This window comes from Dendropsophus ebraccatus, chromosome 2, assembly GCF_027789765.1.
Source record: "Dendropsophus ebraccatus isolate aDenEbr1 chromosome 2, aDenEbr1.pat, whole genome shotgun sequence".
NCBI classification, from domain to species: Eukaryota; Metazoa; Chordata; class Amphibia; order Anura; family Hylidae; genus Dendropsophus; species Dendropsophus ebraccatus.
Window position 1 is genome coordinate 16,305,394 of NC_091455.1, and position 144,179 is coordinate 16,449,572.

The window sequence follows — 144,179 nt, forward strand, 5'->3', positions numbered from 1 at the left end:
TTTTCTTCCCTGAACCGCATAACTACTATAATACTGCTCCGATATACAGGAATATAACTACTATAATACTGCTCCTATATACAGGAATATAACTACTATAATACTGCTCCTATATACAGGAATATAACTACTATAATACTGCTCCTATATACAAGAATATAACTACTATAATACTGCTCCTATATACAAGAATATAACTACTATAATACTGCTCCTATATACAGGAATATAACTACTATAATACTGCTCCTATATACAGGAATATAACTACTATAATACTGCTCCTATATACAAGAATATAACTACTATAATACTGCCCCCTATATACAAGAATATACTACTATAATACTGCCCCTATATACAGGAATATAACTACTATAATACTGCTCCTATATACAGGGATATAACTACTATAATACTGCTCCTATATACAAGAATATAACTACTATAATACTGCTCCTATATACAAGAATATAACTACTATAATACTGCTCCTATATACAAGAATATAACTACTATAATACTGCTCCTATATACAGGAATATAACTACTATAATACTGCCCCCTATATACAAGAATATACTACTATAATACTGCCCCTATATACAGGAATATAACTACTATAATACTGCTCCTATATACAGGGATATAACTACTATAATACTGCTCCTATATACAAGAATATAACTACTATAATACTGCTCCCAATATACAAGAATATAACTACTATAATACTGCTCCCTATATAGAAGAACATACATCTTAAGCAGCCGTGATAAGTCCATATTTTGTCTAATTTTAGTGCATTATTTTTTCCCTTCAAGTCTGTGATCGATTTCACTTTCAACGTGTAAAAGAAGATGGAAGTGTGAAGAGCGACTTACCTCTGCTGGGGGAGATGCTGTACTGCCTGACAGGCCGCTGCCCAGAGGAGTTTGAGGCCTATGGCTGCTACTGTGGACAAGAGGGGACTGGGAACCCCAAAGATGTACTGGACAGGTATGACACGTCGGCAGACATTGATACTGTAGTTATTACAGCAGTGTTCTCCAGTCTCCAGTTTGGGGTTTCATTAAAGTGAATGGAGCTTAACTGCAAACCGCACCTGAGCTGGAGACAAGAGCGGTGCTGTCTCTGGAAGAAAGTGGCCATGTTTTTCTAACACTGAATAACTCCTTTAAGTGATCAGTCCATGGGAGGAAACCCCCAGAAAATGCTCTGTACTATGTACTTGGATTCCCTCCAAGCTGATGTGAAGGACCAATCAACAATTACAGAAATCTTTAGATGCCGTTATTGCTGGACAAGGGGGTCATATCGGATACAGAAAGCAGGGGTTCACATACTTTTGACACTCACATTAAGAATATGATACTGGATTATTTTCATCAATGAGTAAATAACCAAGTCTTATATTTTTGACTTGTGTTGGATTTGATTCTTGGCAGTCGGCTGACTTTGAACTCTGTTCCATTCCGTGCCGCTTTGGGTGTCTGGAAAAGCTGGATCCAGTTCTGGTAAACTGGGAGAAGTTTCCCAGGATTGGATCCAGCTTTTGCAGGTGCCTAGAGCGGCACAGAGTTCAAAGGCAACCAGCTGACAAGCCGACCGCCGAGCCTAGCAAAGTGTTTCAGTAAATGTTCTTATCCCCACACATAATGTAGATTGTGCCACCTAACACCAGTCCTGCTCTGTCTCTGCCATCAGCTGCTGTTTCTCCCACCACTGCTGTATAGAGCACCTGAAGAAAGTAGGCTGCGCACCGGACAGAAACGTCAGGTCAGAGGTCGTGTGCATTGACCGCAAACCCACATGTAAGAAAGCCAATCTCTCTAAATATTCACCATTTACACTTTGGTCCATGAAAACCAATTTCAGGCTATACATTTCTGCATGTGTTCTCCAGACTGGACTTATGAGTGTCTGACTTTTAGACTCTCTTTACAATATTAGTTCCTTTCATTGAGGGGGTTGGCCAATTTAAAGGTGCACTCCATCTCCAGTCTTCCAGTACTTAGCAGCTGCTGTATGTCCTGCAGGAAGTGGTGTGTTCTCTCCAGTCTGACACAGTGCTCTCAGCTGCCACCTCTGTCCATGTCAGGAACTGTCCAGAGCAGGAGAGGATTTCTATGGGGATTTGCTGCTGCTCTGGACAGTTTCTGACATGGTGGCAGCAGAGAGAACTGTGTCAGACTGGAGAAAATACACCACTTCCTGCAGGACATACAGCAGCTGATACATACTGGAAGACTGGAGATTTTTAAAGGTAATCTGTAAGCACTTGCACCCGACAAGAGTTGCTGACAGTGTTATATAGGTAACAGGTTCTATGATAGATGTAATGTCATGTAAAAACTACCCTTTATTGATGAACTATGTTTATGGAATAATTTGGGGGGCAGGGCACTTGTTCCCCAAATGGAGAGCACTGAGCAGGGAGGGAGAGGTGTGCCAGTGCTTCTAACTGCCTCCTCCCTGCTTGGTGCAGTGGGACAGAGAGACACTACTACTCCTCCCATCATCTGCTCATAGTATGAGTTCATCATTAAAGGGTAGCTTTTAGATTACATTACATCTCCCATAGACTTCAATACAGTCCATAGACTTTTACATATACTGCACCGCCTGCTGGACACTCCATAGGAATTACACCTGATTCGTGACATCACGTTTTTTGAGAGAATTTGAACACTCCATGATCTACTAAATTAAGAGAAATAGGCCTATATGTGCATTAGGAATTTGTCTAACTTTCCATAATAAATAACATATTAAAAAATACTTTGGGCCGAACTTCTCCTTTAAATAAAAAAAATTTTACAAATCTATAATTTTGTGATTTGAAGAGATCATCTGCCTATAATAACTTCTGCTCTTGTGTATCTGCTCTCTGTGACACAGGTGTGGGATGGAGCATTTGTGACAAGCTGGTGTGCGCCTGCGACAAGGCGGCTGCTGAATGCATGGCGGCAGCACCATTTAACATCACCATGAGATCACAGACCAGGAGGCAGTGCCAAGGGGCCCCAGTGCTGTGCAGGAACAGTGGCGGCATGGCCAAACCAGAAAGGGCTATGGGGGCACAGTCCGACAGCTCCAGCTCCAGCTCCGAGGAGAGCAGCGAGGAACAAAGTCCTATGAGGGATATAGTGAGAGCCGAGGACTCCGGGTCACTGGTGCCAAGAGGAGGAAGAAGGACACGCTCTGTAGTTAGGGGGAACTAGATCAGGAAATGTAACGTACACGTTCGTAGTAATAATAATATTAAAGGGGGATCCCACCATCATGTATCATCATAGAGACAAGGTAGAAGAGAACATTAGTGGGGTTCTGTAGACGGGCCAATTTTTGTAGAGCACTCAAGGCCCTTCAATGTTGATCAAAGATTTCCATTATGACATTCACCACTTGATGGCGCTCTGCTGGGCTGTGCCAAAGGTCCCAGGAGCAGAACACAGCCTCATCAATTTCACAGCCCCATAGTCATTGGTGCTTTGGTCCCAGCTGATATACTCCTAATGTTGTCATCTAACACAACGGTGCACAACCTACCGCCATCCAGCTGTTGCAGAACTATGATTCCTAACTTGCCTGGATAGACAAAAGGTGTCCAGGCAAGATGGCAATTGTAGATTTCCCACGACTGGACGATCGCAAGTTCTGCATGCTAGTTCTAATAGGTCACTCTTACGTGGAAAGTCCTGTGAAAGTGAAAAAAGGGAGTAAGGCAGGGGGTGCAGGAAAAGAATAACGTATTCTTACCCGTCCCTGTAGTGCTGCTCCCTGGTCCCTTTAACAGTCACCGACCACCTGCAGCTCTCTCAACTGCAACGTCATTACCGGGTGACCGACTACCGCCTCTGCCAATCAGTGACTAGGGCACCGTCGTAGTCACTGACTGGCTGATTGGGCAATCACTCAGCTGGGAGGTGACATGGCAGCTGGGAACGTGTCGTACCTGGATTCCAGACTAAAATGACATCTGGTGGCCATCAGCGAGACTAACGAATAGAGCTACCAATATCGGTAAAAATACTTTTTTATTTTCCTGCACCCCCTTGCCCTCCTTTTTTTCAATTTCACAGGAATTCTCCTTAAAGCGATGTACCAGTAGAAGCAATAAATATTTTCATAGGACCTGATAGGTACTACCGTGCTGATTCTGAGAGTGCCGTCCATTTTTCAATCCGTTTTCTATATATGCTAATGAAGTAGTTTGGTGCACTGGAGGCCCCTGAAATGTATTCCCACCCCAGACCAGGCCGCTGAACTGTATTCCCACCCCAGACCAGGCCCCTGAACTGTATTCCCACCCCAGACCAGGCCCCTGAACTGTATTCCCACCCCAGACCAGGCCCCTGAACTGTATTCCCACCCCAGACCAGGCCGCTGAACTGTATTCCCACCCCAGACCAGGCCCCTGAACTGTATTCCCACCCCAGACCAGGCCCCTGAACTGTATTCCCACCCCAGACCAGGCCGCTGAACTGTATTCCCACCCCAGACCAGGCCCCTGAAAATATATTCCCACCCCAGACCAGGCCCCTGAACTGTATTCCCACCCCAGACCAGGCCCCTGAAAATATATTCCCACCCCAGACCAGGCCCCTGAAAATATATTCCCACCCCAGACCAGGCCCCTAAAACACATCCACATCTCAGGCCAGGCCCCTTAAATAAATGAAGGCCCATAAAATGTATTAAAATCCTAGACTAGACCCATAAAATTAATCAATCAGTCTCCAGACCGCTCCCGTAAAAACGGTGACATTACAGATCAGGTCCTGACCAGACCCCCAGACTAGATGCCTGAACTTAAATCAGCACTCTAACCAAAACAAACTTTTTACATGCCAGAGTGTTCAGGCTGCGACGAGTTGTGAGAACGAGTCGGGAGAAGTCCATGCTCAGCTCCTTCTCCTCTGGCTATGTCACATGAGGAGATGGATGCAAGCCAATGCGGAACATCATCCCCACCATCCCCAATCACTCAGGGTCTGAACATTCAAAGGCTGACTGATAAAAACCTTTGAGATGCAGACAAAAGAAAACCAAAAAATGAGCATTACCTTTTGGGTCGCCATCACTCCCAGGTCTCGGTGCTGGCTGCTGTCAGGATCTTCTGCTCTGGGTCCAGTCAATAAATCTGCTAAATGCATCAGAAACACTGGTCTAGTCCAGTACATGTATGATGGCAGCTCTGCAGGATACAGGCAGCTGTGGATGTGACCCCCCCAGTTGACTGTCATCGATTTGAGGAATAAAGTGATCGTACTCTTATGGCTAAATCCGCAGGCGGCCTATAATCTGCCTGTACACTATACGGCAGGGGTGTGTTGCCTTATCATAGCGATTGTGCCATGTATACTGTGTACAGACCTTATGTTATATCACAGAGGATACTATGGAGGGAGCAGTAATGGGTCTTATACTGTATGGGATCAGCTCTGTAACCCACATGACTGTACTGAAACCCAACACCATAACAAGGAATAAAACTGATCACCTGGATAGAGAAAACTCAAGTCTTGTCTTCCTCTCAGATGCGAGACATGAGGGGGCGTCATACGTCACGCTCGCCCCATCTCAGAGATGACAGACACTGCAGGGTCCGGGAGGGCCTGCGGGATGTTTATATGAGGGGTGAATATTAATGCAGGTAACACAGGTGACCCCGCCAGGTGTCAGGAAGCACACTGCGGTATAATTGATACCAGTCACATCTTCTGATCACTACCAATCATGTGACGCTGGTTTTGCTATGTGAATTGCTGGTCTTGTTTCCGTCCAGACGGTCATGTGATATAAAGCGTGAGAAGCAATCCTAACGTGGGTCTCATGAATAAAGATGACAAAACACAGAACTGCTCAGATGTACTTCTTGTGTTTTATATTGAGATGTCTTATCCAGGTTCTTTGCTGCGCCTGTGAGTGACACAGATACTTTACTATGGGATTAAAGGAATTTAAAGGGAATGTGTCACCTAAATTTTCTTTTATTGATTAGTCAGATACTAAAACTTTTAAAACGTTTATTCTAATGTTTTTATTTTCTGACTAATTTTTTTATTTTACTATTTGTACATTGTTATGGGGGCGGCCATATTGCCTGGGCTGTTCTTAACAGCATTTAGTGACATGCTTTACAGCAAGACTCATGGACATAGACGACAGTGGGCAGACTCTGTCCCCTTGAGATGAATGTGAAACATTACTGAGCGCGCTCTGTGACCTGTGCAGAGGTCATTCCACAGGGAGCTGCTATTGTCCCCTCTATCTACTGGTGTCACATGACGCTGCAATGCTGTACAGATCACTTTACAGCAGCCTCCTCTTATCACCACAGACACAACAGGAAGTCTCAGCTTAGTTTTAGCCGCAGTGGTGAGAATGAGAACTGCAAGATCTCAGGATAACTGTTTAACATAAAAACCTTATCTAAACAATAAGTCATTTTCTGATGACACATTCCCTTTATCCTTGACACAGCACTGCAGTTTCTTTAGCACCCGATCTGATGTGCAGGATTTAAAAGGGAACATCAGAAGAGGTTTTGTCTTTCAAATCAACTGGTGTAAGAAAGCAGGTTTCAGAAAGTTATGCAGATTTGTAATTTATTATTATTATTTAAAAAATGTCTTCCACTACTTATGAGCTGCTGTATGTCCTGCAGGAAGTGATGTTTTCTTTCCAGTCTGACACAGTGCTCTCTGCTGCCACCTCTGTCCATGTCAGGAACTGTCCAGAGCAGTAGAGGTTTTCTATGGGGATTTGCTACTGCTCTGGACAGTTCCTGACATGGACAGCAGGGGCAGCAGAGAGCACTGTGTCAGACTGGAAAGAATACACCACTTCCTGCAGGACATACAGCAACTCATAAGTAGTGAAAGACGTTTTTTAAATAAATTACAAAATCTACATAACTGAAACCTGCTGATTTGAAGAAAAAACAAAACAAAAAACAACATTTTCTCTGGAGTACCACTTTTAATAAATGGGGTCAGCTGCTGTTCCCTGTTCAGCCACATGGCTGGAAACGCTACTGAGCCACAGTGCTGAACTAGTGTTGTGGCCCCTTCTTTCCCAACAACAGTGGGGGCCCCTGAGATCAGACTATCCCATACCACATGAGGGTACATGCATATGAGGGCAAATGGTCACTTTACCTCCGGCAGGTGAATGGAGTCCTAAAGATAAATTCCTTTTAGTCCAATATCTGATCTGACCAGTAAACCTGGTGGGAAGAAGGCTGTGCAGTAAATGAAGACACATGAAGGAGCAGACGTCTACATTGTTTCATCGCTTTAATGCAGGATACACAGTGAATTCATGTCATGACTGTCGTATTCTAGAAAACATAGAGACTCTTATAAAAGCAGCACAGCAACTCCAAGAACTCAACAACATCGTCTAACATCGATCTTACAACATTTCGTCTCGACCGAATGTTCAGCTACAAAAATAACAGCATTAAGAAATGTATTCTCAGACTTAAAGAAGAACTCAACCCAAAGCCTCAAGATCTTTAGGAGTTCCACCTTCGAGGCCTGTTCTGCAGGCAATGCAAAAACATCTTATCCGTATTGCCTGGAACAGTGGCGCTCCACCCTCCTGCCACCTGGAAGCCTAGGAAGTATGGCTGTGGGTCAAGTTAGTGGGGAGATCCCTTATTCAGGAGGAGAATCTCAAAGTTTTCCCAGCAGGACATCAAAGTCCTTCTACCCAAATGATAAAAGTTCAATCTCGGCACTCACCATAATGCGTCATAATCTTTATTGTAGACAAAAAGTACATCACAAAATACAAACGGCAACAGGACGTTTCGGTGTCAAGCCTTCCTCAATGCCGAAACATCCTGTTACTGTTGTATTTTGTGATGGACTTTTTTCTACAATAAAAATTATGACGCATTATGGTGAGTGCCGAGAATGAATTTTTATATCATCGTTGGATTTTTTTCTTACTGCGAGCACCACCCTAGACACAGAAGTGCCGTCTAAAAGACTTTTTTTCTACCCAAATGACATCAATGGTTGGATTCCATAAGGTGGCACTCCCCACCATGAAGATGGGACTATAAGGGTGGGTTCATACTGAGGAATTGTCGTTGATAAACTCTGCGGGATTCCGCAGTATGTCCGCGCGCCTTTCCGCCGGCTCCATAGACATCATTCTATGGGCCGGCGTATTCCGCTATCCGCCGAAAGAAGTGAAATGTCACTTCTTTCGGCGGATAGCGGAATACGACGGTCCATAGAATGGTGTCTATGGAGCAGACGGAAAGGCGCACGGCCGTGCACGCGGACATACTGCGGAATTCCGCAGAGTTTATCCGCGAGAATTCCTCAGTATGAACCCACCCTAAGAGTAAAAGCCAAGTTGACGTTTAATCTTAAAGGGGTACTCCGGTTTCAAATCAACTGCTACCAGAAAGTTATACAGATTTCTATCACATATTTTTAACGAGCTCAAGTCTTCCAGTACTTATCAACTGCTGTATGTCCTGCAGGAAGTAGAGTATTCTGTCAAATCTGACACAGCGCTCTCTGCTGCCACCTCTGTCTGAGCAGTAAATCTTTATAGGAAAATCTGTATCACTTTTTAACACCAATTGATCTGGGAGGAAAAAAAAAAAGTTTCTCTCTGGAGTACCCCTTTAAATTTCCACAATTCACAATGCTTAGTGTTCAGCTCTAGTGATAATGCTTAGGTAGAGATACTGTGCTAAATATTCGATTTACCCTGAAAGTACAATTCATCACCTATCATGCAGTTCCCCATAACCAGTGGCAGAACTACAACTCCCATGGTGCCCAGACAACCAAAGCCCTTTAAGGAAAAACTGTGAGGTCTTTATATTAGGGCATCTAGTCTATACCCTAAACCAGGGATGGGGAACCTTGGGCCCTCCAGCTGTTGCAAAACTACAATTCCCATCATGCCTGGACAGCCAAAGCTTCGCTTTGACTGTCCAGACATGATGAGAATTGTAGTTTTGCAACAGCGGGAGGGCCCAAGGTTCCCCATCCCTGTTCTAAACACTAACAGCGAGTGCAATAAAACCTCCTAAAGTGCCACATGGAGGGCAAATTAAAGTGCTATATGTATACCTAACCGTCCCTCTAACTCCAGAGATGACCTGAATGGCTTTTCTCCAGCTGGTCATGTGATCCCCTGTGGCCAATAAGAGCAAAACTAACACTTGCAAATACAAAGTACAAAGGTTCCCTTTAGGTTGATCTTCTTTATCTGAATTTTAACAGAAATCACAAAAAAACAAGATTGCATGGTCAAATATAGTACAAATAATACATAAAAATACATAGAGAACTTCTAGTAACCCAGCAGTCACCAACGTACGATAAGACGCACAGTCTGTCTACATGGCAGTAAGCAACAGGATGAAATATTCTGCAGAACTCGCCAACGCCTGCGCTATGCTGCACTCAGCAGTCTTAGGTGTATTAAAGGGGTATCCTTTACTTCTTTATTGACTGCCTATTCCTTAAAGGGATTATCCAGACTTAGAAAAACATGGCGGCTTTCTTCCAGAAACCGCATCACCCCTGTTCTCGGTCTGGGGGTGGGGTTTTGCAGCGGAATTCTATTAAAATAAATAAATAAATTGTAATACCACACACAACCTGAGGACAGGGATGGTGCTGTTTTTCTAAGAAAGTAGCTGTGATTTTCCTAATAATGGAAAATCCCTTTAAGGGACAGTGCTACAACCCCTTCACTTCCTATGAGACAATTCATCATACTCTGAGTAGTGATTCCCATGTGGTATTGCAGTGTCCCAAGGAAGTGAATGGGACGAGCTGCAATACCAGATATGGCCACTACTGAGTGTATGGCAGCGTGCTTGGTAGTAAATTAAGAGGCAGTCTCCAAATCAGCTGATCGTCAAGGGTGCAAGGAGATGGACTGCCAATCTGATGGCCTAGGTCAGGCATGGGGAACCTTCGGCCCTCCAGCTGTTGCAAACTACAATTCCCATCATGCCTGGGCAGCCAAAGCTTTAGCTTCAGCTGCCCAGGCATGATGGGAATTGTAGTTTGCAACAGCTGGAGGGCCGAAGGTTCCCCATCCATGGCCTAGGCGATCGATAAGTGTCATGGAATACCCCTTTAAAAAAGCCAGAACTTTCTGGGAGAGCTTGGTATTGCTATTTTAAAGTCAAGTTTCAACCACTTTCAAGAATTTAACAAAAAAAAAAAAAAAAAAAAAGTACTTACATTTTTAATAAAAATCAACCGGACAAGACCCGTCCCTGCGTCATTTATGATTGTCTATAGTCTCCTGAAGGTCTCTAGAAATTGCTAAAGAATCTGACTGTAATAATTTGTATAAACATCACAATAATGGACGGACTATTGGCAGATCCAGCCAGGGACTCCACATCTCTCTGCTACCCCCGTGTAATAGGAGTGGTGGTCCTTAACGCCCCCGACCTGGCAAACGGACAATTCCATTAGCGTTTTCTGCTCCCTTCTCCACAGTGGCCACTACAGGGCAAATGTAGTATTACATGTGGCCATGCAAACATAAGGGACAGATGCGCCAGATGGGAGGCTCTGGTTGTTATCCGCTCCTATATAGCGGGTCCTAAGGGACGTATAACATCTATATGCCCCATTGCTACATTCTTTCTTACATTCTCAACTGTGACTTTTACTTTTAATTATTCTTTCCTGAAACTTGAACGTCATAACTAAAAGAAAACCTTTCATCCGATAAGTGCTTTTCAAAGTGCAATAAGAAGTTATACTAAATAACCAACTTAGGCTAGGTTCACACTGCGTTTTCAGCATCCGTTTAACGCATCCGTTTTTTTGCAAAAAACGCATGAAAAACGGATTGCAAAAAACGGATTCATTTGTGTGCATCCGTTTTTCCATTGACTTCCATTATAAAAAAAACGGATCCATTTTTTTTGGCGGACCAAAACACGTTGCTGACTATTTTTCTGGACGTTAAAAAAAAACGGATCAATTAAACGGATGCTGAAATCGCAGTGTGAACCTAGCCTTATAAGACAAGGAATTCTCGCCCTCTGTGTATGTGACGAGGAAGCCATATTGGGTCTAAGGACGGGATTGGCCAAGTCTTGCCTCGCCGGCTGTGAAAGCCACGTAACGCTACTTTCTTGCTGAAAATACAGGGTTAATTAAGGCCCAGTTCACATTGCGTTGCTGCAATTCATTGTATGCAAAATAAAAAAAAAAGACGAAAAACATGAAAAAAAAAAAATAAAAAACGGATGAAAAACATGAAAAACCCATCCTTACTCACAATGGCTGATTATAATCATTTATAATTATTTATGGTGTATCTGTCATTTTTTTTTTTTTTTTTTTGGCAGAAATCAATAGTACAGATGATTTTAAGAAACTTTGTAATTGGGCTTATTAGGCAAATATGCCATTATCTGCATTCAAAAAGACTTTCCCCAGCCCCCCCCCCCCCCTCCTCCTACTCTCTCTCATCCACTGCTCATTATCAGGAAATCTTGACTCTTTTACATTAGTCGAGCCCTGTCTAATCTATGGAGAGGGGAGGGGGTGGAGGGAGATTAGTCGCCAGCAGAGAACATAGGATTACACAGCAGGTCCTGCGTGAAAGCCGATATTCAGAGGTCAGAGAGGTCAATGGTGACTTTAGAGGAGATAGCCAGTGATGTAGCTGTAAATTAACTCTTTGTTGTCCTTTTTCTGGTACCTCATCTCCCTCCACCCCTCCCCTCTCCATAAGAGTGTAAAAGAAGAGCCTGTGGAGCCTCATTGAAGAGTCTCAAAACACAGGACTAGCAAGATATCCCTCCGGGAAGGACCCAGCCAAGAAGCTCCTTGGAGCTGCCCCTTGGCTGGGTCCTTCCCGGAGGGATATCTGGCTAATCCTGTGTTTTGAGACTCTTCAATGAGGCTCCACGGGCTCTTCTTTTGCATATTCATGTTTCCCAGGGGGCAATGCACCTAGGACTTCACTGCATTGAGCGCTTTTACTAGCAGACGGCAGTGTTGTCGTTTGGCTGGTCTCCCTGAGTTCAGCAATCTGTTTCTCTTATGGCTCTCCATAAGAGAACCATGAAGACAGGAGGGAGAGCTTCAAACTGCTTTTTCATGATAAAAATGCATTTTTCCTCTAATAAACCCAATTACGTTTCTTAAAATCGCCTGCACTATTGATTTCTGCAAAAAAAAAATTAAACGACAGTGACACTTTAAGGGGCTGGGCCTAACATGTCTGGTCTCATATTATAGACAGATAAGTGGGGAAGAGCTCCTGCTGCAGCCAGGTGTCTTACAGACAGAGAGAGGGGAAAATGGCAGATCTCTTTGCAAACACAAAAGAATTTACTAATGATCATTGATTCAGACATAGAAAGGAGGATCATGGGACATTCATGGTATATATTGTATTAATGCATTTTGGGCCAATCTCTTTTAAAACCCAAGACACAACATGGCCTCCTCCTCCATCACAATTTCCATTGTAGACTAGACTGACGTAGTTTGGGCTAAGCCCATATTTGCCTCGGTTATGGATGAAGCAGATTCCTCTGCATACGCGGCATAAATATATGTGACTCCAATAGAGAAATATCATATACAAAATATATAGGTAACCCTTCCAGAAGAGCTAGCATCCATTTATGCTGTTTACATCGAAAATTGTACAAGTAAAAAATATTTTTTTTCTAAGACTGACGCGGCGGTGTGCATGGCGCGGGGGGAGATGGCGGCGACAAGATTTGATACAGCGCGGTTTTATATACGAAGCCCACAAGATGGCGGTCTACACGGTTTGCTTTGCACAAATATATGGACACCAGCTATATACATCTCAAAGAAACACAGTGGTACGGTTTTTATTTTTACTGCGTGGACTGCACAATCTGCTGTAATATACTATACATTACCTGTGTAAATGGGATATAAAGTAATTAAAGGGGGATTCCATCTCTATGGGGTTTCACAAAAGCAACTCTGCAATATACTTTCAATCAAAATTCTTCTTCTTTACATGCAAACTCTATTGTAATGACTGAGCTATCGGGATCTGTCATGAGTCATATGGCAGCCACCGATTCAGGATGCGTCCAGTAATTATGTCATATGGCAGCTATCGATTCAGGACGCATCCAGTGGTGATGTCATATGGCAGCCACTGATTCAGGATGCGTCCAGTGATGATGCCATATGGCAGCCACCGATTCAGGATGAGTCCAGTGGTGATGTCATATGGCAGCCACCGATTCAGGATGCGTCCAGTGATGTCATATGGCAGCCACCGATTCAGGATGTGTCAAGTGGTGATGTCATATGGCAGCCACCGATTCAGGATGCATCAAGTGGTGATGTCATATGGCAGCCACCAATTCAGGATGCGTCCAGTGGTGATGTCATATGGCAGCCACCAATTCAGGATGTGTCAAGTGGTGATGTCATATGGCAGCCACCAATTCAGGATGCGTCCAGTGGTGATGTCATATGGCAGCCACCAATTCAGGATGTGTCCAGTGGTGATGTCATATGGCAGCCACCAATTCAGGATGCGTCCAGTGGTGAGGTCATACGGCAGCCACCGATTCAGGATGCTTGCGGGAGATGTACAATAGTGATGCCACATGGCTGTAGCTATAGTTAGTGTTAAGCAGACTTGCCATATTGTTCAGGTTCGGAAGTAGGAACCCTAGGGTAGCCAGGAACACATGGATAAAGCCTATGGCTGTATCCATGTGTTTCTGGCAGCTCTAGGGTGGCATCCAAGTTCTACAGCAGCAGGGAATTTAAAGCTGAACATTAGGGTTCGGAGTGACATTGCCGTGCCTGAATGGTTTGGCTGGTCAACTCAACATTAGCTTTGGTGATGTCACATAGCGGTCAGAGTGATGTTGAGTCAATAGTGATGTCACATGGCTGTAGGCAGCATTGATGTCACACAACAGCCACTGACCTAGAATATAGTAATGTGTCAATAGTGATGTCAAATGGCTACATCATTCACTGGCTGCACATAAGGTGATGTCACATGGCAGCCATTGATCTAGGCTGTAGTGATATTAAATGACTGGGTCATCCAATGGCTAGAGCAATTAATGTAAGAGTCATGGATGTGGGCCTTGTGATGTCACACGTTACCTTTCTACATCATCAATGGCTGTAGACCAGATATGTGGAACCTGCCACCCTACAGCTGTTGCAAACTACTTTAGCCCTGGCTATCCAGGTACCATGGGAATGGTAGTTTTGCAAAAGCAGGACGGCCAAAGGCTCCCCATTCCTGCTGTAGACAATCATGATGTCACACAGCAGTCAACAGTGAGGTTACCTTTTTACATCATCTAATGGCGGCTATGTATATAGGCCGTAATGATGTCACATGGCTCCATCATCCAGTGGCTGTGTGCCATGATAACAGGATCCTAAAAAACTGTGGTGACAATTGGATGACACATTCAATGTAACTACGGATGAATATTCACAGTGGCCTACACATCTTGCTTAGATCGTAATAAAGCCAAAATAGAAGAATTTTATAGGTAAGTATACCACAAAGAAAACTTTTTTTCATATTCAATTTAAATTCTTGAAAACCCTTTAAATAGGTTCTCCAGCTAATCTTCTTTTTAAAAAATTACTATCCCACAGATATATATTGCCAAGTATTGCACTGCCCCTTGGCAGCTCTTGGTTTTGCACTGAGCTTATAGTGAATAAGTATGTTTTATACGGCCTTGACAATTCCCATTGGGCCTGAACTGGTAGTCCAGGCATGATGGGAATTGAATTTTGCAACAGCTGGAGAGATGCAGGTTGGACATCACTGCTCTAGATTAAAGGGAATCTGTCACTAGGTTTATGTGGCCTTAAATGAGGGCAGTATAAACTAGTGACAGAAATGCTGAACAGATCGGTGTATTACTTTCATCATTCTGTTCAGCCGTTCTCCTAATATGCAGGGGAATAGGATTCTTGCCACACCCCTCTCCCGCCCTCCAGCTGCTGATTGACAAGTGACTGCCTATACACAGCATAGATAGATAACTGCCAATCAGCAGCTGGTAGGCGGGGTTTTCATGCTTCTCATGAATATCCAGGATTGCTAGGCTCATGCACATAATGGAGAGCACTGCATATTGTCCATGTTATTCAGGAGGAGATGTCTGGATCAGCTGCAGAGAATAATGTAAGTGATCCATTATTCTGTTTAGCTTCTCTGTCAATAGTTTATGCTACCCTGAGATAGGACACCATAAACCTACTGACAGTCTCTTTAACCGGCACTGAATGGTTAGTGGTTAGTGTTAAGGGAACCAATCTCCTTCATTGCTGGTTAGAGAGTTCATCAGCTCTGTTGTGTTGTGCTCTGTTGGGCATTCACGGTAACATGACACCAATGGCTCTAGAAATGGGCACCCAGCTTCAAAGGGCTTTGTGTGAATAAAAGAGATGAGCGAACCGGGTTCAGGTTCGAGTCCATCCGAACCCGAACTTTCAGCATTTGATTAGCAGTGGGCGGCTGCTGACCTTGAATAAAGCCCTAAGGCTATGTGGAAAACATGGACATAGTCATTGGCTGTATCCATGTTTTCCAGACAACCTTAGAGCTTTATCCAACTTCAGCAGCCCCCGCTAATCAAATGCCGATCATTTGGGTTCGGATGGACTCGAACCAGAACCCGGTTCGCTCATCTCTAGTGAATAATATTCTGGTTCTGTGCTGAAAAGTAAAGCTTCTTAAGCCCTTCTCCTTGTCAGGATTAGAAAAACATGGCTGCTTTCTTCCAAAATAAACAGCACCATCCTTCTCCTTAGATGGTTTCTGTTATTGCACCTCAGCTCCAGTGAAGGGGGTCGATCTGCAATACCACAAATAACCAGTGGATGGGTGTGGCACTGCATATGGTAGAAAGTAACTATGTTTTAGTAGACATTCCCTTTAAGCTGACATATGCTACAACCTCCTCCTGGAGCTATACATTACAAATATTGCTTAAAAGGGGAACACTGCTGGAAGTGTGATGTTGGTCATTTAATACATGTGCCTAAGTAATACGTTTTTAGAGATAAACATTTCTGCCTGTGCTTTATTTAAAACCTACATGGAGTCACTGGTGTGCTACATCTTTCATCTCTGCTGTAAGCACACCTTCTACATGATGATTGACAGCTAACGACAGTTGGAAGGCGTGCTTGCAGCTGCTATGTAATATCCCACTGACACAGGTTCCCTTTAACCATCACCAGTTTTTAGTTTTAACTCCATTAAATGCCTTAAATTACTTAATACATGCTAAAATGGCAATAATGGGGATCTGTGATTCTTCTGCCTACCAGAGGGGAAAAAGTACAGTATATATAGTGGGAAAATAAGTATATGATACACTACCGATTTTGCAAGCTATCCCACCTACAATAAATGGAGAGATATGTAATTGTTATCACACTTACAGTTCACCTGTGAGACAGTATAAAAAATAATTAAAAAAAAAACTTTGTAGTTCACCAATAACCATCTGGATGATCTAGAGGAGGGAGAAGGTTATGTGGTCAGATGAGACCAACACAGAACTTTTTGGTATCAACATCACTCACCGTGTTTGGAGAAAGAAGAAGGATGAGTCAAACCCCAAGAACACAGTCCCAACCATGGGGGTGGGAAGCATCCTACTTTGGGGGCTTTATGGCACCTGAACCCTATAGAAAATCTTTGGAGGGAGCTGAAATTCTGTGTTACCTCCAGTGACTGCCCTGAAACATGAAATATCTGGAGATGTGTATGGAGGAGGGGGCACAATCCCTGCTGCAATGTCTGCAAACCTGGTCAGCACCTCCAGGAAACGTCCGGCCTCTGTAACTGCAAACAAAGGTTTCTGCACCAAATATTAACGTCTTATTTTTCTATTGTATCAAATCCTTATTTCATGTAATAAAATGCAGATTATTTATTTATATATCACACAATGTGATTATTGGGAATTTTATTTTATAGATTCTGTCTCTGACAGGTGAAGTTACTGACCAGAAACATTACACATCTCTCCATTCTCTGTAGGTGGGAAAACTTGCAAAATCATCAGCATATTAAATACTTATATTCCCCCCACTGTGTATAAATAAATATTAAATGCCTCCAAAGAACCTTAACCTTTGACCGTAGGTGAATAGTAGGAGTGCCGTAAACAATATAAACAATTTTATTAAAAACTTTACGCAGTTAAAGATAAATAAATTCAGCAGTAATTAGTACAATGAGCTAAAACAAAAAACTAAAAAAAAATTTACCCACTAAGGGTATGTTCATACTGAGTAAAATAGGTGAGTTCCATCACGGAATTCCGCCTGCCTCAGTGTGTCATAGCATCTCAATGGGAGAGCGCGCGCTCCTCCGCAGCCGCCGCTCTCTGCTCAAAGAAGAGACATGTTATCTGTTTGAGCAGAGAGCAGCGGCAGCAGCAGCGGAGGAGCGTGCACTCTCCCATAGACGAGCTAACGGACACTGAAACAGTCAGGATGACGTGGCAGAAAGTTCCAATGTGGAATTCCGTCTGTTTTACTCAGTGTGAACATACCCTTAAAAGTAAAAATAAGACATCGTCAGAACTCAGCTACTGAGTGATATTTGGTAAAACTGAGGTACAGTATGATGACTTATAAATTCAGGACGGGGGGGGGGAGTCACACACAACAACAACAGTCATGAAATACTTTGGTTTTGGGGGGAAGGGGGGTAAATAAAACAAAAAGAGCTGCGATCCCTTTACCTCGCTTCAAACTAAAACATTTTAACAATAACCGAGAATCCGACAGATTTTCAAACAATACAAAAACTTTAAAAAAAAAAAAAAAGCCAGTAAAATATCACTAATCAGACCGAGGAATATTCTTCCTTTACCTTGGCAAAAAAATGTTGAAATGCTAAATGTTACTAACACAAAGCCTAGAAAATGCAGAGTCCTGGAGAAAGGCTCCATACAGGAAAACAACAAAACCCCACAAAATAAAAACTCAAAAACTCAAAAAAAAGGTAAATTTCAGGTTTCAAACTCACGGACCCCTCCAGCTGTTGTAAAACTACAATCCCCATCATGCTAAAGCTTTGGCTGTCCAGGGATGTTGGCAATTGTAGTTCTGCCACAGCCGGAGGGGTTGTGAGTTGGACATACCTGCTTTAGACGGATATCGAGGCCTCCAGCAATGTGTATGGTTTGGTGGGGCCAAATGTGCACATTATGTCAATGGGGGAGAAATAAGAAAGGTGCTACCCAGCTACCTCAGGTGCCAACAAAGCGTCCAATTGGATTAAAGCCAACTTTTTAGATCCTTGTTTCCTCTACTAGACTAAAATGTGGTCACGCTCAAGTCAAGAGTATCATGGCCAGGTTTAGATCTGGATCATGATTTTCGTCATGGTACCCATTGCTTTCTTGCTGTCCCTTTAAAGCTTATAGAGGGTTCACAACTGGAGGAACCTTATACCCTATATTAAAGGGGTTATCCAGTGCTACAAAAACATGGCCCCTATCCCCCTACTGTTGTCTCCAGTTTGGGTGGGATTTAGAAACTCAGTTCCATTGAAGTAAATGGAGCTTAATTGCAAACTGCACCTGAACTGGAGACAACAGTAGGGGGAAAAGTGGCCATGTTTTTGTAGCGCTGGATAACCCCTTTAAGGAATCTAAGGCTACAACAAGATGGCATCCTGTTCTGTGCAACAAAACAACACAGCAAGTAACATAAGGATGATGTGATTCTCCAGCAGCTGCTTTTTCAATGGAAATTGTGTGCAAATTCTCTCCATTGCCTCATGTTGGGTGCTACGGCTGCTTAGCCCACAACAATGCATCAATATTAGCACGCTAAAGAATAAAGAACATGGCATCACATGTAACAGGAAGCCTCCTAAACTCTAACCTCTACATTCAGCAAAACGGCAAAGAGTGATGCCACTAAGTGTGCAGGAACCGGCATTAGAAGGGTAGGTGTGCAGCATATACTGCCCCCTGCTGCATTAGAAGGGTAGGTGAGCGGCATATACTGCCCCCTGCTGCATTAGAAGGGTAGGTGTGCGGCATATACTGCCCCCTGCTGCATTAGAAGGGTAGGTAAGCAGCATATACTGCCCCTGCTGCATTAGAAGGGTAGGTGAGCGGAATATACTGCCCCCTGCTGCATTAGAGGGATAGGTGTGCAGCATATACTGCCCCCTGCTGCTCTAGAGGGGTAGATGAGCAGTATATACTGCCCCCTGCTGCATTAGAAGAGTAGGTAAGTAGCATATACTGCCCCCTGCTGCTCTAGAGGGGTAGATGAGCAGTATATACTGCCCCCTGCTGCATTAGAAGAGTAGGTAAGTAGCATATACTGCCCTCTGCTGTAATAGAGGGGTTGGTGTGCAGCATATACTGCCCCTGCTGCATTAGAAGGGTAGATGAGCAGTATATCCTGCCCCCTGCTAAAGCTTCAACAAAGTTAACAAACAAAACAAAGTTTCTGTCAGATAACAAGTAAAATTTTGGTATTTGTAGGCAACAGTACAAATCTCCTTTCAGCATCTGCGTCCTCCGGGTAGGTACAGTATGAAGCTTCGCCCTCCTTGGTTCTTACAGCGCCGATTCTGAATACTGTGAAACAACACAAATCCTAAAATACCATACGATACAGATGTCTGGATGGATGGAGCACGATCCGCAGTTTAGTAGACGCAAAGGTCGGGAAATTTCATCTCATATACTGGGACGGACTGATACTGGGCGTGTCCGGCCGTGATGGTGATTGTCCCAGATGGGCTGGGGGGTGGCCTGAAACATAGAAATAAAGAGTTAAAAGAAGAGAAAAAGAGAAGTGATACTCCTTAGTTGAATATACCATTTAACTGCAAAGAACACACCAGGCATAACATTAGGGGGTCCCGCTGCCCTGATATACTTGGCGAGTATAATGGTTAGGTAGGTGGTCGGTGTCACAGTAACATCCACATGATGCCAGGACACAAGGTCTCCAGCAGAACATTGCCCATCACACTGCCCCGCCATCTTGTCTTCTTCCCATAATGCATCCTGGGATCATCTCCTCCCCAGGTAAGGGACGCACACACACCCAGGCATCCACCTGATGGAGAACGGGGTCTTTGTTGTTCAGATCCTTACGCTTACCTCCTTTTCCCACCTCCAACCTCAAATTTAAAATCTTACTGGTTACTTGCTACTCATTATATTCGGCCACTTTTACCATTGCTACTTACCTCACCTGCCTGGCTTTTGTTGTTTTTTACGTTGTGACTGATGGGTGTATATCTCTTCCCATTTTTTTTTATATTTTCATTCAGTGTAAAATAAACAAAAAACATACAACCATGTCTGGGTTCCCCTACTAGACACTAAATATGGCTGCCAACTCCTAACTTAGCTAAGGTCACTAAAAAAGGACCCACACACTCTGCTCATTACAGGATTAGTCTCTGGTGTATATATACATTATAAAAAGGGGGTCTCTCGCTTGATCACTCCCAGTATGGGCTTCAATGTCCGCCCTGTAATACTGCATTTGACCAGCAGGGGCTGCTGTAAGGAAAACATGTGGTGGCTTACGGCCTATGGCTGTATCCATGTTTTCCTGGACTCCCTAGGGCTGCATCTAATTTTTTCAGCCACCGGTAATCACATACAGAACGATCGGACTCGAGTATGCTCCAGTTACACTCATCTCTACTCCGTTTCTATTCGCTATACTAGAGAGCAAAAAGTGTCTCTCCCTCTTAAGGGCCCGTCATGTGGTTGCATTTCTTGGAATTTGTATAGCGCTGCAAAATATGTTGGTGATATACAAATAAATCATTCAGTATTGAATTGTGCAATGCTTCGCTTTAACCTGTGGTGGCGCTGTAGAAAAATCTGGAACTCCAGAAGGTTAACCCCTTACCTGATTGTCAGCTCCAGGATCTGCGCCAGTTTATCATGCAGCAGGTTGGCCTGGAAATGGGTAAAAGAAATATATGATGAAATACTGATTATCTAACACAACATGATCTGTAGATTTCTTAATTTCAAAACCTCCAAATTATAGGGGGACTGCACACATCACCCTACGACCTTCATATAGTGCCCACATAGGTGCAGGAAGCTGAGATATGAGGAGCTGTTTGATGGGGCCCTCATCTTACAAGCTGTCTTGGTTTTCACATCCCCTGAACTGTTTAGGTACAGGAGGGTCCTCTGTGGACCACCCAATTCCCAGACTAATAACAAGTGATCCGCTATCTCCAGGTTTCATTACATTTCATGGGACTCAAATGGCGACATGTTACAAATCCAGGATGAATCATAAAGGAGACAGACAACCAAAGATGTTAAGCCGCAGACGGATAACAAGGTGAATGGCTCTGCTCCCAGATGGCACAAAGTCTTGCTATCTGTCAGACAATAAGCAATACTTCCTGCCAAAAAAAAAATATGGCTAAAAAGTTGTGTCTTCATAAAGCGTTCTGTCCAATCATTGAGACAACTGTATAGATGATCATACTGTAGCTGCAGTTCTCTGTCCCCCTACCTGGCAGCAGTCTGTCAGATCTGCACTGGGGGAGGAGAAGCTGAACGCACTGTGCACATCACATCCAGCTTCCCATCATGCAGAGAACACTACAGAGGGAGAAGCTGAACGCACTGTGCACATCACATCCAGCTTCCCATCATGCAGAGAACACTACAGAGGGAGAAGCTGAACGCACTGTGCACATCACATCCAGCTTCCCATCATGCAGAGAACACTACAGAGGGAGAAGCTGAACACACTGTGCACATCACATCCAGCTTCCCATCATGCAGAGAACACTACAGAGGGAGAAGCTGAGAGCACTGTGCACACCACATCCAGCTTCCCATCATGCAGAAAACATTACAGCAGAAAAAGCTGAACACACTCTAAACATCACATCCAGCTTCCCATCATGCAGAGAACACTACAGAGGGAGAAGCTGAGCACACTCTACACATCACATCCAGCTTCCCATCATTGAGAGAACACTACAGCAGAAGGAGAAGCTAAACGTACTGTGCACATCACATCCAGCTTCCCATCATGGAGAGAACACTACAGCAAGAGGAGAAGCTGAACACACTGTGCACATCACATCCAGCTTCCCATCATGGAGAGAACACTACAGCAGGAGGAGAAGCTAAACGTACTGTGCACATCACATCCAGCTTCCCATCATGGAGAGAACACTACAGCAGGAGGAGAAGCTAAACGTACTGTGCACATCACATCCAGCTTCCTGTCATGGAGAGAACACTACAACAGAAAAGCTGAACACATTCTACACATCACATCTGGCTTCCAGTCATGGAGAGAACACTACATAAGGAGAAGCTGAACACACTGTACACATCACTCTCAGCTTCCAGTCATGGACAGAACACTATAGCAGGAGAAGATGAACACATTCTACACATCACATCCGGCTTCCAGTAATGGAGAGAACAATACAGCAGGAGAAGCTGAACACTGTGCACATCACATCCAGCTTCCCATCATGCAGAGAACACTACAAAGGGAGAAGCTGAACACACTGTGCACATCACATCCAGCTTCCCATCATGCAGAGAACACTACAGAGGGAGAAGCTGAACACACTGTACACATCACTTTCCGCTTCCTGTCATGGACAGAACACTACAGCAGGAGAAGCTGAACACATTCTACACATCACATCCGGCTTCCCATCATGGAGAGAACCCGCAGCGATGTCCCTTTCCTTGCCTAACAATGGTCTATGATCAGGAGAGAGAGCTGAGGAGAAAGCTGAACACCGATTTCAGCTTCTTGACAGGACATACTTTAACAATGGACATCGTAATTAGAATTGGCATTTCCAAAGTGTATTCAAACAACCCGCATTTATGGAATAGCTACAGAACATGCCATGAACATGTATTATGTCTGGGACCTCCGCCTATCAGAGAGAGGGTGTTTGTTAATCCAGTGGGGCCATTTGTTTCTATAAAAGCCAATATAGAGATGGCCACACAGCTCCGCTAAAGTTTATAAAAGTTGCAGAAGGAGCCAAGAAAGTGAAACTATGCTCTCAATGGGGGAAGCGGCGGTTTTGAATTAGTAAACAGCGGCCACGGACTACTGTTCTTCCAACAGGTCAGAGGTGGGAGCCACAAACATCAGGTATGGAAATACCCGATATGTAGTGGAAGATGGGAATACTCCTTTAATACTCTATAATGATAAAGTTTTCACCTATGTTTACTATGTTACTGCTTTGAAGAGATTAAGCTACTTAGTAAAAAACAAAAAAACAAAAAAAAAAAGACAGATACAACAATAAGTCTGGCACCTGGTAGACAATGGATGCAGAATCTTCAGGTAGTGAATTCTTACCATGACAGGACTCAAGGAGATGGAGGACGCACACTATATTGATCACGAGAAGAGGCGAGCAGTAAAGGTCAAGTGCCCGATGCGCTGTTTCACATTTGTGCTTGTATTACCCAGAGTGCTTCATTTCACATAAGCCTGTGGGATACAATGCCGGAAAACCAAAGTAAACTCTCACCTTGGATTCACATTGTGCAGCAATCTCTTCAAATGGTGCCTTCTGGAACTTCTCTATAACCTGGCGTCTCTTCTCTTTCTCCTGCTCTTCCATGCCAGTATTGTCTATTTACAAGAACAAGACAAAAAATAAAAATATAAAGTACATGTAATATATATATATATATATATATATATATATATATATACACACACACACACTCACTCAACTAGAGTCTATGGGTCTAAGAGTTCAGAGTCTCGTGTGCATGCATAAACAGCACCCCTCTTGTCCATGGTATATGTGTGATATTGCAGCTCAGTTCCACTGAGGTGAAAGGAGCAGAGTTGTAATACCACATACAACTTGAGGATGGGTATGGCCCTGTGTTTGGAAAGCAACTATGGTTTTCCAATCCACCCAGAGGGTGTTCACCGCTTGGGAAGCTTCAGGTTCAGGACTCAGAGAGGGGTCCCTGCTTGTAGAGCTGCAGGTTAGGAGCATAGTAGGTGTCCCCCCTGCTTGTGGAGCTGCAGGTTATAAGCATAGTAGGTGTTCCCCCTGCTTGTGGAGCTGCAGGTTAAGACCCAGTGGGTATTTCTTGCTTGTACAGCTTTGGGTTAGGAGCCCAGTAGGTGTTCCCTTCTTGTAGAGCAGCAGGTTAGGACCCAGTTGGTGATTGTAGAGTTAAAGGTTAGGACCCATTGGGTGTTTCCTGCTTGTAGAGCTGCAGGTTAGGAGCTCAGTAGGTGTTCCCTGCTTGTAGAGCTGCAAGTTAGGGGCCTAGTGTGTGTACCCTGCTTGCAGAAGTCAAAGTTAGGGGCCTCGTGAGTGGTGTCCGCTTGTGGAGCAGCAGGTTAACAGCACAATGGGTATTCCCTGCTTGTGGAGCTCTAGGTTCAGGACTCAGAGGGTATTCCCTGCTTGGGAAGCAGCAGGTTAAGAGCTCAGTGGTTGTTCCCTGCTGGTGGAACTGCAGGATAAGAGCCTAGTGGGTATTATCTGCTCATGGAGCTTCAAGTTCAGAGCTCAGTGGGTCATATTCATTACATAAAAATATTTACGTGCTCAAACTTGTTCATGGCTTTAATATTCTCTATTCTTTTGGCTCAACAGCCACATAACCAGAATCTTGGATAATGCACAAGATACAGTATCAGGTCCCACTGATGTTGTATTAAAGGAATTTGACGTTATGATAGACATCTAAAGACATTATTGGATTATTTTGTAACCGTGATCTGATCTGAGCTAACATCGGATCTGCTGACTTATGGTGAACTTAAAATGTGTGTTACCACCACCAAACATTTCTTACACACAGACTCCAGACATCATGGAATAATGGAAAATGAGGAAGACACAGGTATACATTACAAGAATACAGAAAATTAGTAAAGAACTTTTATAATCAATCAATGTGAGATGGAAAGACAGAAATACTTCGCCTCTCACCAATGGCCTTTTTCAGGGACTCAAATGTGATCTCTTCAGTGTTGACCTACAAAAAAAGAACGAAATCTGACGGTTAAATTGTTTTAGTCACTAATGGTATGAATGCATCCTTAAAGGGGTGATCAAACCATAAAAAGCATTTTGGGATAACATGCTAAATGCTTATTGTGAGAAAATAGAGTTGGAAAATTATCACAATGACCACCAGACTACCTACCTTGTCCTCAGTGTTGCTTCCAGTCAATATGTCTACTTGGATGGAGATGGTGTCCACAATGCTCTTCCTTCTAGAGAGTCGATCCTCATCTATTAAAACAGAACAATCTAGTAATGATATCCTGCCATGTTTATCTGACAAGTGAACCCTGCTGAGGAACCATGTGTACAATCCCAACTAAAGCCATACACCTTCATACACCTTCAATAGCTACTGAAACCATTCATCCTAATAGCCTGATACATGCATGCATGGTCTGGCCAAGTGAGAATGCTGAAGTCAAAGCCCTCTGGTGCTACATTATCTATAGGGAGAAAAAGATCAGGAATAGAAACTCAACTTGTTTAATGCTTCTCTCATCATCTGTCGGAATAGTCGGGAGGCCCCCAAAAATAATAAAAAAACAGCCACTGAAATGGGTTCAGCTGACTCCTCTCTATTACTACAGCCGATAGGAGGGTCTCATCCATCTTTAGGTTGGTGTTTACAGGCAACAGGACTAAGCAGTCTTACAGTAACAGATTTGTTGGCTGCAAACCAACACAGACATCGAGATCAGCGCTGGTTTGCAGTACAAAGCACGACAAATCAAGCAGCTGGGCTGCACCAATGATCCTTGTATCGTTCATGCAGCCATGGAAACTGACAGCACAGATATGTACTGTATATATTGGGGCCTGGGACATGTATATATCCATGCGTCAGTATTTAGATCACAAGCAGCAGTGTATACTTACCATCCCCATTGCTTTTGATCTGGCATCCGACTCCACAGTCCTCTGGCCACCGGCTGTATCACCAGGGCTAGTCTTCTCCAGCTGTCAATAGCTCTGGAGGAAGTGGCGGCCTGAAGTTACAGCAACAGCCGGAGGACTGTGAAGTTTCAAGCCCACTCAGCAATTTAGCAGCAGAGACGGGACCCCGCTACAGCCGCCAAATTGGCTTGAAACACCACATCTCAAGCTGAGTCATAAACGGCCAGGGACCCAGCGCGGCCATAGTGAAAAAAAGCCCTGCCCGAAGTACTCATTTAACTATCAAAAAATGTAGTTCACCTTTATCATGTTGTAGATCCGTCATGACATCACTGAGATAATGATCACATATCGTAGATCCATGATGATATAACTGAGAAGTGCTACTCACTATACACCGTTACCGACGTCACTATAGTAAGTATATACTAATACAGTCTACGTTTCTCTAGTTAATAACAAAGATGTCTCTAATGTTCTAGACTATAGAACTACATTAGTGGCAACCTTAGGTGGGGGTCACAGTACACAAGCGAGCATGTAACATATAGTGTATCTTATGCAGGTTCTGGGAGGGATAGCACTACGGTAGGTCAGTCTAAGGAGTTCAGCCGGCTTTACCTTTCGGACTTTTACGTATTTTTTTGACTGATGGGAACAGAGCTACATTGAGGAGAGAAAATAGTTGTTTTGCTGTCAGAGAGAAGATTAGGAAGGTTAATGGCTGCAAGGTTCACTGTGGAGGCAATGCTGCAAGGAGCCATGAACATGGAGTAGAGAAGGTAGCAGAATCCCAAGAACGGACACAGCAAAAGGAAAGGACATGCAGTGCAGATTTCTCCTGGCTCGTTCTCCTGACCACGCGCAGTCTGAACACTCAGATCCCGACTGATCAAAATGTTTGCCATGTCTCTGTGACTTGTGATAAGTTTTTTTTTTATAATGAAAGGTTCTCTTTAAACACTCATGTTCTCCAGGATATCACTGTAACATACTGACCATGCTGGTACATAGCCTCCACAGTCAACAGCAGCTCTACATTAAGATATCATATCACTGTATAAATACAAGCAACAATGCACAGTTATATGAACTATCACCAAACATTTACAGCACTCATCCATGTCCACCATTGTCTAGGACAATTTTATTCTGCTCGAAAGTCAAGGGCCTTGTAGGTGAATGTTTACCATATGTATGAATGTCACAATGCAGTTCACAATTAGAATTCAGCTACATAAAATTAAGTTACATCCTGTATCATACTCCAGAGCTGCACTCACTATTCTGCTGGTGAGGTCACTGTGTACATACATTACATTACTGATCCTGAGTTACATCATGTATTATACTCCAGAGCTGCACTCACTATTCTGCAGGTGAGGTCACTGTGTACATACATTACATTACTGATCCTGAGTTACATCCTGTATTATACTGCAGAGCTGCACTCACTATTCTGCAGGTGAGGTCACTGTGTACATACATTACATTACTGATCCTGAGTTACATCCTGTATTATACTCCAGAGCTGCACTCACTATTCTGCTGGTGAGGTAACTGTGTACATACATTACTGATCCTGAGTTACATCCTGTATTATACCCAGGAATATCTAGCAGTGGAGGAGTTCTGTACGCCACCTCTGGGATCTGCATGTGTCTACCCGTCAGCTAAATACCATGGCCCTGTGTGTATGTGTAGCCGGCGGGATGTGCAGCGGATAATCCATCAGATGCAGACATGCTGGATCCGGTACGGAGCTGACAGGGCTCAGAGCTCTGAGGGAAGGTCGCTTGTTGTCACATTGTGTATTTAGCTGGAAGGTGTCCTGTCCCCGGTGACACGGCTCTATATATAGCCCACAGAACAGATTGCCATTGTAATAAAAGAGGTAGAGAGACACCAGGGAGATGGTGAAATCACAATTTACACGGAGCTTCTCTCTGGCTGCTCTTCCTGTTACATATGACCGTATCTGTATGTTTGGGGACCTGATTCACGGCCACAAATACAATCGAGAAGCAACAAATTAAGAGGAAGAAATAATAATGACATCTCAATCACCGGTATATACCTTCTAGTGCAATGCTGCCAGGAAATAATGGGACCTTCTGGTGCAGCAAGGGGCTAATGGCCTTTTATAGCAGTCCCTATTATGCTAAGGACTGCAGGGGTTCCGGATACACAGTCATTTTGGAGGTTGGAAGATTTAAAGTGTCACAGTTGCTATAACTTTTAAAATTTAAATCAGCAGTATATGTGATATAAAGCAAGTTTGCAATTTAGATTCACTATTTATTTTTTAGTTATCATAGAAAAACACGGCACTTCCTGTTTTCTGACTTTTTTTTTCTCTCAGAAAACAGGAAGTCCTGTGTATCTCAGGCCATCACAGAGAGAAGGCAGTCATGTAACTGATGGACACAATGAGCTGTGACTCTCTGTACTGGACGGAATTCCTGTGTTTAATCTGTTTTTTCCAACCAGCACAAGTCAGAAAATCTGCCATCCGGAGACTGGATCTGGATTTCTGGTAAGTATAGCTGTTATATACAGGGCTGGCTCCAGGTTTTTGTGGGCCCTTGGGCGACAGAGCCTGGGCGGGCCCCTTTGAAAAGCAAATCATGGAGAGACAGGCGAGGAAAGATTTGCAGCAGAAGAAACATGCGGCTGCTGCATATATTTCTCCTCCTGTATCTCCTGATCTCTGCTGTAGTCAAGACGCTGGAGGAGTCAGACCCAGTCACAGGATTATACACGCATATGTATATATATTATATATACACACACACACACAGCAGGAGCTGTATACAGAACTAGCAGCCCAGCATGTTTTATATATATATATCAGGAGATGTAGCAGGTGCTGTAGCAGGTCCTACAGTGATATATATACTGTATGACATATAAACATGTTGATACCTCTAGTTCTCCTGTATCCTGTATACAGGTCCTGCAGTGACATTATCTATCTATCTATCTATCTATCTATCTATCTATCTATCTATCTATCTATCTATCTATCTCACTGCAGGACCTCTATATACAAAACAAAAAGAAGCCCCAGCACATACAGAAGACTATTAGTTACAGAGCCTACCGTTCTGCCCTCAATCAGGTCAGGTGTCTGATCACATGACCCGTGACATCATCAAAGGTCCTTCACCTTCTTACTTAAAGGTCCTTCTCCCTCCTACTCGGATGTAGGGAAGATTTGTGCAGGGAGACGTGTGTCCGGGAACCCCAGTATCTATTGGCGGGCTCCTAACTGACACATGCGGCCTTTAGGGGCCCAGTGCCCTCTGTTACTTCACTTTTTTTGCCCTAGTTAGCCGGGTGCTGACGCCGGCCCTGGTTATATAGCTGCCTTCAGGAGACTGGACCTGGATACAGTAAGTATAGCTGTTATATAGCAGCTTTCAGGAGAGTGGAACTGAATACAGTAAGTATAGCTGTTATATAGCTGCCTTCAGGAGCCTGGACCTGGATACATTAAGTATAGCTGTTATATAGCTGCCTTCAGGAGCCTGGATCTGGATTTCTGGTAAGTATAGCAGTTATATAGCTGCCTTCAGGAGACTGGACCTAGATATAGTAAGTATAGCTTTTATATAGCTGCCTTCAGGAGACTGGACCTAGATATAGTAAGTATAGCTTTTATATAGCATATCTTCAGGAGCCTGAACAGGGATGCAGTAACTATAGCTGTTATATAGCATGTCTTCAGGAGACTGGACCTGGATTTCTGGTAAGTTCAGCTTTGTTTTACAGCATGATAAAAAAAAAAATGAATGTATATTGCAAACGACAGTGACACTTTAAGAATAACAAAAATTCTTATTAAAACACTGTTTACATCTGCCTTGGAGGTTTGGACAGGTATGGGCATGTAGTATTCCGCATTATTCAGCATCAAAGGTACGGACACCATTGGTTTCTAGTGTGAAGGGGAACCATGACGCAGATGTGAATAGGGACTATGTATCTTATCTGAGCGAGGCCTTCCTGAACCACAGGAAACTTTCAACTCCACTCAGGTGCCTAGTTTCCACTACCTGTGACTACTACTCTGCTCAGATGCCTAGTCTCCACTACCTGTCACTACTACTCTGCTCAGATGCCTAGTCTCTACTCTCTGTAACTACTACTCGGATCAGATGCCTAACCTCCATTACATGTCACTACTACTCTGCTCAGTTGCCTCATTTTTCTGTGACCACTAATCTTCTTAGGTGCCTTGACTGTGTTACCTATGGCTAACACAGTACTGCTGTGTCTCTATTTCCTGTGGCTGCTAGTCTGCTCAGATGCCTAGGCTTTCAATCCTGTGACCATTGGGCTCTGATGCCTCGTCTCCATTACCTGTAACTACGACTCTGCTCAGACACACAGAATCATAAAAAGATACTGAACATTCACCTATAGCTTTTACACATCAACACTGAGCTCTATATACAAAAATTCTATAGAAGTGCCTGTAAAGATCTCTATATAACAAATCACAGAGGATTGGTTCTCACCTGTCACCTGTGGCACATAAGGGACTGACAGTCTCTCCACGCTGTACCCGCTGCCTCCGAGGGACTCCACTATTTTGTTTGTCAGGAAGAAGACGTTCTTATCATGCTTCTCCAGAGACTTTGGGAGACTGTAAAGAGGGAGAGACAAGCAGAAAATGAGAGTTACTGCCTGTTGAACTGACCACAGCTAACACTAAGCTGTATGTATGATAAACAACTAAAAAAAAAAACAATGATGTACAGTAAAATAAATAATTTTATTAAAGACTGATAAAAAACATATTTAAAAAAAAAAACACACAGTGACAACAAAAAATATATACTTAAAGGAGAAGTCCGGCGAAATTTTTATGAAATTTGAATATGAATTTTTATGAACGTATTGTATTGCCCCCCAAATCCCCAATATACACTTATTATGGGAAATACACATAAAGTGCTTTTTTTCCCCTGCACTTAATACTGCATCAAAGCTTCACTACCTGGATAACATGGTGATGTCACTTCCTGGATATAAAATGGTGATGTCACTTCCTGGATAACATGGTGATGTCACTTCCTGGATAACATGGTGATGTCACAAGCAGATTCCCAGAGCTGTGTGGCTGTGGCTGCTGGAGAGGATGATGGCAGGGGGATACTGAGGGACATAGGGCACTGGAGGGACACTGAGCATCCCTCTGCCATCATCCTCCCTATTACCCTGTTATCCAGGAAATGAAGCCTTGATGCAGTAGTAAGTGCAGGGGAAAAAACACTTTATAAGCATTTCCTGTAATAAGTGTATATTGGGGATTTGTATAACTTTTGGGGGGCAATACAATACTTTAATAAAAAAATTTCGCCGGACGTATCCTTTAAAAGATGTCACCTGATATTACTGGTCTCTATTTACACCTCATAACAGATAAAGCTGAATTAGAGAAAGTCACAACGTCACAGAGACACAACAGGTGAAGCCTGGAGAGGTAACACAGATATAACCCTGATCCCAGACTTATTTGTGACGTTATATGATGTCAGTCCATGTCTCTCTGTACCCACTACTGACTGTACTGTGCGTCTGTACGCTCACTATTGATTTCTATACCAGGAATCCTCGCAGACTCTTAGAATCGCTTCTTCTTTCAGACTCACATCCTTATAGCGGCATTTTCTTGGAAACAGCAGGTATAGGGGGAGAATTTTATTGACAAGACAAAACTGGTTGCGTGCGTCCTTGGCTTCTGAGATCCTCCAGTATTCCAGGTGTTTAAGTTCATTACGTGAAGTGCCTCTTCTCATCCGTACGATCATTTTGCACGTCTACGTCCTCATTCTTTATAGTGCAGTGTTCCCCAACCATCTCCTCTCCCGCTATTGCAAAACTATATCTCCAATCATGTGGTAGTTTTGCAGCATCTGGAGAGCCACAGTTCAAGGACAACGCTTTATGGCATTGTTTCAACATAATTTTAATAAGAGTAAATTTATACGGAATACAGAAAAGAAACCCCAGCAGAATACAGTGCTAGGGAGGTAGATGTGGGTTTATGCATTCTATTGCAGCAATCTTCTGCGGCATATCCATTTCTCTCACAATATTGTTTGCTAATCACTTGCAGCTGTTTCCCATTGAATTAAATAAGAAACTTTAAGTGTTACTGTCATTATATTTATTTATATATATATATATATATATATATATATATATATATATATATATATATATATATATATATATATATATAAAAAATTTTTTTTTTTTTTTTTGCCGAAAATCAATAGTCCAGGCGATTTTAAGAAACTTTGTAATTGGGTTTATTAGGCAAATCTGCCATTATCTGCATTCAAAAAGACTTTTCCCAGGTCCCCCCCTACCCTCCCTTTCTCTCATCCACTGCTCATTATCATGAAATCTTGACTCTTTTACATCAGTCGGGCCCTGTGTAACCTATGGAGAGGGGAGAGTGGAGGGGGGAGGAAGGAGATTAGTCGCCAGCAGAGAACAAAGGATTACACAGTGGGAGTTGTGTGAAAGCTGCTATTCAGAGGTCAGAGAGGTCAATGGTGACTTCAGAGAAGATAGCGCTGTGATGTAGCTGTAAAATAACTCTTTGTTGTCCTGTTTTGGTGCCTCCTCTCCCTCCACCCCTCCCCTCTCCATAAGAGAACCATGAAGACAGGAGGGAGAGCTTCGCATGATAAAAATGCATTTTTCGGCTAATAAAGCCAATTACAAAGTTTATTAAAATCACCTGTACTATTGATTCCTGCAAAAAAAATTTAAACGACAGTAACACTTTAACCTCTTAAGGACATATGACGTACCCGTACGTCTAGTGGGGGAGATCGCTCGAGCGATCTCAGTGTGTGGTGCCGGCCGGGGTCCTCTCCAAGATGGGGCCAACCTGATCTCGCACGGTAAATGGTGTAAGCACAAAAAAATCCCAAAGTGCAAATTTGGTCGCATCAAATCCAGAAAAAATGTAATAAAAAGCTATCAAAAAGTCGTATATGCGCAATCAAGATACCGATAGAAAGAACACATCATGGCGCAAAAAATGACACCTGACACAGCCCCATAGACCAAAGAATAAAAGCGTTATAAGCCTGGGAATGGGAACGTATATTTGTTAACAATGGTTTGAATTTTTTACAGGCCATCAGATACAAGAAAAGTTATACATGTTATATATCGTTTTAATCGTAACAACATGCACAACAAGTCAGTTTTACCCCAGGGCGAATGCCGTAAAAACAAATACCCCCCAAATAAAAGAAATGTGGTTTTTTTTTTTTCAATTTCACCACACTTTGAATTTTTTTTCTGGTTTCGCAGTGCACTTTATGCAAAAATTCAGCCTGTCATTGCAAAGTACAATTAGTGACGCAAAAAATAAGGGCTCATGTGGGTTTCTAGGTAGAAAAATGCAAGTGCTATGGCCTTTTAAACACAAGGAGGAAAAACGAAAACGCAAAAACAAAAATTGGCCCGGTCCTTAAAGGGTTAAAAATTTTACGGTGCTAGGGGTACCAATGCTTGGCAAACGTTTGTTAACACTAAAGAGGCTGCAGCACTTGCACAAACATCAAGGTTCCTTCAAACAGCTGATTAGGGGGGTGCCTCATTTACTGATAGTCTATCCTGCAGTTAGGCCAGACATTTTTAACCCCTTAAAGGCCTATGATGTACCTGATACGTTATGGTGTACTGTGCTGCTCCCATCTGCTATCAGCAGCTCTTAGCTGGCAAGGCACAATCAGCCTTGTCGGCTACTTAACCATTTAAATGTTGCCGTCAAAACTGACAGCTGCCTTTAGAAGGCTTGCAAATACCTTGCCTGGTGGTCCAGTGGGGAGACTGGTTTCCTGCAAAGCAAAAATTAGCATGGCCCTTATAGCCAGGAGAAGCCCACATCTGTGCGCTTCACTCCCCAGCTTACTTCTCGAACCAACTCATACCAGAAGGGCCCCATAGACCTATTATTGAGCAGTCTCCTGCAAGAAGTTGAAACCAGTGGTGAGCCCCTGACAGATCAATACTTTTTAAAAGGCGGGATAACACCTTTAAGATCGGTTAGATACGCGATACCGCCGTTTTACCTGCATTTATCTCTGAATATGACTTCGGGCAAGAAGTAAGGTGCATCCATGTTCCTTGTTTCTATCACCTGAAACATAAAATACATAATAATCTTTTTGGATATTCAGTAGCAAAACTCTTATAAGGAGTAAAAAAAAAAAGTTCTGGGAAGGAAACATATCAATAAAACTTGAAGGGATTTTTCCATCTATAGTCGGAGCCCCACTGATTCTGAGGATGGAAGAGCTACTCCAGAGCAGTGTCCCCTTCATAGTGCGTCCTGCATAGCGGAGCTTCAGTATAGAAACTGGAACACTGCTCCATCCACATGAATCAGCCATCATTTTAAGGGGTTGTGACATGATGACGTCTGCTTACTGTAACACTAGTCCTGCTACACCAACTCCAACTTACATGCAGCGTTACATGGTAGTCCTGCAAATATAGGGACAGTTGGACAAGTGGGAGTGGCTTTAGAGTAAGGGGTGTGGCTAATTTGAAACAAAGCTTGATAAATCTGGGATATTCACCTAACTTTTCTTTTATTTATTAGAGTCAGATAGGTTTTTTTCTACCTTTTATCCTATTCTGTTTCTATTTTCTGATTATAATGTTTTTAATTGTGTACATTGTTATGGGGGCTGCCATATTGCTTGGGGTGTCCTTAACATTGTACAGACTCTGTCCCCTTGAGATAATTGTGAAAAATTACTGTGCACGCTCTGTGGCCTTTGAGGCGGTCGCTCCACCAGGAGCTGCTGTTGTCTCCTCTATCTATTGGTGTCAAATGACGCTGCAATGCTGTACAGATCACTTTACAGCAGCCTCCTCTTATCAATACAGACACAACAGGAAGTTTCAGCTTCGTTTTAACCCCAGTGGAGAGCATAAAAAAGTCTCAGGATTATTTTATAATATAGACAGAAAAATGCAAAATTAAGGAAAAAAAATACCAAAAATTCTTTAAAAATATGTGTAATAATAAAAAAAAATGTAAACAAATTTTTTTTTCTAATGAAACATTCCATAATAAATGATCTAGTCTAAGTTTCCACTGTTTATAGGCCCTTTTACGCTGGTTAACGAATTTAGATCTAGTAGATTTGCTCAGTTACTGTCCTTAAAATTAACTTGACATGTCTTTATGTAGACTCATAGACTATCCGGTCTCACCTGCCATAATCAATACCTTTTGATATAACTAATGACATGTTAGAAGTTATTCTTAATGACTGGAATCTTTTCATGGCTGATCACACGTGGGTCGGACAACATAAACGTTGAATCCTTTGTGTGGCCCTTTAAATTAGTTACTGCACATGCTCTGCTTACACAGGGAAACGCGTGGCCAATAATGATAACTTAACCGGCCGCACAAATAATCCAATCAGTTCTTCACATTGTACTTCTACCATGCATTGGGAGAATCTAGAACATTACCTTGCTGACGTGCTGGCAAAACGCAGGGACAGCGATCATTTGGCTGAGGAAGTTGAGATACGCTGCGACCAGGGCCATGATGCTGCAGCGGCTGAACATCTGCAGGTTGTCTTCATTGGTGATTGCCATGTCCTATGGGAAGAACATTAGATGGGGGTCTGTAGATGGGCTCTGACAGTAAGCTAGATGTGCTGCATGCTGCCTATACATTATACTCCAAAATCACACCGCACGCACCAAGCTTTCCCCAGTGGTAGCTGCAGGCAACTTCTCACTTTACGTCAGATTTGGAACTTTGCATGACAAAAACACAGAACTGGCCATGAGAAAGATATATGATAAAAGGAGAAACACAAAAACAATGTGACAAATACCTGCAATGCAATCGCCACTCGTATTAAGTCTATGACTACTTCTTCATTGGCCAGCTCGATGGTCACCAGCGCCAGGGCCGTATAGAGGAGCTCGTAGTTCTTATGTACGTTGTCCTCCTCCTTGCAGCCTAGATATATGTGGCGGTAGAGCTGCTGACCGTGCTGCACACAGACATGGCGATGCGTTAAGAGATCATTCCAATAAATCTACATACAAAAACCTCATACTGTAAGATAAGAGACGTGTCTGATCTGATGGTGACTGCTGAATAACCGGGCAGAGCAGATGAAACTAGGAAATCTTGTATCAGCTGCCATAATACTCAGCTTTCCCAGGAACAGATATAGGGGCACATGTATCATTGAGTATGCACTACTATTTTGGCTAATAATGAGTTTTTAAGAAAGGAGTAAAAATTTGTGCAATATTTATAAAGTCATTTGCGTAGTTTTGAGCAGACCTGAGACATCCACACTAGCTTCTGTATAATATCTAGAGGTGTAATAGGTGGTTCCCATATGACAATGTTATCCCATATCAACAAGGAAAACCTGGAGAGTCCAAACATTGGGGCCCTCCATGATTTCTCTTGTCAGACTGGAAGTCAAGGCTCCATTCATTCTCTGTGAGAGCTTCTGGAAACACTTTACTCTCCAGTTTCTGGAACGTCCTGGTGCACTCGCGATTTTCCAGAAGACAGGGTACCCCGTTCTTAAGATGGCAAGTGGCCAATGACCAGCTAGTTATCTCTTATACTGTTGGATGGGGGATAACTTTGTCAGATGGGAAAACCCCCTTAAACGGCTAATATTTAGCTATTTTATTCAATGGTGCAGCAAATTGTGAGAAGACTTGGGGTCTGGGGTCTGCAGGAGTTTTGTATGTGGTCTCTGCATGCGCACAGCTCACCTTTTTCACAAAGTTCACATCCTGACGACTGATTTTCTCGCGTTTTATTTTAAGGTCTGCAACATCTGGAATGATTCTATAAAAAAATAAAATAAGTTATATATACATACATACATACACACACACTGTATGTATGTGCATATACTATATATATGCAATATACCGTATTTTCCAGCGTATAAGATGACCACCAACTTTTCCAGTTAAAATATAGAGTTTGGGATATACTTGCCGTATAAGACTACCTTTCTTCCAAAGCTCACCAAATCAAAGTTAATAAGAATCATCAGACAGCAGCGAGATCTGAAAGAGGTGTGTTTTTCTGGGAACAGCGCCACTCTACCGTATCTATTTTTTTCCCATACCCCGGATGCCTGTAGCTTGCTCCGCCCTTCATACGGTCGCTGGATACAGTGGAGACGCGCCCGTTTTTTTAGCTCCCCCCATCCTATGTGGTGACCGCAGATTCTCCAGTTCCGTTCCAGAGTTTTTTAGCCCCCCCCTTAAGACGACACCTGGAGTATACCACAACCTGACTTTTTAGAAGATTGCCCTGGATTAAAAAGTAGTCTTATACGCAGGAAAATACAATATATACACATCCTGATCTACAAGAAACACATTGTAATTAGAGATGAGCAAATCTACAGAGGGAACACTTCTCCCAGTTTCCCAGGACTGGATCCATCTTTCCCCAGCACCCGGGGAGGCGCACCACGGAGCGGAGCAGATTACAAAGTCCGCAGCCTGATCAGCACAATGCAGATAGGAACCTACTGTAGATTCATTCGCTCATCTCTAATTGTAATACTAGAGACTTTGTCGGTCTTCAGTCTCCAGTGATTTCAATAGAAATTAGCAGTTGGAAAACAGATTTGCAAATGTGAACAGAGCCTTAGGTTATTTTTACACGGAACCATAACCGGCCCGATTCAACCAATTATCGCTACGTGTAATAAATACAAGGATCAGCCTGATTGTTGATATAGGTTTGAACCCATAAATGACGGACGCCGACCGTGCATCGCTACGTGTAATAGCAGTGCGCGGCTGGCGACATACGTTACCTATCCATGCTGCAGGGCTCCTCTTGCGGTCTTCTTCTCCCCGAGTCCCGCTCGTTACAACTGACAGGCTGCTCAGCCAATCACTGGCCAGGACCGCTGCGGTCAGTGATTGGCTGAGCGGCCTGTCAGTTTAGACAGGCCGCTCTTAAGCTGGAGCGCGCGGGACCCGGGAAGAAGACCGCAAGAGGAGCCCTGCAGCATGGATAGGTAATGTATAAAGTTAAGCAAGGGCTGCAAGGACATCGATAACGATGTCCATGCAGCCCTTGTTAAAACGATAATCGGGCAGTGTAATAGGCCCAGTAAACGAGCGCCGATCTAGCACATCAGTGCTCGTTTACAGTTATTATCAGGCCCCCATTGGCCCATGTACTACTACCCTTAGTTTATATCACTGTTCCGCTACCTGTGACTCTCTGGCTGTTGCAATACTACAAATTTCCAGTCAGGGCATGCTAGGAATTGTAGTTTTTCAACAGCTAGAAAGCCACAGTTTGAGAAACATGATGGGAGTTGTGGTTCAGTAAGAGTTGGAGATGGTCGCATAGTATATGTGAGGTTATAGGATGTATGATGTTAGGTGTATGATGAAGGTTATTGGATGTCTAAGTAATGTATGACCTCAGGTGACAGAGACCTATGAGAGACATTGCCAAACCATGACTATATATAAGACTGTAGTACATGCAAAAGAAGAGCCTGTGGAGCCTCACTGAAGAGTCTCGAAACACAGGACTAGCCAGATATCCCTGCGGGAAGGACCCAGCAAAGGCGCAGCTCCTGTAAGGAAACCACCAAAACCACCATATTAAGTGGCCCTATAAGTCAATGTAATTACAAGGGAAAAACCAAGGCCAGGTATCCATCTACACACAGCTGTTTCGGGGTGTTGCCCCTCATCAGTGGGAAGTAGAATTCTGGCTAGGTGGCAACAATGAGAAACAGATCACTGATCTCAGGGAGACCAGCCAAATATAACACTGCCAGCTGCTAGTGAAAGAGCTCAATGCAGTGAAATCCTAGGTACATTGCCCCCTGGGAAACCCTGAGATAGCTGTATGTGGATGTTTAGCTGGCCTTGGTTTTTTCCCTTGTCATTACATTGACTTATAGGGCCACTTAATATGGTGGTTTTGGTGGTTTCCCTACAGGAGCCGCCCCTTGGCTGGGTCCTTCCCAAAGGGATATCTGGCTAGTCCAGTGTTTCGAGACTCTTCAATGAGGCTCCACGGGCTCTTTTTGCATATTCATGTTTCCCAGGGGGCAATGCACCTAGGATTTCACTGCATTGAGCGCTTTCCCTAGCAGCCGGCAGGGTTATCGTTCGGCTGGTCTCCCTGAGATCAGTGATCTGTTTCTCTTATAGAGTGTGTTATATGACACAGCACATAATACAGCAGTCTCCCATCACAGCGTATGACACCGGCTTAGAGTAAGCGATTCCACCCAGAGTACATGGTGTTCTGCATTTTGGGGAGGGAAGGGAGTAACTAGCCCGCTATAAAATATTAGCTGGTAATTATAAGCATGTTCAGCAATTACTCTGCCATTTCAATCTTCGGGGACAAAGCTGTCACAATAAATTATAAGCCGGCGTCTCCATCGCTGTGGATTTGCAGGGCAAAAGCATTTCCCATTAAGTAAAGATACAATGACGTACTTAGTGAAGCCGATAATGGAGCCGAAAAAGCTTCAGGGGCCAGAAAAAAAAAGTTTCCTGTTTTCATAAAACATTAAATTGCAATTTGTAACCATCGTTGGGAAGGGCGAAAGCTGCAAAATGTGTTTAGTGTTACAGGAAGGCTAATATAGTGCAACCTTATTAAATTGATATGTAAGGTGTAACTTAAAGGGGAACTGCAGCAAAAAAGGTTTTCTTTCAAACCCATCAGTTATAGAAACTTATACAGATGTGTAATTTACTTCTATTTAAAAATCTCCAGTCTTCCAGTACTGCTGCTGTATGTCCTGCAGGAAGTGGTGTATCCTCTCCAGTCTGACACACTGCTCTCTGCTGCCACCTCTGTCCATGTCAGGAACTGTCCAGAGCAGTATCAAATCCCCATAGAAAACCTCTCTTACTTTCCTGTAGGGCACCTTTAAAGGGAACCTGTCACCCCCGGTGCCGGGGTGACAGGCTCCCGACCCCCGCTAGAGCACCTTATACGTACCTGACCGCGCCGGGTCCCGCTTCTTGATCCAGTCGGGTGACGGAGATTTCAGTGCCCGAAGCCCGATGCGTGCGCTCCTGAGATAAGTCCAACAGTGAGTCCGACGGTCCGTCATTTTCTATGAGCGTTGGACTCATCTCAGGAGCGCGCGCGCCGGGCTTTGGGCGCTGAAATCTCAGTCACCCGACCAGATCAAGAAGCGGGACCCGGCGGGATCAGGTACGTATAAGGTGCTCTAGCGGGGGGATGGGAGGCTGTCACCCCGGAACCGGGGGTGACAGGTCCTCTTTAATAGTTGACTAATGAGATATTCAATTTTATATTGTAAACAATAAGGTAGATGATAACCTGTAACACGGTGCGAACAAGTACCTGATTCCCCGGAGTTTCGCTCTGTTGTCATGACGATCGATAAGGTTGTGCATAATTTCGAGTACTAGCTGACGCAGCTCACAGTCCTCCATGAGAGAAGGGGATAGGAGGGGGTCCAGGAACGGTGGGGGGAGCGCAGCCGCTATGGTCTTTGCCTTGTAACCTGAAGTCACCTGGAAAGAAAAGCCAAGACTGTCATCATCAATCCTGCAATACTTCCAGAAGATTATAGAGATACAAACACATTGATGAAGTAAAAGGAGCCTAAACTAAAGTGTCACTGTCACTTTAAAAAAACTTTTGATATGTCAAAATTACAGATCGACTGGAGTCAGCAATCGCTAAAACAAGGTGGGAGAAGAGCTTGGCTGAACACTTCTCTCCCCATCCAGCTCATCACTGCACAAGACAGGCTCCAAAGATTTACTAACCATTTAATGTGTATGGTCGCCTCATAGTTCTGCTCTAACAGGAGATGCAAGGACCAGGACTGACATGTCAACTGGCTGATCCTTTTGCTCTCAAGAATGATCAGCTGTTCGGACGGCAATTTTCTCTAAGTATACATGTACGCTCACCTGAATATGTATGAGGGTAACTGGGGAGGGGTATCTCCTGGTTCAATAAGTTTTTGGCCATGTATCAAACAAGCGCTGACACACTATAACAAATCCTCTAGCTACGTACCATAAGTAAGGATCGCAGCAGCATGATCTGGATTCTCTTAGTTCCCAAATCCCTAAAACAAAAACAATATAAACAAGTAAATAAAAACAAGTGGTATAACAATATAAATTACACAGAGCTAGGAATGGAGGCTTCTGGATCCTCAGACATATCCCTTAGATCAAAAAGTGCAATGTGAACAGGACACAGGACCTGACATACCAACAAATCCTCATCAGGAGGAAAACAAGGAGCGTAATCCTGCCTGACACTGTATAAGTTACAGAGTATATAGATCCTTTCTGTAATGTCATCAGTATATAGAAGAGAATGTGATGGCATAGGTGCCTAGGGTAAACGCTCACCGTCTATCCCTCTATGGGATATAACTATGCGACTGCTAACACTTGTGTAAATAATTTAATTTACCAAAAATAACTGCTGTAAAGTTCTGGCCTCTAGGGGTCTCCCTTTTATACAATCTGCTGTTAGACAGACCAGGATGGAACACAGAAAGTTGGGGCGGGGCTTAGCTACTGCTATGTGCAGGAGAGGAAAAGAGCCAGAGTTGTACACGTGATCAACGTGGTCCCTGAAAGGTAAATCAAGGCTGCCCTCTTCTTTCAAAAGCAGTTCGGTGCTTAGTGTAACCCTTTCCTTGCTATGTTACTGTCGTTTCTTTCATTTCCCATAGCACCTTGAAAACCCTGTGCATCAGTAACAGTTTCTCCAAACCATGTAGGAATGAGGAGGAGGAAACCAGTGTCCCTGAAAGGTAAAAAGCTGTGGGCGGCCATGTGCTTATACTACCATATGTATACCCCGCTGGCCCCTGAATGTAATTCCCTCTAACCCCCTCCCATAAGCAATTGCAGCATTTTAGTGCTTAGTGTAACCCCTTCCTTGCTATTGAGAGGTTTCTTTCAATTCAGTTCATATAGTTTAGTGCATCAGTAACCACTTCTCCCTCCACATACTATCAAATTGAATGTACTGTGTAAGTCATCAGCCAGGCACAGTGCAAGCCTGTCAAGTGCACCTCCATGTTATGGCTAGCAGCATAGTGCCAGCCTGTCCTGTCTAGTGCACTTCCACCAGCGCTTTGTCATGGTGTAGCAGCATAGTGCCAGCCTGTCCTGTCTAGTGCACTTCCACCAGCGCTATGTCATGGTGTAGCAGCATAGTGCCAGCCTGTCCTGTCTAGTGCACTTCCACCAGCGCTTTGTCATGGTGTAGCAGCATAGTGCCAGCCGGTCCTGTCTAGTGCACTTCCAGCTGTACTATGTCATGGCGTAGCAGCACAGTGCCAGCTTGTCCTGTCTAGTGCACTTCCACCAGCGCTATGTCATGGTGTAGCAGCATAGTGCCAGCCTGTCCTGTCTAGTGCACTTCCAGCTGTACTATGTCATGGCGTAGCAGCACAGTGCCAGCTTGTCCTGTCCAATACACTTCCAGCTGCACTATTTAATAGCGTAGCAGCATAGTGCCAGTCTGTCCAGTCTAGTCCTGCCTTATACTTAGAAGCAGCTACCAGGGCATGCTGGGAGTTGCAGTGTTGCAACAGCTGAAGAGCCACAGGTTGGGAGAATCACTGCCCTAATGTACACAAGGTCCCCGTAACTAGACTGGTCTTTTCTTGGTAATTTATATCATTGCTTGTATCCCATCTCCAGTGTATGCTTTATCCCATATATCCCGCATGTTCCTCCCAGGAATACTGTAATTTGTCCTGTACGCTGACTTTACTGAAGTGCTGCAGCAACTAAAGCTAAATTTCCCCCCGAACTAACAATGACCATTTTTGAAGCGGTGGTTAGGAGAATGCCTGTTACCGTGGAAACGTGACTGTTGTCATGGTAACAGACACCGTACAGTGTACTTATCATCTGCAGATTTCCTTTACCCTCGTAACCTCCCCATGAAGAAGAGAGTAAAACAAACAGGGTGAGAAGGAGAACGCAGCCTCTTGTGTAAAGCTGGTGCGTGGCCCTTTAAGAGCGTGCCGTGCTAGAAGAAAGATCTGTGAGTAATGCGCACACAAGGGGTTAGGTTATTTCTGCTCCGCTGTCTAATTTTATAGCCGTGTAGGTAGAATGGACAGGTGAGCTGACACGAGGAGCCGCCTGCTGGAGCTTAAAGAGGTAAAAATATCACCGCAATCTCCATGATAGGAATATAAGATGCACAGGAGGTGTCCGGGAGTATTAGCAGCACATTCTGTAAGGTGTGAGCTATGACCGCCATGGATCTATTCACTTTACTTCTCAGTGGTCTTAATGTTATGGCCAATTGGTGTATAATAGTGCGGAGTGCGTACTGCTGGGTCTTTCGCAAAGGAGATTTGTAAATAGAAGTAATTTACAAATCTGTATAGTCTTCCAGTACTAATCAGCTGCTGTGTGTCCTGCAGGAAGTGGTGTATTCTTTCCAGTCTGGCACAGTGCTCTCTGCTGCCACCTCTGTCCATGTCAGGAACTGTCCAGAGCAGGAGAAGTTTTCTATGGACAATTCCTGACATGGACAGAGGTGGCAGCAGAGAGCACTGTATCAGACTGGAAAGAATACACCACTTCCTGCAGGACATACAGCAGCTGATAGGTTCTGGACGACTCGATATTCTTAAACAGAAGTAAATTACAAATCTATAAAACTTTCTGGCACCTGTTGATTAGTTGATTTAAAAGAATGTTTCCAGTCGTCTTTTAAAATGATAGAAAAGTAGCATACAAGTGCTGGTGCTCTACTGTTTTCAGGTCTTCCACAGAGGCGATTGGAACAGTAGCGCACATACCCGGCCATTGATCCCAGCCTCACCCGGGATGTATTGGTGATCAGCAGCCATAACTGCGATCAATGTGTCCTGGCAGTATAACATTTATCACCTGTCTAGTGTATAAGTGATAGATGGTCTTAGTAAGAAAACCCCTTTAAGATAACTGCAGGTCTTCTCCAGTTCTGGGAAGGACAGAATGAGGAGCTCTGCTGGGTCGGGTGACCTCGCTACACCTCAGTCTCTTAGAGGAGACCTTTACGTCTGAGCAATGAACGCAAGGTCCTGAACATGTCAGATGGATTCAGAATTTGTAGACGACGCATAAAAAGGTTGAAACTCAAGTGGAACCGTTCACAATGGTCCGATTTTTAACGATTAACGACTAACGATAAAAGATCGCAACCGAGACTGTTTATCAATAACCTGAAATCGTTCACCATATTACACAGAACGATGGTCGTTAGTTACGATCGTTAATATGAACGTTATTGCGATCGTTACTATGATCGTTTATTCCTTCTGATCCCAGCAAAACAATGAACCATGTGCAATTACACTGAACGATTATTGAATGAATGCAGATTTACAGCGAACGATTAGCGATGGTTTTAGGTCCAGCTCTAAATCAACGACACATGAAAGATTTTTCAATCGTTGCCTGCAATTACCCAGGACGATTATCGTTTAATTCGATATAACGATTTTTCACACGATAATCGTCCTGTGTAATAGGGCCCAAAGAGATCCATCCAGATAGAAGAGGATGATTGCTGCAGGGTCTTTAGGTTGCTGCATGATGGAAGGACGGCTCCGGCCCCTCCGCGTACTGGACTCTCAGGTGATATTTTAATCTTCTAATACAGGTGTGATTTCTCCCTTATTATAAAGTGCAGACACACCACCAGTCTAAAGCTAATAAAGGGAACCAATCACCACAACTGCGGCTACTAAAGTAAAAATTACCAGATTTTTCTCTTTTTGAGACGCATCTGAGTATAAGATGCACCCCTGGTTTAAACAAATTAAAAAATAAATATTATATATATATATATATATATATATATATATATATATATATATATATATATATATATATATATATATTAATTAGATATCTATCTATCTATCCAAAATGCTAATTGAACTTCCCTGGGGGTGTAAGGCAGTGATGGGATCACAGTTTTTTGAAATGGCAGGTCTGTTACATTAGAGTACATTACTACATTATACTCCCATACACACAGCTCTGCTGCATCAATAACACACACAGCTATGTTACATCATTCACAACCAGCTCTGCTGCATCAATAACACACACACACACACAGCTTTGTTACATCATACACAACCAGCTCTGCTGCATCAATAACACACACAGCTATGTTATATCATACACAACCAGCTCTGCTGCTACAATAACACGCACAACTTTGCTACATAAACATACCCACAAGCACTCACAGTGCTGTATCAATATTCAGACACACACAGCTCTGCTACATAAAGACAGACAGAATACAGATCGAGCCTATCTACAGTGGCTGTAGTGCCCACTCCTCACAGTCAAGTGACTAATCACATGACTGTGACTGAAGGTCCTCGGGGTCTTCTAGCTCCATTCTGGGTAAGTTCCCAGGGGCTTTAGCATGCAGGAATCTGGATGTGATGCACATTATTATATTATCACATAGATTCCTCTCCTGCCCGGCTCTGATCTCACTGATCGGTGTCTGGTAGAAGAAGGGAGAGGACTGTGCAGCTATCAGCCACTGCACAGCTCACCCAGCGTCAGACACAGTGCTTAATCAGCGCTTTGCCCAACCATTAGGGAAGCAGTCAGGGTGGTCAGACAGTGTTGGGCCGCCCTGTCTCTTGAATTAAAGACACAGGCAGTTTTTAGCAGGACAATTTCTTGCTAGAAAGTGAGTCTTATAAAACGAGAAATATGGTAGGCCCAATAAAGCCTCCTGCTATGTCTCTAAACAAATACGTAATGGATTGGAAGTCAATGCACTGCGCATGTTCCGGCCCAGAAAAGATGGGAGGGTAGTAGGAGACCACTGTAAGCAAATAGGGATACGGATTGACTCACTTAGGATGATAAGATTCTCATGGTGATGTTATAATGGGGAACTATACTGTTGGGAGACTAGGAGATTTTTGCAGTTACCCTGTAGCACAACAAGGTGAAAAAGGATCATTTTCCAGGACCCCAAAACCCCTAGAATTGAAGCAGTGCTAGTTGAGTCTTCAGACTTAGGGCCCCCTGGTTGTAGGGTGGGTCAGCAAGCTGAAAGCAGCCAAGCCGATTGATCTAGTCCAGGGACGGGGAACCTTCCGCCCTCCAGCTGTTGCAAAACTACAATTCCTATCGTTGGCTGTCCAGGCACAATGGAAATTGTAGTTTTGCACTAGCTGGAGGGCCGAAGGTTCCCCATCCCTGTTTTAGACAGTTTGCACAGCTCCCATTGATGATAATAGGAGCTGCATAAACAGAGCAGCACTGAAGGCTATACAAGGTCTGCTTGATCTTGAGACGTGCTGTCGGGCATATGTGATATACCCTGTAAATATGCTATAAATGTCCTGAATAAGAACGTATAGTCAAAAATTGAACAGTGTTCACCACATATACTCACACACTTACCCCAACTGGCTGGTATCGAGTGTGTGTGAAGATCCAAAGACTGGCACTTTGCCCATGATAAACATCATGATCTCAGATCGTTGGTAATCTGGTAAATTACTTCCAAAGAAACCTGAATGCAAAAAAAAAAATAAAAATAAAAAAATTATTAAAATAATTAAATAAATATATATACGGTGTGTGTACAGTATTATATATATATATATATATATATGTTTATTAGAGAAATAAAAAAATTATTAAATACTACAGCAAAGTGTGGTACAGTGAACTGCGTCCTGCTGAAAGGAAACTCTATGGGGGAGGGCGGAGTCTGACTAGAGAGAAGCTGATTGGCTGAGAATACATAGTGCCGTATACAGCCCATAGGTTAGGTCCCATTTAGTGAAGAATGGAATAAGACCTTATAGGGTGGTTTATAATGGCCCAACAATACAAAATCTAACAGACTCAATATGAACAGCACAGCTGCTAAGGTCTGTATCCTGGACTCTTAACAGGGGACACCGATGTAACACAACAAACAGGTTTCCAACATAGACCCCATATAAATGTGTGACTGCCTGGTATAGGCCATAGGAGGCTTAGGGGTGCCATGTTATGGATCTATATCACATACATCCATAATAAGGCTATGTTCCCACAACAAATATATGAACAACAGCTGTTGCAGTGAGTGTCATACAACGGCCATTGTTGCATTGAAAATTGCATTGAAATCAATACAGACAGACGGAAATAAATCGACGTGTCAATTATTTCCACGGCTGCTGTTCAATACACAGCCGTTGTTTGCCTTCACTTCAATGCAACACATTTCCCTCGGACAAAAATGGACGTTTTTTTTTTAAATTAAGAACACCAGCCATTCTTGTCATAAAAAATATGTTGTGTAAACAGCCTAAAACCATGAGCCACAGCCCATAAATAAGTGGCGTTTACGACAATGTGCTTTTAGGAACAGGCATACAGGTAAGCTGCGTATGCACAGGTAATAGTGGGTATGAGGAGCCCTACTTTATGGCCGACACTGCACAAGCACAAGACTCCCCTGCACTTGTCTTGAGATGAAGATGAACCATTAAGTCCCAAGGTGAGACAACAATTCCTATAGGATGCAGTGCAGCGTACACACTGAGTACAACACATACCGGCCACCAGTGACTGCATGTAGGTAGCACCAGTATTGTTACTCTGCCTGGGACATTAGATGTCACTGTTGTATCTGCTTCCAGCCAGCGCAGAGCAGCTGCAGATATCTCCTATAATACCACCAGCTCACCAGCAATTTGTACAACTCAAATAGATTCTGAGACGAGTGAGAATTCACCTGCTCTATTATTACATGTTCATTTTTAGGGCTTTAATTATTTACAAGCGCTCTATTTTATATCTACTTTATATCGGCTTTAGTGGTGGATTTACTCTGTCCTCTAATGTAGAGGTTTCTCTTAGGGTGGTATTACACGGGCCGATGGGGGCCTGATAACACCTGTAAACGAGCAGCGATCTGCTAGATCGACGCTCGTTTACTGGGCCTATTACACGGCCCGATAAGCGTTAAACAAGGGCAGCCCTTGCATAACTATATACATTACCCATCCACGTTCCAGGGCTGCTGCTGCGGTCTTCTTCTCCCTGGGTCCTGTGCGCTCTTACGTCAGAGTGGCCTGTCAGCAGGTGCCAGGCCACTCAGCTAATCACAGGCCGGGACCGCTGCGGCGTGTGATTGGCCGGGCGGCCTGTCAGCTGACAGGCCACTCTGACGTTACAGCGCGCGGGACCTGGGGAGAAGAAGACCGCAGCAGCAGCCCTGGAACGTGGATGGGTAATGTAGATCGTTAGTCGCTGCTAGTGCACCGCTATTACACAGTGCCCGACAAAAATAGGTCAGAACCTATATCAACAATCAGCCGATGGTCGTTGTCATCGGCTGATCGTTGTATTTATTACATGGAACGATTATCGTTCCGTGTAATAGTACCCTAAGGGAGCGACTATAAAAACATCACACACTGTGCTGTATACAGGAAGAGTGGATGACACTGAAGTGAAGTGCAAATGAAGCAGTATTATAGTAGTTATATTCCTGTATATAGTTGCAGTAATATAGTAGTTATATTTTTGTATATAGGAGCAGTATTATAGTAGTTATATTCTTGTATATAGGAGCAGTATTATAGTAGTTAGCAGGATATGCCTGTGCTCACATGTCTGGACCTTATGTCTTCCCCATTCTGTGAGAGCAGCAATGGTAAGTGTAATACTATATCCATACTTGTGTCGTTTGGGGGCAGCCTTCCCCGCCGGTGGTGCTGGCTAGGTTTTGGTGGGGCTTTTTGGGTCTGGTCCTGTGACATTGGGGTTGCAGGGCCGTTCCATGGCCTCCCTTCCCTGCATGTGCACGCTTTGCGGGGTTGGCGGTCGCTGACCGACACGGTGTGGAGTAGGGACGTAGGGACCCGTGTGGACCAAAGGACCTGCGCGGTGGTACACGGGGCAATATGGCTTGATCAATTCATATACAGACACTCTGGTGTTGATTTTTAATATAGGCCTAGCGGCATTAGTATCAGCCATAGATGGGATGTGCAGCCGTTCCATTCTCTCCAGTTCGTATTTTATAGTAGTTATATTCTTGTATATAGGAGCAGTATTATAGTAGTTATATTCTTGTATATAGGAGCAGTATTAGGCTGGGTTCACACTATGTATATTTGAGACTGTATTTGTGAGGCTGTATAGCAACCAAAACCAGGAGTGGATTGAAAACACAGAAAGGCTATGTTCACATAATGTTGTAATTGAGTGGATGGCCGTCATTTAATGGCAAATTTTTGCTGTTATTTTAAAACAACGGCTGTTATATTGAAATAATGGCAGTTATTTACCGTTATATGACGGCCATCCACTCAATTTCAACATTATGTGAACAGATCCTTTCTGTGTTTTCAATCCACTCCTGGTTTTGGTTGCTATGAGGACCTGACTTGAGGACCAAATACTGCCTGAAATATACAATGTGTGAACCCAGCCTTATAGTAGTTATGCTGCTCAAGGAAGAAAAAGAGTGCTGCACCTCACACCTATGGCTGATACTAGTGCCCCTAGGCTAAATAAAAAACACATCAGAATTTTGTGTATGAATTGATCAAGCCATACTGCCCCATGTACCTCGTGCCGGTATCTGATACACATGGGTCCCTACACTAAATCCACACCGTGCCAGTCAGTGGCCGCCAACCCCGCAGGCGTGCACAGTCAGGGAACGGGGGCAATGGGACGGCCCTGCGACCCCCATGCCACAGGACCAGACCCAAAAACACCACACCAGAACCCGGCCAGCACCGCCGGCGGAGAAGGTCGCCCCCAAACAGCCCCCATTCTGTGAGAGCAGCAATGGTAAGTGTAATACCATATCCATACTTGTGTCGTTTGGGGGCAGCCTTCCCCGCCGGTGGTGCTGGCTGGGTTTTGGTGGGGCTTTTTGGGTCTGGTCCTGTGACATTGGGGTTGCAGGACCGTTCCATGGCCTCCCTTTCCTGCACGTGCACGCTTTGCGGGGTTGGCGGTCGCTGACCGACACGGTGTGGAGTTAGCGTAGGGACCCGTGTGGACCAGAGGACCTGCGCGGTGGTACACGGGGCAATATGGCTTGATCAATTCATATACAGACACTCTGGTGTTGATTTTTAATATAGGCCTAGCGGCATTAGTATCAGCCATAGATGGGATGTGCAGCCGTTCCATTCTCTCCAGTTCGTATATTATAGTAGTTATATTCTTGTATATAGGAGCAGTATTATAGTAATTATATTCCTGTATATAGGAGCAGTATTATAGTAGTTATATTCCTGTATATAGGAGCAGTATTATAGTAGTTATATTCTTGTATATAGGAGCAGTATTGTAGTAGTTATAGTCTTGTATATAGGAGCAGTATTATAGTAGTTATATCCTTGTATATAGGAGCAGTATTATAGTAGTTATATTCCTGTATATAGGAGCAGTATTATAGTAGTTATATTCCTGTAAATAGTGGCAGTATTATAGTAGTTATATTCTTGTATATAGGAGGCAGTATTATAGTAGTTATATTCTTGTATATAGGAGCAGTATTATAGTTGTTATATTCTTGTATATAGGAGCAGTATTATAGTAGGTATATTCCTGTATATAGGGGGCAGTATTATAGTAGTTATATTCCTGTATATAGGAGCAGTATGATAGTAGTTATATTCTTGTATATAGGAGCAGTATTATTGTAGTATATTCTTGTAAATAGGGAGCAATATTATAGTTGGTATATTCCTGTATATAGGGAGCAGTATTATAGTATTTATATTCTTGTACATGGGGGCAATGTTATAGGGCTACTAGTCTTTTAATGGTACATAGTAGTAGTGATGTAGTAGTACTCAAACATTCTTGTCTGGTTTCATGTCCATAAATTATAATAGTACACTGTAAAACTAATCTCAATCTACACTAGATAAAGGTTATTAGCAATGTTCACAATAAGTGGTTGATACAAAACAAAACTACTATTTTAACAACAATGAAAAACAAAGTATAACGTAGTGAATAAGTAGCTGGAATTGAACTTTACCGATAGTCTGAATAATCGCGTTCTGTACGATTCGCTCATCACTTTCTTTAGTGCTTGAAGATAAGACTGCGCTGCCAGCAGAACTTCGTCGATCCCCGAGCTCAAAGTCAACGCTGAGTGTCAGATGCCTCAGAAGGGTGTTGAACACCTCCAGCACTGTAGGACCTGGGAGAAAGAGCAAGAATGGTTCATGTAAGGAGATGCCATGTAACACTTCAAGTCTATATAAAAGGACAGGACACACAATACTAGAAATGCATAAACATATTAATATAAAAGAAACTGTAAAGACACCAAACAAGCAGGGAATAAGAGATTTCAGATCTGAAGCCTACAGAATTTTGAAAGCAAATCCAGATTGTATTACAGGTAATGAAATGTGTGTACACAGTGACCCCACCAGCAGAATAGTGAGTGCAGCTCTGGAGTATAATACAGGATGTAACTCAGGATCAGTAATGTAATATACACTCACCGGCCACTTTATTAGGTACACCTGTCCAACTGCACGTTACCACTTAATTTCTAATCAGCCAATCACATGGCGGCAACTCAGTGCATTTAGGCATGTAGACATGGTCAAGACAATCTCCAGCAGTTCAAACCGAGCATCAGTATGGGGAAGAATGGTGATTTGAGGGCCTTTGAACGTGGCATGGTTGTTGGTGCCAGAAGGGCTGGTCTGAGTATTTCAGAAACTGCTGATCTACTGGGATTTTCACGCACAACCATCTCTAGGGTTTACAGAGAATGGTCCGAAAAAGAAAAAACATCCAGTGAGCGGCAGTTCTGTGGGCGGAAATGCCTTGTTGATGCCGGAGGTCAGAGGAGAATGGGCAGACTGGTTCGAGCTGATAGAAAGGCAACAGTGACTCAAATAGCCAACCGTTACAACCAAGGTAGGCAGAAGAGCATCTCTGAACGCACAGTACCTCCAACTTTGAGGCAGATGGGCTACAGCAGCAGAAGACCACACCGGGGGCCACTCCGCTCAGCTAAGAACAGGAAACTGAGGCTACAATTTGCACAAGCTCATCGAAATTGGACAGTAGAAGATTGGAAAAACGTTGCCTGGTCTGCTGAGTCTCGATTTCTGCTGCGACATTCGGATGGTAGGGTCAGAATTTGGCGTCAACAACATGAAAGCATGGATCCATCCTGCCTTGTATCAACGGTTCAGGCTGGTGGTGGTGGTGTCATGGTGTGGGGAATATTTTCTTGGCACTCTTTGGGCCCCTTGGTACCAATTGAGCATCGTTGCAACGCCACAGCCTACCTGAGTATTGTTGCTGACCATGTCCATCCCTTTATGACCACAATGTACCCAACATCTGATGGCTACTTTCAGCAGGATAATGCGCCATGTCATAAAGCTAGAATCATCTCAGACTGGTTTCTTGAACATGACAATGAGTTCACTGTACTCCAATGGCCTCCACAGTCACCAGATCTCAATCCAATAGAGCATCTTTGGGATGTGGTGGAACGGGAGATTGGCATCATGGATGTGCAGCCGACAAATCTGCGGCAACTGTGTGATGCCATCATGTCAACATGGACCAAAATCTCTGAGGAAGCTTCCAGCACCTTGTTGTATCTATGCCACGAAGAATTGAGGCAGTTCTGAAGGCAAAAGGGGGTCCAACCCGTTAATATCATGGTGTACCTAATAAAGTGGCCGGTGAGTGTATATACACAGTGACCCCACTAGCAGAATAGTGAATGCAGCTCTGGAGTATAATACAGGATGTAACTCAGGATAAGTACAGGATAAGTAATGTAATGTACGTAAACAGTGAACCCACCAGCAGAATAGTGAGTGCAGCTCTGGAGTATAATACAGGATGTAACTCTGGATCAGTACAGGATAAGTAATGCAGTTTACGCCTCAATTTTTATACAGCTTTTATGTTTGAGCAAAAATTTCTGGTGGAAAAAAAAACTGCTTAATAAGGGAAAAACACAATGTACCAGATGCACCCTAGGGCGTCATTTGCGTAATATTGACATTCTCAGTGGTAATATTTGATATAAAAACTAGCAGGTTGTATTTTAGGTGTCCTTTTGTAGGCAAAAAAGTGCTAAGAGCCTTCTATAGAAATACATGAATGACAGGCCGAACAAGCTAATTCAATACAATGTTCCCGTCTTCTGAACATGACACCTTAAAAGACTGGAAGCAGCTGCTATTTTTATCTAACTATTCAGCAGCTTGTTAACTTCAAGGGGAAATAAGGAGAGAGGATAGGATATAACAAGACCGAATAGAAGATCATTGCACACAGAGAATATGACGAAAGGAGAGGGGGGAGAAACATTTTCTTTTTTCTTCTTCAGCATTCAAAAAAAAAAAAAAAAAAGTATAATAAACATCAGTGCTTGAGTCATCCTCATCCTTTTGTGTCGTTCAGCTTTGTTATAGCCCTCAATGGTAAAATCAGCCTGAAAAGGATGCAATACCGCATAACCACATTGCCTGGTATTGTGGTGTTACAGCTCAGTTCCATCAAATTGAATGGAGGCGAGTTGTAATACCGCACAAGACCTGAGGACAGGGGTGGTGCTATTTTTGGCAAGAAAATAGCTGTGCTTTTTCAAACCCTGGATCACCCCTTTTCAAAAGTGATTAAGAAAAAACAAAAACATTGCTGGAGAGCCTGATGAATCTGTACATCACGCCTACATGAATTGCAAGTGTGTAATACCTCACTTCACCTGCGGGAGTGCTGCAGGGAGAGTGAGCACTTGCAGTCTAGTTTCCTGACAGATTACAGATGATCTGTGGAGGTGCCAGCAGCAGGATGCACTGTGATCCGTTCATTGTCAAAGGTGGAAAAAAAACTTTTGAAGGTCTTCTATTTACGGATGCTTTTTCTTTTGTTTGAGGGAAAGTGTCTGTTAACAGTTAAACCCTAAATGATATTCCTCTCATCCATTTTGTGCAGTTTTCGCCTCCGGTGTATTCTATAAGAATAATTCAGTGGAGTGGAGCAGATCCCGTTCTGGCCTTTATGTGCCGGGTCACACGCTGTGCTTCTCCTACAGCCGGATAAGGACACTTTCTGCATTAAGCTGCACCTTCTGTTTCCATGAATCAACCTCTGGGTCATGTGGAGGATGATATAGCGGACTCACGCGGGGAGAGGAGTTTTCTTTTATTAATGCTGATGTAAGCGGTGGGGCTTCAATATTCTGTTCCCACAATATTATCTCTGAATTGTATTCATGGGAAGTGACCAGCGGGAGAAGGTATTTATCACTTAAAGGGCATCAGAACAAGAAGCAAAAACTCTTGAATCAGCTACTTTTGTACATTCACACTACACCAGGGCTTCTCAAACTTTTTGTTCTCAGGCCTCACCATGCGATTGATGTGGATGCTGCGGCCTCACCAAGAAATACCTACTACTATGCAGCGCCATATGCCACCATGTAGTGCACTTAATACCCCAAAGCAGCGCCAAATCAACGCAACTCCGCACTGCACTATTACATACTGCTCCACCTGTATAACCCATAAGCACACTGAATCAATAGACAGTGCTCCACCTGTATCATCCAACACCACACTGCACAAATACACACTGCTCCACCTTTATAACACAACACTGAACTGCACCAATAAGTACTGCTCCACTGGTATAACCCAGCACCACACTGCACCAAATAAAAACTGCTCCTGCTGTAAAACTCAACACCACACTGCAGCAATAGATACTGCTACTACTCCACACTGCACAAGTACATACTGCTCCACCTGTAAACCAGCACCACAGTGCCGCACCATTACACACCCCTCTACTCACCTGGCAGTTTTCTCACTTTCCTTTTTCGCACCACCCATACACACCACTTATACATTAACCTGGAGGTTCTTCAGCAACTCCTCTGCACTCCTCCTGTACTTCTTGTATACAGCCCCCTACTTTAAGGACCTGGGATATCATGGTCATGTGATCATGAAACAACTGCTCATCACAGAAATGCTTTACCTCCTGTTTGTAAAAAGTTTACACTTATGATGCAGGCCTGTCATCATCGATGTAATCTCTGCTTTGTAGTGCTTGCTGTGTACCAAGGTCAGGCACAAACAGGGAATCTTGCTTCTATCCAGACTGTAAGGTTTAACGCACAGTTTGAAAATCACTGCTCTATACTGCACCCCACAAGACACTTCCTCTATACTGCACCCCACAAGACACTTCCTCTATACTGCACCCCACAAGACACTTCCTCTACACTGCACCCCACAGGACACTTCCTCTATACTGCACCCCACAGGACACTTCCTCTATACTGCACCCCACAGGACACTTCCTCTATACTGCACCCCACAGGACACTTCCTCTATACTGCACCCCACAGGACACTTCCTCTATACTGCACCCCACAGGACACTTCCTCTATACTGCACCCCACAGGACACTTCCTCTATACTGCACCCCACAAGACACTTCCTCTATACTGCACCCCACAGGACACTTCCTCTATACTGCACCCCACAGGACACTTCCTCTATACTGCACCCCACAGGACACTTCCTCTATACTGCACCCCACAGGACACTTCCTCTATACTGCACCCCACAGGACACTTCCTCTATACTGCACCCCACAGGACACTTCCTCTATACTGCACCCCACAGGACACTTCCTCTATACTGCACCCCACAGGACACTTCCTCTATACTGCACCCCACAGGACACTTCCTCTATACTGCACCCCACAGGACACTTCCTCTATACTGCACCCCACAGGACACTTCCTCTATACTGCACCCCACAGGACACTTCCTCTATACTGCACCCCACAGGACACAATCTATACTGCACCCCACAGGACACAATCTATACTGCACCCCACAGGACACTTCCTCTATACTACAACACACAGGACATCTCCTGGGACACATGTATTACCAATTTCTGTGTAATACCATGATGTGCAGTATAGACAGTTAAATAACCGTAATCTATATGTGATAATGTGACAGGACAGTAAAGTTAAATCTTTTTACCAATAGATCCTTTGGCAGCAATAGCCACAGCCTCCAAGAGAACCTGCACAATTCCAGCTCGTATGCGAGGAGAATCCTTCTTATGTGAATTGAGATGTAGGAGGATCTGCTGGATCACATGATGAGAGTACTGCGCCTACAAGTGATAGAGGACACAGAGTTATATGTCTCACAAACTGCAGAGTATCCATATAATAATAATGAGAGTATATATCCAGTATGTATAGTTTAATAACTTAAGATGACTGTTAAGTTTTGACTCAGCTTTTTTTTTTTTTTTTTTTTTTTTAGGTGAATGGATCTGAGCTGCATTACTACACTTAACCTGAGGACAGGGTGGCGCTGTTCAGGGAAGAAAGCAGCTGTGTTTTTCTAATTCTTTTTAATATAGAGAAAATTAGTATGAATAAGATATTTTGTATTTGGCTTCATATTAGGTAAGCATTGTACTAAACTATGAGAATGGGGTAGAAAAATTGAGGCGGTCACTCACCACTTTAGATGCCGAGGGTACTTTATTCATCCAGACGTGAACATAGCAGGGAAGGGGGAAGGTGGAGGAGCGGGTGCAATCAGACAAACGTTTTCGCGGACTTCCGCTTCGTCAGGTCTGGCAGACCTGACGAAGCGGAAGTCCGCGAAAACGTTTGTCTGATTGCACCCGCTCCTCCACCTTCCCCCTTCCCTGCTATGTTCACGTCTGGATGAATAAAGTACCCTCGGCATCTAAAGTGGTGAGTGACCGCCTCAATTTTTCTACCCCATTCTTGTTGGACTGTTTTTCTTTGGCATTGGGCACCTCCACTAGCCGTACATTCTATCCATTTTAGAGCTTGCCTGTCAGTTGCATCGCAGTCCGGTTGTGCAGGTAGTAGTGCCAGCCGCTCCGTCTCTACCATATTCCATTGTACTAAACTATGCTTTCTCTTCCCCTTCAGTTATCCATCAGTATTTTACCCCCTATTGCGGACACAAATCAAATATGATATATGACACAACATGCAGATGTCTTATATCAACTTCAATAGGGAGAATGTGACCCGGAGCGAGTTATATAGGAATAGCTGCCTGGATGAATTAAGAGGAACCGTCAGCCTACTCGCTCAATACAAATATAGTCTTCATTATATGTAGAAAGCGTATAACGGGAAAAAAGCAAAAAATAAATAAAATATTCTCTCTGGGGTTCAGGCAGAGTGCACAAGAACTTATCTTACAGTCAGTGCTGCTCATAACAAACAGGAGCGGAGCCACCCACCTGAATGGAATACATGATGATCTTAAAGCAGGAAACCGCAAACTCATTGGACTCCCACAGCTTGTGATGGTCTAAATGCCTGCCAAATAAAGAAAGGAAAAGTAAGTAAAATAAGGCAAAGATGCTGGGGGAGAGTTGTGGTTTCACAATATCCTATGGGCTCTGTTTTGCACGCTACAAGCAGGTGGTCTCCAGTTGCACCTATAATAGTTGACCCCCAGCTTTCCCAGGACACTGAATGGCGTATCAGCTAAGTTAGGCAGCGATACTGTCTCACACTGGTTTAGGTCTCGACAGGTTTGAGGTTGTCACCCCACATTCTAGTAGACAGACAGAATATTTGCTGAAAGACAAATTTTATCCTATTAACTATTTGGAGTTTTAGCTTCGAATCCCTTACATTCACAGTTGTAGAAATAGATCCTGGCAGCACACAGTCACCACTAGGGGGAGCTGAGGAGCACACTGCATACTGTTTGTATACAGAACATGTGACAATGGTGTCTGTCAGGGGTGGGATATATTAGGAAGCAAGTGACTGGTTACTTCTTGAAGTTTATAGCACAAGCAGGAAAAATGGGTGAGTGTAAGGAGCTGATCCATTGTGACAAGAGTCTAATAGTGATTTGTGGATAACTGGGTCAAAGAATATACAGAGCAACCAGTCTTGTGGGGCATTCTCGGTATTGGTCAGTATCTAACAAGGATGAACACCACTGACAAGGGACATGGGGCCCAAGGCTCACTGGTGTGTGTGTGTGTGTGGGGGGGGGGGGGGGGGGGGGCATCTGGTCTGATTCCACAGAGCTGTTGTAGAGCAAAATGCTGTAAAAGTTTCTCTTGGCTATTATAGAAATATGTCAGATCGCACAGGACCCTATTGCGTATGAGGCCCACAGACTAGTAAGAAAGCGAACAATAAACACCTGTCCACTGCCAAAAGCATCTATAATAGACATGTTAGCATACCTGGGACATGGAGCAATGGAAAAAAAAGCATATGTTCATGGCCTTCCAACTGTTGCAAAACCACATTTCCCAACATGCCCGGACAGCTTAAGCTTTGGATTTGGCTGCCCAGGTATGATGGGAAATGTAGTTTTGAAACAGCTGGAGGGACGCAGTTTGGAGACCCATGGTTTAGTGGATCATGTTCTTTAACATGTGGCGGCCAGGTGTGTGGCACTTATCTGGGGAAGAGATGGCTATGGGAGGAAGAAACAAGATGGTGGGGGCAGTGTAATGGGCAATGTTCTCCTGGAGACCTTGTGTCCTGGCATCATGTGGCTGTTACTGTAAAATCGACCACCTACATAACCACTGTACACACTTCATGGCAGCGAGACCCCCCCCCCCCCAATGTATGTAAATGATAATACCTCAGGGGCCAAACTGCAGAATCTGCTAAGGACAGAGAGGGCAAGGTGGTGACTCTGTGGGATGTGCTGGAAAAACAAAGTCCATCCATGGAGGCCGCAGCCCACACCATACAGGCTGATACCCACGGACACATCATAGGTCTTGTGGGGTCAGACATGATTTGATGACGTGAGGGGGGATGTACACAATATGAGGTTTTAATGTTACGGCTGGTCAGTGTATATGTAGCACATCCCCCGCTTTCCTCTCCTGCCCTTCTCCAATAAGCAACGTCTAATGAGTTGACCCGTGTTCCCGGAGCCCGGCTTTATCTATAGCGTCTAATGATGAAGCGCGTTGGCTGTAACTTAATTTAGTGGCATGGTAACTGTACTGCACAGCGACTCCACACTAGAAATCTGCATCCATCCCACCGGGAGCAGGAATCTCATTACACGTCAATGATACAAGCTGTTCCTTCCCTCCACTAAGCACAACGTACACCACATCTATTTCTGGCCCGATTCTGGGGAAAGCAGAGAAGCAGAAGAGAGAAAAAAAAACCCACAGACACAAGATTTACTATAACTACAGAAGATAAAATAATGGTGTCTCGTGTATAAAAACTAAGTGTGGGGTCTCCTGAAGGGATCGATCACAGCTCTTATTCTATTGTCGATCCTTGCTCGGAAAAAAAAAAAAAAAAAGAAAAAAGCTTTCCTTTGTGCCGCACATCGCCTGTCTTTGCTGAAACTGGGAGCAAAATGGCGAACACAACTGAAAAAGGTAATTTATTTCATTATCAATTATGAGACTGCATTGCCAAATAGATTCTGCCCTCTTAAAAGGGGTTTACCGTTAAATAAGTGGGGGGAAAAACATACACTGTACAGGAGAGAGGACCCTGCCGATAAGAGCTTAAACTCTACAGGAGAGAGGTCCCTGCCCATAAGAGCTTACACTCTACAGGAGAGAGGATGCTGCCCATAAGAGCTTACACTGTACAGGAGAGAGGACCCTGCCCATAAGAGCTTATACTGTACAGGAGAGAGGACCCTGCCCATAACAGCTTACACTCTACAGGAGAGAGGACCCTGCCCATAAGAACTTACACTCTACAGGAGAGAGGACCCTGCCCATAAGAGCTTATACTGTACAGGAGAGAGGACCCTGCCCATAAGAGCTTACACTCTACAGGAGAGAGGACCCTGCCCATAAGAGCTTAAACTCTACAGGAGAGAGGTCCCTGCCCATAAGAGCTTACACTCTACAAGAGAGAGGACCCTGCCCATAAGAGCTTACACTCTACAGGAGAGAAGACCCTGCCCATAAGAGCTTACACTCTACAGGAGAGAGGACCCTGCCCATAAGAGCTTACACTCTACAGGAGAGAGGACCCTGCCCATAAGAGCTTACACTCTACAGGAGAGAGGACCCTGCCCATAAGAGCTTACACTCTACAGGAGAGAGGACCCTGTCCATAAGAGCTTACACTCTACAGGAGAGAGGATGCTGCCCATAAGAGCTTACACTCTACAGGAGAGAGGACCCTGTCCATAAGATCTTACACTCTACAGGAGAGAGGACCCTGTCCATAAGAGCTTACACTCTACAGGAGAGAGGTCCCTGCCCATAAGAGCTTACACTCTACAGGAGAGGGACCCTGCCCATAAGAGCTTACACTCTACAGGAGAGAGGACGCTGCCCATAAGAGCTTACACTCTACAGGAGAGGGACCCTGCCCATACAACTTACGTGAGAGGTTCTAGTTTTTCCCAGTACAACCAGGACCTGATCAGTAAATCTCTACTAGAATATAAGTGGAATGTGATTACGATGTGCTACATAAAGTGAAGAAGGACTGTACAGTAAGTTATACAGAAATACTATGATACTTTGTGTGCAGATTAGAAATAATTTAGGTGAAAGAACTGCAAATAAAAGATAAAAAAGAAGAAGAAATCCAGGAAGCAGCAGCAGATGCGGTGACAGCGGTTTAACTTCAGGTAAATGACAGGATAATAGCGTGGGGGAGGACGGGGCGCCATGTGGATCAATAAAACGCAGACATTGCATCCTGTGGGACCTGATCAATAATATAACCTGACAGGGCGCTCACCAATTATTTTCAGTTTTAAGGCTTAACATGACAGTAAGTGGAGGAGTCCCAGTCATTACCCGGGAGAATCTGAGTTGGCAACAACCCCAACACAAACCACAATCCACCGGGATCTCCCGTTAGAGAACTTATTAAGAGTGTTCCTATAAAAGGGGTACTCCACTCTCACAGCTACACTTGTAGGACTCGGCAAGTTATACATCTATACAAATACACTCACTTAGCCAACTCGGGCCCATCTCCTGATATGCCACGCTTTCCTTTTCTTTTCTTTTCTTTTTTTTTTTAAACTTGGTTTATTAAGAGTTGTACGTACATATTAAGAATACAGCACAGAATCTTGCAAATAAGGATAACAGAAAATCCCTGGTGTTCATGCCATGACTTTCACAAAGGTCCTCAATTACGTACAAAATATTCAAATTGGAACAGCACCCTAACTTGGGTGTTCTAACGTCACGAGTTCAAAATCTAAACCTCTAAAACAGTAAAAAGAATAAGTTTATGTGCCCAACATACCCATCATACCGTCTAGTGTTAGGGTGGTATTACACGGGCCGATAACCCAATAACAACTGTAAACGAGCTCCTATGTGCTAGATCGTTGCTCGTTTACTGGGCCTATTACACGGCCTGATAATCGTTTAACAAGGGCTGCAAGGACATCGTTACCGATGTTCTTGCAGCCCCTGCTTAAGGGGGTACTCCGGCCATGCAGTATAATCTGTGTACGGCCGGGCAGGGGGTTGAAATAAAAGCTGGCAGCTGAGCCATTTAGCAGCCGAGGCGGGACTCCGCTACAACCGCTGAATGGCAGAGCTGCCTTGAGACGTCACGTCTCAAGCCGCAGCTCTAACCAGGAAGCGGCCGCGGGACGGGGGTATGGGGCGGTGCAATCCGGGAGCCGCCGATGGAACCGGGGAGGTAAGTCACCGCCGGCTTCTATTTCAAGCCCCTCCCCGGCCATACACCGATTATACTGCAGGGCTGTAAACTGCAAACTGCAGGGCCTTTAAACTGCATACTTTACCTATCAACGCTTCAGGGCTGCTCCTGCAGTCCACGTCTCCCCGGGTCAAGTGCGCTCTCAGCTGACAGCCCGCTCAGTCAATCACAGGCCGCGGTGGTCCTGGCCTGTGATTGGCTGAGCGGCCTGTCAGCTCAGACAGGCCACTATGAAGCTGTAGCATGCGGGACCCGGGGAGAAGAAGACCGCAGGAGCAGCCCTGAAGCCTGGATAGGTAAAGTATATCGTCAGTCGCCGGCCGCGCACCGCTATTATACGTAGCGATGCGCGGTCGGCGCCCGACAATTATAGGTTATAACCTATATCAACGATCAGCCGATGATCGTTGTCATCAGCTGATCGTTGTATTTATTACATGGGGCGATAATCGGCCGAATCGGGCCGATTCAGCAGATTATCGCTCAGTGTAATAGTACCTTCAAAGATAAACAAACTGGTTAATATATACCAGACAAAATTTTAGACATGGCGAGACAACAGAGCATCCCGTAAACTTGTGTATCGGGTCATTGTGTAGTTTGTGCCAGGAGAGGAGCACCAGCTTCCCCACACCTTACTGAACTTAGAGGGGCATCCTCTGTGCTTAAACACAATATTTTCGTAAGAAATGGCTGTATGTACTAGCCCAATCCATTGCGACAACACAGGAGGCCTGGGAGTCATCCACTTAAGCGAATCGCCTTCCCAGCAAAAAACAGCACTTCTCTAATAAACATCATTTGATAATGTGTCCATAGTTCATCATCCAGGATCCCTAGAAGACAGCATTCGGGTGAGCAATCAATAGGACGTTGTAGTATTTTATCTAGCATATCCAATACATCTCCCCAGAAGGAACTAATAAGAGGGCATCCCCACAACAATGGATGAAGTCAGACCGTGGGTGTTTGCCCTTATGGCATTCTGTTGTGCATTTTATGCAGCCTCCCCGTGGTCAGGTAATACTGGCAGAAAATGAACAGCTGAGTCATTTTATTGTTTATAGCAGGTGAGACCAACATGTGTAAGGGCCAGGGCTTCTTTCCAATAGTCTTCAGTCAGAGAAGGAATGAGCTCTTTCAACTTGGCTTCTACCATTAAGGGGGTACCCTGGATTTTAGCTAACATCAGGTAAGTATATATCGCTGAAATTATCCCTCTCGGGCCCTGAGATTTAAACACACCAATCAACGGGAACGTCCTAAATCCATTATAGGCATACACATCTTTCAGAAAGCTCACACCATGTTGAATCAAAAAGACGGGATCTAAACTGTCCGCAAGGTGCGGAAGCGAAGGGTCATACCACAGGGGTCCGTTTAGTATGTGGTCCGTGTACCGTGAGAGGCGCTTGGCAGCATTCGACACTTGTGCAGCCAGCCTAGGCAATGGTAACCACCTGTGATCTGTTTTACCCTCAAACACAGGCCATAATTGATGCAGACCAAGATAGTAGACTAAGTGATGTCCTTTGTTGGAAAGCACTCCCGCCTTGGTCCACTCCATCAGATAACAGAGTGACCCAGCGAAATAATAAATTTGGAAATCGGGAGGAGACATGCCGCCATGGGATTTAAATCTCTGCAGAGTGGCCAGCTTTAGCTTTGTTTCCCCAGACAAAGGGGGGTAACATTGCATTAAGTTGTTTAAAAAAGGATTGCGGCACCAGGGAGGAAGAGTGCTCCAGAATATACAGACATTTTGGGAGACTGACCATTTGAAATAGATTTATGCATCCTGGAACCGCTAGCGGGAGGGCTGCCCATACTCTGAACTTGTCTCTCGCATTAGCCAGCAATGGGAGGATATTGGTCTGATAATCTTTACAATTTCCTTTTCATTCTTAACAGCTTGTTGTCTATGTTACAGACCACCACTCTGCTCTGAAAGCAGTGGACTGGTGCCCTGGTGACAAAGTGGAAACACACGCAATGTACGTTGGGTAAGAAGGTGGAGGAGGTAGTAGATACTTTACCCTATACAGGCCTGGTCATCCAAACTCTGTTTTGGCTATATATTTCCAGCCAGGAGACTTTTGTGCACGATGCACTTTATTGTCCTTTTACGTGTTTTATGTCTTCATTGCTGTTCTATTTGGCTTACATGTATGCCCAGTGCCATCTGCTTGTATTGTTTGTAGCATTACCTGCAAGCCAAGGTGACTTTTCTACAGAAGACTGCCTCAGATGCATCTCATTAAAGAGACCTAACAGGCGAGGTCCATGGGAAGAAGTATGCAAACTAAAGGGGTACTCAGGGGAGTATTTCTTTTTTTTAATATAATGCTTTAATAAAGTTTAGACTTCCATTGAGCAGCATAAGCAAAGGGTTGACAGAAACCTCTCAGCTGCCACCAATGGTCATGTCAGGAACTGCAGGGCTGTCCAAGAAATCCCCTGCTCTGATCCAGTGCTGCACATAGGACTATTGATGCTGAGCAGGGTTCCTCCATGTACTATTATTATTCTAAATTAGAATACACAGAGGGGGGTCTGCCCTGTCAGTATGCGGCAGCCTCTGCACAGTGAGTGGTGATTACTATGACTATCATTACTATTACCATCACTGCTCTAGCCATATCAAACAAAGATGGGCCTGAATATTGAACAAGCTAATAAATAAATTGTAAAGATTTGATAGAAAGCTCCAGCATACGGCGGCTGTACGGTGACTACAGGTCAGAGGTCCTCCCACCTACACAGATGAAATGATGGTTTCTCTCCCACAGAGATGCAGCTAATGGCCAGGAAGCAGAGTGTCTCCCAGCGCTGTACTAGCAGGGACAGTGTGAACTGCAGCCAACAGATTTGCCTAATAGTCTTGAAGGCACGCTGCCAAAAACATCTGTGGTTTCCTGGGGAGATCTCAGAAGCAGCGAGACGTGTCAATAGCAAGAAAGAAACGTTATCATAATCTCATGCAAGCAGAGGATCGGGACACTGTGCCGGGGCTACACCACAAGAGAGTGCTCTGTGTATGCGAGACAGGCAGACTGACAGGCAGATAGAGACAGACAGATGTGAGATGGACAGACCCAAGGTGGGCAGAGACAGGCACCCGAGACCGGCTACAGAAATCAGGGGACTGGCTGTGAGACAGAGTGACAAGGAACAGATGTGAGACAGATGGATTGCAGCATGGCGGCTCAGTGGTTAGCAGTGAACCTAGGGGCAACATCTGCATGGAGTTTCTATGTTCTCCCTGAGTACGGGTAGATCGTGGTGACAGGGACTGGGTGAGACAGACAATGCTTGGACTAGGTCACATACACACTGACAATGGTAACAATCACTTATCAATACAATTCCAGGGGGAGTAAAGCCCCTATTACACAGGCAGATATTAAAGGAGCAAGCGAGCTCCGACCTGTTAGATCAGAACTCGCTTGCTCCTTGTTCCCCACTCGCTGCCTGTGCTATTACAGGCACCGACATCGCGCAGGGGGGGCCCCCTAAACAGTCTATAGATCATCCAGGAAGCCCATAGGAGATGGCGGTGGTCTTCTGCCACCACTCCTATTACACGGAGCAACGACCAGCAGACAGTCGTTATCGGCATTGATTTCTTTCAACGCGTTGAAAGACATTAATCAGCTGACATTGTGCATGTTGGCTGATTGTTGCCTTTCAATACTATTACACCAAGTGATTATCAGCAGTAAAAGCCGATAATCGTCCAAGTATAGGGCCCCACAGAGGTATCTCCAAAATTGTTAGTATCTATATAGTATATACGGACTCCTCTGTTACTGGATACACATACACACACACACTGAATACTGAGTATATACTAAGACACACAAGTCAGAACACCAGACAGATTTAAGGCTCAGCAAATGCGGGTTCCTATTAGTCCTTACTGACAAGGAGACCTGACGTGTCCTAATAAAGCGTTATCCTAGTGAAGCACAGACGTCTCTCTGGTTACAGCCCAGACCATTTATACAAGACTAACAGACACAAACTGATCTTGCCGATCGGCTCTTGTTCGCGGTACCATCACACGGCACAACTGATCAAGCAGCTGGGATGCACAAACAATCCCTGTATAGTTTGTGCAGCCATTTAAATGTATTTTTTACATACGATAGAGATGAATTTTACCCCCCCCCCCCCTCCACAAAAGACACAATCAGCTCAGGATCGGCTTCTTGCTCATAATCGGCTGGTGTAAATAAATGGAGCTGCGCTTTATAGTCTCCAACTAAGAATTAATCCCTCCTCTTCCCTCCTCGAACCCCAGCACCCTCTGCAGGCACTCCAGCTTTTACAATACAGACATGTGCTAGTGACAGGAGACAGGTATCGGTTGTATGTGGCCGTAAGGTTGGGAACAATGGCGAGGGGATTATAATGCGGCTTCATTACCAGGACGGTGCAGGTTTGGCATTGCTCCAGCTGTCAAGCACTACCATAGTATAATGCACTCCTGTATAATTACCGGCTTATAAGGGCCGAGTCTGGAGAGAAGACTGATTTATCAACATTACAAAGAAAACATAATAAAGCGGAGGCACTAGACAGAAACAACGCGAGGGGAAGGCGGGCGATTTACTGAAAGTTAAAGGGGTAGTGCGGCATTAGAAAATTATTCACTAAATAACACACAAAGTTATACAATTTTTGTAATGTATGTTATGTTCGTGAATGGCCCCCTTCCCCGTGTCCCCTCCCACCCCCGGAAGTGTAGTGCACTATACATACCTGATTCGTGTCGTCCCGGCCGCCATCTTGGGGACAATGACGTAGTCTTCGGGAGGCTGGGTGGACCGCACCAGCCCTCCTTCACGCCGACCCCCTCTGCCGCGTCATCAGCTGCTCAACCGCAATTGGCTGAGCATAACTAAGCTCAGCCAATCATGGCTGAGCAGCTGATGACGCGTCCCTTATGCCGTTCCCCCTCTGCCGCGTCATCAGCTGCTCAGCCGCAATTGGCTGAGCTTAGTTAAGCTCAGCCAATCCCGGCTGAGCAGCTGATGACGCGGCAGAGGGACGACTAGAGCCGTTCGGCCGGCCTCCCAAAGATTACATCATTGTCACAAGATGGCAGCAGGGGGTTGACACGAATCAGGTGAGTATAATGCACCACACTTCCGGGTTTAGCATGGGTGGGGGGGAAACACAGGGAAGGGGGCCATTCACATACATAACATACATTACAAAGTTGTATAACTTTATAATGTGTGTTATTTTGTGAATAATTGCTTAGCGCCGCACTACCCCTTTAATGAGATGGAAATTAGGAGATGTTAATTGGGTAAAAGTTTTTGGTTTCCTCTATTCCTAATGGACATCGGTGTAAGTGTAGAGTCAGTCTAATGGTGAAGGGGAGGGGGGGGGGTTCCTGGAATGGGGAACCTCCGGACCTCCAGCTGTTGAAAAACTACAATTACCATCATGCCTGGACAGCCTTTGGCTGTCCAGGCATGATGGGAATTGTAGTTTTACAACAACTGGAAGTCCCAAGAATCCCCATCCCTGCTCTATTGCCTCCATATGTTCTGAAGTTCTCACGATTAGGAGTCCAGTGGGCGTGTCACCATACAGAGACAACTGTCAATCACGGGTCAGGATCAGGTGGGCTAGATAAGTGGATATGTAAATGCCACAATATAATGGTCTCCAGCAGTAGAGAGGTTAATGGTTTGCTTCTATGGTAGTTTAGGGTATAAAAGGGATTTTCCACTAGTTCCCTCCCTTCTCCTGTCTCACCCTAACTATCACTATCACTATACAGAAAGTGCCAGAGATTTATTTAAAAAAAATCTCGTCTTCCAGAGCTTATCAGCTTCTGTATGTCTTGCAGGAAGTGGCTTATTCTTTCTAGTCTGGGGAGAAGGAGAGGTTTTCTATGGGGATTTGATACTGCTCTGGACAGTTCCCGACATGGATAGAGGTAAATTACAAATCTCTGGCACTTGCTGGGACCAGTTGATTTAAACGATATCGTTACGATTTGTAACGATAAACTTTTTTGACCATTTAGTTTTAGTTAGCTTAGGTCATGATAAGAATTTTTGCAATAAACATTAATAAGCTAAATTGAACATATTTTTTTGATGCATGTAGCTGGATGTCCCCTCAGCCCTGTGTCTGCCTCTGTGTTACTTGTCAATTCTTGTTAGCCCCGCCCCCAGGAAATCTTTACTGTGGCTGAGCTTGGGACAGATTCTCAGACAGCAACAGGTGACAACAGGTTTTGTGTGAGCAGCAGCGGCGAGGGAATTGCTGGACTTTTGCAGGTCACTGCTGGCTGAAGGGGGAAAAGTTCAAGGACTTCTGTTAGGCAGTGTGCTTAATGCTTAAACCAGGGCGAACATGCAGGCCATGACTCCAGTATGTTCTGCAGCCAGGCCGGGGGGTGAGTCACCTCAGTAGAGGACTACAACTCCCAGCACCACACACTCGCTGTAAACATATTACTGCAGCAGGTGAACCCCACCACTCCATGACTAACAGCACCCTGCAGCGTTGTGTTGTGAGAGCAGGTGACTATAAAATCTGCTGGAGCTCTGTATCTAATCCCACTGAATGTGATACCGTATGCTGTGCTGAGGCACTGTATCTAATTCCACTGTATGTGATACCATCGGCTAAGGCGCTGGTCAGCAGTCAGTGGTTGAAGGGACTCAGCAAGGGTAGCATGCGGGCTTCTATATAAGTGTTTACATTTTTTTGGCCACTTAAAGTATAGTTGCGCTTCAAAAGAAAATAAAATTGGGTAAACTACTTCCGAGGCCTTGCAATCTGCGCTGTTCTACCATCAGTCACTTCTGGTTTTCTGCACCTATGTAGGCGACACAGACCGCGTATGATACTCACGCAAACACTGGTCGTACAGCGTTATTCATGTTCCCATAAGCCGCTCTGCCCAGAAGCTCTCGAAAGCAGTTCTCAGCCAGGACACTCGGGTTCTCCTCTTTGTCACCAACGACGGATGGGGAGGCAGGTGGAGCCAGGCGACTGCAAGGAACCATATCAGTCAGTCACTGGAGAATGGGGACAATACAGGTGAAGAAGATGACAACATACATACATTATATATCTATCTAGAGAGAAAAACAAAACCTTATCCTTATATTTTCAGGAAAGAAGAGAAGTCATATCGTGTACTGTACAGCCACTCCACCAGCAGAATATTGAGTGCAGCTCTAGAGTACACAGTGGTTTGCAATAAATTAAAATAACAATTTTTTTTTTCAGTAATTCAATTCAAAAAGTGACCTCATATATTCTATAGTCATTACATACAGAGTGAAGTTTTTCAAGCGTTTATTTCTGTTAAAGTTAATGATTATGAATTACAGCCAAGAAAAAACAAAAAGTCAGTATTTCAGAAAATTAGAATATTATATAAAACCAACTGAAAAAAATGTTAACACAGAAATGTCGACCAAATGAAAAGTTTGTACAGTAAATGCCCTAAATACTTGTTCTGGGTACCTACTGCATGAATGACAGTATCAATGCGGCAATGTGGCATGGAGACGATCAGCTGATGGCACTGCAGAGGGGTTATTGAAGCCCAGGTTGCTTTGATAGCGGCCTTCAGCTTGTCTGCATTGTTGGCTCTGGTGTCTTTCATCTTCCTCTTGACAATACCCCATAAATTCTCTATGGGGTTAAGGTCTGGCCAGTTTGCTGGCCAATCAAGCACAGTGATGCTGTGGTTAGTAAACCAGGGATTGGTACTTTTGGCCGTATGTACAGGCGCTAAATCCTGCTGGAAGATGAAAATTCTATCTCCAAAAATCTTTTCAGCATGGGGAAGCATGAAGTGCTGTAAAATTTCCTGGTAGACGGCAGCGGTGACTTTAGTTTTGATGAAACAAAGTGAACCTACACCTGCAGATGACATGGCTCCCCAAACCATCACTGATTGTGGAAACTTCACACTAAACCTGAAGCAGCTTGGATTCTGCCTCTCCACTCTTCCTCCAGACTCTCGGACCGAAATTTCCAAATGAAATGCAAAATTTACTTTAATCTGAAATCAGCCCCTTGGACCACTGATCAGCAGTCCAGTTCTTCTTTTCCTTGACCCAGGTAAGACGCTTCTGGCGTTATTGGTCAGGAGTGACATATGGGATGCAACCCTTGTAGCCCATGTCCTGCAGACGTCTGGATGTGGTGGCTTTTGAAGCACTGACTCCAGCAACAGGCCACTCTTGGTGAATCTCTCCCAAATTTTTGAATGGCATTTTCGTTACAATCCTGTTAAGACTGCGGTTCTCCCGGTTGCTTGTTCACCTTTTTCTAACACACTTTTTCCTTCCACTCAACTTTCCATTATTATGCTTTGATACAGCACTCTGAGAACAGCCAGCTTCTTTAGCAATGAACTTTTGTGGCTTACCCTCCGGGTGGAGTGTGTGAACGACTGCTTTCTGGAAGTCTGTCAAGTCAGCAGTCTTCCCCATAATTGTGTTGCATACTGAACCAGACCTTTTAAAACACTTAGGAAGCCACTGCAGGTGTTTTTGGTTAATTATTCAAATTTTCTGAAATACTGACTTTTGTTTTTTTTGGCTGTAATCAATAATTATCAACTTTAACAGAAATAAACGCTTGAAAAAGTTCACTCTGTATGTAATGACTCTATAGAATATATGAGGTCACTTTTTGAATTGAAATACTGAAGAAATTTTTTTTTTTGTTGATATTCTAATTTATTGCAAACCACTGTAACTCAGTAACTGTAACTCAGGATAAGTACAGTATCAGTAATATTATGTATGTACACAGTGACCCCACCAGCAGAATAGTGAGTGCAGCTCTGGAGAATAATACAGGATGTAACTCAGCATCAGTACAGGATCAGTAATGAAATGTATGTACACAGTGTCGCCACCAGCAGAATAGTGAGTGCAGCTCTGGAGGATAATACAGGATGTAACTCAGGATCAGTACAGGATAAGTAATGTATGTACACAGTCACTCCACCAGCAGAATAGTGAGTGCAGCTCTGGAGGATAATACAGGATGTAACTCAGGATCAGTACAGGATAAGTAAAGTATGTACACAGTCACTCCACCAGCAGAATAGTGAGTGCAGCTCTGGAGTAGGAGAGGAACAAACTCTTATAAAAAATATTATTGGCTGGTACTAAGGATAACACAAAGAGAAAGTGAGAGCTGAGAATTGTGATGCAAACCGTTCAGGTTAACAAAATAAATGCAATAAAAGGGAGAAGAGGAGATGGGTGTTTATGACAGCCATCGCCATACATACATCGGGTGAAGTATAATAACCATCGCCATCAGTATATCAGGATCAACCTATAAAACTAGACTGATAAGCAGAGACAAGGCAAATGGTGTTCACCTACCTTTCATTGTCTTCTATCCTTTGCATGTTAAACAAGAGAGATGGAACTATCTTATCCATGTGCTGGGGCTCCCATATAGTAGCCCGGAGCTCATCATTCACAGTTTTACGCACAACACCTTGGATGCCTCGAATTCCAGCAATTCTTATTCTAAAGAGCAGAAGTAGTAGAAAAATGTAAGAATTGTGATAATGTTAAGGGGATGTACAATTCTCCATTTGCTCTGATGAACCATGTGCAAATGACTGATGTATCATGTATCTCCATTGGTAACCACGCAAAAGTAAAATCTTACAGGGAGACAGTAATTCACATATAAAGCTGGTTAAACCCTGGGAGGTCTAATGCCCCTATTCCACAGGCCGTCTAGAGGAGCAAACGAGTGCTCTCAGCGCTCGTTTGCTCCTCGTTCCCCGTTTGCTGCCACCACTATTCAGCACGGCTGCAGCGAGCGGGTGAGTGCGGAAGGGGCGGGGGGGGGGGGGAGAGCTGCGGGGGGGCTGCCCGGGTGATCGCTGATCGTCCGGGCAGCCCTTAGGATACAGCAGCGTCTGCTGCTGATGCTCCTATTCAACAGTGCGACGGCAGAAGATCGTTGCTGTATCAGTTGCTTGTTTTTCAACATGTTGAAAAACAAGCGACTGCAACGATCCGCCGACATGAACGATGTCGGCTGATCGTTGCACTCTATTCCACGGGACAATTATCGTCCGTAGCGGCCGATAATCGTTCCGTGGAGTAGGGCCTTAAGTCTCCCAACACAGGAGATCCAGAGCCTCACAAGGAAGAGACCATTGAGTCACTGGATACGCCTTTCACTAACAATAGAAGAATTATAATCCTTCCAATCTAGCAGTCTCTCCTAGAGTTACAAATGTAGCAGAGCTGAACTCGTCCTCTATCTCAAGGTGAGTTTTACGTGAACTCTTACTCTGTTTGCACTTCCGGATCGCTGTGACATGAATGACACATGGCACTGAATCTGGAAACAAAGAAGTCGTATCGTCTGTGATAGGACGGGGTGTCTTCTTCTATGTTGGCAAACTTTACAAACTGCAAAAAAAAAAAAAAAAGAAAGAGAAAATGTAAAACTTATTTTTAATGTTTTTCTTACATTACAATCCATTTCTACATGTACCAGATTGCATTGGCCTTTTTTGCATTTTCTTTTTGCCTAATAATAACAATATTAATAATAAAAACATGGGGGGGTCATGCCATAATCACAGCCTACAGCAGGGTTACCACTATATTATGCTTGGGTTGCAGTGTTGAGTTGCCTGTACCCCCCGACGATCTCCGTATCGGGCTGCCAGCGTCTTTGTTGTTAATAGAACCGTGGGTACAGCATGTGACTCACGGTTCTATTAATTCCTATGGAGCAGCTGGAGAGAGCTGCACTCTTTTAGCTTACTCGATTTAAAAAAAAAAAATAATTCTGCGCTCTGTCCTGCAGGGGGAGCCATGTGTCAGCAGCCTGAGCTCTGTACTACGCAGACAGGAGCAGCTCGGGATGCAGCACAGAGGATGGCACCAGGAGGGGTGCCCCAGCAAACACACTGGGGGTGGCCAGCCAACACGCTCTTCCCCCTGCAGACACAGGGACATAGCAAAGGCCTAACAGGTGACAGTGGGGCCGGGGATACAGGAAAACACAGGAACATTGTACAATCTGTGCAAACAAGAACAGATAGGACTGCCTTCCCGTCAGTGAGCATAGATATTTCTGGCTCTTTTACTCCAATGAAGACAACTATAATACTACTGCAATCTCTCATTCATACTGCTATAATCAGGCACTAGTTGTTATTCTACATGGAAATCATTGACTAGGTTATCCTAAAAGGACCGGGACTTTGCTTTAAAGGGGTAGTTCAAAAATGTTTTCCTCTAAATCAACTGGTGCCAGAAATTTGTGATCTACTTCTATAAAAAAAAAAAAAAAAAAAAATCTCAAATCTTACAATACTTATCAGCTGCAGCATGTCCTGCAAGAAGTGGTGTATTCTTTCCTGTCTAACACAGTGCTCTCTGCTGCCATCTCTGTCCATGTCAGGAACTGTCCAGAGCAGGAGAGGTTTTCTATGGGGATTTGCTGCTGCTCTGGACAGTCCCTGACATAGACAGAGGTGGCAGCAGAGAGAACTGTGTCAGACTGGAAAGAATACACCACTTCCTACAGGGCATACAGAAGCAGATAAGTACTGGAAGACTGGAGATTTTTTTTAAAAGAAGTAAATTACAAATCTCTGGCACTTTTGTGGCTCCATTGGATTTTAAAGAAAAAATTGTTTGGTGAACAACCCCTTTAATCCAACCACGTAACGTGGGACCACAGCTGCGGTTATAAAACTAACAATGCAGCAATTGTAACGTGCAAAAATCTCCCTCTGATCTGCCCTCCTATGGAAATAACCAGCCATTGCGGCCTCCTTACATACAGCAGAGCCGAGGGGAAATTGTGGATTTTTTTTTCTTCACTTTTCTTTAGTATAGAAATGAATATTATACTGGGCTTATTTGTTGCATAGATACAGACCGATAAAACTAACAATTTCTTTCAGCCTCAATCCAGCGACTTAAAGGAAAAAAATAAGGGCTTAAAAATAGCTCTGGGAACGATTAAAGCGATAACATCAAATAGTGCGCCGGTTGCCAAGAGGACAACATTCTTGACCTAGTTTTTTTGCAGGATGAGTATTTTATGAATATTTTACTGATAGCAATATAGGAGGCTAAATAAAGACTGAGCTCTCTGCTGGAGATTTCTGACAGTCAAGCGTATCCTATCACCAGAGCAAAAAGAGACGAGAGGAGAAAAAAAAATCCAAAATCTTTCAAGCTGAAGAGTCACAAGCGTCTCGTCGACATCTGTCTATCTCTCCAGTAAGTAGGGAGGTTTAACTCAAAATTTTTACAGTAACAAAAAAAAAAAAAATGTGACAAACACTCAAATGCATCAAAGAAGGGGGAAAAAAAAATAGCATAGAAAAAATCTAATCCTGTTTTATGTTTAAGTCTGTGGCATGGCAGGAGGTGAGCCCGCTCCACACATAGCGGCTGCCAGCTGTGTTATACTGTACAAACAGCACCTGTAGCCAACGTTGGGGATCAGCAATGGCTCTGATTTCAAGAATTTCAGATACAATAATCAATAGTCACCAAAGCATCTGGGGGGATAGAAAGAGAGATTGAGGGGAGCCCTCTGTCACATGACAATGGGGTGCTGCTGGGTGACCATAGCAAGCAGGGGCATGATGATACTTGTATTATACCCATAGGCCAAATCCCCAATATACACTTATTACGGGAAATACTTATAAAGGGTTTTTCCCTGCACTTTCTACTGCATCAAGGCTTCACTTCCTGGATAACATGGTGACGTCACTTCCTGGATAACATGGTGACGTCACTTCCTTGATAACATGGTGACGTCACGACCCAACTCCCAGAGCTGTGTGGGCTATGGCTGCTGGAGAGGATGATGGCAGGAGGACACAGAGACAAAGGGCTCTGGAGGGACACTGAGCATCCCCCTGCCATCATCCTCTCCAGCAGCCACAGTGCGCACAGCTCTGGGAGTCGGGTCGTGACATCACCATGTTATCCAGGAAGTGACATCACCATGTTATCCAGGAAGTGACATCACCATGTTATCCAGGAAGTGACATCACCATGTTATCCAGGAAGTGACATCACCATGTTATCCAGGAAGTGACATCACCATGTTATCCGGGAAGTGACATCCCCATGTTATCCAGGGAGTGACATCACCATGTTATCCAGGAAGGGAAGCCTTGATGCAGTAGTAAGTGCAGGCAAAAAAGCACTTCAAGCTCTGAACTGGAGTCACCTGACATTGCGCTCCTGTCTGTGAGGACAAGGACAACACGTTAAAAATAACTGTACAGAGTCTCAGCTCAATTTAGGAATGAAAACCTCAGCTATCAGGCTCTTATAATTATAGATAGTTCTGGGGGGACATTCCCAAATAGCAATATTACAGGTAGTTTAGTGGTCACAATAACGCCCTCTGGTTACTGAGTCAGACAAAACACCTCCTGTTTTATCAGTGTCTCTTCCTACTACATAACCACTACAATACTCACAGAATTGGTGCCGTACACTTGCAGCTTAGGTTCTCCTGACTCCAGAAGTTTCGCCACCATGTGCAAGAAGCTCTCTACAAAAGGTTTGATGCTCTGGGAGTGGCACGCCATAAGTAGCTGGTCCAGGGCCTCCATGGCAATGAACACATTGCTAGAGATTAGGGAAGACAACAATAGGATGGTAAGAGCATGGGACACCATCGCGGAATAAAAACACAGAATACAGAACATAATATGGATTCAGCAATGATCTCACAGTATATGCCTTTTATTATTTTTTGAAGGGGCTATCCCACAAATACTTTACCGCTCTATTATATTAGAAAAAAAAAAAGAAAAACGCTCCTCTGTCTGGATATTGCTGTTATACTTGTTACAGCGCCCCCTCATGTTCTTTTAATGCCGTCAGAACATGTAACTCATGTGTCTGTAGCTGGTGAATATAAGAGACTTCTAGCAATCACCAATTATTACAGCTTAGCTGCACAATATCAGGAATGATTCTGCTGTTGTCTAAGAGAATCCACGAGGTGGGACGGAGCTCCCGAGTGTGTGCAACCACCAGGAGTGAGCATGTGCGACCACCGGGACTGAGCTCCAGAGCGTGTGCGTCCACAGGGACTGAGCTAAAGAGCACATGCAACCACCAAGACTGAGCTCCAGAGCGCGCGCGACCACCAAGATTGAGCTCCAGAGCGTGTGCGACCACAGGGACTGAGCTCTAGAGCGTGGGCGACCATTGGGAGTGAGCACGTGCAACCACTGGGACTGAGCTCCAGAGGGCATGCGACCACCAGGACTGAGCTCCATAGTGTGCCTGACCACCGGGACTACGCTCCAGAGCGTGCGTGACCATTGGGAGTGAGCATGTGCAACCACTGGGACTGAGCTACCGAGTGTGTGCGACCACCGGCACTGAGCTCCTGAGTGTGCATGACCATTGAGACTAAGCTTCTGATCATGTGCGACCACTGGGAGTGAGCACGTGCAACCACTGGGACTGAGCTACCGAGTGTGTGCGACCACAGGGACTGAGCTCCAGAGCGTGTGCGACCACCGGCACTGAGCTCCTGAGTGTGTATGACCATTGAGACTAAGCTTCTGATCATGTGCGACCACTGGGAGTGAGCACTTCCGACGACTGGGACTGAGCTCTCGCGCTTGTGCGACCACCGGAACTGAGCTCCTGAGCACATTAGGTGTTTGTAGAAAAGTTTACATGAAATAACGTAGCAGGCGTTGTTCTCACACATCTATCATAAAGGGCTGCCGCCAGCCACTTCTTGGTGGAGAATGACGAGGATTTCCATTTCCTCTGCATAAAATACAATAAGTGTTGATTGTTCGTTCTCAAGCTGTTCCCCTTTATGCTGATATTTTTTACTGTAAAGTGTAAAACGAGTAAGTGTGTGCCGGAGGTGGAGGACTCTTAGGACTTCAACAAAGAGAGGTCAATAGATTAAGAAAAAAATTCTATGCTCTAGTATAAAGATTTATCTGTGCAGGGACTCTTCTTTTTCTACAACTATAAGAGGTGTTTATGCCGGTGGCTTAAAACCCTCTCTGTAAGAGGCATTTCAGGGTCCTACAGGGGTCAAGCCAGTCTCCTCACCTGAATCCACTAGAAAATCTTTAGAGGGAGCTAAAACTCAATGTTGCCCCCAGCAACAGCTCCAACAATGAACATTACACATCTCTCCATTCTCTGTAGGTGGGAAAATCGACAGCGTATCAAATACTTATTTCCCCCACTGTATTGGTTATGTGTGTGCGCACTGGCTTAAAGGTAAAAGAAACTGATACTCATCTATCTGCTGTCACTCCAATGGTCTCCACACAGTGCTTTCTGGTGATTACATACAGCGTCACCATTCGAGCTAGTGTATTAAGAAGTGCACCAGGAAGGTCTGATCAGCAGAGACCACCAACACCAAAGGTGTCTTCATATTAGGGAAAACATATATACAACCTCTTCAAGTGTCCAGAAAGCTGCTTATGAGATTGGCTGGTAAGTTCTTCTCTGTGTGGGCAGGAGACATGTAACACATACGGCCTGTATCCAATCCATATCTAAAATATACAATTGAATCTTCCAACAGGGCATAAAAATAAATAATACTGCCAGATCCCCATGGTCTCCAGGAATAAGGGAATGAATTGTCCCACTACACATGCATCCATTATACTATGTATTTCCTGAGAACTTGTGTATACAAAAACACACAAAGGACAGACCCACAGTGCAAACAAGAGCGATCATCTGTTTACTATCAAGGGTTAATAGAGATTTCGGGCTGGCTGACAGAAGACATCATTTCCACTATGAAAAAGAAAGTCAGTGAACACAAATGAGCTTCACTCACCCATAACGGTGTCTGACAACATCTCTGCTCAGCCTCTCCGCTAGGTAAGCGCCAATCCGATCCAGCTTCTCAGGGGCCGACACAGCATAAAATGTTAGTTTTTCCATATCTGCCTTGACAAGTCCATCCTAACAAAACATAAGGGGAAATCTGGAATCAGCATGCAAAATGATCTGAGATATATACCAGTTCACAGGGGCAGTATTATAGTAGTTATATTCCTGTATATAGGAGCAGTATTATAGTAGTTATATTCCTGTATATAGGAGCAGTATTATAGTAGTTATATTCTTGTATATACAGTAGGAGCAGTATTATAGTAGTTATATTCTTGTATATAGGAGCAGTATTATAGTAGTTATATTCTTGTATATAGGAGGTAGTATTATAGTAGTTATATTCTTGTATATAAGAGCAGTATTATAGTAGTTATATTCCTGTATATAGAAGCAGTATTATAGTAGTTATATTCTTGTATATAGGAGGTAGTATTATAGTAGTTATATTCTTGTATATAAGAGCAGTATTATAGTAGTTATATTCCTGTATATAGGAGGCAGTATTATAGTAGTTATATTCTTGTACATAGGAGGCAGTATTATAGTAGTTATATACTTGTATATAGGAGCGGTATTATAGAAGTTATATTTTTGTACGTAGGAGGGAACTTCTATTCTCCATACTAAGCAGTTTTGGAGTATAATTAAAGAACTCAATCTCAAGAACTTACTTTAGGATCTTCAGGGAAGATATTATCCACCAGGCGCTTGTATCGAGGCCGTAATGCTCCACAACAGCCACAGACGCCTAGGAGGCAAAGATGAATATGAGTACTGTGCACTGTCTAGATCCTGACCCCTACAATATAGAGTCATCTATAAAGTAGAAACTAGTGTTTGATATCAGATATAGACCCTACAGACCCTCCTCAGATACCCATAACACATTGTAGATACACATAACACATATTTTAAGGAACATTTGGAAGGATGATTTTCAAAGGAAGTGCTTTGTGTGCCTCTGGTTTTCGTGAATGCTTCCAGCGCTACCATAGACAAAAGGTCTGTAATGCACATGCTTCCTGTGGGCTCCTAACATTAGGTCTGCCAATGTCAGGTCTATAACTTGTTATAGGAAGACAAAAGGCCTCAGATCACGGACCCTTACCAATAGAAGGGATTTCTATGGTGTATCGCTGGCAACCCAAAATCTAGGGATACAGCACATGAAGTTTCCTGTGTGTTTAGTACGGTATGTTGGGGAAAGCTGCTACCATGTTTCTCCAAAAATAAAGCCTCAGTTACAGTCAACTGACCAGATCCCTGACACCGGGTGCGGAGCATCAGCCAATCAGTGCCAGGCTTGTTATGCTCCGCCCCCACCTGCTCAACACAAGCTGCAGGGGATGCAGGAGGGGTAAGAAGATGCACAGTAAGGTACATAGGTAAAGGGGGGTGGGGTGGTACATAGGCAACTGAACAGCGAGGTATACAGTATGGGGACTACCTGCCGAGGGGGGGGGGTATATAGTATGGGGACTACCTGCAGAGGGGGAGGATGTATACAGTATGGGGACTACCTGCCGAGGGGGGAGGTATATAGTATGGGGACTACCTGCAGAGGGGGAGGATGTATACGTATGGGGACTACCTGCCGAGGGGGGGGGGGTATATAGTATGGGGACTACCTGCAGAGGGGGAGGATGTATACAGTATGGGGACTACCTGCCGAGGGGGGAGGTATATAGTATGGGGACTACCTGCAGAGGGGGAGGATGTATACGTATGGGGACTACCTGCCGAGGGGGGAGGTATATAGTATGGGGACTACCTGCAGGGGGAGGATGTATACAGTATGGGGACTACCTGCAGAGAGGGGAGGTATACAGTATAAGGACCTACCTGCAGAGGGGGGAGGCCTATCTACAGGGGATCTTACAGTATAGGTGCCCAACAACAGTGGGACATACAGTTTTGTTGCAATATAGAGTGGGGCTACAGTGTAGGGGCATCCTGTGTTTCTCCGAATATAAGACCTACCCTGAAAATAAGCTCTTGCCTTTTTTCCAAAGAAAGAAAATAGCACCCGGTCTTTAAAAAAACATAAAAAAAAAACTGTATATTGCAAATAAATCTTCCCTGGCCTTAGGTATGGCGGGAAGTCTTCTGTATAGCAGATAGAATTTACTGCACTTAAAACAGTGTCCACCAAAGTACTTGCTAACCAATCTGAACCCCTAAACCGTGTAAGATCTGAGCTCCTAGAAGAAACAGGATCTACAGAAGGTGTGTAATACTGATAAAGTGTTAGTACCCAGCCACCGCGGCAGTAGTATAACTCACACCGACAAGCATTGACTAGAATCCTAGCAGCCGCCTTACAGGAGCAGAACCGCTTAAGTGGTTTCTTCTATAATTCTTTGCCCCCACTAAATGCTGGTGGAGAAGTTATCAGAGAGAAGGTGCAGCGGGTGAGCGGGATCAGGAACGACACTCCATCTCCCTTCTAGTTCTTGTGCGGTTTTAGAAAGTATCTGTCAATCTCTATCAAAGCGAGCGGCGGACGTGGCCTAGAAATGTCTGGAGGTTTTAGGATTATTCCAGGAGGGAGAAAAAAAAACAAAAAAAAAAAAACAAGAATTTTGGAAATCAAACCAGTGTATTCTGAGGCAGACAGGTGGAGTCGCGGCCCTCGCTGCCGGCCGCCACCACATCTGACCGCTCTTTCCTTTGAATTCCCGTTCTTTTATACAATTCATTAAAGTGCAGCGTTAATGGCCATCAATTATTTAACGGAGCGGCCGGCGCAGAGATGGGGGGAGAGGTTTACAGCAACAAATAATTCAGAGCGTCTGCCAACACCTTAAATAACCTCCGCGCACAGGATTCTTCAATGGCAAGAAAATGAATTTTAATGTTTTGCTTTTTTCAGACAGAGAAGAGATTTTGTATCCTTTTATGTCATTTTTAAAGCTTGTTCTTTATTGATATATTAAAGCATTAATTTTTTTGCTTTTTCTCTTTATGTGTAGGAGCTACCCCCATTCAAAATTTTTTTTCGTTCCTCTTTAGTAATTTGTATTTTATAATCATTCTTTCCCAGCTGTAACAGAAATCAACTCTCTAAGCACTAGTTTCCTGAAAAGCTTGTGTTTATACACAGCAGCCGATCAGAGAAGACAAAGCAGCAGGGGGAGGGACAAAGCAGCAGGGGGAGGGACAAAGCAGCAGGGGGAGGGACAAAGCAGCAGGGGGAGGGACAAAGCAGCAGGGGGAGGGACAAAGCAACAGGGGGAGGGACGAGGCAAGTTGTGTGTCTTTGGCTACCTCAGATGCCCAGTAGACCCTGTTGCTAAGAAGTAGTCACAGATCGCAGCTGTGCACTAATCAAACAAAGTTTTAAAGGGGTACTGGAGAGGAAAAAATAATGTTTCTAAATCAACTGGTGTCAGAAAGTTTTACTTCTAATGACATGACAAGAATTTACCACTTCCTGCAGGACACACAGCAGCTGATAAGTACTGGAAGACTGGAAATTTTTCACTAGAAGTAAATTACGACTGTATATAACTTTCTGACACCAGTTAATGTAAAAACTTCCAGAGTGCCCCTTTAATGCAACCAAGCAGTAACAGCTAAGAAAAATAAATAGCAGGCTAGCGTTATATATGGGGACATACTTACATATAATTTTTTGAGCTTTTGCATGAACAGTCGCTTTAAGGGGCCAGTCACACCACACCACACCAAGCAATAAAAATGTCCATAAAGATTATAGCAATGGCTGATTTTACCTACCTAAAAGGGGTATTACAGAGGATAGTGGGAAGGTAAGAGATTGTGGGGGGTCGACCTGTCTACCCCCCTGCAATCTCCGTATCGGGTCCCACTGGCTTTATGTATAGAGCCGCAGGGGTATGGTGCCTGACCTGCGGCTCTATTCATTCCTATGGAACAGATGTAAAAAAAGAGGAGAGTACGCCGGAAGATCGCTGTACTCAGCTCTATAGGAATGAATAGAGCCGTGGGCCACACGCCACATCTGCAGCTCTATTCACAACAGAGCATTCAGAGTAAAGCAGGGGTACAGGGGTCAGGCCCCCTGCGATCTCCTACTTTTCCCCATCCTGTGGATAGGGGAAAAGTGAATTTTTCCTGGAATAACTCTTTAATTTAGGGGGGTATTTACACTGCATGACCTCTTAAACACTGATCATCATGGGTCACTGCTGTCACTGGAACATGGCAAGGCAACTCAAAACACTGTTGTCAATATCCATGCCAAAGGAGATATAGGATACAACCAGTAGTTCCCAGCATTGTGTCCCTATGTCTGCTGCAAGAAGCATGGAGACGTTTACCTGCAAGAGACAATCTGGACTGTCCCGATAGATCTGCAATGCTGTAGAGACAGTAAAGCAAACATGGGGAACCCTAGGCTTTCCAACTATTGCAAAACTACAATTCCCATCATGCCTGGAAAGCCGAAGCTTTAGCAGTATAGCAGTAAATAACAGCCCTGAATGAGGAATGAATAATGGTACCAAGAACCTTTAATATTGTGTGCCTGCAGCCATTTATAAAGCCATTATGAGAGCACCCTACAGTACATGACACCAGTCAGCTGCCTTCACCAGATCAGCAAAACACACACAAGCCCTACATGTGAGTAGATATAGGAGCAGATACCACCCGCAGGGATATACAGCGTTCAATGATGTGATAAGACATCTCATGTATGAAGCAGTTTAACTGCTGACAAGTCACAAAGCAAAGAGTCTGCCTCCTCTGCTACACAGTGACTGACAGCTCTCCATGTAGTCACTCATACAGCAAAGTATTAGCAGTGTGGATGGGAAGGGCAAGAGAAACTCACAGGCTATATGATAACAGTGGGAGGGGCAAGTAAGACTCACAGGCTCTATGATAAGAATGGGAGGGGCAAGTAAGACTCACAGGCTCTATGATAACAGCGGGAGGGGCAAGAAAGACTCACAGGCTCTATGATAAGAATGGGAGGGGCAAGTAAGACTCACAGGCTCTATGATAACAGTGGGAGGGGCAAGTAAGACTCACAGGCTCTATGATAAGAATGGGAGGGGCAAGTAAGACTCACAGGCTCTATGATAAGAATGGGAGGGGCAAATAAGACTCACAGGCTCTATGATAACAGTGGGAGGGGCAAGTAAGACTCAGAGGCTCTATGATAACAGTGGGGGGGCAGGTGAGACTCACAGGCTCTATGATAACAGTGGGAGGGGCAAGTAAGACTCACAGGCTCTATGATAAGAATGGGAGGGGCAAGAGAGACTCACAGGCTCTATGATAAGAATGGGAGGGGCAAGAGAGACTCACAGGCTCTATGATAACAGTGGGAGGGACAAGTAAGACTCACAGGCTCTATGATAAGAATGGGAGGGGCAAGAGAGACTCACAGGCTCTATGATAACAGTGGGAGGGGCAAGAGAGACTCACAAGCTCTATGATAACAGTGGGACGGACAAGTAAGACTCACAGGCTCTATGATAAGAATGGGAGGGGTAAGTAAGACTCACAGGCTCTATGATAAGAATGGGAGGGGCAAGTAAGACTCATAGGCACCATGATAAGAATGGGAGGGGCAGGTAAGGCTAACAGGCACCACAATAAGAGGGGTAGGTAAGACCCACAAGCTACATAATAAGAGTGGAAGGAGTAGGTAAGACTCACAGGCTTCTTGGCATGAATGGGTGGAGAAAGCAAGACTCAGATCCTCTCTCTATGCGTCCTGGCAGAAGGCTTTACACATGTTCTGTATTCCTGTAAGTCCCTCTACATACTTTGTCGCCCTCAGATGCAGCAACATAACACACTCAAGAGGGTTACTAAAGATTAAAAACAGAAACTCCATTTTGCAGCTTTAATAAACCCAGAAACGCTCAGGAAAGCAGCGCACTAGCCATGCATCGATGTTTGATTCTTACTCTTGGGTTTGGCCAATGACCCGCAGTATAAGTGGATCTATGGTTTGTACATTTCCTTTCTGCGGCACTCCTAGCAGCGAGAGACCTTTCATCCCTCTCTACATCTCTTCTATGTGTCTCTATATTCCATTTCTTCTCTAAGTAGCACTTGTGGGGGGCAGGATAATAGCACGACATCCATGTTGGCGCTCTGCGCTTTGTACTAGGATGCAGTTCATTAGACCATGTGGGTTTTGAGCAGATTATCCATCTGACTAACACGAGATGATCTGCAGAGATTGTGATTCATGACTGCAGGTGGAAATTAATCACCTGAAAGAAATAACATGCGGGGAAGATCAGTGGCTCTGAATATTTTAATATGTATTAAGATGTGAACCATCTGATTTCCACTGCGATGACTGGGTCGTGTCTTCTGGAGATGGAGAGCATGCCGGCTCAGGGGAAATTTCAAACGTTCAAGTGAAAAAAAGGGGAATTAAGGGATAAAATGGGAAGGATCAGAAATATGGTTTAATTAAAGAAAAAGGGATCAATATGCACTATTGGAATGGAGATGATTAATTTTAATGGACAATTTAAAGGGGTTATCCAGGATTACAAAAAGGACTGCTACTCACATGCAACAACAGAGCCACCTCTGTTCTTAGGTTGTGTGTGGTATTACAACTCAGCTCCATTCACTTCAATGTAACTAAGCTGCAACATCACACCAAAACTGAGTGGTGCTGTTTCTGGAAGAAGGCGGCCATTTTTTTCTATGCCTGTATAATCCCTTAAAGTGAATGTACCATTGGTACATCCCTTTTCTGGTATTTACATGAATAGAGCGTCGCCCATGTGGGGATGCCGGTACTGCGGTCCTTTTTTGAAATGTGGCCCGGTCCCTGCTGTGGCACCGTTCTATTCCCACGCACAGGTGAGGGGTTAAGCACTGGAGCGGGCCTGACAGTCCCCAGTGGGAGGAAAGCCCCCTCCCCCGCGTCCAGTGCATCACCACCGGCCGCTGCCGGGAATAGAATGGCGCCGTACATGGGAACCGGACCGCAATCAAAAAAAAAAGAAAAAAAAGGACCGCAGTACCAGCACCCTTGCACCGCTGCCAGTCTATTTATGTAAATATCAGAAAAGCGATGTACCGGTGGTACATTTGCTTTAAGGGTGCTGACGCGTACAGGATCTGCAGCAGATTTGATGTTGCAGATATCAATGTAACTACATGACTGAACAAAGCATTAAACCTGCTGCGGATCTTGTACGTGTGAATGTGCCCTAAAAGTTATTCTGTCATCTGCAATCCAAGTACGAAACTGCTGAGACTATAAAACAGCTGTGAGGGCAAGACAATGTATGTTACCTTTCATTTATCTGTCCATGCTTCCATAACGTACATAGATAGATGTTCCCAAACTCCTGAAATTCTGCAAGCTGGAATGCCTCCTCGCTCCCCATCCCATCCCTGTCCCAGTTTGGATTATCTATAGATGACTATCAAGCCATAACAGGGATTAGAGAGGTCACATGTAGTAGTCATACATGATATATGCAGTAGAGGTCACATGCAGTTGTGATACATGATATAATAAGAAATGTATGGATGCAGCAGAGCTAGGATGAAATTGATGACTATAGTAATGGGAAGGGCTCATTATAAGGGGGACGGTACGGAGTACTTCTTTATTTTAGTGGGGGGGTTGGGACCTCAGGAGCAGCAAGTATACTTTTCCCCCCTTCTATGTCTATCTCTGAGTAGCGATGAGCCAACTTAAAAAAAAGTACATGGGTTTGGCCACTCCAGATACCGCCCTAGAGAATCCTGGGAAATATGTATACAGCCACAGGCCATATAAATGTTTTACGAGCAGCCCTACTGCGCTATGCAATTTCTCCAGATGTTGGGACTTAAATATCAAGTAATTGGGTTAAGCCACGTAGCCAAAGCCGGATACTTATCTGAAGTTCACTTGTCACTACCCCTGAGGTCACTTGTCACTACCCCTGAGGTCACTTGTCACTACCCCTGAGGTCACATGTCTCCAGAGCTTGAGGATTATCCCTGGACGCGTCTGTATTCTCAGTGGTAGATGCAGCAGTGCAGAGCTGATTCAGCTTGGCATTGCAGTGTCCAGTCCTAAGTCCGCCCAGACCACCTCCACCAAACCAAGAAGTGAGAGCGGGATGTGGCGACGCTGAGCTGTATCACGTAGGTTAGAATATCCCTTTCAGTTCTATCCAGTAACTAGGCCAATTTCACCTAATATATATGGGAAGGTGTCCAAGATGCAAACATCGGGGCATGTTGGATTCCTTTTTCCTCATTGAGAGCAGATACTCACTTTTTGGTTAGGTTTAATGGTAGTCAGTCTTATAAGAGAATATCATGTGGTATAATCTTTACTGTACACCACATACTATATATACACTGTACATATGTATATATGCTGATGCATAATGGGCAGTGTATGCCAAGGAATATGTCTAACATATGCACCACAATCTGTGAGCATAGCCTTACAAGTATAAGATATCCCAGCAGCCAAAAAATTGAAGACATTAAGTTTTTTGCATTTTTTTTTTCTTGGAGTTCGGCATATTTTATATTAAAGAACCAAAAAATAAAATCCGCAGACCTCTCCGCAACCCAGACAAGTAGACGTAGTTAAGAATACAACAGATGGCAACAAGACACCATCTCAAATGAACAACACGGAGAACAAATAGAACAGTGGTCTCTGGAGGAGTCCGTCACCTGCGCTCACAGCCGCAGTAAATAAATGTCGCCAGCTGATGTTATCATTTCTCAATCTCAGAGCGTGAAATTAAATTATCACCGATACATTAAAAATATATAAATAAATGGGAGCCGGGGCCATCTTGTCTGGCCGATGTTTTGCTCATGTACATACCTACCCAGGCAGGTCAGCAGACGGGGCTCCCAGGCAGGATTGTAGTTATACGTGTCCTGGCTCTCCTCCGTCTGCACTTGTGAATAGCGCCGCATTATCAAGATGCTACGCGGATATCGGGCTGGAAGCCTTGGGCTCTGCTGGTTTTCAACCCTCCGGGTGCACCGGATGATTAACTACTATGCCAACAGGTAATGACAGCGTGACATCACAGCCACCGTACACCTGGATACCGGGTGGATCAGATTCTGAGAACAATACGGAAGGGCGGCCACATGATACAGCATGGAAACTTCTGCAGCCTCCGAGGGACGTCTCACCGTGTCTGATCAGATAAGTGACTCTTCTGAATTCTTCTCCATGCGCTAAATTCTTAAAATTTTATTAAGAAAATTAAATTAGTGTCTATTAGATGGTTATATTATACACGGTGCGTCCTCTGTTGTTAACATTCAGAGTATAAAATTGTGTAAAATTACTGTAAAGCGCCTCCACCTGCAACCTCAATGTAGTGGTGGAGCGTTCACATACACTGGTGTCTAATCGCCTGGATTTCCCTATGGAAAAACTTACCATTTCCAGTTATGGCCGGCTATTGAGTTATTCCTTTTTTTATGATTTTTAGTACACAAGAAGTGGACTTCTTGTTAAACTTCAGTCTTTATGAACGTGACGAGCAAAACGCTGGAGTATCCTTGACGTGTAAAATGTTAGGCCTATACTGTACTATGTACGTTGTCTATAGCAATGGGCGGCATGGTTGAGATTTAGGCTAATAACTAGTGTTGCACAAACCAGTCAAAATACAGTCACCCTAGGGCTACCAGGAAAACATGGATACAGCCATAGGTCATAGACTGCATCCATGTTTTCTTGGACTTCCTAGGGCTGCATCCAAGTTCTGCAGCAGTGATGAATCAAACAATGAGGGTTTAGGTTCAGAGAACATTGACAAACCCAAACATTTTGACAGATTTAGGTTGGGTTCACAATACGTTTTTTTATCCTTTTATTTATTTATTTATTTTTAAACAGATGCATGTGTGCATCCGTTCTAAACAGTTTTTCTATTGAATTCAATATATATAAAAAAAAAAAGAAAACTGATCAGTTTTTTTTAACATACAGAAAAATGTAGTCGACCTCATTTTTGTGTCCGTTAAGAAAAACAGATCCGTTTTGATCCTTTTTTTTTTTTTTTAATGGAAATCAATGGAAAAACGGATCAGAAAGGATGCACATACATGAACCCAGTTGAGGAGTGAAATGTAGGAAATAGAAGTAAGGGCCCTATTAAACAGAACGATTATCGGCCATATTTGGCCGATATCATCCGTTACGGCCGATAATCCTGCTGTAGAATAGTCGTTCATGTCGGCTGATCATTGCGTCGCTTCTTTTTCAAACATGTTGAAAAACAAGCAACTATGATAGCAGCGATCTGCTGCCATCGCTCCGTGGAACAGAAGCAAAGTCTGCAGACCGCCGCTATGCTCTATTGGCTGCCGGAAGATCTAGTGATCACCCGGCAACCCCCCTGCAGCTCCCCGCAGCCCCTGCAGTACTCATTCCCCGCTCGCTGCTATTCCACGTGTTGGCAGTGAGCGGGGAATGAGGGGCAAACGAGTGCTAACAGCTCTCTCTGCACTGCCCTGTGGAATAGGTGCTTAAAAATACTGCTCTTTTTTTTTTTTTTTTTAAACCTAATCAAAATAATCAGCAATCCATTTGTTAAGTCTGGTAAAAGTCGTTCTGGTTCCACTGAGAAGTCTGGATTGAGATTATGGACTGTGCGTCATATAGGATGCATGTATATTACTGACATATTAGGTACCATGTAAGAAGGGGCTCAGGCGAATCCACACTCGACAGCTGTAATACAAATTTTTAAATTACCTCTATATATATATATATAAAAAAAAAAAAAAATCCAGCCTTCCAGTACTTATCAGCTGTTGTGTGTCCTGCAGGAAGTGGTGTATTCTCTCCAGTCTGACACAGTGCTCTCTGCTGCCACCTCTGTCCGTGTCAGGAACTGTCCAGAGCAGCAGCAAATCCCCATAGAAAACCTCTCCTGCTCTGGACAGTTCCTGACATGGACAGAGGTGGCAGCAGAGAGCACTGTGTCAGACTGGAGAGAATACACAACTTCCTGCAGGACATACAGCAGCTGATAAGTACTGGAAGACTGGAGATTTTTAAAATGAAGTAATTTACATGTCTATACAACCTTCTGTAATCAGTTGACTAAAAAAACTTTGTTTTTTTTTTATATATATTTCCGGAGTGCTCCTTTAAGCGCCTGGATGCTGCAGTGAATAGATATTATGGAGCAATTAAGAGGTTAGAAGCCACATGCCTGACACGCTACTGTCATGAAAAAATTTTTTTTTTAATTATGTGAAAGTAATAAAACTTTATAAAAAAAAGATATAAAATGTTATAAATATGTTGATGAAATAAAGATAACACCTGTTTAACGAAAAAGGAAAACACCGATCCCCCAATAATAAATAAATAAAAAAATCCTTAAATTTCACCTAAAAAATAATTACATTTTACAGTAAAAAAAAAAAATTTAAATTCCCACTGGTTCCGGAAAAAAAAAAAACAAGAAAAAATAAGTCTGCATATGGATTGTGGTTTTTAATTGAGGAAGAAAAAAATAAATAAAATAATTTAATCTAAAAATGCTAAAACATGCTCTCATAAAGGTGTACCCCTAGCTCAGCTAAGATAGTTATACCTGTAGGACTTGTCAAGTTAAATATTTTTGCAAATACAGTGGTGCCTTGGATTACGAGCATAATTTGTTCCAGGACCGCGCTTGTAATCCAAATCCACTCTTATACCTAAGCAAATTTTCCCATAAGAAATCACTGAAATGCAGACAATTGGTTCCACACCCCAAAAATAATGATTTTTTTTCATTCCGAATTACATGTAGAACAGATGAAACAAACAATGAGAAACAGCTGAATATGTGATATTATAAGTTACTGTACAGTATAGCAATCAGCATGTGGAGTAATTGCATAAGAATAAAAAAACAGTGGCAGTTTGTAGATACAGGAAGGAGCCGCAGATCCCCATAATGCAGTAGCGTAGTACAACAGGCTAGAATAGAGAAGCAGGGCTGCTGTCAGAGGTCTGTGTGGTCACATGACAGCAATGGGGAAGGGGCGTGTGTTCAGCATGGACCAATCAGGAAGTGAGAATCACAGAGCTGTGCAGGAGGACAGTGACAGAAACCTCTCTATACAGCAGTGTGAATGTAAGTGTAAGGGCCCTATTCCACCGGACGATTATCGTTCGCATAATCGTTAATGATTAACGATCTCAAACGACCGCTATTGCGAAAGACCTGAAAACGTTCACTCATTTCCATGGAACAATAATCGTTACTTATGACCATATTTGCGATAGTTTTTTTCTTCGCTATTGCGTTCGTATCTACTGTGAACGACCGAACGTCTTATTCAATTCGAACGATTTGCGAACGAACAACAATAAAAATAGGTCCAGGTCTTATGAAGCGATCAACGATTTCTCGTTCGGTCGTTAATCGTTAACTGCATTTCAACCGAACGATTATCGTTTAGATTCGAACGATTTAACGATAATCTGAACAATAATCATCCTGTGGAATAGGGCCCTAAGTGCAGGCACCTTATAGCAGCAGTGTGAATAGCTGAGCATGAGTGCAGGCACCTTATAGCAGCAGTGTGTATAGCTGAGTATAAGTGCAGGCACATTATAGCAGGAATGGAGAGGATGGGAAACACAAGGGCTGACAGAGACTGCAGGGAGCATGATGGAATGAGCAGGGCAAATGTGGGCACATACATGCAGCACTCTCTGTCCGGGGAGAGAGGGGTTACACCTATGGAGAGATTACCTCCACAGCCCTGTCCCCTGATGCAAGCCCCAGCCTGAAGTGGAGCTGCTATGATCTGGAAGGTGAGGAACACTTCCTGGGTCAGAGTACAGTTCTGTAGACCTTGCTATGCAGGCCATACCCCTCCACCGCTCCCCCTCCCACCCAGTACAGGGAGCTCTTAAACCAAAGCAATGCTCTTAAACCAAGTTACAATTTTGAAAAACTGAGCTCTTAAACAAAAACGCTCTTAATACAAGTTACTCCTAAACCCGGGTACCACTGTACATTCATTTACCAAACGTGTCTCCTTCTCCGGATATGCTGCTCTTTCCCTCCCATTTTTGACAGCTCACTTGCTAAATGAATGTATATGCAAAAACATTTAACTTGACGAGTCCTACAAGTTTAACTATATTAGCTGAGATGGTAATACTTACTATGGCAGGCTAAAGGGTAGTGGGTTCACTTTTCCACCCTGGAGACTGTGGGGATATATCCAGCACTTAGCTCTCCTAGATATTATGTGAACACTTTAAAATACTATAAAATGTTTATAGACTCTTCAATGCAGCTCGCTCAATTACCCCCCCCCCCCCCCCCCCAGACGATGTATGTGGTAAGCCAAAGGCCAGGACCTCTGCCCGCTCCATCAGTAACACTCATCTCCTCATATTGTGTAGTAGTTCACAGCCAGAGGCATATCTAAAGGCTTGTGGGACCTGGTGAAAAATTTCAGCTTGAGGTCCCAGCAAAGCGACGCAGTCACAGACGGTCCTGGACGGAAGAAGGACGTCGTCTGAAATAGCCGTCCCAGATACTAGCCCCACTTCGTGTCTCCCTCCCTGCTGTAGGCCAGTGATGGAATAAACCGAGTGTTTCTTATCGCGCCTAATGGTGAGTGCCAAATTTTTCATGTTTTGTCGCATATTGATACTCACCTCTGTCCTGAGCACATCAACTATGGCTCAGCTGGTGTGGTCTGAACTTCTGTGCCCCAGGCTGCGAGTTAATCTTCCACTTTATATACTTTATGGCACCGGTATTTTTTTTCTCTACAAGAGTCATTTTAGTAGTTATATTCTTGTATATAGGAGGCAGTATTATAGTATTATATTCTTGTATATAGGAGCTGTATTATAGTAGTTATATTCCTGTATATAGGAGCAGTATTATAGTAGTTATATTCTTGTATATAGGGGCAGTATTATAGTAGTTATATTCTTGTATATAGGAGCAGTATTATAGTAGTTATATTCCTGTATATAGGAGAAGTATTATAGTAGTTATATTCTTGTATATAGGAGCAGTATTATAGTAGTTATATTCTTGTATATAGGAGGCAGTATTATAGTAGTTATATTCCTGTATATAGGAGCAGTATTATAGTAGTTATATTCTTGTATATAGGAGGCAGTATTATAGTAGTTATATTCCTGTATATAGGAGAAGTATTATAGTAGTTATATTCTTGTATATAGGAGCAGTATTATAGTAGTTATATTCTTGTATATAGGAGGCAGTATTATAGTAGTTATATTCCTGTATATAGGGGGCAGTATTATAGTAGTTATATTCTTGTATATAGGAGGCAGTATTATAGTAGCTATATTCTTGTATATAGGGGCAGTATTATAGTAGTTATATTCTTGTATATAGGGGGCAGTATTATAGTAGTTATATTCTTGTATATAGGGGGCAGTATTATAGTAGCTATATTCTTGTATATAGGGGCAGTATTATAGTAGTTAGATTCTTGTATATAGGAGGCAGTATTATAGTAGTTATATTCTTGTATATAGGAGCAGTATTATAGTAGTTATATTCTTGTATATAGGGGGCAGTATTATAGTAGTTATATTCTTGTATATAGGAGCAGTATTATAGTAGTTATATTCTTGTATATAGGAGCAGTATTATAGTAGTTATATTCCTGTATATAGGAGCAGTATTATAGTAGTTATATTCTTGTATATAGGAGCAGTATTATAGTAGTTATATTCTTGTATATAGGAGCAGTATTATAGTAGTTAGATTCTTGTATATAGGAGCAGTATTATAGTAGTTATATACTTGTATATAGGAGCAGTATTATAGTAGTTATATTCCTGTATATAGGAGCAGTATTATAGTAGTTATATACTTGTATACAGGGGCAGTATTATAGCAGTTATAATCTTGTACATGGGGGGCAGTATTATAGTAATACCCGACATCCATAAGTGTGAGTACATACAATTTTCTATAGGGGAATAAAGGATTCACGTCTGTATATAAAGCCACAGAACTCTTTTCCTTTATGAAACACATTAGACATACCTGTAAATATACCCAATTAAAGCAATGCAGGAAGGTGAGGGGCACTGATATATTCCGAAGGTGCATTGCTATAATCTCACATAGTATATACCCACATGATCCTGGATAGCTGGATATCTTATCATTTGTGATTTTTTTCTTAAACACGACTTGTCGATAATTCAGTTTTTATTCCACATAGAAGATAAGTCTCTGCGGCTAAATGATCATGTTTGAGGAGGGCGGATGATATGAGCTTTGCTCCCAAGTCAGCCAGCTGTCATTGGATTTACAGTGGATAAATTATTGCCTGGTAAAAGCCACAGAGGCTAAATGATCAATATAAATGCAGGCAGGCAATGCTATAAACAAGGTCACTTCAATGCCGTTATATGGCACTAACCTGGAATACATCCTTTAAGCTGCCTGGGGAGGAAGGTGTGAGATCCAGGCAACAAAACAAAGCCTCATGCAGAATGACAAGTGTGTGCTTCTATAGGGACGCCTGTCACCGCGCACACCACTAAACTTTATGGCTTGAGAAAATGTTTCTTTTTATTGTCGGGGCGGAATGGGAGACATTTTTCAAGGTGATGTATGACCGGCACCGGAGACTTAATGACACTTGGAAAATAAATGCTGCCTTAAGTTTGTTTTCTTTATTCTTTTTTTTTTTTTAAGCATAAATTGTCCTTTGTGAGTTTTACTTTAAATAAAATGTCCACCTTAAGGGTAAATTCACATGGGCGTCCCGCATAAGAAATCCACAGCTACACCGCAGCTAATCCGCAATACACATATTAATAATAATAAGAATAATAAATGTATTGCGGATTAGCTGCGGTTTTTCTATGCGAGACACCAGTGTGAATTTCCCATCTTACTAAATGGCGAAAATATTTTTCTTTAAAATCAACTGGTTTTAGATAGTTACATAGATTTGTAATTTACTTCTATTGAAAAATCTCCAGTCTTCCAGTACTTATCAGCTGTTTTATGTCCTACAGGAAGTGGTGTATTTTTTCCAGTCTGACACAGTGCTCTCTGCTGCCACCTCTGTCCATGTCAGGAACTGTCCAGAACAGCAGGAAATCCCCATAGAAAACCTGACATGGACAGAGGTGGCAGCAGAGAGAACTGTGTCAGACTGGAAAGAATACACCCCTTCCTGCAGGACATGCAGCAGCTGATAAGTACTGGAAGACTGATTAGTTGATATGGAAAATAGAATTTTTTTTTCTCTAAAGGACCCCTTTAAATATTTTGGTAAAGACATTCATATAGCAAACTTGTCTCTTTTTCCTAATATTCTGCTCTTTTGATCCCATTGTTGACAGCTTGTGTTCTCAGTTAACACAATAGATTGGGGGGGGGGGGGGCACATACTTTTTGCTATCTGCTTGCTTTGTAAGAAAGAGGAGGTTGCGCTACAGATCAACACTTTTAGCTACGGGCCAAATGTCTATACGAGAAAACCCTAAATGGCTGACTTCTTCTCACAGGTTTTATAGCCATTTCCACTCTCTGGGGACATTGGATAGGAATAGAAATGTTGCCTACGATTGTCAGATCGTGTTATGTTACACGGCCCCCATGAGAGCAAGGTTTGTGTCAGGAGACATCTGCATTGTAAAGAGCAAAAAACAAAAAAATATCCCCCGGCGCTCCGCACATTTTAATGTCATTTCATAGTTTACGATGCAGGGACTTTACTAAGTGTATAGTGATCTGTAGGTGCATTAGGCTTCACCGATCCTGCAGCTGAAGAAGATCCCCACAGCAGCAGGCCTCAACATAGGAGACAATCTCCTTATACTGAGAAAGTCAAAGCACCAACACTCACCTCCTGTGATCCTCTGCTGGTGCTGTTCAGACTGTGCACAGTCTTTGCTCTTCACTACTTCCTGGTTCGCCTCTCAACACAAGGAAGTGCCTGCTCAGCAAATCACTGCCTGGGCACAGAGTAGCGGCGGCCTGCCATTGGTGGCAGAGTATGCACTTCCTAGCGACAAGATGTCAACAGGAATAAGTGAACATTGGGGGCCTGGCACTGTCAGAACAGCAGCAGCGGTGGATTTTTTCCAGGTTTGTACTGTTTTTAACCACTATTTAAGCCCTTTAGGACCCATGCCATACCGCTACGCCATTGGGTCCAGAGGCTCTATGAAGGGAGCTCAGGAGCCGAGCTCGCTTCCTTAGAGGGTAAGGAACTGGTACTATTAGCAGCTCGATCCTCACTGTCAATGACAGGCAGTAGCAAAAGCGCTGTCACTTGTCATATGCCCCTTAAAATGCAATTGATCAGGGCGTTCTGTCTGATAGGGACCACCACAGTGTGACGGTGGGAATCCCAATAATTTTTCCTGACTGCTGGAGGTAAAATACTTACCTCCATGCGGTCCGATCAGGAATCCTCTCAAAGTCTGCCTCAGGCACATAACACTGATCGATGCTAGTGCAGCTATAAGCCTTATGCACAGTGTGAATTCAGCCTTACAATCATGTTCGCCTGTGGCTTGGAAAAACGCCCACCTGTCTTTTGTCACAGTAAAGTCAAAGGAATAGTCTGTGGACCCTAGAGACAGGATTGGAACAATATCTTTTTAAAAATATGACAAAGACCCTCCCCCAATTGAAGTTTAAATTATCCCAGTTTCAATTTTAAAAACATATTAAGAATGTGAGTTCACACGTACAGGATCTGCAGCAGATTTGATGGCGCAGATTCAAAGCAAATCAATTCTAGGCCATCAAATCTGCTGCAGATTCAAATCTGTGCTATTAAATCTGCTGCAGATCCTGTACGTGTAAACACACCCCTAAAGTGAATGCACATAACTATACAGCATAGATATCAGTGAGAGACCAGTGTGCTTATACTAGAAGTCCCCCAGTGGGAATAACCCTAACCCCAGGGGGGGGCTTCTAGTATATGTGTAAAAAAAAAAAAAAACTCCCCTAATAAATGTGTGAATACCCCCCTTTCCCCATGTTATAAATAAAAATAAACAAACAAACATGTTTGGTATCGCCGCGTGCGTAATCGCCCAAACTATTAATTTATCACATTCCCGATCTCGCACGGTAAATGGCGCAAGTGCAAAAAAATCCCAAAGTGCAAAGTTGTGCATTTTTGGTCGCATCAAATACAGAAAAATTGTAATAAAAAAAACAATCAAGGTACCGATAGAAAGTACAGATCATGGTGCAAAAAATGACACCTCACACAGCCCCATAGACCAAAGGATAAAAGCGCTATAAGCCTGGGAATGGAGCGATTTTAAGGAATATATTTGTTAACAATGGTTTGAATTTTTTACAGGCCATCAGATACAAGAAAAGTTATACATGTTATATATCGTTGTAATCATATCAACTTGAGGAACATATATAACAAGTCAGTTTTACCCCAGGGCGAGGTGTAAAAACAAAAACCCTCCAAATAAAAGAAATGCATTTTTTATTTCCAATTTCACCACACATTGGATTTTTTTCTGGTTTCGCAGCGTACTTTATGAAAAAGTTCAGCAAAGTACAATTAGTGGCGCAAAAAATAAGGGCTCATGTGGGTTTCTAGGTGAAAAAATGCAACTGCTATGGCCTTTTAAACACAAGGAGGAAAAACGAAAACGCAAAAATTTTAATTGGCCCGGTCCTCTAAGGGTTAAAGACTTTTTTTTTTTTTTTTAAATACTGGCCGGTTCCCGCGATCAGCACCGTTCTTTGGCCATGCACCGTCCTGCTTCTATGCACTGGGGGAGGGGCCCGCTGCCCCCCAATGGGACCATATCCCCTCCCCCCTGTGACGTGGCTCCATTAGAATCACAGAGTAACAGAGGGGAGGGGATATCATCACACTGGGGGCTGCGGGCCTGCCCCCAGAGCATAGAGCCAGGCTGGTGCACAGCCAAAGAACGGCTGGGTTCACACTGTGCATAAGTTTAATAGATGCACTAGGTTAAAAATATCCAAAATATCCAAATAGAGACCGCCAAAGCTTTTATTGGGCTGGTATATGTATAGGGTTTCCAGCTGTAAATTAGTAAGGTATGCTACAGCACGGCCCATGGCTAAGGTATACCAGTGTGCCTATAGAATGGAAAACATCTAAAGACATATGTCAGAGCTATAATGCTTAATACCCAAAGGGAAGGCTGATCTACAATACTAGGGATGGCACTGTAACTACAGGCACAAAACCCCCTATATCTCCTAACGTATTGCTACACCCTACCGTCCTGCACTATACGGGCTACGTTCTTGCACACATGCGGAAAGATGGGCTGAGAGGGGCATTCAATGAGCTGCCGCCTTCTGTGTTCTGACTGACAATGCACCGCTGATGGGAGAAGCCGCTACTCAGAGATTATTTATCTGCAGCTTAGAGACTTCTCCGCAGAATATTACAGTGATAAGTTAAGGTTACAGAGAAGAATCGTGTAGGGGAGAAGTAACATGCTGCAAAATAAGTGAGATAGCGGGATGCTGAAGGCAAGCAACCAGCGCGAAACAGCAGACAAGACTAAGTGCTGTGTCCTGCTGAAAGCTTTATTTGACACAGAGGAATGTGTATAAGGAAGGGGGAGGAGTGACAACCATTTGCATTTGGAAAGGAATTTCAGCTCTATATCCTGCTCAGGCCTCAATACATGAACAGATCATTTAAATTTATCTCCCTGTAAGCAAAGTTACAAAATCCTTTTTTCTTTCTAGTCTCAAGAATTGTAGAGACTGGGCTGAGGTGCATTATGCATGCCTGCTCCCTTCCCCACCCCCTTGCTTGGCTTTTATAGCAATGAGTTTTGTACATCAATTATGCAGAGCAGGGAGGGAGGGGGCATGCATGCTGCAGCTTAGCGCAGCCTCTATGACACTTGAGCTAGGAAGAAAAACATGATTTTATAACTCTGCAAACAGCCATCAGTTAAAGGGAACCTGTCACCAAGACAATGCTATCTAATCTACTGCCGTCATCTTATAGACCAAGAGGAACGGAGCAGATTGATATATATCTTTGTGGGGAAAGAGTCAGTATAAATTGTAACACGTTGATTAAAATCCCTGATCATTCTGTGTTAAGAGTCCAGTGGGCGGTGTCACTCAATGAACTGGACTCTTTAGCATGGAAACAGAGATTTCTATCAATAAAATTATAAGTTATACTGAATATTTTCCCATTAAGATATACATCAATCCGCTCAGCTCCTTCTGCTCTATAACATGATGCCAATAGCTTAGATAATATTTTCATGGTCACAGGTTCCCTTTAAGTGGCAATACCTGTGTTTTATCTCCCTATCGGCAGCTCTGTGCATGATATAGAACGGCAAGATTCTCTTTGAGAGGGGATTATCCAGACTGAAAAAATAAATATATATATGGCCGCTTAATTCCGGTAACAGCACCTCTCCTGTCCCCAGGTTGTGTGTGGTATTACAATTCAACTTCAAAACCCAAAACGGAGGACAGGAGAGGTGCTGGTTCTGGAAGAAGGCAGCCATGTTTTTCTAAGCCTGGGTAAACCCTTTAAAGAAATGCTCCAGATAATAATGATAGTGTGTTATGCTTAGTGCAGGGCCTGAAGGGGACAAAATATAACGGGTATTCTCTCTTTGGGATCATGTGACACTTCTCCTGGTCCTGCACCAGGCACAGCACATGTCATAGGAAACCATGCAGTATGTGAGGAGCACGGGGCAGGTTACCGCACCCCTTGGAGACATCTTGGAATAGCTCAGAATAGACTGGTTTTTGCACAATAGCTGCTATGTACTAGAATGAGATTTTCTCAGCGTATCTCGGCAGCTTTTCTCATTATCACATTACTTGAGAACACCGCCACTTCACCCATCTGAAAATTAGTTAGGCGACACTTTCATCGGCAAAAAAAAGAAAAAAAAAAAGGTTTGTAATCTTCCGCAAATTAGGAAGTAGGACAGACCGGTTAACCGGCTTAAGCGGGCAGGATGTAACAGGGTGGACGGCAATTAACGTCCGCCGAATAAAAAGAGAAATGTATTAAAAACCAAAAGATGTGGACCAACGGAAGGTAAAAGCCGCGGATAATTAAAAGCGCAGGTTCTACGGTAACTGGATTACAAGCTGATGCGTGAGCGTGGGAAGTGGATGCATTGTCATGCAGGAGATGTTGGCGCTTCCAGGTTGATTTGTATATGTGCAAAAAATATATATTACATAGAAACGCGCCTATGTAAAATACATAGGCGCTCTATGTAGTATGAGTAAGCTTTAAAAGGGGTTATCCAGCGCTAAAAAAAATATGGCCACTTTCTTCCAGACAGGCCCACTCTTGTCTCCAGCTTGGGAGGGGTTTTGCTGCTCAGTTCCATTGAAGTGAATGGAGCTTAATTGCAAACCGCACCTGAACTGGAGACAAGAGTCGTGTTGTCTCTGAACAAAAAGTGGCTATGTTTTTGTAGCGCTGGATAACCCCTTTAAGTAATAGGGATGAGAGAACCTCAAGCACGTTCTTCCTGATCTCTCTGCATTTGATTAGTTGGATCCAGCCCTAGAGAGGCCCGGAAAACATAGATACAGCCTGTGACTATATCCATGTTTTCTAGGACTCCCTAGGGCTGCATCCAACCTCTTCAGCCACTGGTAATCAAATGCAGAGAGTACAAGTTCAGGTTAGGTAGTTCAGGTAGTTCATTATTTAACCCCTTAATGACCAATGATGTATCTCATACATCATGGCGCCGTTAAGGGAGTTCAGAGAGGGGCTGCCCCGCGCCCCCCTCTGAACCGCGGCAATCCCAGCTGCCTTCTGCAGCCCGGGACCGCAGCTATTAGGAGGCACGGGCGATTGCCGTGCCTGCCAATAAGAGCATTTAAATGCAGCTGTTAGACATAACAGCTGCATTTAAATGCCCTGCAGTGACTATTTGTGGTGGTCTAGTGGGGGGATCCCCCCTCCGCGATGCGATCGCCGAGAGGGGATCCCTTCTCCTTACCTGGCAGGGACACAGCGTGGGAATGACACTAATCCTGGCTCGGTATTCTATGTATCTGGTCTGCAGCAGACCAGTACAATAGAGCACCGGTCTAATGGATTGGTGCTCTATTATATACACAGTATTGATCCCAATGGGAGATCAGTGCTGTGTATATAGAAATCCCTGGGGGCTTCTAATTTATGTGAAAGTTCAAAAAAAAATAAAGTGTTTTTTTAATAATAAAAAATCCCCTCCCCTAATAAAAGCCCAAATCACCCCCTTTTCCCATTTAATAAATAAAACAAACAAACATATTTGGTATCGCCGCGTGCGTAATCGCCCCAACTAGTAAATTATCCCATTCCTGATCTCGCACGGTAAACGGCGTTAGCGCAAAAACCCACCAAAGTGCAAAATTGTGCATTTTTGGTCGCATCAAACCTAGAAAAACTGTAATAAAAAGTGATCAAAAAGTTGCATATACAAAAACATGGTACCGATAGAAAGAACACATCATAGCGCATAAAATGACACCTGACACAGCCCCATAGACCAAAGGATAAAAGCGTTATATGGATTGGAATAGAGCAAAATAAGGAACATTTAGTTTTAGATTTACCATTTTTTTTTAAATAAAATTGTGTTTTCATAATTTTCATTTTCACCACACATATATATTTTTTTCGGTTTCGCTGCATATTTTATGCAACAAGTAAGTCAGTCATTGCAAATTAAAATTCGTGACGCAAAAAATAAGGGCCCATGTGGGTCTGTAGGTGAAAAAATACAAGCGCTATGGCCTTTTCAACACGAGGAAGAAAAAACTAAAGTGGAAAAATGAAAATTGGCTTAGAACTTAAGGGGTTAATTGGAGTTGGCCGCACATTTATACAGAAAGATGTGCAGCTGACTAGCAATGACTTTAATAACTGCACAAAAGATGCGATAAAACAAAAAAATATATATATTTTCATTCATCGGCTGATCGATGACCCTTATTACACGGACTAATTATCGGCAATAAATGTTTCTGGCGGCCAACAACTGACCCATTTAAAAGATTATTTTTAGGATGGTTTTATAATTCATATTTAACCCCATGGCAAATATGTTCGACAATGATGAACAGCTGCAGCACTGCAATCATATCAATGATAGTCTATGCTATGGCATCCTAAATATAGTAAACCCAATTTTATCATGTAAAAACCTCAAACAGTATAGAATGCTGAAAACCACCCCAGGCTACACAGCACAAAGTAATGAAATATACAATGTATTGCACACTAACCCCTATGGTAAAGCAGTAAACAAGCTACCAACACTGTGATACAATGAATAGAAAGTAACTGAGCTAACCTGCTGTAACAGTGTACATATGAAACTCTCGCAGGTAAAGTGGTCAGTACATTAGTAAACGTAGATGGGATGTGACACGTACCCACAATAGTGCACTGCTCGCCACACGTGTGTTTTGTCTCCTTCGTCAGGGGGGCACAGAACATGCCTGGGGTGCTGTTCTTCAAAGTGTGATTTTCAGCATTCTTTACTGTGAGACTTTTAAATAATAGAATTGCTTTACTAAATTTATGATGTCATAGACTATCATTGATATGATCTTGGCACACAACGTCTTTTTTATGTAGGATATAGTTATATTTATTAGACAGTGGATCAGTAATTGTATCTCTATAATAGGATATTTCGAATTTGTGCATAGTTACATAGACTGCCACCTCTGTCCATGTCAGGAACTGTCCAGAGCGGGAGAGGTTTCCTATGGGGATTTGCTGCTGCTCTGGACAGTTCCTGACATGGACAGAGGTGGCAGCAGAGAGCACTGTGTCAGACTGGAAAGAATACAGCACTTCCTGCAGGACATACAGCAGCTCATAAGTACTGGAAGACTTGAGATTTTTAAACAGAAGTCAATTACAAATCTATATATGCAAACAGGGGTCCATGGAGCCTCAGATGAGAGTATTAAAAAACAGGAACAGCCAGATATCCCTCCAGGGAAGGAAAACCTGTTGCCTCCCAGTGGGGAGATCACCAGACCACCCTGGTACGTAGCCCCTTAAGTCCCACTCTGTTGTGAGTATTGGAACATAAATAGGGAAATACAAGGGTGGCCCCATTTGCGTCAAAGTCTAACTCTGTTCCGAAACAGACAGCTGTTTTGGGGTATTTGCCCCTCGTCAGTGTGGAGAAAAATTCTGGCTAATGGGGGCAATGAAAAGTAGACCAACAAAACACAGCAGTCACGGAGCTCAGGGAGATCAGCAAAAAATAAATTTTAAGGGGGCAATGTTTTAATGGAGACTCCTAAATGAGTACTTCATTGGATTTTTTTCACTGATCTCCCTGAGCTCAGTGATCGCTGTGTTTTGTTGGTCTACAAATCTATATAACTTTCTGACACCAGTTCATCTGAAAACTTATCATCTGAGTACTTCTTTAGTGTCATTTAAGCGTCATCTAAATGTAATTTTTCCAGAAATCCATAAGTATTAATAGTAAAAGTGATTTTAAGAAACACTCTAATAGGTTTTATTAAGCAAAAGTTTCCTTCTGTACTTAAAAAGCTGTTTTCCTACCTCCCACACTTCAGAAGAAGCAGGATTTCTGTATCCATGCCCTATAGAGAGAAGAGGGGTCGAAGGGAATGATTGAGCATGGAGAGGAGTAAAGCAGGGCTGTACAAAACCTCACCCTGCAATCTTCTCTCACCAAGTTTCCAGATAAACAGTGACCTTTCTGACCTGTGAATCCAGCGTTTTATGGGCCCAGTCTCCAAACTGTACAGCCCCTTGTCTTCTCTCTCAGCTCACTCATCCCCCTTGCCCCCCCCCCATAGGTTATAATAGGAAAAGCAGGGAGGTAGGGAAAGTGCTTTTTGAGTACAGAAAGAGGCTTTTTTCACAGAGATTCTTGTACTTAAATCGCTTGTATTATTGATTTTTAAAAAAAAAAAAAAAAAGTTAAATGACAGGTACACTTTAAGTTAACTATATATACACTTGCTCAGCAAACTCCAGCTCTCTTTCGACCAATCCCCTTGCCCCCATATAAGTCTACTAGAGATGAGCGAACCGGGTTCGGGTTCGAGTCCATTCGATTAGCATTTGATTAGCTGGGGCTGCTGAAGTTGGATAAAGCTCTAAGGTTGTCTGGAAAACATGGATACAGCCAATGACTATATCCATGTTTTCCACATAGTCTTAGGGATTTACCCAACTTCAGCAGCCACTGCTAATCAAATGCTGAAAGTTTGGGTGGACTCGACCATGCTCCAGGTTCGCTCATCTCTGAGCGCGCATAGGAGAGAATGTGAGCAGAAAGAACTAGAGTTTAGTGTGTATGGCCACCTTTAGGCTCTGTTCACACCTTTTTCAAGGCACATGAGAGGTGTATGTGAGGATCAGTCCTCAGCGTAGACTGCGATGTGCCCATGGGCCTCCATGCACCCGGTCTCCTTAAGGACATACTAAACTCTAAGACGCAGAAAACTGCCCTGCTACACAAAGACGGCAATAAACATGTGCAGTCGGATACGCAGTGGGATAACATATCAGCTTTACAGCTGCACCAGGTATTGATGGAGCCGGAGTAAAAGTGACATTTAGAAGTAAATGAGCGCAGGCACGCCACAAAGCTCGGCTCTGGATCAGCAGTTCATTTAGCCCCTTTAAGTACTAATCCTATCAAAGCCAGGCTTTACGCCGTGATATTTAAAGGCTGGAGCTGTGCTGAGGCGGACGGGAGCGGCGACGCACGAGGTAATAAGCAGAACACTGGGGCGTAAAGATTGTGCAGCGGGAAATGTCAGCAGCGCTGGCACACTGGCACTACGTTCCGGTATAAGAATGAGCAGGACGGCTGAGCTCCCGCCTTGCCTGTCTGACAGAATGGATTTGGTTCACATTACACTGGCATATCTATCATCCAGCATCACTAAAATCTGATGTACACACCCCGGTTGCCGTAGAAACCTGTGCGTACCGCACCTCGCCCGCCGCAGAACCCTGTGAGGTACACACCCCAGCCGCCACAGAACCCTGTGAGGTACACACCCCGGCCGCCACAGAACCCTGTGAGGTCTGCATCCTGGCTGCAGAACCCTGTGAGGTACACACCCCTGAGCTACAGAACAGTGTCAGGTACACACCCCGGCCCCCGCAGAACCCTGTGAGGTACACACCACAGCCCCCGCAGAGCCCTGTGAGGTACACACACAGGAACAACCTAACTTTGGGAGCCATTCAGACCATTTGTATTTTGTGTTTGGCGGCCAGTGTAACCACCATAGTCCTGAACATGAAATAACTCAGGGATCCCCTGGCTCATGAATATTACAAACACGTCACCGGACCCCCATCATATCTGCATACACCTCACCGGACCCCCATCATATCTGCATACACTTCACCAGGCCCCTATCATATCTGCATACAATGGTGGATGGAAGCGCACATACTACATTCCCTTTATAGATGTCTGAGGATGAAGATGCTCCTTGTGTAATGGTGATCTATCAGCAGTAGGACACGCCGGGCAGTATCAGACGCTGTTACAACTGCGATATATATTACATACACGCCGGGCAGCATGAGACGCTGGTACAGCTGTGATATATATTACATACACACCGGGCAGCATGAGATGCTGGTACAGCAGTGATATATATTACATGCACACCGGGCAGCATTAGACACTGTTACAGTTGTGATATATATTACATACACGTCGGGCAGCATGAGACGCTGGTACAGCTGTGATATATATTACATACACGCCGGGCAGCATAAGACGCTGTTACATCTGTGATATATATTACATACACGTCGGGCAGTATCAGACGCTGGTACAGCTGTGATATATATTACATACACGTCGGGCAGCATGAGACGCTGGTACAGCTGTGATATATATTACATGCACACCGGGCAGCATAAGACGCTGTTACATCTGTGATATATATTACATACACGTCGGGCAGTATCAGACGCTGGTACAGCTGTGATATATATTACATACACGTCGGGCAGCATGAGACGCTGGTACAGCTGTGATATATATTACATACACGTCGGGCAGTATCAGACGCTGGTACAGCTGTGATATATATTACATACACGTTGGGCAGCAGGAGACGCTGTTACAGCTATGATATATATTACATACACGCCTGCTCACGCTGCTTCCCCGACGCCAGGTTCCAGTCCAGTGCAAAAAAAGCAGCTATACGCTATATACACGGCTGCTATTCTTGTGATGGACGGACACTGACAAAGGAGTTAGTATCACAATTTGCAGCCTCTAAACAAGGACACAGGGTATTTAATCCTCTTAAAGGAAGGGGAAAAAATAAATCTAACTCACCATATGGTGCCAGGAATATCAGAGAATACGCCGCTCTCACCGGAGCCAGATTGCTTTCTCTATTGTTTCTCTTTTGCTTTGAAAAAAAAAATAAAAAATAATAGAGGACGGTCAGCCGCCCCACAAAGACTGCGGGGATCCCTGGGATGGACTCTGGATATTGATGAGGGGCTATGGCGTAAAATAGAAGGTCAGCAGGAGTAAAAATCTCCTTGATGCTTGGTGAACACCTTAGGGCTAGCCCTGTATAAAGGAGGTGCACTGGTTGCTCCTGCACTACAGCAGACTGCCCTGGTCCCTGATCGCTGCGCCACGCTCGCACTTTGATCTTTCAGTACAGAACTGTTCAAAGGGCATCGAGACATGATGCTTCCCAGAGTCGCCCGGGTCCTGATTGTTAGTAGAGTCCGGAATAAGGTTGTGATCAAAGTGATATCTACTGAGTTCAGATGTCCAGACGGCTGCGTGCAGCCGGCAGTGCAAAGTCTAAGCACAGAAATAGGAGAAGGATATAAAAAAAAAAAAAGTTCATTAGGCTACAATGTCTTCAATAGGAGCAATGGAAGGAGGCATCTGGTCTGATGGATCCCGTTCTCCATCATGTGAATGGCCGGGTGTGTGTGGCACTTACCTGGGGAGGAGGTGGCACCAGGATGCACTGTGGGAAGATGATAAGATGGCGGCAGCAGTATGATGGGCAATGTTCTGCTGGAGACCTTGTGTCCTGGCATCATGTGGATGTTACTGGGACACCGACCACCTACCTAACCATTGTACACACCAAGTCCGTCCCTCCATGGCAGAGGGACCCCCTAATATATGTAATAGATAATACCCTGGGGGCCACACTGCAGACTAGTTATGTCACGATACCAGAATTTTCAGTTCGATACCGATACTAACATTTTTATTTCGATACTCAATACCAGTTCGATACTTACTAAAATATTTAACACAACAATAGAAATATAATACTCCCTAGACAGCGAATATAATAAACCTGAAATGTTTTCTATACTCTTCAGGCCTGCACTATTACAGAGATACCAATTTATAGAGCTTTTTTTTTATTTTTTTATTACGTTAAAAGTAAAGGATTGCGTTTTTTACATAACTGTGTACAGAGTACAGCGATCACTCAGACAACTCCGCTATACACTGCTCACTCGGCTCCGCTATACACTGCTCACTCGGCTCCGCTATACACTGCTCACTCGGCTCTGCTATACACATACTTATGCTGATGTCGGCACCTCACAGCCCCTGCACCTCCCCCACCTGCCAGCCGGCTGGATCCTCACATGTGTCCTTTCTCTCGGACCTCCCGCTCTCCCTCTCCAGCCTTCTCCTCCTTCCTCCCTCTCCGTCCTCCTCTCCCTCTCCAGCCTTCTCCTCCTTCCTCCTCTCTCCCTCTCCGTCCTCCTCTCCCTCTCCAGCCGCGGAGACCTCCGTGCAGCTCCGGCTCCTCTGCATAAATCATTTCAGCGGGGGTCTGCTACACACAGTAGCCGACCCCTGCTGCATATGGAGCGGGCTTAGGAGGGGTCAGGTGCCGCTGTCAGTGTGACAGCGGCATCTACACAGTTACATAGCCGGCACTAGCGATCGCAAAGTGCCGACTATTTAAAATTGGCGCCGCCGGGAGCGGAAGGAGAGAGAACAGAGGAGGAGACTGCAGGGGCAGTGAGAGGCACATAGAGAACACGGCCGGCGCTCAGCTAGCCGCCGGCCGTGTTCTTTGCGTTATACTTTATGTTAAGTTGCCTAATAGTACAGCTTTAACATAAAGTATCGATACCAGGAAATCCTGGTACCGAACCGTTTTTTTAGCCCGAAATATCGATAGTAGTATCGATATTTCGGTGCATCGTGCATCTCTGCTGCAGACATTGTTCAGGACAGAGGGATCAAGATGGTAACTCCTGATCTCAATCTGATTGATCATCTGTAAGATGGGCTGGAGAAACAAGGCCCATGCATGGAGGCCGCACTGGAATTAAAAGGGGTATTCTGGTGAATATCTTTTTCTTTCAAATTAACTGGTTTCACAAAGTTATATAGATTTGTAATTTACTTCTATTCAGAAATCTCAAGTCTTCCAGTACTTATCAGCTGCTGTAAGTCCTGCAGGAAGTGGTGTATTCTCTCCAGTCTGACACAGTGCTCTCTGCTGCCACCTCTGTCCATGTGAAGAACTGTCCAGAGCAGGAAAGGTTTTCTGTTTCAATATATTTTATTAGGTTTGAACAAAATTTGAGGTTTTCTATGGGGATTTGCTGCTGCTCTGGACAGTTCCTGACATGGACAGAGGTGGCAGCAGAGAGCACTGTGTGAGACTGGAAAGAATACACCACTTCCTGCAGGACATACAGCAGCTGATAAGTTTGGGAAGACTGGAAATTTTTAAACAGAAGTAAATTACAAATCTATATAACCTTCTGAAAACAGTTTATTTTAAAGAAAAAGATTTTCGCCAGAGTATCCCTTTAAGGGATCTGTCAGCTGTATGAGTCCTATGTAAGAGCAGGATGTTACAGCTGCAGGTCCACACTCCTAGAAGCCAAAGCTACAAAAAAGATTTAGGGCTGTTCAGCTAAGACAAGCAAAAAGACGCCAAAAAACTTATAGTTGTCCCGTGTACTGACGAGGATAGTGTCTCTCCCGATCCCTCAGGGCAATGATTGACAGGCTGCTGTGTAAGCACATACACCTTACAGCTCATCCATCAGTGCCCTAAGGGGGCCAGGGGAGGTAAGGGGAGGCAGGGATAAGGCTAGGTGACGTGATTTTACCTGCTTACACCATACCTGTGGGACTACACTTAAATATATAGGTCTCTGAATCAGAAGATGATCAGAACGTGAAAGAAAGATGGTCTGGAAGGAAGAAAGGAATGGGAACTCTCGCTCACAATGATATTTTCCAGGAACTCTGACGCATATGTTAAGTTTGCAATACTTTAATACACTGCGCATGAGTAATACCGCCCCATATTTTGTCTATAAGGGTATATTCACACAGGCGGGCTCGCAGCGAGATTCTCGCTGCGAGCCCGGCAGGTCCTGGCAGTTCCCATAAACTACATACTTGCTGCGGTCTAAACGACCGCAGCGAGTATGTAATTATACCGCGCTTAACCCCTTCTACTCCCGCCGGCTGTAAGCAGCATACATTACCTGTCCTTGCTGCACGGGTCCGGCGTCCTGCTCTCCCGTCCGGCCAATTAGTGTGTTGCCCAGCCGCAGCCACTGATTGGCCGGGCGGGAGAGCAGGACGCCGGACCCGTGCAGCAAGGACAGGTAATGTATGCTGTTTACAGCGGGGGAGCCGGCGGGAGTAGAAGGGGTTAAGCGCGGTATAATTACATACTCGCTGCGGTCGTTTAGACCGCAGCAAGTATGTAGTTTATGGGAACTGACAGGACCTGCCGGGCTCGCAGCGAGAATCTCGCTGCGAGCCCGCCCGTGTGAATATACCCTAAAAGTTAATACAAACAATAAAGGGGGCGCTTTCCCAACTTATGTTACTGATACGTACATCAGCTGTCTGTGATGTTAAGTTGTAAGCAGAACTGCAGCTGCTAACTCTCATTAGGAACCATCCTATCCTGGGGAGTGTCTGGCTTCTTAAAGTCAGGCAAAACAAAAGTTAAACTTATCAGCAGACCGGACTATAATACTGACTACATGACTGCATAATCACCCTGTAACACTAGAATTAATGATTGCGTGTATCGGACTTTAGTTTTCGCTTATAACAATCAGACAGTACGCTAAAAAAAAAAGCAAAAACCATAGAAACAAGTCAGCGCTTCACTTCTGATCTTACCACAGGGCTCCAGACTAAAAAATTTACCTAGGAGCCATTGGCTCCTAACCTGAAAAATTTAGGCGCCAAATAGAATATTTGGTCGCCAACATTTTAAACCATGTAAAATTAATGTTATGTTACTTGGGACTTACTGTGTGCAGAGGCCACAGCAGCATCCTCCTCCTCCTCCTCCTTTAGATCCTTTCTTTTCTTAGTTTGAAAATGTTCAACATGGAAACTTGCAACTTGACAACCATATCCAGTCTGACAACCATATCCAGTCTGACTCAGTACTTCAGCTTCACTTGGCTAGCCTTTTAATGAGGCTTACTCTTCTGAACTTGAACTTAAAGGGAACCTGTCGACCCCCGTACCGGGGTGACAGGCTCCCAACCCCCCATTAGAGCCCCCTATACTCACCTCATCTTCACCCCGCTTCTGAAGATGGTCGGGTCACGGAGATCTCAGCCGCTGCAGCCCGGCGTGCGCTGAGAGATGAGTCCAACACTCATAGAGAATGACGGGAGAGTCCAGCGCTCTGTCATTCTCTATGAGCGTTGGACTCATCTCTCAGTGTGCGCGCCGGGCTGCAGCGGCTGAGATCTCCGTGACCCGACCATCTTCAGAAGCGGGACCCGGCGCGATGAGGTGAGTATAGGGGGTTCTAATGGGGATTGGGAGCCTGTCACCCCGTCACCGGGGGAGACAGGTTCCCTTTAAAAGCTTGCAACAGTCTATACATACTGAGCTAGACTTATATATATAGATAGATAGATATATCTCTCACCTAGTGACTAATGCAAGTGACCCCCTACAATACAGACACCTGAGGGGCCCTGATAATAATAATTGTGCATATATCTATCTCCCAGTGTCTGCAGCCAGTTTGCCCTACACCTATAGATGGCCCCCTCCCCTTATAGATGACCCCCTCTACCCCCATTATAGATGCCCCCTCTCCCCCCCCATTATAGATGCCCCCTCTTCTCCCCCCCTTATAGATACCCCCTCCCCTTATGGATGACCCCCTCTACCCCCATTATAGATGCCCCCTCCTCCCCCCCATTATAGATGCCCCCTCCTCCCCCCCATTATAGATGCCCCCTCCCCCCCCCCCCCATTATAGATGCCCCCTCCTCCCCCCCATTATAGATGCCCCCTCCTCCCCCCCATTATAGATGCCCCCTCCTCCCCCCCATTATAGATGCCCCCTCTCCCCCCCCATTATAGATGCCCCCTCCTCCCCCCCATTATAGATGCCCCCTCCTCCCCCCCATTATAGATGCCCCCTCTCCCCCCCTTATAGATACCCCCTCCCCTTATAGATGCCCCCTCTCCCCCCCATTATAGATGCCCCCTCTTCTCCCCCCATTATAGATGCCCCCTCTTCTCCCCCCATTATAGATGCCCCCTCTCCCCCCCTTATAGATACCCCCTCCCCTTATAGATGCCCCCTCTTCTCCCCCCATTATAGATGCCCCCTCTTCTCCCCCCATTATAGATGCCCCCTCTTCTCCCCCCATTATAGATGCCCCCTCTTCTCCCCCCATTATAGATGGCCCCTCTTCTCCCCCCATTATAGATGCCCCCTCTTCTCCCCCCATTATAGATGCCCCCTCTTCTCCCCCCATTATAGATGCCCCCTCTTCTCCCCCCATTATAGATGGCCCCTCTTCTCCCCCATTATAGATGCCCCCCCCCCCCTTTCCTCTATGCTAAGCAATATTTAAAAAAAACAAACACACAAACTCACCTGACAATCCGCTCCCCCGGCGATCCTCTTCTTCTTCGGACGCTGTCCCCGGCTGATGCGCGGCTGCCGGGGGTGTCCTGTCCTATCCCCGGCAGCGCGGCGCATCAGTGAGCTCCCTGTACGCCGGGGCTGTGACTTCTGACACAGGAAGCGTCTCTGACGTGCGCTTCCTGTGCCGGAAGTCAGGGCCCCAGGCAGCTCACTGATGCGCCGCGCTGCCGGGGATAGGACGGGACACCCCCGGCAGCCGCGCATCAGCCGCGCATCTTAAAGAGACAGCGCGCCGCCGCCGGGGCCAGTCGCAAATGGCGCCCAGATTAATAAATCTGGGCGCCATTTGCAAAATGTCAGTCGCATTGGCGACCATTTTGGTCGCCATCTGGAGCCCTGTACCATGTAAGTATCATTCTAACACACCATGTAAAATGTGCAGCCTCAGAGGCCAGAGGAGCACACACATTTAACCCTTTGAAGAGCAACTTCATTTTTGCTCCCAAGTGCCATAAAGCAGACGTGTTACACAGCAAGTAAATAGGTGGACCAGGACACAGGGACGGGTCAGCAAATGAAGATGCAGCTGCCAAAATAACATGTATAATTTATCAATGGAGGTCCCAGGGGAGCCCTTTATTAGTCACACATGTGGAAATCCTGACCGGTGGGTAGTGGGGAGAGGTTTAGTGGAATGGTACCTGCAGGCATGGTATGGATCGCAAGGCTTGTTCCAGATCACCAAGCTTCAACCCTGGAAAAAGAAATGAATACAATTAAAAAGTCACCCCAACTTGTCCAATCACAGAAGAGCAAATAGCAGCACCCCAACAAATCTACAGGTGAAGTAGTACTGTGCTCTAAACAATACCAGAAAGGGGGGGAGAAGTAGTACTGTGCTCTGATCAATACCAGAGGGGAGAAGTAGTACTGTGCTCTGATCAATACCAGAGGGGAGAAGTAGTACTGTGCTCTGATCAATACCAGAGGGGAGAAGTAGTACTGTGCTCTGATCAATACCAGAGGGGAGAAGTAGTACTGTGCTCTGATCAATACCAGAGGGGAGAAGTAGTACTGTGCTCTGATCAATACCAGAGGGGAGAAGTAGTACTGTGCTCTGATCAATACCAGGAAGGGGGGAGAGGTAGTACTGTGCTCTGATCAATACCAGAGGTGAGAAGTAGTACTGTGCTCTGATCAATACCAGAGGGGAGCAGTAGTACTGTGCTCTGATCAATACCAGAGGGGAGCAGTAGTACTGTGCTCTGATCAATACCAGAGGGGAGAAGTAGTACTGTGTTCTGATCAATACCCGAGGGGAGAAGTAGTACTGTGTTCTGATCAATACCAAAGGTGAGAAGTATTACTGTGCTCTGATCAATACCAGAGGGGAGAAGTAGTACTGTGCTCTGATCAATACCAGGGGGGAGAAGTAGTACTGTGCTCTGATCAATACCAGAGGTGAGAAGTAGTACTGTGCTCTGATCAATACCAGAGGTCAGAAGTAGTACTGTGCTCTGATCAATACCAGAAACACTAGTATAACAGCTGGGAGAAGTAGTACTGTGCCATTCTTCAGAGTGACCCGGGCACATTGAGGGTGTAGAGTAGAGTAGTTGGTGCCCGGTGTCTGATCAGTGGCGCTCCGGTCTATGGGCCCTGACTGGTGCTGGGCGAGAATTGTGCTGCTCAAATCACTTTAAGCCACATTAGAGCTCTGGCAGTATACCGGCAATTGTAGCATCCCACCGAAGCTCTAATGTGTCTTATAGAAACCTATTGCATTTTTTTTATTGTAATTTATTTACATTTCAGCCTAAAGTATAAAATATAGACTGGTGTAAACTGCCCAGGGCAACCAATCAGAGTTTAGCTATCAGAGCTGTAAGCTGAGCTGTGATTGGCTGCTAAGGGCAGGTTACACCAGTCTATATTTTTGACCCTTTGATAAATCCTCCCTTTTGTTTAAAGCAGGCACCCGACTCTCTGCCGAGCAGCAGCATAGATTTCCTATAGTGAGGTAGAGTGTGTGCTGCACCATTCACACAGGGACTCCCCCAATGATCAGACATGTCACCTATGCAGACCTTTCCTCTACAGCGGCCACTACAGGATGAGTGTGGTAATACATGGCGGCCACATAACATATTAAAGGGGCACTCCAGCAAAGCTATTTTTCTTTCAAATCAACTGGTGCAAAAATGTGCCAGAGATTTGTAATTTACTTCTAAAAAGTCTTCCAGTACTTCTCAGCTGCTGTACGTCTTGCAGGAAGTGGTGTATTCTTTCCAGTCTGACACAGTGCTCTCTGCTGCCACCTCTGTCCATGTCAGGAACTGTCCAGAGCAGGAGAGGTTTTCTATGGGGATTTGCTGCTGCTCTGGACAGTTCCTGACATGGACAGGGGTGGCAGCAGAGAGCACTGTGTCAGACTGGAAAGAATACACCACTTCCTGCAGAACATACAGCAGCTGATAAGTACTGGAAGACTGAATATTTCAAAGTGATAGTTAAAAAATAAAAATTCAACTTGTGCTAGAAAGTTCCAGAGAGTTGTACGTTACTTCTATTAAAAAATCTCCAGTCTTCCAGTACTTATCAGCTGCTGTATGTCCTGCAGGAAGTGGTATATTCTCTCCAGTCTATATACATGTATGTTATATACAATTATTATACACTGACCTGTCACACTATATACATATATCTGCACTACTGTCTGTTATATAGAGTTATTACATGGCAGTGTGACTAGTAGGATACATGTAGTCGGGTTATGACGTCACACCTGGCTGTTATATAGATTTCCTGTCATACATTCATATACACCCCTGATAATACTCCGTGTCTCCTTCCTCACAGGGTCCCCGCAGCCCGCCCCTCTGTGCCCGGGTGTAGGACGTACCTCCCCGGTGTCTCAGGCCCCGCCGCCGCTTCTTACACCGTAAACAGGAGACAAGTCCCGGAAACTCGCAGGATATCAGGGGGATAAACGCCACAACACTTCCCTGCCGCGGAAGGACACGCCCACCCAAACCCGGCGACAGCCAATCAGCAGAGGCGACTGAAGCTCTCCACCAATCACTGAGCATCTTGCCTCTGACCCCGGCTCAGCCGCGCACTAGAGACGGGATCTGATTGGCTGATGATATTGTTATGCCATAGTAACCAGTGTTGGTATGTGACCCGGGTCTGATCTGCGTTCCAAGAGGGAGAGATTATAATCCCACAGCACGTACTGACCTGTCTGCGTCTATGCGAAGAGCGGCGGCCATGTTTGTGAGGACTAGAAGGCTCTGATTTATTAGGTAAGTAAAGTGGTGTATGGAGTTCCTATGGCAGTGCTCCCCTCCCAAGCTGAAGAGCCACAGTTTGGGGAAAATAGTGCAATGTCTGGTTTACATATTAAACAAAATAATTCTAATATAACAAATATTAATAATATACCTAAATATTAATGAAAGTTTACAAAGAATTAAAGAGAGGAGATTTATTGTCTTATAATAAGAGTCTCTTTGTTGCCCATAGCAACCAATCACAGCTCAGCTTTCATTTCTCATATTGCTCTGGTAAAATGAAAGCTGAGCCGTGATTGGTTGATATGGACAAAAAAAAAAAAAAAGAGAAAGTTAAAGGGATTGTCCAGCAAAAATCTTTTTCTTTCAAATCAACTGATATCAGAAAGTCATATAGATTTGTAATTTACTTCTATTAAAAAATCTCAAGTCTTCCCATACTTATCAGCTGCTGTAAGTCCTGGAGGAAATGTTTTATTTTCAGTCTGACACAGTGCTCTCTGCTGACACCTCTGGCCGAGACAGGAACTCTGTCTCTGTTTTTTATAAATCCCCATAGAAAACCTCTCCTGCTCTGTACAGTTCCTGACATGGACAGAGGTGGGAGCAGAGAGCACTGTGTCGGACTGAAAATAAAACAATATTTCCTGCAGGGCATACAGCAGCTAATAAGTATAGGAGGACTTGAGACTTTTTAATAGAAGTAAATTACAAATCTATATAACTTTCTGACACCAGTTGATTTGAATGAAAAAGATTTTAAAGAGGTTGTCCAGGCAAAATAACTTATCCACAGGATGAGGGACAAGTAAAAGCTTGCAAAGGGTCCGATCCATCTCTTTATTGGGCCCCCGGCTTTTTTGTTATTAATACAGATACGAGTTCGATACATGACCCTCAGCTCTATTCATTCCTAAGGAGCTGAGTAATCACTTTCCAGTTGGGGGTGGGACTACCGAGGCTGTCGGAGCCCTACCGATCTAATACTGATGACCTACAGAGATACTCCGTATCCATATACTCCATAAAAAAAAACTTCTCCTGCTCTGGACAGTTCCTGACATGGACAGAGGTGGCAGCAGAGAGCACTGTTTCAGACTAGAAAAAATACACCACTTCCTGCAGGACACACAGCAGCTGATAAGTACTGGAAGACTGGAGATTATTAATGAAAGAATGAATGAATTAATTAATTTTTATTTGCAAATCTATATAACTTTCTGAAACCAGTTAATTTAAAAGAAAAAGTTTTTTTTTTCTGGAGTACTCCTGTAAAGGAAATGATTGTCAAGGGTGAATATGACAATGAATGGGATTGTGCTGCACGCTACATTGCTTCTAATATAAATAGACAGGAGCCCTGGATGACAGTGTGAACACGCACCCAGCCAGACGTGTTACATCCACATTAACCTGAGTGCAGCCATCTCTCCTGCTTCCACCTAGATGACACCCTCCGGGATCGCTCTCCATCTTGTTGAATAGCCCAACAATCCTGCGTATTGTTCTCCGCTCCTCCGCGCTGTCCCCTCCATAAATCACATGATTTTCTGTTCACTCTGTTAGGACCCTTTATAGTGTGATTGTGGCACAGATTTATACCCCGTACCACCTACCGAATCCTCCGATCATCCATCTCTCTGAACAGACGGTCATTTTGGGATCAATGATACAAGACACAAGAATAGAAAGAGAAAATTTTATCTCACACCATGAAGATAGGATCCGACAGAAGTCTATCTGACCCTACAGCATGGTATAGACTGCATTGACCTCCATGCCTTAACCCCTTGGCATATACCCACCGCCGCCAGGAAATAACAACACAAGACAACTTCTTCCTTTGCTGGGTGGAGATCGGCCACAGCTTTTATTTAACTTTTCTCAACTCTTTTATCGTAAACCGGCACTCTCCAGTGCCAACTCAAACCGGTCCAAAACAGCCGTGGTATGCCACCGGCGGACTCCCGCCGTACATGTCTGGCTGTTCCCCAAACCATCAACAGAATATTCAGGCCAAGAAGGAGCCCTGTGAACCCTACACAGGGCTACGACCACCACCCAACAGGAAGAGTGCTTGCTCAATCCCATCCTGTAAACCGGACAAGAAAATGTCATGCCCAATCTCACTTAGGTGAACACCATCAGAGGACATTAAGCCACGGTTATCACCCTCCAGTTGGCGATGTCGAAGCACGACACCAGAACGGGCCCGCACGAACCGTGACATTCTAGCATTTAGAGTCTGCCTGGAACGCTCAATCGCCAGAGGGTCCCTTGCATACTGCCACATCACCCGAGGAACGACCTCCGACCACACCAAGACAAATTCCGAAAACAACGGACCGAAACGCAGGATGTCCGCACGCATAAGTGCCATGAGCTCATTGATCTTGGCGTGACAGAGGTCGTTCCCACCAGCATGAACCACTAGAATGACAGGGCCAGAGGTAACCCCGGCAATGGACATGACCTCCGAGAGAACCTGAGGCCAACGCAGCCCCCGGATGCCCCTCCAGAAAACTTCAATGTGACGAAAACCCAGGCTCCTGCCACCAGGACGAATCTCGGCCCGCTGGCCAGCCCGGAAGATATAGGAGTGACCGAGAATCCACACGGTCGGGGGAACCACATCTAAAAGGAAAAACAATGATATTACAAAAGCAAATCCGGCCTAACATATCGAGCGTAGCACGCCGAGCGCCAGCGACCAATTCGCATAACCGCCGACTCGGGCAAACCCGCTCTCGCCGCCTCCGTGGCCGCCCCGATGCGGAAGGAGTGCGTACCATACTCCCTCGGGGACAAACCCAATGCAGTCAGCAGCTTGCGCAACATATGCCGAAATTGAAAAACCGTAAGCGGTGTGCCATCCTGATGGACCAAAAAACGTTCAGAGCTGACCCGAATGTTGTTATAATCATTGACTAAGCGCACCGGGCAGACCACGCCATCAACCGACCATAGCGGCAGCCACGCACCCCGACCATACTGATCAGTCTTCGACCGCCTAATTTTTACCCGGACCGTCCCTTCGCCGACCATCACATCATCGCCGCGCAGACCCCCTGGTTTAAGCTTAGAAGGAGGCAAGAGCTCGCCTATCCGTAGCGCGCCAAAAAAGGCGAGGCCAAAAGCCACAGCAAACAGTGCACTCTCATAAGGAGAACTGCACGCCGCCGGTAAATTTTGGATCATACGAACAAGTAACTGATACGAAATCGGACGCCGCTGATCCACCTTCACCTTTTCCTTCTTCCACCCTTTCAAGGCTTGCCTAATCAGGAAAGCCCTGGTAACGTCCCCCCAACCCAACAGCTTAAAGTAAAACGACACCCCAGAAAGCTTACGCTGCGCAACACAACCAGACGCCCCAGACGCCCTGATGGCCATCAAAAACTCAACCGTGATCTCCAACCTTACAGACTCCTCACCAGCCGCATCTCGTCCACGGGCCAACGAGCACCACTCCTCCCACGCCTTACCATGTAATCTCCAGGTCGCAGGCGTCACCGAAGCGGCAATCATCTCCATCATTCGAGGTCCACGAGATTCCAAAGGTTCACCGGGCAAGGGCAGCCCGACTCCTGGGCCCCCGGCAGGAGCTCTCTGAAATCCTGCCAATTAAAACGGGACAACGCATCAGCAATGGAATTCTGCACGCCTGGTACATGACGAGACCGGAAGTAGATATTATAATCTAAGCAACGCAGAACTAAGTGCCGCAAGAGATTAATGACCGGAGGAGAGGAGGAGGACAGGCTATTAATACAGCGGACCACCCCTAAATTGTCAGACCAGAAACATATGTGTTTATTGGCGAGGCGGGGGCCCCAGATCTCGACCGCCACCACAATGGGGAACAGTTCAAGCAAGGTGAGGTTTCTGCAGAAACCCAACTCGCACCACTCCACCGGCCATGCCTCTGCGCACCATTCATCACCTAGGATAGCCCCGAAACCAACAGAACCCGCCGCATCAGTAAAGAGGGCCAACTCGTCATTGGTCATCCTAGTACCCATTAGGCAGGTGCGGCCATTGTAGGAGCCAAGGAACTCCTTCCAGACCCTGAGGTCCGCCTTCAAAATGCCGGTAATGCGGATGCGATGCTCGGGGAGACAAATGCCTTTGGTGGCCAATGACAGCCGTCTGCAAAAAATACGCCCCATTGGCATGACGCGGCAGGCGAAAACAAGAAGGCCCAACAAAGACTGCATCTGCCTAAGGGTGACCTTAGATACGGCAAAAAACCCATCAATCAAATCCTCCAATTTTTTTAATTTATCCAGAGGAAGGCGGAAAACCATGGCCACAGTGTCTATCTCAATACCCAAGAAGGTAAGAACCGTGGCAGGGCCCTCCGTCTTTTCCCCCGATAAAGGGACCCCAAAACGGTGCATGAAAAACTGAAACGTGGACAACAGAAACTGGCAGGAAGAATCCTGCGGCGAACCCACAAAAAAGAAGTCGTCCAGGTAATGTATAACAGAACTAGAGCCAGTTTCATAACGCACCACCCACTCCAAGAAGGAGCTGAAAATTTCAAAAAAGTGGCACGAAATGGAACATCCCATAGGCATGCACATGTCATAGTAGAATCTGCCTTCCCACCGGAACCCGAGCAAATGAAAACAATCAGGATGTACAGGCAGCAGTCTGAAGGCAGATTCCACATCAGATTTGGCCAAGAGAGCCCCCCTCCCCGCTTTTCTAACTAACATGACTGCCTTGTCAAACGACACATAAGAGACTGATGCATCATCCGCCGAGATACCGTCGTTGACCGACGAACCCTTCGGATACGACAGATGATGAATGAGTCTGAATTTACCCGGCTCCTTTTTAGGAACGACTCCCAGAGGAGAGATCCTCAGGTTATAAAAGGGGGGCGCATCAAAGGGGCCAGCGACCCTACCAAGCGCGACTTCTTTTGCAACCTTTTCACCAGTGACCACAGCATGTTCGCGGGCCGACTTTAAATTATCAGAAAACTGAGGTTGACCTGAATACTTAAACGGGATAAAGAAACCAAACCGAAAACCTTCTAACAAAACAGCCGCCTCAGAACTATTGGGGTAACTGTCTAGCCAAGGGCGCATCGCGATTACGCTCACTGGCGTCCTTGACCTCGGCAGTTGCTGGCTTACTAAGTTGTCGGATAGAGGGCCTGGGGCATCGCAGGGCTGTATGAGCTCCCCCACAGGAGGAGCATTCATGTTTGTATTTGCACAATCCTGCGAACCGACAACTGCCCTCGTTAAAAAGCCAACATGAACCTGGTCTGCGCACGGCCACCGACCCTGAGGCTGAAACTCCCCCGGGACCAGTGGCCGCGGCCTGAAAGGGCTGCACTTTAGGTGCCATCATCAGGCGAAGCCACACGTCCGTGGCCCTGACCCCCCAGCCGATCTCCGGCTGCAACGCCAGGCGCCGCCGGAAGTCTTCATCATAACGCCACCAGGCGGATCCCCCATGTGACTTGTATGCACTGTAGATGCTGTCAAAATAGACAAACAACTCCGTGCATCGCTCCGGGTACTTCTGACCCATGACACAGCCTAACACCGAAAAAGCCTGAATCCAATTATTCATGGTCCTAGCGACACGAGGCTTTCTGAATTCGGTGGTCCTATTGCTGTCAGGAAAAGCCCGACGTTCCTTATCCACCGTAAACTGGTCGGCCGAAATAAGGGACCAAATGTCCACATATTGATTAGTCCATATCTTATCTTTAGTTTCCGCATCCAGATGCGCACCCAAAGGGCTGATACCACAGAAGAAAGCCTCCTTGTAGATACCAGCCCTAGGTGGGGGAGGCTTAGAAACCGCAGATACGGCCGGGGTGCTGACAGTGGGTGAGGAAAGCTTACACAAAATAGATTGCAAAGCAGAGAGTACCTCATTGTTACCTGATTCACCCGCGCCCCAAGCCCCCGTAAAATTGAACTCACCACTCCCTGAAGCGACCGGTTCAAATGACGAAGCAGGCGGAGGAACGAACGGTCCCACCGGGTCAGAAACGGGGATGACTGCAGGAACAGGAACCACCACCGGCTGGGATGACTTCCTAGATGAGGGAGAATATTCGCGCCGACTACGGTGACCCCTTGGGCTCCGACCAGAGACCTCCGAGGCGTTCGTTGAACCGTCAGAAGTTGACGGGGACCGCCAGCGGGAGGACCTGGAACGCCTACGGCTGTCGGAGACCTTGGATCGTCGTCTGGAGTTGCGATGATAGTAACCAGACGACCGGCGGCGGTGGTAGTGCCGCGGGCTCTGTGAGGAAGATGAAGAGCGGGATCTGCGCCGGCTGGAAGCACTCCCGCGGGACATCGCTCTGGCAGGTGGGCACTGCAACGGGGGCTCATTGTGGGGAGGAGGGGCTAGGCTGCCACTGGCTAGTACAGGAGCAGCAGACACATGCCCTGCGGTAGGGACAACAGGTGGCAGTGCCAGCTCACTAATGGAAGGCCGGGCAAAAGTAGAAACAGCCACCTCAGATGCTACCGAGCTGCAAACCGGCGCAGCCTCTGGAAGACTAGTGGTGGCTGGCTGCTCTGATGGGAGAGGGGCATCATCGGATGAAATACTGGCTGTACCTTCCATTCTTAGCCAGGGAGAGGCACAAATTAGGCTAGGAAATAGGGCAGAGGCCGGGGGTTGCTGTGTGGCCGCCTGCACAGCAACACCGGGATAGGAGGGGTTAACAAATTGCCGGCGCTCAGAGGTGGACGGGGCCGACACCGGCAGTGAGGGCAGAGGTCCTGGAGCGGAGCTGGCGGCAGTAGCCACAGCAGAGCGGGTGGGGGAGGGAGAATGTCGGGAAGAGGAGCGGGAGCTGACCTGAGGACGGGCAGGAGCAGTGTGCTGCGCAGCGCCGGCACGGCGGGACCTACCACGTGAGGAACCGGAAGCCGGAAATGACGTGCTGGGGCTGAGCCGGTCAGGAGCGCGTGTGCGCCGCGCCGAGCGCCTGCCAGCGCCGGCAGACGGAGGTGAACGGGGAACCGGAGGGGGGCTGAACGCAGACAGGAACCTGCTGAGCCAGCCCTCACCCTCCGTAGCGGCACGCGCCTGCAGCGCGGCCATCAGAGACTCATCAGCCGCAGCCATGGACGAACCACTTCTGAAAACCGCTAAGTGGTGCAGTGACAGTAAAACCGCCCCCCAGGTCCATATATACAGGTACCCGCCCCCCTTTACTAAAATCGCTCCCATAGGGTCAAAAAACCGCGAAGGCCAGGGATTGGATGTATGCTAAATAGGGATGAGGAAAGGAGGAGGGGGAGAGGAGGAGAGAGGAAAAACCTCTGGCAGAGAACTTAACCCTTTCCTGGCGGCCATAAGCATGCACCATACCACCATAGAGAATGACACATGCAGTCCGCCTGCGCCCTTCCTAATCAGTCGGGCACCCTACATATACAGTATGTACATAGGGATGAGTTATAGCATTACCATTATATCACTGGGCATAGCTGACATTTGAACGTTTTTTCCAGGGACACTTAAGGCCCTATTCCACGGAACGATTATCGTCCGTATTCGGCCATTGCGACCGATAATTGTCCCGTGGAATAGGAGGCAATGATCAGCCAACATCGTTCATATCGGCTGACCATTGAAGTCATTTGTCTTTCAACATGTTGAAAGACAAACGACTTATATAGCAGCGATCTGCTGTCGGCGCTCAGTGAATCAATGCCTGCAATTACACAGAACGATTATCGTTTAAATTCGAACGATATAACGATTTTTAGCACAATAATCGTTCCGTGTAACAGGGCTCTAATGCTGCGTTTACACGGAGCGATAATTCGCGAAAAATCGTTTTGCGATCGCTTAAGCCTATCTCGCACATAAGTAAAATCGGTGAACGACTGTTCACACGGAACGATCTGCGAATTTTTTGCGAATGACGAACAAAAATGAACGATTTCTCGCTCGTCATTTGATCGTTCGCTGCGTTTACACGTACGATTATCGTTCGAATTCGATCGTTATCGTGCAAATTCGAGCGATAATCGTTCCGTGTAAACGCAGCATTAGGCTTTGGCATTGAGGGCTGTGGCTTATTGTGGGTGTGGCACATGGGGCATGGTCAATTGTGGCTGTGTTTTGCCGGGGTGTAGCTTGTCATCTGTGTTAATTTTTGAATTTTTTCAGAATTTTTCCTACTGTCCTTATTGTATGGACCTTTTTGCCGTATGTTCACACTGAGTAAATCAGGTGGAATCCCGCAGCGGAACTCTGTGCCACGGAATCCTGCCTGCCACAATGTGCCGTAGCCTGTCTATGGGAGAGCTCGCTCAAAGACAGGCTGTGGCACACTGAGGCAGGCGACCTGATTTACTCAGTGTGAACATACCCTTACATGGCCTGAAATTTCACCGGCGGCTGCGGGAAGCTAATAGACCCAGTAACACAGCAGGGAGCTCAGAGAGGTAATGTATAAACTTTATTATTTTATTTACATGTTCATAGCAATGCGTGGTCGGCGGACCATGATTTAGGTCAGCTGATGATAATGGTCATCGGCAGGTTGTTATAACACGGAGGGATAGTCTGCCAAATCGGCTTGATTCGGCAGATTAGTGCTCTGTGTACTAGGGCCCATACAGTTAGGCCCATATAAATTGTTAAAAATGCTGGGAAAGCTGTGTGACCTCCATTATACTGACTACTATACAAGATGCTGGGAAAGCTGGGAGACCTCCATCATACTGAGTACAATATGCTGGGAAAGCTGGGTGACCTGTATCATAATAAGTACAAGATGCTGGGAAAGCTGGGTGACCTCCATTATACTGACTTCCATACAAGATGCTAGGAAAGCTGGGTGACCATCATCATGCTGAGTATAAGATGGTGGGAAAGCTGGGTGACCTCCATCATACTGAGTATAAGATGGTGGGAAAGCTGGGTGACCTCCATCATACTGAGCACAAGATGATGGGAAAGCTGGGTGACCTCCATCATACTGACTACAAGATGCTAGGAAAGCTGGGTGACCTCTATTATACTGATTATAAGATGCTAGGAAAGCCAGGTAACCTCTATTATACTGATTATAAGATGGTGGGAAAGCTGGGTGACCTCTATTATACTCAGTACAAGATGCTGGAAAAGCTGTGTGACCTCCATCATACTGACTACAAGATCTCCTATCTATCTATCTCCTATCTATCTATCTATCTATCTATCTATCTATCTATCTATCTATCTATCTATCTATCTATCTATCTATCTATCGAATACAAACAATGTCCGCGGCACTCAGTAAAGAAGATTGGGTGCCAGCAAGCATGCCGGGGGTCCACCAGACATAGAAGTATAGATCTTCAAAAAGGCAGTGGCACTCCAGTAGTTAGTGAAAAATGCGTAAAAAAATTTATTCACATCCCAGAAAAAGCAAAGAAAGCGACGTTTCTGACCGCAGCAGTGGTCTTTTTTCAAGCTCTGCCAACACACGTGCAAATGCAGGATATATATACACACATCTAACAGCTGAACAAATCGTGTCGTCAATGTGCAAAAGAAATCAGGCGACTCGGGGGAGGATACTCCCAGTAATGGTGTACAAATATATATGCGCATAAATATACAGTGATACATAGTGAAAACAAAATCACACATACTATCTGTCAAGAATCTAAGAGAACTAATGTGGATCGCTCACCCGATGCTAGGGGATGTACACAGCTAATCCACCAGAGCGGGGTCGGCAAATGGAACGCAAGCCCGAAAGGAACGCAACGTAGTGTGTGTAACGTGCGGGCTGCGCATGCGCGATTAAGGTACCAATCGCGCAGTGTGAAACAATCCGGATACATACAGGTACGCCCACTAGAATTTGCATATGTATAGAGATCTACAAGAGGTCTATGGCCATGAAACCATGTATCAGCGGATAAAGTGCATTGAATTAAATAGAAAGAGCAGAGCAAGCTCTCGTAAGTGAAACCAGATCTGCAGGCCAACCCATTAGCACGGACCTGGGACTAGAGGCATCAGCTGTCTCACAATTATCCCATTAAGAGTGCTCGCCCAGTTACCCACACTGCCGCTGGAAAGCCGCAACGTGTGAACACTGAGCGAACACCCGCAATGGTCCATGGGAGCCAAAGTACAGAAATATAGCAGAGTGACTATTCGAAGTAAAGCAATAATGCCATAAGCTAAGCAACAGAATCATTCATTAACAAAGAAAAATAATAAACAAAAATATTGTAAAATAAAATGTAAAAGATAAAGAAAATACCTTGTAGCCATATATTTAGATCTCTATAGATTATGCATGCACAGATGAAATGTTATGTTCCGGATACGATGGATAGCTTTTGGTATCAGCCGTATACAGCATCGCAGGGGGGGATTGGTCCTCCATCCACAAAGGTAGCTTAAATCTAAAAAAAACGAAGAAACAAAGGTAAGTATAAACATAGATTCTAACAAATGTAGTATTAGATTTTACACGTGTATTGTTCTATCCCGGCACACATTAGAAGAGAACAGGCGGCTCAGCAAGGAGGGCAGTCCTGTCACCCACCCGAAACCAACCTTTATTTACAGTATCTGGGAACAATTTTAAAATCAACATTTAAGCCATGTGGTTTGAGTGTATTTAGTCTGTGTATTCACTCTAACTCTTTCCTTTTTAAGGTGGAATGGCGATCCCCATCTCCAGTTAAAGGAGCTACTTGGTCAAGAACCATAAATTTAAGGTCACTCTCTACATGATTGCACTCCACAAAGTGTTTAGAGACCGGTAAGTCCATCTTACACTTACGTATTGACTATCGGCCAAGCCTTGTTTTCACCTCATAAGTTGTCTCTCCCACATACAACATAGGACAAAGGCAAATAAGCAAGTATATCACCCAGTCCAAGTTGCAAGTGAGATGTTTCCTAATGTCATAGGTCCTACCAATAATAGGGTGTTTGAATTGGTTGCCCTTTACCATGTATCTGCAACTTTCTCAGTCCCGAAAAAGTAGTTTGCATAGGTACAGTACTCTTTACCTCAGAATGAACGAGATAATCTTTAAGGTTTTAGACCGTTTGTATGACATCAATGGCTTCTGTCGAAATTCTTGGATGTCTGGAAAACTGTTGGAAATGACCGGCCAATGTCTATTCAAAATGCATGAGATCTGGGGAATCAGTGAATTGTATGTGGTTACAAAGGGAATCCTGTTGGATGCTGTTGGTCTGGAGGTCAAAGTCAGTAAAGAGGTTCTGTCCATAGACTCTACAGTGTTATAGTGTAATTGAATAAGTCTTCTCGGATAACCACGGTGCAGAAATTTGTTTGTCATGTCGTGTAGGACTGTATGAAGCATATCAGTATCATCAATAATCCGTTTAGCATGCAATAGCTGGCTCTTGGGGAGATTCCTCTTCATCATAGGTGGGTGGCTGGATTCATATCTGAGAAGAGTGTTACAATCTGTTGGTTTGGTGTAGATGTTGGTGTGAAGTTTTATTTCTCTAATGTAGACTGAGGTGTCAAGAAATGTGACCTGTGAGAAAGAGTGAGTCATAGAAAATTTGACGTTAGGGTCAGCTGAATTAAGATAGTCAAGAAACGTCCCAAGGGCTTCTTCAGTCCCTGTCCACACCAGGAAGACATCATCAATGAATCTCCACCAGCCCAGTAGGTGCTGGGCGTGGTGGGATCCATAGACAATGTCCTCCTCGATGTCTTGTACAAACAGATTAGCGTAAGATGAGGCCACATTGGACCCCATCTCCGTCTCCATTAACTGAAGAAAAAAAAACGTTTCTCAAACGTAAAAAAAAATAACAAGTTAGGACCAAGTGCAGCAAGTCTAAAATAAATTTCTGACAATCGCTGGACATAGGTAGTGTACCCAACACTCTTTGGATCGCACGTAGGCCCTGTTCATGCTGTATAGAGGTGTATAAACTTGTAAGGTGAAGTGACGCTAGTATGGCACCTTCGGGGATAGACAAGGGTTCAATTTTGTTTAAAAAATCAGTAGTGTCTCGTATGTACGATTTCATTCGTATAACACTGAGTTGAAGTATGTGGTCCAAAAATATAGTTGTCTGGCTCATTAATGAGTTTCTTCCAGACACGATGGGCCTGCCGGGTGGGTGTTGTAAGTCTTTATGAATTTTTGGTAAAATGTACAGTTCAGGTACTATCGGATGCTCTACCCAAAGAAACTCATACAATTTTTTGTCAATTAGTTTAGAATGTATAGCTGGGTCTAGTATGTCCTTGAGTCTACGTTTGTATGTTGGTGTGGGGTCCCCCATCAGTGTTTAATACACAGTAGTGTCATTTAATTGTCGGTTGATCTCCTCAATGTTTGCCCTGGTGTCCATAACAGCAATAGCCCCGCCTTTGTCGGCGGGCTTAGTAGTTATACTGGTGTTCTCTGCTAGTTCCTTCATGGCCCTCATTTCAGCCCTGGTCATATTGGGATGTCTCAGGAAACCATCAGGGGTGTCAGCACCAGTGGCGGTCTTTGGCACCAAGCACACCAAGCGATCGCTTGGGGCCCCCAACATCCAGGAGGGCCCCCACACCCCGCTCTTGTGCTCAAGACCGCTGGACATGGCCGCTGCCCTGCTCGCTGCTGCCATCTGAACTGTAACTATAAGCACTCGTAATGAGCGGTCATGGTTACATGCAGCAGCACTGACAGGGCGGGAGACATTGGCCCCCTTCCTGTCAGTCACTCTTGTGGCCGCAGGAAGGGTTTTCCCTGCGGTCACAAGTGGCAGCTTTGTCCTTGTGGTGCTGGCGCTCCAGTGACATCACTGGAGCATCGGCGCCAGGACAAGGGGAGTGTGGCCTCTTGTGATCGCAGGGAAAACCCTTCCTGCGGCCACAAGAGTGAAGAGAAGAGGAGACGCCCCGACCCAGGTGAGTATAAGTGTTTGTTTTATTGTGTTATATACTATATGGGAGGGGGAGCACACAGGGGCCTGTGTAACTGGGGGAGCGCACATCTGGGGTCTATATAAATGGGGGAAGCACACAGGGGGGCTATATAACAGGGGGAGCACACAAGGGGGCTATAGACTACTGGGGCTTCACAGAGGGGTCTATATACTACTGGGGGCAGCACACAGGGGGTCTATATACTACTTGGGGCAGCAGAATGAGGTCTATATACAAATTGGAGAGCACACAGGAGGTCTAAATCCAAGTGGGGGAGCACACAGGGGGGCTATATACTACTGGGGGAGCACACAGGGGTCTATGTACTACTGGTGGGGCACACAGGGGGTCTATATACTACTGGGGGAACATACAGGGGGTCTATATACTACTTGTGAGGCACACAGGTGGTCTATATATAACTGGGGGAGCACACAGGGGTCTGTATACTACTGGGGCAGCACACAAGGGGTCTATATAATACTGGTGGGGCACACAGGGGGTCTATATACTACTGGGGGAACCACACAGGGGGTTTATATACTACTGGAGGAGCACACAGGGGTCTATATCCAAGTGGGGGAGCACACAGGAGGTCTATATCCAAGTGGGGGAGCACACAGGGGGGCTAAATACCCCTGAGGGAGCACACAGGGGGCCGATATACTAGTGGGGGAGCACACAGGGGGTATATACAACTGGGGGCAGCACACAGGGGGTCTATATACAACTGGGGCAGCACACAGGAGGTCTATATACTTCTGGGGGAGCACACAGGGGGCTATATATAACTGGGGGAACACACAGGGGTCTATATACTACTGGGGGCAGGACACAAGGGGTATATACTATTGGGGGCAGCACACAAGGAGTATATATTACTGGCGGTAGCGCACAAGGGGTATATACTACTGGGAGCAACACACAGTGGTCTATTGTTTTGGAACGCGTGTCGAGGGGGGGCCCCAGACATAACTTCGCTTGGGGCCCCAGAAATGCCAAGACCGCCCCTGGTCAGCACGCAGTTTGTTAATATCCTGTTTAACCAAATGAATATAAGATTCTATAGCATGATTGGAGATGGAGGGGACAGAATCACTTTTGACAAACAAATCAAACTGTTTCAATGTTAGTTCTGATCCCTAATGCTTGCGGAGAGAAGAGAAAAGTAACAGGTACAGGAATCCAGCGCTGCCACTGCATGCAGGCCAATGCACCGAAGTGTAGGAAAACAGATTTACACTTTATTTAGAGTCAGCACGGGGTTAACATGTTTCGAGAGATACTCTCCCTTCCTCAGAACAATGTGCATCATTATTTTTATTATTATTATTATTATTTTTATTTTTTTTATTACTTATTTATTATTATTATTACTTTTCTCCTCTCTCCGCAAGCATCACTTTCACTACGGGCCTCCAATCCGGGAGCATCCCGTACATCTAGCTTTGGTAGCCACTGACTGCTCTCACCGTCTTCCCAAGCCGTACAGTGCAATGTATCCAGTACCCTTAATTGGATGATATGCTTCAAGCCCAAGTGGCTACAAGGTGAGCACACAACCTCCCTCACCCCTCCGTCTACACACCCTCTGATATCACACTAGGTGCCTTGTCTTATTTCTCCCCTTTTCAGTTCTGATCCCTGAGATCTCACGCATTTTGAATAGACATTGGCCGGTCATTTCCAACAGTTTTCCAGACATCCAAGAATTTCAACAGAAACCATTGATGTCATACAAACGGTGTAAAAACCTTGAGGATTATCTCATTCTGAGGTAAAGAGTACTGTACCTATGCAAACTATTTTTTTGGGACCGAGAAAGTTGCAGATACATGGTAAAGGGCAACCAATTCAAACATGACATTAGGAAACATCTCACTTGCAACTTGGACTGGGTGATATACTTGCTTATTTGCCTTTGTCCTATGTTGTATGTGGGAGAGACAACTTATGAGGTGAAAACAAGGCTTGGACCGCACAGATAGTCAATACGTAAGTGTAAGATGGACTTACCGGTCTCTAAACACTTTGTGGAGTGCAATCATGTAGAGAGTGACCTTAAATTCATGGTTCTTGACCAAGTAGCTCCTTTAACTGGAGGTGGGGATCGCCATTCCACCTTAAGGTTACAAACCCACTTGGCGGGTCTGCAGCGAGTCTCCATGCTGCGTTTTTGCAGCGAGACTCACTGCAGATCCCGCCCTATGCTTTTAATGGCAGACAAACACGCAGCAGGGATGTACATCCCTGCTGCGAGTTTGTCTGCAGCCCTCCCCATTAACCCCCCGGCCGCCGGAGCTGATACTTCACCTGATCCCGGGGACCTGATCCCGGGGACCAGGTGAAGTATATGCTTCAGCCAGCCGCCCGCAGCCCCGGCCGCCCGATCGCCCCCCCCGCAGCCCCGGCCGCCCGATCGCCCCCCCCCTTCCCGCAGCACCGATCGCCCCCCCCCCCCCCGCAGCACCGATCGCACGCCCCCCCGCAGCCCCGGCCGCCCGATCGCCCCCCCGCAGCCCCGGCCGCCCGATCGCCCCCCCGCAGCACCGATCGCCCCCCCACAGCACCGATCGCACGCCCACCCGGTGCTGCGGGTGGGCGTGCGATCGGTGCTGCGGGGGGGGGCGATCGGGCGGCCGGGGCTGCGGGGGGGCGATCGGGCAGCCGGGGCTGCGGGCGGCTGGCTGGAGCATATACTTCACCTGGTCCCCGCTCCGGCTTGCTGAAGACATCGGAAACCGCCGGAGCCGGGATCAGGTGAAGTATCAGCTCCGGCGGCCGGGGGGTTAATGGGGTGGGCTGCAGACAAACTCGCAGCAGGGATGTACATCCCTGCTGCGTGTTTGTCTGCCATTAAAAGTATAGGCCGGGATCTGCAGCGAGTCTCGCTGCAAAAACGCAGCATGGAGACTCGCTGCAGACCCGCCAAGTGGGTTTGTACCCTAAAAAGGAAAGAGTTAGGGCCCTATTCCACCGGACGATTATCGTTCAGATTATCGTTAAATCATTCGAATCTAAATGATAATCGTTCGGATGAAATGCAGTTAACGATTAACGACCGAACGAGAAATCGTTGATCGCTTTATAAGACCTGGACCTATTTTTATCGTTGCTCATTCGCGAATCGTTCGCATTGAATAAGACATTGTTCGGTCATTCGCAATAGATACGAACGCAATAGCTAATAAATAGCGAAGAAAAATGATCGCAATTGCGATCATAAGTAACGATTATCGTTCCATGGAAATGACTGAACGTTCTCAGGTCTTTCGCAAATAGCGGTCGTTTGAGATCGTAAATCGTTACCGATTATGCAATCGGTGGAACAGGGCCCTTAGAGTGGATACACAGACTAAATACACTCAAACCACATGGCTTAAATGTTGATTTTAAAATTGTTCCCAGATACTGTAAATAAAGGTTGGTTTCGGGTGGGTGACAGGACTGCCCTCCTTGCTGAGCCGCCTGTTCTCTTCTAATGTGTGCCGGGATAGAACAATACACGTGTAAAATCTAATACTACATTTGTTAGAATCTATGTTTATACTTACCTTTGTTTCTTCGTTTTTCTTAGATTCAAGCTACCTTTGTGGATGGAGGACCAATCCCCCCCTGCGATGCTGTATACGGCTGATACCAAAAGCTATCCATCGTATCCGGAACATAACATTTCATCTGTGCATGCATAATCTATAGAGATCTAAATATATGGCTACAAGGTATTTTCTTTATCTTTACATTTTATTTTACAATATTTTTGTTTATTATTTTTCTTTGTTAATGAATGATTCTGTTGCTTAGCTTATGGCATTATTGCTTTACTTCGAATAGTCACTCTGCTATATTTCTGTACTTTGGCTCCCATGGACCATTGCGGGTGTTCGCTCAGTGTTCACACGTTGCGGCTTTCCAGCGGCAGTGTGGGTAACTGGGCGAGCACTCTTAATGGGATAATTATGAGACAGCTGATGCCTCTAGTCCCAGGTCCGTGCTAATGGGTTGGCCTGCAGATCTGGTTTCACTTACGAGAGCTTGCTCTGCTCTTTGTATTTAATTCAATGCACTTTATCCGCTGATACATGGTTTCATGGCCATAGACCTCTTGTAGATCTCTATACATATGCAAATTCTAGTGGGCGTACCTGTATGTATCCGGATTGTTTCACACTGCGCGATTGGTACCTTAATCGCGCATGCGCAGCCCGCACGTTACACGCACTACGTTGCGTTCCTTTATTTTCACTATGTATCACTGTATATTGCTGCATATTGACTTGCTGCGGCAGGCGACCCCCAGGTCGCTACCCCTGGCTTGGTTGCTAGTGACGGCAGGCGAGGCGTGGCAGGAGCAGTAGGCAGGAGATGGTGCTGGCAGAGGTCTGTAGGCGAAACCGCAGGTGACAGGCTGAACACAGGAGCAATGGAGTAACAGGGGAGCAGGAACCAGGAACAAGGACTAGGGACCAGGTAGCGGATAGGAATCAGGAACAGGGACTAGGGACCAGGTAGCGGATAGGAATCAGGAACAACAGGGAGCTGGGCCAAACGCTATGGGAAGCATGTAGAGGCTCCAACACCTGTAGTGGGGCAGGGCTGGAATATATAGGGAGTGATTGGTGCAACTAACCAATTAGGGGCGGAGTGGCCCTTTAAATCTGAGACAGCCAGCGCGCGCGCGCCCTAGGAGGCGGGGACGCGCGCGCCGGCCGGCACAGACGGAGACAGGAGCGGGACCAGGTAAGGCGCCCCCCGGGCCCAAACATGTAGCAGCGCCGGCTCCCTGCACAAGGGCCCCGGCAGCTGAATGAGACAGAGGGAGGTCGCGGCGGCGGCCCGGAGCACGGGACGCCGCCGCGGCCGTGACATCTATCTATTTATCTATCTATCTCCTATCTATCTATCTCCTATCTATCTATCTATCTATCTCCTATCTATCTCCTATCTATCTATATCTATCTATCTATCTATCTATCTATCTATCAATCTATCTCCTATCTATCTATCTATCTATCTATCTATCTATCTCCTATCTATCTATCTCCTATCTATCTATCTATCTATCTATCTATCTATCTATCTATCTATCTATCTATCTATCTCCTATCTATCATCTATCTCCTATCTATCTATCTATCTATCTATCTATCTATCTATCTATCTATCTATCTATCTATCTGTCTCCTATCTATCTATCTTTCTCCTATCTATCTCCTATCTATCTATCTATCTATCTATCTATCTATCTATCTCCTATCTATCATCTATCTATCTATCTATCTATCTATCTATCTATCTATCTATCTATCTCTCTCTCTCTCTCTCTCTCTCTCTCTCTCTCTCTGTCTATCTCTTTATACATCTAGGATCCCCTAGGCCCAGCCTACAGCATATAAGAGATGACACGTATCCCGACCTCTTCCTCCTTAGAAGGTTATATACATCTCTATCTTTAGGGCACCTTGCACTGTTTGCCCGGCTTTAACATCCGGCACTGTTCTCCAGCTCGGAGCGTTGCTGTTCGGAGGTGCCGCTCCCTGATTAATGTGGCTTCACATTCGCCGCTATATAAAGATTCACATGTAAATAATTAAACAGAATTTTCTTTCTCCGGAGCCGGAGAATTCTTAATGCACAGAACTAATTGTATGTGACGCTCGGCACTTGGGCTTTGATTTTCCATATCTTTCATCTTGGCCGGTTCTGCAATTTCCAGATGAATAAAACTGTAGGTATACAGCGGCTTCATTAAAAGCCAGCCTTGTGAAACTTCAAGCCTATTTGACACAGCTCAGCTTCCATGCATTGTCTTCTGCTGCCGAAATAATGAATTACCCAGATCCGCCTGTCAAGGAGAAAAGGAAGTTTCAGCAAAAAAAGTTATTCTTCAAAGTGAAGAGTTATACAAATTTTTTTATTATCCTCCCAGTTCTCCAGATCTCTGCTTCCTGTTACTATATAAACCTGCCCTGACCATGTGGTGGACACATAGGTACATGGTGGGTAACAAGATGCAGACAAAATCCAGAACCTGTGTGTCTATCACATGACCAGAACAGGTTTTTGATCACTGATTTATGATATAATTTTGACTTTTGTTCTTATCCTAACTCGGCTTAGAAGATCGTTCAGGCGAAGAGATATGAGGACTAAAGACAGAGACAACAGGCACCTCCTATTTGGTCTGGTCATATCTTAGAATATCGCTCAGGACGGGAGAGAGATAAGAACTGGAGACTGGGCCAACAGACAGCTCTTATTTGGTCTGGTCACAACTTAGAAGATCATTCAGGAGAAGAAAGATGAGAACTGAAGACTGAGCCAACAGACAGCTTCTATTTGGTGTGGTCATAACTTAGAAGTTTGTTCAGGAAAAGAAAGATAAGGACTGAAGACTGGGCCAACAGGCAGCTCCTATTCGGTCTGGTCATAACTTAGAATATCGTTCAGGAGAGAAGAAATGAGGGCTGGAGACTGAGCCATCAGACACAGACACAGTCCAGAACCTGTGTGTGCATCACATGACCACTGATCTATGATATAATGTTGACCTTTGCTCTTTTCCTATCGCAAGTTAGAAGATCGATAACTTCCAGAGCGCGTGATAAAAAAACAGAACCCTGGGGTCATAGATATACGTAAAGAAAAAACACAGAAATTTCCTGCTTTGTTAAAATCGTTAATGTTTTATTTTCATGCTTAGTTAAAAGACCGACGTGTTTCGGGCAACTTGCCCTTAACCCCTTAAGGACGGAGCCCAAAATGACCTTAAAGGAAAAGTCCGGCGAAAATTTTGTAACATTTGTAAAAATTTTTAACATTTTGTAAAATTTTATAACATGGTGATGTCACTTCCTGGATAACATGATGATGTCGCTTCCTGGATAACATGGTGATGTCACTTCCTGGATGACTTGATGATGTCACTTCATGGATAACATGGTGATGTCACTTCCTGGATAAAACGGTTATGTTACATATATAATTAACACGGTTGAAGAAAGACACATGTCCATCAAGTTCAACCAACGAGGGGATGGATACAGGGAAGGGGACAGATGATGATAGGTTCTATACACTTCCTTGATAACATGGTGATGTCACTTCCTGGATAACATGGTGATGTCACTTCCTGGATAACATGGTGACTTCCTGGATAACATGGTGATGTAACTTCCTGGATAACATGGTGATCAGTGGCGTAGCTATAGGGGTCGCCGGGGTCGCCATGGCGACCGGGCCCCTACGCTAGGGGGGCCCGCACGGCCCCCCCTTGCCACTTGTGACAGTGTCACTTTAAGCATCCCGAGAAGCTGCGGCCGCGCAGCTTCTCGGGATGCACAGATCGCTTTGATGTTCCGCCCGCACAGTGAGCACATTGAGCGGGCGGAACATTAAAGCGATCAGAATACAGGAGAAGGACCTGTCAGCGTCCTCCTCCTGTATTCTCTCCCATAGGCTGCCGGCACTTCATACCAGCAGCCTATGGGAGGCCGGGCCGTGACCTCTCCGGCAGGCGTGATCATGTGACGTCATCAAGCCTGCCGGAAGTCCCGTCCCTGCGGCTCGCAAGATGGAGCCCGAAGAGGAGGAGGAGAGCTGCTGCCTGCACAGCGCGGATTAGGTGAGTAGGATGTTTGTTTTTTTAGGGGCACCTCTGGGGGCATTATTAGTTCTTGGGGGCACCTCTGGGGGCATTATTATTGTATGGGGGCACCTCTGGGGGCATTATTAGTATATGGGGGCACCTTTGGGGGCATCATTATTGTATGGGGGCACCTCTGGGGGCATTATTAGTTCTTGGGGGTACCTCTGGGGGCATCATTATTGTATGGGGGCACCTCTGGGGGCATTATTAGTATATGGGGGCACCTATGGGGGCATTATTATTGTATGGGGGCACCTCTGGGGGCATTATTAGTTCATGGGGGCAACTCTGTGGGCGTTATTAGTTCATGGGGGCCACCTCTGGGGGCATTATTAGCTCATGGGGGCACCTCTGGGGGCATTATTAGTATATGGGGGCACCTCTGGGGGCATTATTAGTTCATGGGGGCACCTCTGGGGGCACTATTAGCTCATGGGGGCACCTCTGGGGGCGTTATTAGTTCATAGGGGGCAACTCTGGGGGCATTATTAGTTCATGGGGGCACCTCTGGAGGCATTATTAGTTCATGGGGGCACCTCTGGGGGCATTTTTAGCTCATGGAGGCCACCTCTGGGGGCATTATTAGCTCATGGGGGCACCTCTGGGGGCATTATTAGCTCATGGGGGCACCTCTGGGGGCATTATTAGTTGATGGGGGCACCTCTGGGGGCATTATTAGTTCATGGGGGCACCTCTGGGGGCATTATTAGTTGATGGGGGCACCTCTGGGGGCATTATTAGCTCATGAGGGCACCTCTGGGGGCATTATTAGCTCATGAGGGCACCTCTGGGGCCATTATTTGTTCATGGGGGCACCTCTGGGGGCATAATTAGCTCATGAGGGCAGCTCTGGGGGCATTATTATTGTATGGGGGCACCTCTGGGGGCATTATTAGCTCATGGGGGCACAGCAGGGAATCCTACATACAGGGGGCATCCCACATTCCTACTCGCTTTACTGCACATTACACTACACAGCGCAGTTACTATGGGAGCCTACAGGAGGGAGGAAGGGAAGGAAGTTGCTAGAAATGTGCGGAGCCTAAATTGTTTGTCTCGCAGGTTCTAAGGGGATGAAACGTATCTGGAAGGAATCATCATGGAGGTCTGGGCCGGATGGAGAGGAAAAGGGAAAGTGACGCCTCAGATCAAAGAAGACGCCACCGGTGAGTCACTGTATGACGGTTTTCTTATTTTGTAGAACATCATTTAGTAGGGGCGCCCCGAGGTGGAAAAGGTTGGGAAGCACTGCGCTAATCTGTCCCGCTGCGCCCGCTGGCACATGCTGTCATCTGATTGGGCCTCTTACCTAATCAGATGACAGCAAGTACCAGCGCCCCCTCCTCCAGACATCTGCCTTGGCGGCCCAAGCTATGTCCTATGGCCGTATCTTTACCGCGTTGAGCTCCAGCTTGTGCTGCATCTACATTATCTGTACTCAGAGATATCACTGTGTTATCTGTGGTGTTACATAGGACTGCAGGGGACATCTACTACATTATCTGTACTCAGAGATATCACTGCGTTATCTGTGGTGTTACATAGGACTGCAGGGGACATCTACTACATTATCTGTACTCAGAGATATCACTGTGTTATCTGTGGTGTTACATAGGACTGCAGGTGACTACTACATTATCTGTACTTAGAGATATCACTGTGTTATCTGTGGTGTTACATAGGACTGCAGGGGACATCTACTACATTATCTGTACTCAGAGATATCACTGCGTTATCTGTGGTGTTACATAGGACTGCAGATGACTACTACATTATCTGTACTCAGAGGGATATCACTGTTATCTGTGGTGTTACATAGGACTGCAGGTGATATCAGGTGACTTCTCCAGGTTGCAGAAGTTCAAACTTCATCATGCCCTGCTGACAGTTTATAATGGGAGTTGTAGTTTTGCAGCATGTGGCTCTTCAGGTTGCAGCACTACAACCCCCATCATTTCCAACTGGCAGTTTATGATGAGAGTTGTAGTTTTTCAGCTGTAGAGTCAAAGATTGGAATACAATGATTAGACAATGACACAGTACAGTCCATTAATTATAGGGGGCAGTAGTGCAGTACATGAGGTGGAGGCAGTGACAGGGCATTAGAACATGGTGGCACATTAGAGTAATTGGATATAACGTTAGATAGGACTTTGCCTGATTGGGGGGAGATGGGGGGGCCCCAAGCTAAAATTTTGCACCAGGGCCCATCAGCCTTTAGCTACGCCCCTGATGGTGATATCACTTCCTGGATAACATTGTGATGTCACTTCCTGGATAACATGGTGATGTCACTTCCTGGATAACATGGTGATGTCACTTCCTGGATAACATGGTGATGTCACTTCCTGGATAACATGGGGATGTCACAACCCGACTCCAAGAGCTGTGCGGGCTGTGGCTGCTGGAGAGGATGATCGCAGGGGGATGCTCAGTGTCCCTCCTGTGTCCTGTGTCCCTCAGTGTCCCCCTGCCATCATATTTGTCATATATAGCGATCTCCACAAAAGATTCGATATTATATTGTCTTGGCTTATGCTGTGAGGATCTGACAAAATGATATCGATTACTGGTAGCTTTTTGGACTTCTATAAAACCAGATACCACAGTCACTATTAACCATGATATTTAAAGGGGTATTCCCAATTCTCAGTTATCATTGTTAATTTCTATGGCCCTTCAAGTTAAATACATTTATCAAACTTGTCTCTTTCTTCTGATGCTGATGCTGCTCTTTTCTTCCCATCATTGACAGCTTGTTGTCTAGATAACCTACTGCTCTAAAAGCAGTGGACTGGCTGGTGTATATATAGCTATAATTACATTTTGGTATATATTATACTATATCTGTATATATCTACATTATAAAGCTGTAGATTCACCAGCTAGACCACTGCTTTTAGAGCAGAGTGGTGGTTGGTAACCTAGACAACTAGCTGTGAAAAAAATGTGAGGGACAGACACAAGTTTGTTAAATTAATATTTTTACAAAAAAGTTACATAAATCTGTAATTTACTTCTATTTAAAAAATCTCCAGTCTTCCAGTACTTATCAGCTGCTGTATGTGCTACAGAAAGTAGTGTATTATTTCTAGTCTGACACAGCGCTCTCTGCTGCCACCTCTGTCTATGTCAGGAATCGTCCAGAGCAGGAGAAGTTTTCTATGGGGATTTGCTACTGCTCTGGAGAGTTCCTGACATGGACAGAGATGGCAGCAGAGAGTACTGTACAAGACTGGAAAATATACACCACTTCCTGCAGGACATACATCACCTGATAAGTACTGGAAGACTGGAGATTTTGAAATACTGTAGAAGTAAATTACAAATCCATCTAACTATCTGAAACCAGTTGATTTGAAAGAAATTGCATTTTGCCGGAGTATCCCTTTAAGGGATTAAACAGCTGGGTTGGAGCTATCTCCGCTCCTGGCCATTCCAGTAATGTGTTGGCTGCATGTTTCCTTTTTCGGATGTGTTTTTCATTTCGGTTTCATCGCTGACATTTTCATCCTTTCAGGTTTTGATATCTACAAATGAGAACCTGAGACTGAACAGCGAGAACCGACAGCGAGATCTGAATGTAAAAACCGTTCTCTCCACCCGCAGCCAGCTGCTCAGCCAAACATGAAGCCGCCACCAACAGGAATACTCTTCTCCTATACAATCGTGTCCTTCTCTGACAGAAAATATCATCTAAACAGCAGGTAACAATTTAATCCTCCGGAGGAAGAACGCCGTGACGCTATAAACCACCGCAGCCATGCAAGGTCACGGAGAGGTCATCAGTAAACCGTACAGAACGAGAACTTCACTTCATTAGTTTTAGAAAATGTTATTACTGGGAAACTCAGGTGCTGAACTTTATGGGGTGACAGCTTCCAGCGGAACGTCGGATGGTAATTACAACGGCAGAACGTTGCGCAGAGAAACGTACCGTATGCTCTGCACCAGGAACCCAGCTCTGCAGATTTTTTACATTTTTTTTTAAGCCTTACGGTTATTTTTTTTTTTTATTGTTGCATTTCAAGCAGACGCTCATTATAAGCCTGCAAGTCATTGTAGTCTGTCATATTGGTAAAGGGCACCTGTCACTAGACCCTATAATGTGACAGAGAGGGTGGAGGATTATGTAGGGGGACAATCCATATGCTATTTAAGGAGCCTGAGCCCTCTCAGCCAATCAGATGTAACTGCATAGACTACAAGTCAGGCAACTGATAGCATGTCTGTATAATGATATACAGTATAGAAGAATGCATTATTAGTGCAGCACAAGTAAAGGAATAAGTGTATTTCATTTTTAAGAAGGAAATTATAAACAGAAAATAATGGATAATTATAACTACTTTAATACTGCCTCCTATGTGCAAGAATATAACTACTATAATACTTCTTCTATATACAAGAATATAACTACTATAATACTGCTCCTATATACAAGAATATAACTACTATAATACTGCTCCTATATACAAGAATATAACTACTATAATACTGATCCTATGTACAAGAATATACTATAATACTGCCCCCTATATACAAGAATATAACTACTATAATACTGTTCCCTATATACAAGAATATAACTACTATAATACTGCTCCTATATACAAGAATATAACGACTATAATACTGCTCCTATATACAAGAATATAACTACTATAATACTGCTCCTATATACAGGAATATAACTACTATAATACTGCTGCTATATACAGGAATATAACTACTATAATACTGCTCCTATATACAAGAATATAACTACTATAATACTGCTCCTATATACAAGAATGTAACTACTATAATACTGCTCCTATATACAGGAATATAACTACTATAATACTGCTCCTATATACAAGAATATAACTACTATAATACTGCTCCTATATACAAGAATGTAACTACTATAATACTGCTCCTATATACAGGAATATAACTACTATAATACTGCTCCTATATACAAGAATATAACTACTATAATACTGCTCCTATATACAAGAATATAACTACTATAATACTGCTCCCTATATACAAGAATATAACTACTATAATACTGCTCCTATATACAGGAAAATAACTACTATAATACTGCTCCTATATACAAGAATATAACTACTATAATACTTCCCCTATATACAAGAATATAACTACTATAATACGGACACATCACACCTATGGCTGATACTAATGCCTCTCGGCTACATTTAAAAACCAACGCCAGGATGTTAGTATATAATTTGATCAAACCATATTGCCTCATGTACCACATGCAGGTCCCCTGGCCCACATGAATCAACACTGTGACGGTCAACGACCACCAAGCCCCCAGAGCGAGCACAAGCAGGGAAGGGAAGCCACAAAATGGCCCTTCAACCCCACTGTCACAGGACCAAACCCCAAGGGCCCCCCCAAACCCAGCAGTCACCAAGCAACACAAGTGTGAACAAGGTCTTACTGCTCACCACTGTACCGGAGGTAGAATGGGAGAAATAGGAGGTACTTACCATGTGTGCACAGGTGGCCGCTTTCTCCTCCGGTGGCACCTGCTGGATTTAGGGGGCCCCTGGGGTTTGGTACTGTGACAATGAGGTTGCAGGGCCATCCGTCGTCTCCCTTCTCTGCTTGCGCTCGCTCTGTGGGGTAAGCGGTCGCTGACGACACTATGTTTATTTAGGGTTGGGACTCAGGGGACCTGCACGTGGTACATGGGGCAATATGGTTTGATCAAATTATATACCAACATCCTGGCATTGGTTTTTAAATGTAGCCGAGAGGCATTAGTTTCAGCCATAGGTGTGATGTGCAGCCGCTCCTTTTTCTCTCCATGTCGGTATTTTACTTTTCTCCCTATTCTGAGTGGTAGCACTCCTCCTGGTAAGACCCATGTGACGCCAATTTGCAGGAAGCACCTGTGCCCACATGGTAAGTACCTCCTATTTCTCCCATTCTACCTCCGGTGCAGTGACGAGTGGTAAGACCTTGTTCACACTTGTGTTGCTTGGTGGCCGCTTTCTCCGCCGGCGGCGTCTGCTGGGTTTGGGGGGGGGGGGGCCTTGGGGTTTGGTCCTGTGACATTGGGGTTGCAGGGCCATTCCGTGGCCCCCCTTCCCTTCTTGCGCTCACTTTGCAGGGTTCGCAGTCGCTGACTGACACAGTGGTGAGTTAGTGTAGGGACCCATGTGAACCAGGGGACCTGCACGTGGTACATGGGGCAATATGGTTTGATCAAATTATATACCGACATCCTGTCGTGGGTTTTAAATATAGCCGAGTGGCATTAGTGTCAGCCATTGGTGTGAGGTGCAGCATGACCATAACTACTATAATACTGCTCCCTATATACAGGAATATAATAAGTATTATAAGTAAATATATTCAGCAGGAGGTGGCGGTATAGATGTCACATTTTGGCATTAGAGATCTGTGTAATGCCCTTGTCTTAGTGAAGATCCATCTTCCATAGCTAAAATATATTTAGATGTTTTATCGTGTTAGGATGAAGCTCTTCCATCTTACTCTCCAGTGTTTTAATTTGCAAATTACCTGAGGTGTAAAGTTGTGTGCAGCGGTGATGGGGAGAGCAGCTCCTGGCACCTCAGTCATTGTGATTCTGTGCGCTGGCATCTCCTGGCACCCTGGTAAAGCCGTGCACTGACTCATAGGACATAATTGTTAATCAGAGTCATGATATTTCCTTCACTAGGCTGTGCTTGATGTGCTGACGTGGGAACAGTGACAATGTGCTCGAAGATTAGGATGTAACCTGTAGACCGGTGACAGTGACTGTCACCTGCTGTAAAGGGCAGTCAGTGCGGCATTTAAAGGGCCCAGGACAAACAGCCATTTACTTTCAAACTGAAACATTACTGCAATAATAGGTGTTAATTTCTTACACTTAAAGGGGTATTCCACTCAAACGCAACTTTTGATATGCTGCTGCCCATAGTAAAACTAACAATTCTTTTCATTCTTGTTATTTACTATTCGGTCTTTTTACCCCTATTTTCAGCTGCTGCCTTCTGCTGAAGACACAAAAAGCTGTTTGTGAGCTGTTCTTTCTGTCTCCCACTCGCCCCCCCCCCCCCACCTTCTGAAATGACTGATGTAAACAAGTTGCAAAGTTGCAGTTAAGTTGCAGGATCAACCCTGTCACTTCAGAGACCGGCTCTGCAGTGCTCTCGGGGGCTGTCGACAGAAGCCAGGAAAATACCAGGGAGTGCGCAGAAGCCCCGGACAGCATGGAGAGGTACGTATAAACGTTATTATTTTCTTTACACAGTCATCGGCCGTTGGCAGTGCATCAATGTTACACATAGCAATGCACTGGGCGGTTAGTTTAACTCTTTACATGGGTTTTTACTATCGAGTAAAGTGTTTACTGAAGTATTGGGCTATTCGAAAGTACTCGAAAGTACTGCTCGGGGGCTTGTGTACTGCGTCTCTGTACTCATGACCCGACTTTCTGGATTAGCAGAGGACCTGGTTAAATCTCCCATTGATTTTAATGGGGCTTGTTACTCGAAATGAGCAATCGAGTATTGAAAAATAACAAGCATTGAAGTATTTTGGTGCTCGATCATCCCTATTTATAAATAGAAGTAACTTATGAATCTGTATAACTTTTTGACACCAGTTGAATTTAAAACTATTTTTTTCCAGAGTGCCCCTTTAATTTCTTTATTGCCATCTGCCAATAGAAAATTGCAAAATAGCAAAACAATTTATGACAAGCCCTTGGACGGACCGTAATTATGGTACAGATTTTACTATAGAAGTCAATGGGAGCCTCCATAATTTACACGGATCCATAAATGTTTGCGGAAGAAACATCCGTAACGTCCGCAAATCCATAAAAAATACGGATGAGTAATCATGTTAAAACATTTGCAATTATTTAACTATCACCTCCCCTTCTTTGCTGATCTGCAGAAAATACAGATTACTGATGCAATATGGATGCATTACACACACACACATTTTTTTGCGGATTATAGACCAATGCAGACATCATATACAGTCCTGAAAAACTACTGAACGTGTGAATGTAGCCTTACTCAGTGCTGTAACTTTATTACAGACCCGGGATTGCAGGGGATGGGACTGAAGTAAAAGACATGACGTAATAATAACTTGGGATCTGAACCAGTTAAAGGGAATCTGTCACTAGGCTTATGCCACCTTAAATGAGGGCAGAATAAACTAGTGACAGAAATGCTGAACAGATCGGTATATTACTTACATCATTAGGTTCAGCCGTTCTCCTAATATGCAGGAGAATAGGATTCTCGCCACACCCCTCTCCTGCCTTCCAGCTGCTGATTGACAGGTGACTGCCTATACACAGCATGGATAGATAACTGCCAATCAGCAGCTGGTGGGCGTAGTTTTCTGCCTCTCATGAATATCCAGGACTACTGAGCTCATGCACATTGTTGGGGGGTGAATGATGTATACGTTTGTCTGTTTGTGTCTGTGTCTTTCTCTTACTTTCTTTCTCTGCTGGCCAGCAAAACCTCTTTCTATCCACTATTATTTCTGCAGACAGACAAGTGCAGCATTTCCCACCAGCACACACATCCACCAGCATACAAACAGCACCACAGCTTACCAGGAGGAACCAGAGGGGAGGGGGTGCTGGGTTTATATGGAGCACTGACCTGATTACTGCCAGGTGAGGCTGAGCTGGAGCTATGCAGCTATAGTGGGTTTTGTATTCCTGGTTATTTTTTGTATTTCTATGTTATTTATTTTCACAATATGTATTATAATTTTATGCTGTGTAAGAAAAGGACAAGTTTGTAGCACTTTTATGTTTGGATTTAAACTGATGTGTATATTGCTTTAAGAGTGTTGCATTTTGGATAAATTGGGTATAAAGACACCTGGAATCCCTAGGTTTAGAAAGAGTCTGGCTCAGAGTATGTGAGCTGGGAAAGCAGGGTGCTGCTTGATACCAAGGCAGCTGCAACAAACCCTGATCTGCTGTATATTATTTATTTTGTTATTTTGCTTAAAATAAAGAAGAAGATTTTTGTTTTGCTATGACTGAGTGACATTGCTTCTTTTTGTGACCTCAACAAATCCCACACCTCAACATATGGTGGCAGCGGTGGGATGGTCACCTGTACTAGACTAAGTACAATTGTCAACTCAGTTCATGGCAGGAAGAGGACGTGCCAAGAGATTTATATGGACTCATTCTCCTAGACGGTCACAGCGTACCAAGGAGACTACACGTCCTAGATTGGTGGAAAAGAGTCTCCCAGCAGCCCCTGAATCCAAGATGGAAGCCACCCAGACTGAGGTTGGTGAATGGGTGATACCAGAGGAGGGCGCTGCAGCTGCAAGCGATACTAGTCCACCAGTGAGTGCAACTACTGCTCCAAAGACCATGGAGGAGCTTCTTGTATGGTTGGTTCACCGCCAAGAATTAAGTGACCAACGTAGAATGGAGGAGCAAAAATACTTTCATGAACAAGAGTTGAACAGAAAGGAAAAAGAGGAGGAGCAGCGTAAAATTGAGTTGCGGCGACAAGAAGCAGAAAGAGCCAGGAGAGATGAGCAATTCCTTCAGGCACTGCAAGCCATGCAACACAGTGTACCTCCTGCTGCCCATTTAAAACTTACAAAGCTAACAGAGACTGATGATATAGAGTCATATCTGAAAGTATTTGAAAGAGTGGCTCAAGCTAATAAGTGGCCTGAGGAACAATGGGTCCTTCATTTAGCCCCAT

The 144,179-nt window shown here is 44.7% G+C and overlaps 2 protein-coding genes across 4 annotated transcripts in view; one reads left to right on the plus strand and one right to left on the minus strand.

Moving 5' to 3' along the window:
- OC90 (otoconin 90) overlaps positions 1–5,767 on the plus strand; it is a 33,116-nt gene extending 27,349 nt beyond the window's left edge. The window contains exons 14-16 of the mRNA XM_069959621.1: positions 825–999; positions 1,708–1,814; positions 2,902–5,767. Of these exons, the coding sequence (XP_069815722.1) occupies positions 825–999; positions 1,708–1,814; positions 2,902–3,224 (605 nt within the window). The 3' untranslated portion in view covers positions 3,225–5,767. The remainder of the gene's footprint in view (positions 1–824; positions 1,000–1,707; positions 1,815–2,901) is intronic.
- A 9,899-nt stretch (positions 5,768–15,666) lies between these two features.
- EFR3A (EFR3 homolog A) lies at positions 15,667–113,609 on the minus strand. 3 transcript variants are annotated; one of them, XM_069957087.1, is made up of 24 exons: positions 113,488–113,609; positions 111,287–111,339; positions 78,381–78,457; positions 77,651–77,778; positions 75,288–75,438; positions 72,110–72,231; positions 71,179–71,328; positions 68,672–68,812; positions 57,367–57,445; positions 56,109–56,244; positions 51,092–51,256; positions 46,483–46,594; positions 41,084–41,135; positions 40,397–40,569; positions 36,787–36,862; positions 35,877–36,038; positions 35,503–35,634; positions 34,083–34,150; positions 30,498–30,625; positions 25,220–25,308; positions 25,003–25,048; positions 23,569–23,672; positions 20,928–20,977; positions 15,667–19,807 (listed from the first exon to the last, which is right to left on the minus strand). In XM_069957087.1, exons 2-24 carry the CDS (start codon positions 111,294–111,296, stop codon positions 19,702–19,704), a joined length of 2,457 nt encoding a protein of 818 aa, XP_069813188.1. In that variant the 5' UTR covers positions 111,297–111,339; positions 113,488–113,609; the 3' UTR covers positions 15,667–19,701. The 3 variants fall into 3 exon arrangements, with proteins under 3 accessions (XP_069813188.1, XP_069813189.1, XP_069813190.1); XM_069957088.1 differs by having other exon boundaries at positions 113,524–113,596; XM_069957089.1 differs by lacking the exons at positions 111,287–111,339; positions 113,488–113,609 and adding an exon at positions 105,032–105,205.
- Between the last annotated feature and the right edge of the window lie 30,570 nt (positions 113,610–144,179).

What these genes read in the sequence shown, in the direction of transcription:
- EFR3A (XM_069957087.1), bottom strand. An exon ending in GAGTGGCGATTGCATTGCAG is followed by an intron (nt 35,635 to 35,876) that starts GTATTTGTCACA and finishes TTCTTCCCATAG; the next exon opens with GACATGGCAATCACCAATGA. An exon ending in TTATGTGCCACAGGTGACAG is followed by an intron (nt 25,309 to 30,497) that starts GTGAGAACCAAT and finishes CTGTTTTAATAG; the next exon opens with ATGAGGATCGACTCTCTAGA.